General features: G+C 43.9%; 5 protein-coding genes across 15 annotated transcripts in view; all 5 read right to left on the reverse strand.

The window, feature by feature from the left end:
* Positions 1-9,809, reverse strand: part of LOC106606194 (monocarboxylate transporter 7) — a 10,794-nt gene extending 985 nt beyond the window's left edge. Inside the window, exons 1-6 of one of the 2 annotated variants that reach the window (XM_045719589.1) lie at positions 9,389-9,807; positions 6,823-7,085; positions 4,900-5,043; positions 3,810-3,938; positions 2,488-3,417; positions 1-1,920 (exon numbers count right to left, since the gene is read on the reverse strand). The exon at positions 1-1,920 is cut by the window's left edge and continues 985 nt beyond it. In XM_045719589.1, the coding sequence (XP_045575545.1) occupies positions 1,622-1,920; positions 2,488-3,417; positions 3,810-3,938; positions 4,900-5,043; positions 6,823-7,069 (1,749 nt within the window). In that variant the 5' untranslated portion in view covers positions 7,070-7,085; positions 9,389-9,807 and the 3' untranslated portion in view covers positions 1-1,621. Of the gene's footprint in view, positions 1,921-2,487; positions 3,418-3,809; positions 3,939-4,899; positions 5,044-6,822; positions 7,086-9,388 lie in introns of both variants that reach the window. The other variant, XM_045719590.1, reaches the window with a different exon arrangement.
* Positions 9,810-25,522: 15,713 nt separating this feature from the next.
* LOC123743369 (uncharacterized PE-PGRS family protein PE_PGRS10-like) lies at positions 25,523-29,437 on the reverse strand. The gene is made up of 8 exons (XM_045719592.1): positions 29,185-29,437; positions 28,989-29,149; positions 28,870-28,953; positions 28,709-28,799; positions 28,478-28,638; positions 28,359-28,407; positions 28,205-28,323; positions 25,523-28,134 (listed from the first exon to the last, which is right to left on the reverse strand). Exons 1-8 carry the CDS (start codon positions 29,435-29,437, stop codon positions 28,072-28,074), a joined length of 981 nt encoding a protein of 326 aa, XP_045575548.1. The 3' UTR covers positions 25,523-28,071.
* On the reverse strand, positions 25,523-33,865 carry LOC123743370 (uncharacterized PE-PGRS family protein PE_PGRS24-like). Of its 10 annotated transcripts, none has more exons than XR_006770100.1 (10): positions 30,753-33,865; positions 30,620-30,710; positions 30,424-30,542; positions 30,221-30,346; positions 30,060-30,185; positions 29,941-30,024; positions 29,815-29,905; positions 29,689-29,779; positions 29,549-29,611; positions 25,523-29,513 (listed from the first exon to the last, which is right to left on the reverse strand). XR_006770100.1 is itself a non-coding variant. In XM_045719598.1 (10 exons), the coding sequence occupies exons 1-9, from the start codon at positions 30,948-30,950 to the stop codon at positions 29,647-29,649; spliced, it is 933 nt and encodes a 310-aa protein (XP_045575554.1). In that variant the 5' UTR covers positions 30,951-33,865; the 3' UTR covers positions 25,523-29,429; positions 29,626-29,646. The 10 variants fall into 10 exon arrangements, 6 of the variants coding, with proteins under 6 accessions (XP_045575554.1, XP_045575552.1, XP_045575551.1 ...); XR_006770099.1 differs by having other exon boundaries at positions 29,549-29,702; positions 29,738-29,744; positions 29,780-29,905; XM_045719598.1 differs by lacking the exon at positions 29,549-29,611 and having other exon boundaries at positions 25,523-29,429; positions 29,626-29,702; positions 29,738-29,744; positions 29,780-29,905.
* On the reverse strand, positions 25,523-82,160 carry LOC106606228 (WD repeat domain phosphoinositide-interacting protein 1). Its single transcript, XM_045719591.1, has 14 exons — positions 81,739-82,160; positions 76,608-76,690; positions 69,604-69,770; positions 57,181-57,277; positions 56,961-57,058; positions 56,056-56,148; positions 53,262-53,332; positions 40,190-40,297; positions 37,107-37,185; positions 36,830-36,915; positions 36,259-36,366; positions 34,105-34,244; positions 33,872-33,972; positions 25,523-27,307 (listed from the first exon to the last, which is right to left on the reverse strand). The coding sequence occupies exons 1-14, from the start codon at positions 81,846-81,848 to the stop codon at positions 27,257-27,259; spliced, it is 1,392 nt and encodes a 463-aa protein (XP_045575547.1). The 5' UTR covers positions 81,849-82,160; the 3' UTR covers positions 25,523-27,256.
* A 6,894-nt stretch (positions 82,161-89,054) lies between these two features.
* On the reverse strand, positions 89,055-101,626 carry LOC106606227 (actin-related protein 2/3 complex subunit 1A-A). Its single transcript, XM_045719599.1, has 10 exons — positions 101,406-101,626; positions 100,409-100,552; positions 98,174-98,278; positions 97,117-97,339; positions 96,544-96,651; positions 94,937-95,143; positions 93,151-93,226; positions 92,592-92,782; positions 92,358-92,448; positions 89,055-89,540 (listed from the first exon to the last, which is right to left on the reverse strand). The coding sequence occupies exons 2-10, from the start codon at positions 100,470-100,472 to the stop codon at positions 89,535-89,537; spliced, it is 1,071 nt and encodes a 356-aa protein (XP_045575555.1). The 5' UTR covers positions 100,473-100,552; positions 101,406-101,626; the 3' UTR covers positions 89,055-89,534.
* Positions 101,627-116,336: the final 14,710 nt, after the last annotated feature.

Raw genomic sequence — 116,336 nt, forward strand, 5'->3', positions numbered from 1 at the left:
ATAACTATGAACAGAGAGGTCATGTCATGGTTATAGCTATGAACCGAGAGGTCATATCATGGTTATAACTATGAACAGTGAGGTCATATCATGGTTATAACTATGAACAGAGAGGTCATATCATGGTTATAGCGATGAACCGAGAGGTCATATCATGGTTATAACTATGAACAGAGAGGTCATATCATGGTTATAACTATGAACAGTGAGGTCATATCATGGTTATAACTATGAACAGAGAGGTCATATCATGGTTATAACTATGAACCGAGAGGTCATATCATGGTTATAGCTATGAACCGAGAGGTCATATCATGGTTATAGCTATGAACCGAGAGGTCATATCATGGTTATAACTATGAACAGAGAGGTCATATCATGGTTATAACTATGAACAGAGAGGTCATATCATGGTTATAACTATGAACCGAGAGGTCATATCATGGTTATAGCTATGAACCGAGAGGTCACATAATGGTTTATAACTATGAACAGAGAGGTCATATCATGGTTATAACTATGAACCGAGAGGTCATATCATGGTTATAACTATGAACAGAAAGGTCATATCATGGTTATGTTAACTACTGACAGAGCAGTAATCATGTTAAAAGCCTGCGTCTCAGCCATGCATGGAGTTTGGTTGACTCTGAGGAGAGAGACTTGGTCAATAGGAATGCCCCTTAGACAGTTGTTCGCTGCAATGCAAGTGTGTGAATGACATCTGAGAGGGTAAACAGGTCAAAGCTGTGTGTGTGTGTGTGTGTATACATTCTGCACCACAGAGGTGTTTGTCCAGCACTCAGTCTCTCAGTAGCATGTTGACAGTGTGTGTTCTCTTATTTGCTAGATGGTTGGGTGTTTCTTCTCCTTGGTCGGTCAGTTAGGCAGCGGTCGAGGTTCTCATTGGTCGGTCAGTTAGGCAGCGGTCGAGGTTCTCATTGGTCGGTCAGTTAGGCAGCGGTCGAGGTTCTCATTGGTCGGTCAGTTAGGCAGCGGTCGAGGTTCTCCATTGGTCGGTCAGTTAGGCAGCGGTCGAGGTTCTCCATTGGTCGGTCAGTTAGGCAGCGGTCGAGGTTCTCATTGGTCGATCAGATAGGCAGCGGTCGAGGTTCTCCTTGGTCGGTCAGTTAGGCAGCGGTCGAGGTTCTCATTGGTCGGTCAGTTAGGCAGCGGTCGAGGTTCTCATTGGTCGGTCAGTTAGGCAGCGGTCGAGGTTCTCATTGGTCGGTCAGTTAGGCAGCGGTCGAGGTTCTCCATTGGTCGGTCAGTTAGGCAGCGGTCGAGGTTCTCCATTGGTCGGTCAGATAGGCAGCGGTCGAGGTTCTCATTGGTCGGTCAGTTAGGCAGCGGTCGAGGTTCTCCTTGGTCGGTCAGTTAGGCAGCGGTCGAGGTTCTCCTTGGTCGGTCAGTTAGGCAGCGGTCGGCTAAACGCTATCATGTATTTTTTAATTGAACCTTTATTTAACCAGGTCGTCCCATTGAGTTCAGAAGACTTGTTTTTCCAAAGGAGACCTGGTTCTGTCTTAGTTATTCAACCACGTTCAGACCGCGTTCAGACCACGTTCAGACCACGTTCAGACCACGTTCAGACCGCGTTCAGACCGCGTTCAGACCGCGTTCAGACCACGTTGGTCTCCTGTTTTGGGGACCATTTAGCCGGACTGGTCTCCACAGTCAGATCAACATCTAGATAATCTGCTGATCCACTGTCCTGAGAAACCTTCTCCTCCTCCTCTCCTCCTCTCTCCTCCTCTCCTTCCTCCTCTCCTTCCTCCTCCTGTTTTCTCGTCTTCCCGCGGAGGCAGAGGCCGGACTTGGCAGGCCCCACCATGGCGAGGAAGATGGCGCCCAGGCCCATTCCCACAGCACAGGAGTAGAAGGCTGAGCCATAGTTCTGGGTCTTGTCCACCAACAGGCCTGGGGAGAAAACACAGGAGGCAACGTCAGAGACGCCTAATGATCTGCCAAGACCCTCCAAGATCATCAGGTTGGCGCAGCAGCAATCAAAACCTAGATGAGAGATGGAGAGAGGGTTACAGACAGACAATAAAAGGATTAACAGATACTCCGAGAGGGAGAGATGGAGAGAGGGAGAGACAAAGAGAGGAAGAGATATAGAGAGGGAGAGACGGAGAGAGGGAGAGATGGAGAGAGGAAGAGATGGAGAGAGGAAGAGATATAGAGAGGGAGAGACGGAGAGAGGGAGAGATGGAGAGAGGAAGAGATATAGAGAGGAAGAGATATAGAGAGGGAGAGACGGAGAGAGGGAGAGATATAGAGAGGGAGAGATATAGAGAGGGAGAGAGGGAGAGATATAGAGAGGGAGAGACGGAGAGAGGAAGAGATATAGAGAGGAAGAGATATAGAGAGGGAGAGACGGAGAGAGGGAGAGATATAGAGAGGGAGAGATATAGAGAGGGAGAGAGGGAGAGATGGAGAGAAGACTATGATCCAGACAGAGTCAACCATCTAGGATTCTCTTACCCCCCAGCGGTGGTCCGGCCAGCCCAGCAAAGCTCTGGATACAGACATAGACCCCCACGGACGAGGGCATCCTCTCTATGCCCACCACGTCGTCCTCTGCCAGCATGGGGATGTGTGTAGAACCCACGGTGCCCATCAGGAAGCCATAGAGACAGCAGCAGGCTGCCAGGCCCCAGAACTCAGTCACCAGGGTGAAGGCAAGCAGCACCAGACACAGCAGAACTACACATCCCAGAAGCACCTGGGTCTTACGCATCCGCACCTTGTTTAAAATGACCCCGATGGACAGGCGCCCGCAGACCTCGGACACCGCCATTACAGAGAGCATGTAGGCCGACTTTTCTGGGTGGACGCCGCGGCTCTTACTGAGTTCTATGATGTAAAGTGACGGGGCGAAGAACCCCAGCGTGGCGAAGAGGCCAAACAGAGAGTAGCAGATGAACGCTCCATCTTTTAACACCGCAAAGTCTAGGAGTTTAGGTCTGGAGGGTTGGACAAGGGGACCCGCCTCACCCTGCTCTTTCTCCCCAGCCTCCAGCTGATTCTGTGGGGTTCCAAGGGTTGCCTGTCCCCCCTGGTTCTTCTCCCCCTGGTCCTCCATGAGGGCCCGGGTCTCAGAGGGGTCCTGCGTGGCTGTGGTGGCCCGGAGGTCAGCACTGGAGGCAGACAGAGAGGTGACCCCGGAATCCCCTGACTCCTCAGACTCCCCGGAGCTAACGTTGGTCTGAGTGTCCTCATTCTCCAGCTCATAGACCGTCTGCAGCTTAACGGACAGCTTCTCCTTATTGGACACCTCCCCTGACACTTCCTGGTCAGGCCTGATGATGATTGGTCGAAGCAGAGCGCCGCAGCCAATCACGGAGGCCTGCATGAGACCGATGACAATGAGGCAGTGACGCCAGCCGATGATCTCCTTCAAGGCCATGAAGGCTGCAGAGGAGAAGAGATGTGTGCTTTTAAATGACTGGTGGAAACATTCAAAAGTCCTGTTTTTTAACGCTCCTCCACAATGCTTCAGGTTTTATTTATAGAACAGTATCATTCACCAAAAAAAAGGTTTTTTAAATGAAAAATAAAACTATATCTGCCTTTGAGATTCATTAGTCTGTGTCTGAAATGGCACCCTATTCCCTATATAGCACCCTACACCCTATGGGCCCTGGTCAAAAGTAGTGCACTATATAGGGAATAGGGTGTCATTGGGCCCTGGTCAAAAGTAGTGCACTATATAGGGAATAGGGTGTCATTGGGCCCTGATCAAAAGTAGTGCACTATATAGGGAATAAGGTGCCATTTCGGACACACATGAAACCGCAACGTACCTGGTGCGAAGGCAAACATGGCAAAGGACTCCCCTGAGGAGGCCAAGGCGGTGACCAGGGACCTCCTTCTGTTGAAGTACTGAGACAGGATGGTGATGGTGGGCAGGAAGGTCAGGCAGTACCCCAGACCTGGACACATTAGAAAATGGCAACACATTATTGTTCACGCAATCTGGAAATCACATGATTAACATAAAACCAAACAACATGAAAACACGATTACAAGAGTACCTTGTCATCAAGATCATGTCAAATAACGTTTACAAAGTGAATACAGTCACTGTGCAAAATGCTGTTGACGGTTTCACGTTTCAGTCCATGTCTTAGATATATACACATCATTGGTCCAGCACAGGACACACAGAGGGGTGTGACAGCCACTGGCACTGCAGCAAGGTCAGGGGTCAGAGGTCAGAGGTCAGGGCTGACAGGTCACTCTGATGTCAGAGGTCAGGGTTGATAGGTCACTCAGGCTTGTTGTCGTGGTGACTGCTGAAAGAGGACGCAGTTAAAAACAAAGAGAAGAAGAGAGAAGACAGAGGTTGTTAAGTTAGCTGCTGTCTGTTTTAAAGGAAGGTGAAGAGTTATTTAGTGGGACAGCTAGCAGTGCTTCGTTCTGTAAAAGAAAAGTTATTTGGATCGGATCTGAAAGGAAATATTGGTTTATTTTGGACAATTTGGGGAATTGTGATTTTTCTGTTGTGCAAATCTGTCCTACAGACTCAAGATGGGGGAGTTTAGGCCACATTGATACCACACGTTTCATTCATATCTTTCCATCTGAATTGAATAAAGCTTTGACAGTGGGGTTGGGAGTTTTTACCCCACAAACACAGGCCAGGTCTGGAAGAGACAGACATCAATCAGCCTCATGCACTGCTAGGAGTCCCTTGTTTCATTCAGATCTTTTTCAGCTGGAATTCTAAGCATGAATGTAACAGCTAAACATAGATCATTATTCTCCTAACATGTTCAAGGTGTTTCTAATGAATTTCACATATGTATCACAAGATAGACCATTGCAGGAAGCATGAAGTACTGGTGTGTGTGTGAGTGAGTGTGTGTGTGTATAAAGTAGTTAGATCGTTACCTGAGACGATGCCGATGGTGACGTACATCTCGTTGATGGAGGAGACGAAAGCAGAGCTGATGGTACCCAGACTGATCAGAAAACCCCCCAACATCACTACGGGACGGTACCCAAACCGGTTACTGAGCACCGTGGACAGAGGGGCTGGAGGGAGAGAGGGGGGAGAGGAGAGAGGGGGAGAGAGGAGAGAGGGGGGAGAGAGGAGAGAGGAGAGAGGGGGGAAGAGGAGAGAGGGGGAGAGAGGAGAGAGAGGGAAGAAGGGAGAGAGGGGGAGAGAGGAGAGAGGGGGAAGGGGAGAAAGGGAGAGAGGGGGAAGAGGAGAGAGGGGGAGAGAGGAGAGAGAGGGAGAAAGGGAGAGAGGGGGAAGAGGAGAGAGGGGGAGAGAGGAGAGAGAGGGAGAAAGGGAGAGAGGGGGAAGAGGAGAGAGGGGGAGAGAGGAGAGAGAGGGAGAAAGGGAGAGAGGGGGAAGAGGAGAGAGGGGGAGAGAGGAGAGAGAGGGAAGAGGAGAGAGAGGGAGAAAGGGAGAGAGGGGGAAGAGGAGAGAGGGGGAGAGAGGAGAGAGAGGGAGAAAGGGAGAGAGGGGGAAGAGGAGAGAGGGGGGAGAGAGGAGAGAGAGGGAGAAAGGGAGAGAGGGGGAAGAGGAGAGAGGGGGAGAGAGGAGAGAGGGAGGCAGGGGAAGAGGACAGAGGGGGAGAAAGGGAGAGAGGGGGAAGAGGAGAGAGGGGGAGAGAGGAGAGAGGGAGGCAGGGGAAGAGGACAGAGGGGGAGAAAGGGAGAGAGGGGTTAGAGAGAACTGTTCGTTTTACTACAGACATGTTTTTCATTTACCTTATACACTATTTAATGAAGTAGTTGATTGACACAGTTCAGTGAGTAGGACAGATTCTGTGTCTAAATACTGTTCACACAACTTTACTGGCCCATATTCATAAAGCCTCTTATACGAGTGCTGATCTGGGATCAGGACCCCTGTCCATAAAAATCTGATCCATTATGATCTAAAAGACAAAACAATTCCCAGATTAGCACTGCTACTCTGATCCTAGACCTGTGAAGATGATGATTAAGAGGCCCTTTCTGAACCACCTGTGAAGGTGAGGATGAGGATAATTAAGAGGCTCTCTCTGAACCACCTGTGAAGATGAGGATGATTAAGAGGCTCTCTCTGAACCACCTGTGAAGGTGAGGATGATTAAGAGGCTCTCTCTGAACCACCTGTGAAGATGAGGATGATTAAGAGGCTCTCTCTGAACCACCTGTGAAGGTGAGGATGATTAAGAGGCTCTCTCTGAACCACCTGTGAAGATGAGGATGATTAAGAGGCTCTCTCTGAACCACCTGTGAAGGTGAGGATGATTAAGAGGCTCTCTCTGAACCACCTGTGAAGGTGAGGATGAGGATAATTAAGAGGCTCTCTCTGAACCACCTGTGAAGGTGAGGATGATTAAGAGACTCTCTCTGAACCACCTGTGAAGGTGAGGATGATTAAGAGGCTCTCTCTGAACCACCTGTGAAGGTGAGGATGATTAAGAGGCTCTCTCTGAACCACCTGTGAAGGTGAGGATAATTAAGAGGCTCTCTCTGAACCACCTGTGAAGGTGAGGATAATTAAGAGGCTCTCTGAACCACCTGTGAAGGTAATGATGAGGATAATTAAGAGGCTCTCTCTGAACCACCTGTGAAGGTGATGATGAGGATAATTAAGAGGCTCTCTCTGAACCACCTGTGAAGGTGATGATGAGGATAATTAAGAGGCTCTCTCTGAACCACCTGTGAAGGTGAGGATGATTAAGAGGCTCTCTCTGAACCACCTGTGAAGGTGAGGATGATTAAGAGGCTCTCTCTGAACCACCTGTGAAGGTGAGGATGATTAAGAGGCTCTCTGACCCACCTGTGAAGCTGAAGATGCTCTCTCTGACCCACCTGTGAATGTGAGGATGAAGACGCAGATTGCGATGACCCAGGATACTCTGCTGTTGCTCTCCCCAAACTCTGTCATGAGGTCCTCGAGGAACACCCCCAGAGACTTGATGGTCCCGTAAGTAAACACCTCAACGAAGAAGAAGGCCACGGCCACCGCCCAGCCCCAGCCTCCGTCTGGCACCGCCTCGTACACACATGGACCCCTGCACCCCCCGGACCCCTGCACCGCTGACTTTAACCCCCGCATGGCTGGGTCTGAGCACCTGGGAGAGAGGGACAGAGTGTCAATCAGGGAACTTTTAAAGTTTTTCAAGAACTTGGCTCTCATGAGGACCGCCACAGGAAAGGAAGACCCAGAGTTCCCTCTGCTGCAGAGGATCAGTTCATTACAGTTACCAGCCTCAGAAATCGCCAATTAACTTCACCTCAGAAAACAGACACATCTCAACATCAACTGTTCAGAGGAGATTGTGTGAATCAGGCCTTCATGGTCGAATTGCTGCAAAGAAACCACTATTAAAGGACACCAATAAGAAGAAGAGACTTTCTTGGGCCAATAAACACAAGCAATGGACATTAGATCGGTGGAAATCTGTCCTTTGGTCTGATGAGTCCAAATTTTTTATTTTTGGTTCCAACCGCCTCGTCTTTGTGAGACGCAGAGCAAGTGAACGGATGATCTCCGCATGTGTGGTTCCCACCGTGAAGCATGGAGGAGGAGGTGTGATGGTGTGAGGGTGCTGGTGACACGGTCTGTGATTTAATTAGAATTCAAGGCACACTTAACCAGCATGGCTACCACAGCATTCTGCAGCAATATGCCATCCCATCTGGTTTGCACTTAGTGAGAATATCATTTGTTTTTCAACAGGAAAATGACCCAACACACCTCCAGGCTGTGTAAGGGCTATTTGACCAAAAAGGAGAGTGATGAAGTTGCTCATCAGATGACCTGGCCTCCACAATCACCCAACCTCAACCCAATTGAGATGGTTTGGGATGAGTTAGACCGCAGAGTGAAGGAAAAGCTGCCAACAAGTGCTCAGCATATGTGGGAACTCCTTCAAGACTGTTGGAAAAGCCTTCAAGGTAACTACTTCATGAAGCTGGTTAAGAGAATGCAAAGTGTGCAACGCTGTCATCAAGGCAAAGGGTGGCTACTTTGAAGAATCTAAAATCTATGATGATTTAACACTTTTTTGGTTACTACATGATTCCATATGTTATTTCATAGATTTTATGTCTTCACTATTATTCTACAATGTAGAAAATAGTGTGTGTGTGTATATTGAGTGTAAAAAACATTAAGAACACCTGCTCTTTCCATGACATAGACTGACCAGGTGAATCCAGGTGAAAGCTATGATCCCTCATTGATGTCACTTGTTAAATCCACTTCAATCAGTGTAGATGAAGGGGAGGAGACAGGTTAAACTCAATATTAGGAAGGTGTTCTTAATGTTTTGTAGACTCAGCGTATGTATGTATGTATGTATGTATGTATGTATGTATGTATGTATGTATGTATGTATGTATGTATGTATGTATGTATGTATGTATGCACTTAGAGGGAAAGGGAGAGAGGGGTAGAGAGAGAGAGAGAGACACTGGCATGCAGGCAAATACAGGTGTACACACACACACACACACACACACACACACACAATAACCCTAGCCTCCAGACCTGGCACGTATAAAGGAACACAGCCAGAGGAAAGACACACACGAGCATATAGTGGGCTGCTGAGACTTAGGGCGTTCTCATACATCTTTTGTTTGTTTAAGTTTGAATCAGAGTTCTCACTATAGATTTCTATCTCTCTCTGTTCTTCTCATATATATATATATATATATTATTTTTTTAATCCCGCAAATTACCATTTGGATGGCCCACCTAAGACTTTTCTATACAGAAAAAACCCTGTAATTAGCTCCAATTCGTGTAATTTCCTCCATATTAAAGGGATAGTTCGAGATTTTGACAATGAAGCCCTTTAACTACCTCCCCAGAGTCAGATGAACAGTAACAGCTAGCACTCTAAATGTTCCTGTAGTCTTCCAGGATTGTGCTAATGCTAGTTAGCATTGGCTCAGTTAGCATTGGCTCATAAAACCACCTATAACTTCCTTCATACTGGACGCAAAGACATACAAATGGTATCCACTATGGTATTCTGTTGCAGCTAGCGATATTCATAAAGTCATTATTTTTCACACAAAAAATCCCCCAAAATATTTCTTTAAAAAACAACCGGAAGCCATGCAGTACCTCCGCAGACCGATAGGGGGTCACGGACCCCAGTTAGAAAACCCCTAGGCTACTACTGGTAAGTCATCACTAAGCAACGCCCTGGCCTTGGGGCTACACTAAGCAGTGAGCATCACAGCTTGCTTGGCAGCTGAGTGAGTTGTTCGCATAGGGTGAGTGAGTTGTTCACATAGGGTGAGTGAGTTGTTCACATAGGGTGAGTGAGTTGTTCACATAGGGTGAGTGAGTTGTTCACATAGGGTGAGTGAGTTGTTCACATAGGGTGAGTGAGTTCACGTTGAAATATAAAATACTTACCAACAGAGCGACGATCAGTCTAGTCGGGAAAATGATCGACACAGAATAGTCGACTGTCGTATATAATGAACAGGTTTTAATGGCAAAATGAGCAGCTAGTTTATCGGTATGTTATTTCTATGTTCTCCCTATAACGTTAGTCTACCAGATCTGTCTCTTCCGCTTCCGACCAGACGAATAGATGTTCAGGACTAAAGCAACATCTTTTTAAGCCTGATGTAAAAATGTCCTCTTGTCCGATCCACAAGGAGAATCATAGATGATTATGTTTCCCTGGTTACTGTATCTGTCCTCTCTTTCTTGAAGGCCTAAAACACATCTGTATCTTCTGTTAAGTAAATCAACCGTTTCCTTATTTCCTTACCGTTTTGTCAGCTCTTTATAGCCTACCGGCTCGAGCCGGTCTTCAAGCGGGGGCGCGCAAATACTGCTGTAGCCTTTTTCTCAAGAGCGCGCAGCCCTGCGTTATGCTTCCATGACACTGAGCGTTATCACACTTCAATACCATTAGATCTGTGAAGTAGTCTGTAGGCCTACGCCTACGTGGACAAAAGTAGTCTACTGGATGTATATTATAATACTATTATCTATTTCACTTGCTTTGGCAATGTCAACATATGTTTCCAATGTCAATAAAGCCCCTTAAATTGAAATTGAAGACAGATAAATTATATCCTTATCTCTCTTATTATTGTATGAATAAAAAAACAGAGTAACACGCATACATTCCCTTTACATTTTAGGCAAATGAATGAATAGCGGTTCTATGTATTTTTACTGGTAGTCTATGCCTGTTTTGGTAGCGCCTTCACTCCAGTGACGTAGCCTACTCTGGGGTTTTTGTCGAGAGCGCGCTCTTCGGAGAGCAGACTGATGAAATAGCCTTTCCAGGAGCGCACATGTAGCCAGAGACCCCCTGTCTGGGTGGAACAGGTTTATTCCAGTTCTGAGCCAACAACACTCACTTATACAACATTTAATATCGCAATAACAACCTTATCTAACCGGTGTTTTGCTAACAGACATCGATATGAAATAGCTAGGGATGAGGGTAATTCTCCAACAAGACACGTGTATAGATGTTCCGTCCTGTGTGAGTGTAGGTAGTGAGTTACCACAGCCATTTTTGGTCTTAATTTAAGATTAGGTTAGGCATAACGTTAGCTGTGTGGTTAATGTTTGGGTTAAGATTAGGGTTAGGTTTTTAAGAAGATACATTTTAGAAATAGGCGGGGTTTATGACTGTGTGGTTGTGGTAACTAGTGACGACCTTTGTCTTGTCCTCAGATGACGTTGCAGTGAGCCACAACCAGGATAGATTATAGACTATCGCTAAAAGTCCACTGTGTACCCTATAGCCTAGTTCTCTAGGCTAGGTTCATTCCAAACATACTGTATTTAATGTGGGAATCCTCAAATTCCGATGTACTGTAAAATAGACTATTGATTGTGTGATTTGAGTCAGTATTAGCAATGGCATCATATACCAGGGAGGACATAGACATTCTGTGTCTATGTCCTCTTTTGTTGACCCAGTCTTATTAAATGTTTATAGAATGTATACGTTTTAAAATACATCCTCAGGAAAAATGTGACAGTGATCAATGCACTTGTCTCCGCTGACCTAACCATTACCTGCCTCGCCCTACAAGTAGTCAGGGGAAAAGACGTTGCACCAGCAACACCGCTGATATTGCGATGAACAACATGCAAGACTTCACAATCACACCGTTACACACAGCATCTGCACGGGTTGGCTTCATCCCCCATAGCGTGGTAGCTATGCGACCAAAACAGCGGAGAAGTTAACCCTTGCGCTTCAACGCTCTTAGTTGTTGCGGAAATTCAACCACTATGCTTTCACTTTGTACATCTACAATAGAAATACTCTAAACACAATGATTGGGTAATGAAACCATGAAAAATAGTGCATCTAACCTAAGGTCTGGTACCCGATCTACAAAGAATCTCAACGTCCTAGGAATCTCGTTAAACCTGTTTTACGACAACAACAAACTCCCAGCTCATAGTAGGTTTAAGGATGACGTTAAGACACTGCCTAGACGAACTCTGAGACAAAATCAATTTATAAAAGTTGATCTCCGCTGGTAATCACGACAGTTTGAGGTACCGCAAAGGAAAGATAGTGAAGACGCTCATTGACATTGTTGCAAATGATGGGGAATAACCAATTGTAATGAGGCATCTCCAGCTGTTAACTCTACAGCACGCTTCAGACAAGGACAGTGAATGTACATCAAATGTTGTAATGGTAAAACTTTGATATAATTTTCGCCTGACAAGATCGCTTTGCCTACTCTTATTTATTGCCTAATATGTTGGGATGCATAACTTTTTTGTTTTTTTAAACAATTCTGATTGTTTTTTGATTATACCGTTATGTCAACACAGTCGTCTCTCACCGGTTTAACAACTCTAAATCGCTTTTGATACAGTAGGCATCAATTAAGTCACTTGCCGATAATGTTGCATACAACGTTTGAAAGGCCTATAATTTTAATCGAACACAATCAAATGTTACATAAGATGTCTTCAATTTAGACATCTTTTTTTTAACAAGGTGATGTTGCGCTCCAAAGGGATACATTGAAATAACATGATGTAGGCCATTAAATAAACGAAAGAAAAACGTGTTTCTTTATTAGCCTCGTAGTTGTAAGTATATATTTAGGCATGTGAAATAGGCCTCATGTGAAATAATTGTCAAAAGCGCAAAAGATAAAGACTATTGTAGCATGTAGGTCTTGATGATTTATGGATTGATCATATTTATCACGACTCCTCTCCTTGTTCGGGCGGCGGTCGACGTCCCCGGCTAGAAGCCATCGCCGCTCCATTACTCAATTCTCCATTGGTTTTGTCTTGTTCCATTCACACCTGGTTTGCATTCCCCAATCACACTAATTGTATTTATTCCTCTGTTCCCCCTTATGTCTTTGTGTGAAATTATTTGTGTTTTACGTGTTGTACGCACTAGGCTAAGCGTTTGTTATTTTCCGTGTGTTTTCACTAAGCTTATGCTGTATTGCTATACATTTATGTTGTGTGACATTTGTGCGCGCTATACAGTTTGCCTTGTTGGCTGGAGGAGGTTTTTGACGCAGCTGCGTCCTTCTGTATATCTCTCCTGCCGTAATAAAGTGTGCGCCTGTTCACAATTCTCTGCTCTCCTGCACCTGACTTCACCACCAGTACGCACACGCCTGACAATATTACAACAGAAATATCAAACGTGTTTTTAACCACTCCAAAGCAATTGCAATGGGGCGCAGGAACCACTGACTCGCTGCATTGTTTTCTATTATCAAGACTCCTGCTGGTACCTCTTAACTGGTTAGGACAGCTCATGAGGCTATTATCCAGATACCTGCTGGTACCTCTTAACTGGTTAGGACAGCTCATGAGGTTATTATCCAGATACCTGCTGGTACCTCTTAACTGGTTAGGACAGCTCATGAGGTTATTATCCAGATACCTGCTGGTACCTCTTAACTGGTTAGGACAGCTCATGAGGCTATTATCCAGATACCTGCTGGTACCTCTTAACTGGTTAGGACAGCTCATGAGGTTATTATCCAGATACCTGCTGGTACCTCTTAACTGGTTAGGACAGCTCATGAGGTTATTATCCAGATACCTGCTGGTACCTCTTAACTGGTTAGGACAGCTCATGAGGTTATTATCCAGATACCTGCTGGTACCTCTTAACTGGTTAGGACAGCTCATGAGGTTATTATCCAGATACCTGCTGGTACCTCTTAACTGGTTAGGACAGCTCATGAGGCTATTATCCAGATACCTGCTGGTACCTCTTAACTGGTTAGGACAGCTCATGAGGTTATTATCCAGATACCTGCTGGTACCTCTTAACTGGTTAGGACAGCTCATGAGGTTATTATCCAGATACCTGCTGGTACCTCTTAACTGGTTAGGACAGCTCATGAGGTGTCCTAAATATCTGCTGACTATAGTGGAGTCATGACTAAAGAGGCTTCATGCATAGCTTTTATTTTTAACCATAAGAGTAAAATGTCTCTATTCTCAGCATTTACGACCATTTGTTTTACTCTGTGACGCTTTGTGCATACGGGCCCTGTTGTTTGGAGGGTGTTTGAATGTGGCTCAGTTGGTAGAGCATGGTCTTTGCAACGCCAGGGTTGTGGGTTCGATTCCCACGGGGGACCAGTACGGAGAATTTTTTTTATGAAATGTATGCATTCACTACTGTAAGTCGCTCTGGATAAGAGCGTCTGCTAAATGACTAAAATTTAAATGTAAATGTAAACCCAATGTAAGTGTGCCAGGCTACCCGTCATCATACGGACCTGTTACGCGCAGCTGCGCTCATTGGACTCACCTGGACTCCCTCACTTTGTTGATTGCCCCTGCATATATGTCTGCTCCTCTGTGTTGATCCCTGTAGTAGCATTGTTTGACGTGTCGCGGTTATGTCTAGACACTGGGCCTGTTCCGTTGCATGTCCGTCTGTATTAAATGGTTCACTCCCTGTACCTGCTTCTCATCTCCAGCGTTGGGCCTTACACTATTTAGAAGTAGGGTTTTAAACTCCTTGCACTTCCTATCTTGCCATGTGGTTCTGTTTTTAGAGGATTGGGGGTAATTCAAAATGTTTAGACTTTGATTGCATGTTTGAATAAAAAAAAATATATGAGTATGAAGCAGCTTGTATCATGAGGTGTTACTGATCATGAGGAAGGGACATCACAACCTTCAGGCAGAATGACGTTTGATGATGAGATCACCCGTTTCCACATGTCCAACTGTTAATGGGACATGTAAATACACTATCCTGCGATGCTGTGAAACCTCCAGTTACTGTTGGTGGATTGAGCACTGTCCTCAACAATACCTGTCAAAAGGGATTTCAACTGGCAAATAATCAGATACACTAATCCACTAAAATACCCCAGAAGAAGGTATCTAACACTAGACAGGAAACACCATGAAAGTGTTTAGACGCTTTTTTAGAGAGCTAGCGACTGGAACGAGCTGCAAAAACCTCTCAAACATCTTCATTTAAAGACTCAGTCATGGACACTTACTGACAGTTGTAGCTGCTTTGTGTGATGTATTGTTGTCTCTCCCTTCTTGCCCTTTGTGCTGTTGTCTGTGCCCAATGTTTGTATCGTGTTTTGTGCTGCCACCATGTTGTGTTGTGATGTTGCCATGTTGTGTTGCTACCATGTTGTTGTCATGTTGTGTTGCTACCATGCTGTGTTTTCGGGGATCTAATTCTGCACTAAACAGATCTTGAAACACCATAATAGTGTTTTCAACCTTTTCCAGTAGTCCTCCCTGTCAGTGGGAAGGTGTTACGCAACACTTGATGTTGGTGTTACAACACTGTGTCATGTTTCAGAACATCTCAGTATGATGTGTTTCAATACTCCAGCAAAGTTAAGGTTTGGTCTTCTTCAAGTTGGTGTTTTGGTGTTACAAAACACGTCCTTTTAACAGTGTACGTCATATTGCTGGCTCTACCTTTAACCTAGCCACTGTCCCAGGCCTTCCCCCCACCTTCGGTAGAAAAAGCCTGGGTGCCCAAGGCTACTTTTAACCCTGTACCTGGGCATCCAATAGCTTTTTTCTTCCATAGCAGCATTAGAGTCACTCCAGTGATTATGTTAGCTCTAGTGTTCTTTTTTTGAGCAGTGTGTTTCTATTACCGAGGTTGACACTAAGGATGTGGAGCGAGCAGGAAGGAATAAACTAGCGAAGTCCCGTTATCCCCCCACCCCCACCCGTTGGCCCCAGGTCAAAGCAGGTCCACAGAGGCCATGGCCCAGTGAGTCTGTGAAGCCAGGCCGTGGAGGTGAAAACACAAAAGTCTGAGGCTTCTAAGTCAAGCACCAGGGTAAATCCCCAGTGGAAATGTGAGAGTATCCCTAACCCTGCAATTCTAAGTCTATACCTTTACCTGTCCATCCATGATAACTGCCTTGATGATGACATGGCAGCAGTCCAGAGAGACATCTTGTGGGATGGTCAGGCCTGGCTGGCAAATCATTTGCATATCGGATAAGTCTTTACTTATTAAGGACAAGAATTTAAGGCCAAGGTTTTGTCCCAAATCGCACCCTATTGCCTATGTAGTGCACTACTTTTGACCAGGGTCCATATGGCAAAAGTAGTGTACTGTAGGGAATAGGGTGCCATTTGGGATAATCTAGGGTCAAGTCTCTGTGGTACACTTTAGCCCCGTTTATACCTGGTGGTAACATGACAATCCAGGGCCAAATCTCTGTGGTACATACACCTGCTATTTTAGGAAAAAATAAATGTGAAACTTACTCCTGACCTTTAACCACACACACACACACACACACACACACACACACACACACACACACACACACACACACACACACACACACACACACACACACACACACACACACACACACACACACACGTATGTAACATGGTACATGTCCTGTGTTTAGAAGTGGTTATTTTGTTGACATGGTCTGAGCCTGACCCCAGCCTGTAAAGCAAACAGAGTGGATGTTTGTCTGGATCATTATGCCACATCATGTTCTTTACCCCATGTTTAAGCAGTTTTATACTGTTTCCTCTTCCGGTATTACAGGACGTTATGTGGTAGCAACTTACTTCAAAGAATGACTTCAAGACATGAATCCCAAAGACACTAACCAGCCACACTGCACTGCACTGTATCAAATCATCCCTAGTGATGCTTGTTTTAATGAATCCCAAAGAAACTAACACACGATTCATAGGTTATTACTGTGTAACTAATTACCATTTTACTACGTCATTTATTACTGAATATCTGGGCCGTATGTATCAGGCATCTCAGAGTAGGAGTGTTGATCTAAGATCAGTTTTGAGATCATAATGCATGAGATTACATTGACAGGGGGACCTGATCCTAGACCAGCACTATGACTGAATACTGGTCCTTTTAGATTACATTGACAGGGGGACCTGATCCTAGACCAGCTCTATGACTGAATACTGGTCCTTTTAGATTACACGGACAGGAGGACCTGATCCTAGACCAGCTCTATGACTGAATACTGGTCCTTTTACATTACATGGACAGGAGGACCTGATCCTAGACCAGCTCTATGACTGAATACTGGTCCTTTTACATTACATGGACAGGGGGGACCTGATCCTAGACCAGCTCTACGACTCCTACGCTTGATACAGACGTTGATTTCTGTGTTGGTTTTGCCATGGTTGAGTCTGTGTTTACTCTGAGAGGGGACGGTAGAGATGGTGGTAGAATGAGCAGAACAGCAACCTTCAGAGATATCATCTGGTAATGGACTGTGTTCTCTTGGCAATCATCTATCAGCCAGAGATAATCAATGGGGAGCGGCCATTGTGATACAGATGTAGCTCAAGCTCTTCTCCTGGAGCCCTATCTCTCATACAGCCAAGTGATCATCTCATTCAAGTTGATGAAATTTCAGATCGTTGCAATATTTAAACAATTCCGCTATTTTTTAGATTTTTTTTATTGATCATGACCCAGTAACTTTTGTTCTATAAATCTGTGTTCAAATTGAAAGCCCTAGCTCTGGTCCATGGAGCTACGTGTGTTCATATCGAAAGCTCTAGCTCTGGTCCATGGAGCTACGCGTGTTCATATTGAAAGCCCTAGCTCTGGTCCAGGGAGTTACGTGTGTTAATATTGAAAGCTCTAGCTCTGGTCCATGGAGTTACGTGTGTTCATGTTGAAAGCCCTAGCTCTGGTCCAGGGAGTTACGTGTGTTCATATTGAAAGCCCTAGCTCTGGTCCATGGAGTTACGTGTGTTCATATTGAAAGCTCTAGCTCTGGTCCATGGAGCTACGTGTGTTCATATTGAAAGCTCTGGTCCAGGGAGTTACGTGTGTTCATATTAAAAGCCCTAGCTCTGGTCCAGGGAGTTACGTGTGTGGCTTGCTGTATGTAACGCCTTGGACCAGAGCTATGAAACCCACAACATGTCTGTTATTTTGTTCGTCAGTTCTCTTTGACCCACTGTCTGGACCAGGACAGGCATGTGCATTGTATTATTGTTGAGACACAATCTTCAGGTCTGACTGATAAGATTATGTATGCAGGTCTGACAGAGAAGGTCCTATTTGCACAAGCGTTATTACTTGGAGTGATCTCTCTCTCTCTCTCTCTCTCTCTCTCTCTCTCTCTCTCTCTCTCTCTCTCTCTCTCTCTCTCTCTCTCTCTCTCTCTCTCTCTCTCTCTCTCTCTCTCTCTCTCTCTCTCTCTCTCTCTCTCTCTCTCTCTCTCTCTCTCTCTCTCTCTCTCTCTCTCTCTCTCTCTCTCTCTCTCTCTCTCTCTCTCTCTCTCTCTCTCAAGGGGCTTTATTAGTTAAATAGATAATAAATAGATAATAAACAAAAGTGAAATAACAAGAAAAAGAAAGGAATAGAGATATTTAAAATGTCATATTATGTCAAAATACAGTGTTGTAAACATAAATATGGGTTATTGTTGCTGTGATGGCACACTGTGGTATTTCACCCAATAGATATGGGAGTTTATCAAAATTTGATTTGTTTTCAAATTCTTTGTTGGTCTGTGTAATCTGAGGGAAATATGTGTCTCTAATATGGTCATACATGTGGCAAGAGGTTAGGAAGTGCAGCTCAGTTTCCACCTCATTTTGAGGGCAGTGTGCACATACCCTGTCTTCTCTTGAGAGCCAAGTCTGCCTACGGCGGCTTCTCTCAATAGCAAGGCTACGCTCACTGAGTCAGTACATAGTCAAAGCTTTCCTTAAGTTTGGGTCAGTCACAGTGGTCAGGTATTCTGCCACTGTTTACATGCCGTTTAGGGCCAAACAGCATTCTAGTGTTCTCTGTTAATTTGTTAATTCTTTCCAATGTGTCAAGTAATTATCTTTTAGTTCTCTCATTATTTGGTTGGGAATAATTGTGTTGCTGTCCTGTGGGGTCTGTTTGTGTTTGTGAACTGAGCCCCAGGACCAGCTTGCTTAGAGGACTCTTCTCCAGGTTCATCTCTCTGTAGGTGATGGATTTGTTATGGAAGGTTTGGGAATCACTTCCTTTTAGGTGGTTATAGAATTTAACTTCTCTTTTCTGGATTTTGATAATTAGCGGGTACCGGCCTAATTCTGCTCTGCATTATTTGGTGTTTTACGTTGTACACTGAGATATTTTAGCAGAATTCTGCATGCAGAGTCTCAATTTGGTGTTTGTCCCATTTTGTGAATTCTTGGTTGGTGAGCGGACCCCAGACCTCACAACCACAAAGGGCAATGGGTTCTATAATTGATTGGTATGTCGGGTACTTCAGTAAATAGTACCCGCAAAACACCAGTCTCAACGTCAACAGTGAACTCCGGGATGCTGGCCTTCTAGGCAGAGTTCCTCTGTCCAGTGTCTGTGTTCTTTTGCCCATCTTAATCTTTTCGCTTTATTGGCCAGTCTGAGATATGGCTTTTTCTTTGCAACTCTGCGTATAAGGCCAGCATCCCGGAGTCACCGCTTCACTGTTGACTTTGAGACATGTGTTTTGCGGGTACTATTTACAGAAGCTGCCAGTTGAGGACTTGTGAGGCGTCTGTTTCTCAAACTAGACACTAATGTACTTGTCCTCTTGCTCAGTTGTGCACCGGGGCCTTTTACAAGGCCGGGTGCAGCATAGGAACACCTATGTGAGAAAGCTATTCATTGACTACAGCTCAGCGTTCAACACCATAGTGCCCTCAAAGCTCATCACTAAGCTAAGGACCCTGGAACTAAACACCTCCCTCTGGAACTGGATCCTGGACTTCCTGACAGGCCGCCCCCAGGTGGGGAGGAGGTCAGAGACCTGACCGTGTGGTGCCAGGACAACAACCTCTCCCTCAACGTGATCAAGACAAAGGAGATGATTGTGGACAACAGGAAAAGGAAGTCCGAGCACGCCCCCATTCTCATCGACCGGGCTGTAGTGGAGCAGGTTGAGAGCTTCAAGTTCCTTGGTGTCCACATCACCAACAAACTAACATGGTCCAAGCACACCACGACAGTCGTGAAGAGAGCACGACAAAACCTATTCCCCTCAGGAGACTGAAATGATTTGGCATGGGTCCTTAGATCCTCAAAAGGTTTTACAGCTGCACCATCGAGAGCATCCTGACGGTTTGCATCACTGCCTGGTATGGCAACTGCTCAGCCTCCAACCGCAAGTACTGCAGAGGTTAGTGCGTACAGCCCAGTACATCACCGGGGCCAAGCTTCCTGCCATCCAGGACCTCTATACCAGGCGGTGTCAGAGGAAGGCCCCAAAAATTGTCAAAGACTCCAGCAACCTTAGTCATAGACTGTTCTCTCTGCTACCGCACGGCAAGCGCTATCGGAGCGCCAAGTCTAGGTCCAAGAGACTTCTTAACAGCTTCTACTCCAAAGCCATAAGACTCCTGAACGTCTAATCAAATGGCTACTCAGACTATTTGCATTGCCCCCCCTTCTACGCTGCTGCTACTCTCTGTTATTATCTATGTATAGTCACTTTAATAACTCTACCTACATGTACATATTACATTTACATTTACATTTAAGTCATTTAGCAGACGCTCTTATCCAGAGCGACTTACAAATTGGTGCATTCATCTTATGATATCCAGTAGAACAACCACTTTACAATAGTGCATCTAAATCTTTTAAGGGGGGGGGGTTAGAAGGATTACTTTATCCTATCCTAGGTATTCCTTAAAGAGGTGGGGTTTCAGGTGTCTCCGGAAGGTGGTGATTGACTCCGCTGTCCTGGCGTCGTGAGGGAGCTTGTTCCACCATTGGGGTGCCAGAGCAGCGAACAGTTTTGACTGGGCTGAGCAGGAACTGTGCTTCCTCAGAGGTAGGGAGGCGAGCAGGCCAGAGGTGGATGAACGCAGTGCCCTTGTTTGGGTGTAGGGCCTGATCAGAGCCTGAAGGTACGGCGGTGCCGTTCCCCTCACAGCTCCGTAGGCAAGCACCATGGTCTTGTAGCGGATGCGAGCTTCAACTGGAAGCCAGTGGAGAGAGCGGAGGAGCGGGGTGACGTGAGAGAACTTGGGAAGGTTGAACACCAGATGGGCTGCGGCGTTCTGGATGAGTTGTAGGGGTTTAATGGCACAGGCAGGGAGCCCAGCCAACAGCGAGTTGCAGTAATCCAGACGGGAGATGACAAGTGCCTGGATTAGGACCTGCGCCGCTTCCTGTGTGAGGCAGGGTCGTACTCTGCGAATGTTGTAGAGCATGAACCTACAGGATCGGGTCACCGCCTTGATGTTAGTGGAGAATGACAGGGTGTTGTCCAGGGTCACGCCAAGGTTCTTAGCACTCTGGGAGGAGGACACAAGGGAGTTGTCAACCGTGATGGCGAGATCATGGAACGGGCAGTCCTTCCCCGGGAGGAAGAGCAGCTCCGTCTTGCCGAGGTTCAGCTTGAGGTGGTGATCCGTCATCCACACTGATATGTCTGCCAGACATGCAGAGATGCGATTCGCCACCTGGTTATCAGAAGGGGGAAAGGAGAAGATGAATTGTGTGTCGTCTGCATAGCAATGATAGGAGAGACCATGTGAGGATATGACAGAGCCAAGTGACTTGGTGTATAGCGAGAATAGGAGAGGGCCTAGAACAGAGCTCTGGGGGACACCAGTGGTGAGAGCACGTGGTGCGGAGACAGATTCTCGCCACGCCACCTGGTAGGAGCGACCTGTCAGGTAGGACGCAATCCAAGCGTGGGCCGCGCCGGAGATGCCCTACTCGGATGCCCAACACCAGTGCCCCCACACATTAACTCTGTACCGGTACCCCCTGTATATAGCCTCGCTATTGTTATTTTACTGCTGCTCTTTAATTATTTGTTATTTTTATCTCTTACATTTTTAGGTATTTTCATAAAACTGCATTGTTGGTTAAGGGCTTGTAAGTAAGCATTTCACTGTAAGGTCTGCACCTGTTGTATTCGGCGCATGTGACAAATAACATTTGATTTAATTAGCAGACTGTTCTAGTGTCCTCGCCAATTCATTGATACATATGTTCAAGAGGGTGGGGCTCAAGTTGCATCCCTGTCTCAACCCCCAGCACTGTGGAAAGAAATGTGTGTGTTTTTTCCACATTTTTACCGCACACTTGTTGTTTGTGTACATGGATTTTACTTTGTCGTATATTTTTTCCCCAACACCACTTTCCATCAATTTGTATAGCAGACCCTCGTGCCAAATTGGGTCAAAAGCTTTTTTAAATCAACAAAGCATGAGAAGACTTTGCCTTTGTTTTGGTTTCTTGTTAACACACTATAGTTTTGGCAAGTCGGTTAGGACATCTACTTTGTGCATGACACAAGTAATTTTTCCAACAATTGTTTACAGACAGATTATTTCACTTATAATTCACTGTATCACAATTTCAGTGGGTCAGAAGTTTACATACACTAAGTTGACTGTGCCTTTAAACAGCTTGGAAAATTACAGAAAATGATGTCATGGCTTTAGAAGCTTCTGGTAGGCTAAATGACATCATTTGAGTCAATTGGAGGTGTAACTGTGGATGTATTTCAAGGCCTACCTTCAAACTCAGTGCCTCTTTGCTTGACATCATGGGAAACTCAAAAGAAATCAGACAAGACCTCAGAAAAAAATTGTAGACCTCCACAAGTCTGGTTCATCCTTGGGAGCAATTTCCAAACGCCTGAAGGTACCATGTTCATCTGCACAAACAATAGTACGCAAGTATAAACACCATGGGACCACGCAGCCGTCATACCACTCAGGAAGGAGACGCGTTCTGTGTCCTAGAGATGAACGTACTTTGGTGTGAAAAGTGCAAATCAATCCCAGAACAACAGCAAAGGACCTTGTGAAGATGCTGGAGGAAACAGGTACAAAAGTATCTATATCCACAGTAAAACGAGTCCTATATCGACATAACCTGAAAGACTGCTCAGCAAGGAAGAAGCCACTGCTCCAAAACCGGCATTAAAAAGCAAGACTACGGTTTGCAACTGCACATGGGGACAAAGATCGTACTTTTTGGAGAAAAGTCCTCTGGTCTGATGAAACAAAAATAGAACTGTTTGGCCATAATGACCATCGTTATGTTTGGAGGAAAAAGGGGGAGGCTTGCAAGCCGAAGAACACTATCCCAACCGGGAAGCATGGGGGTTGCAGCATCATGTTGTGGGGATGCTTTGCTGCAGGAGGGACTGGTGCACTTCACAAAATAGATGGCAACATGAGGCAGGACAATTATGTGGATATATTGAAGCAAAATCTCAAAACATTAGTCAGGAAGTTAAAGCTTGGTTGCAAATGGGTCTTCCAAATGGACAATGACCCCAAGCATACTTCCAAAGTTGTAGCAAAATAGCTTAAGGACAACAAAGTCAAGGTATTGGAGAGGCCATCACAAAGCCCTGACCTCAATCCCATAGAAAATTTGTGGGCAGAACTGAAAAAGCGTGTGCGAGCAGAGACGCCTACAAACCTGACTCAGTTAGACCAGCTCTGTCAAGAGGAATAGGCCAAAATTCACCCAACTTATTGTGGGAAGCTTGTGGAAGGCTACCCGAAACGTTTGACCCAAGTTAAACAATTTAAAGGCAACGCTACCAAATACTAATTGAGTGTATGTAAACTTCTGACCCATTGGGAATGTGATGAAAGAAATTAAAGCTGAAATAAATAATTCTCTCTACTATTATTCTGACATTTCACATTCTTAAAATAAAGTGGTGATCCTAACTGACCTAAGACAGGGAATTCTTTATAGAATTAAATGTCAGGAATTGTGAAAAACTGAGTTTAAATGTATTTGGCTAAGGTGTATGTAAACTTCCAACTTCAACTGTATATGTTTTTGCTGTTTGTTCTTTGTTATAGAGCCAAAAAGATTGGAGAAGTGGTTTATACATCTCCATTTTGGATAGATAACTCTTCGTGTTGTTGTTTGTTTAGTGTTTTCTAAGTTTCCCAGAAGTGGTTAGATTCTACGGATTCTTCATTTACATTGATTTCTGATGTGCTGTTCCTTCTTTTTCCGAGGGTATTTCTGTATTGTTTTAGTGATTCACCATAGTGAAGGAGTAGACTCAGGTTTTCTGGGTCTCTATGTTTTTGGTTAGATAGGTTTCTCAATTTCTTTCTTAGGTTTTTGCATTCTTCGTCAAACCATTTGTCATTGTTGTTAATTTTCTTAGGTTTTCTACTGCCAAGTTTACACCTTCGCTATTACAGTGGAACGTTTTGTCCAGGAAGTTGTCTAAAAGGGATTGAATTTGTCGTTGCCTAATTGTTGTTTGGTAGGTTTCTACACTACTTTCCTTCCATCTATAGCATTTCTTAATGTTACTCAGTTCCTTTGGCTTTGATGCCTCATGATTGAGTATTGCTCTGTTCAAGTAGACTGTGATTTTGCTGTGGTCTGATAGGGGTGTCAGTGGACTGACTGTGAACGCTCTGAGAGACTCTGTGTTGAGGTCAGTGATAAAGTAGTCTACAGTCTCTCTCTCTCTCTCTCTCTCTGGACTATTTAGGAGGAAGAGGTAGTGGCTCGTGTGAGGCACGTATAACACTAATGAGTCAACAGTCTCTCTCTCTATTCCTCTCGCTCTTTCACTCTTTCCCTCTCTCTCACTCTCTGACTCTCTCTTTCTCTCTCTCAACAGACTCAGTGGCATGTGCAGTGCAACACTGATGAGTCAACAGTCAGGTCATTATTAACCTAAGGCCTAGCCATATCGGGTTGCAAAATTCCAGTAATTTGACCCAAATTCACATGGTTTTCTAGAAATCCTGGTTGGAGGATTCCAGGATTTTGTCCATAGTCCCTCATAATATTTGTGTGTGTGTTTTTTTACACATATTTAACCCCTTATTTTTGTTGGCACCAAACTTCCTCCTTTCTTCTATGTGTTTACCTTCAGACAAGTCCTGTGACACTTGTGGGGGTCGTAGAGTCAAACGGAGAACACCATCATGTTTGGGAGAGTCTCCCCTTTCCATAGTGGGGTCGTATTAGTTTGGAAGCTACAGATGTTTTTGTGAGATGACCGATTTTGGGGATGTCTCATGGTCTTACCGACACCGTTGTAGCTCAGCCACCTTCCACTGCAGATGCGGAAGGTCGTCATAGGCTGATGTGATGGATTGAGACGCAGGCCCTGCAAAAAACAACAACTGATATCTGAAGTTTAAACTGACGGATTGTGATGGGTATTTTTTTATTATGTTACTTAGATAGATGCATCAACTGACTCTTAAGGATTTGAAATCACTACAAGGCTGCCGACTAGAGCAGTATGGATGCTGTCTTAATTGGCCTGTCACCTCACCACCATCAACCACACACTGCTACTCCCGAGTGGCGCAGCGGTCTAAGGCACTGCATCTCAGTGCTAGAGGCGTCACTACAGATCCTGGTTCGATTCCAGGCTGTATCACAACTGGCCGTGATTGGGAGTTACAGAAAGACTAAATATGAAGGCCTTTTCTACATAGCTCAATTCTGATATTTTTCTGTCACTAATTGGTCTTTTGACCAATCAGATAAGCTCTGAAAATATATCTGTTCTGAAAAGATCTGATGTGATTGATCAAAATACCAATTAGTTTAAAAAAAAATCTGAATTTGGCTGCCTGTGTAAACACAGCCTTAGATGACCATAGATGCTGATTAAAGGTCATGTTTGTCCCTCTAATGGTTAAGGTTTGGGTAAGCTGATCTTAGTTCTGTGGCAAATTCTATACAAGGATAGATTGGCTACTACATCCAAGGCTGTGTGTGGACTCAGTGGCCTAATAATATAACATCTGTCTAAAACATTCCTTCCTTCCTTCCTCCCCTCCCTCCCTCCCTCTCTCCCCTCCCTCTCCTCCCTCTCCCCTCCCCCCTCTCTCCCTCCCTCCCCTCCCTTTCCTCTCCCTCCCCTCCCTCCCTCCCTCCCTCCACTCCCTCTCCCCTCCCCCCTCTCTCTCTCTCTCCCCTCCCTTTCCTCTCCCTCCCTTTCCTCTCCCTCCCTCCCCTCCCTTTCCTCTCCCTCCTCTCCCTTTCCTCTCCCTCCTCTCCCTCCCTCCCTCCCTCCCTCCCTCCCTTATTAAAGATAAATAACCACTCAACAAGTCAGGTGATTTGCATAATTCCATTCCTACTTCAGTCTACTTCTTTATTTGTTTGTTTCTGTGTAGTTTCTTTTTTGGTCTTGTGCAATCCGCAAAACTTCGCACTTTTACAAATGATATCATCGGGACGTACATACAAAACGACCTGCTGGATCGTGTCCAATACGGGTACATGTAAACATTTAATAAGTATCAATACATCCAAATACACAGAATTAAAGCAAAATAAACATCATAATAAAAACTGTTAATCTCCTTTACGATTAAATACCAGAATGTTAATAATAATAAAAATAATAACAAACATAATACAAAGTTATGATGATGGTATAATTAAACAATTGAATTATTCTATTATAAAATATTTTTTGTAGCTCTAAAAACCGTGGTTATATTTGCGACATGTCAGGCATGCACCTGGTACAGTAGAGTCTTAACACCCCAGAGACAGATCACACACATGGTCTCTGGTACAGTAGAGTCTTAACACCCCAGAGACAGATCACATGGTCTCTGGTACAGTAGAGTCTTAACACCCCAGAGACAGATCACATGGTCTCTGGTACAGTAGAGTCTTAACACCCCAGAGACAGATCACATGGTCTCTGGTACAGTAGAGTCTTAACACCCCAGAGACAGATCACATGGTCTCTGGTACAGTAGAGTCTTAACACCCCAGAGACAGATCACATGGTCTCTGGTACAGTAGAGTCTTAACACCCCAGAGACAGATCACATGGTCTCTGGTACAGTAGAGTCTTAACACCCCAGAGACAGATCACATGGTCTCTGGTACAGTAGAGTCTTAACACCCCAGAGACAGATCACATGGTCTCTGGTACAGTAGAGTCTTAACACCCCAGAGACAGATCACATGGTCTCTGGTACAGTAGAGTCTTAACACCCCAGAGACAGATCACATGGTCTCTGGTACATCCACTGCTCTTCCAAGGTGCCATCTGGGACGGAGCCTTTGTGACCTTGATTTAGTTTGGAGTTTGTCCTCTTGGGAATACTCAAATCGGTTTCATTGGTTCCATTATACAGGAAACACTAAACCAGTGGTTCCCAACCTTTTTTCTTTGTTTTCCGGTTAGTGTACCACCAACTAAATTTGGCTCTGCCCAGAGTACCCCTGAAGTACCCCCTCATGTGCATTTTGACCGGTAGGCCTATGGTCTCATGAGTCTTCTCTAGTACCCCCTCTAGTACCCCCTCCTAGTACCCATGGGTTGGGAACCACTGAACTAAACTAAGCACAGCCCTGGACTTTGTACCAAATTGCACTATATTGCCTATATAGTGCATTACATTTGATCAGAGCCCTATGGTCCCGGTCAAAAGTAGTGCACTAAATAGGGAATAGGGTGCCTTTTATGACATAGTGGTATTTGAAAGCATTTGACATTATATATTTGACCCAGGACTGTAACACACCCCAACACACCGGGTCACAAACACCCAGTCCTGGCCCCCCCCTCCCAATTAGAAATCATAATTATTATAATATATTTTTTTAAATCACTTAATTCAAAAAAATAACTTAGCACCCTAAAATGAGAGTCTTTTTTCCCTCTCGTTTATTTTGTCCTGGGTCATGTAACGGCTCTCCTGGAAGTCCTGTGGTTCCAGACCAGGTGTTAGTGTGTTCTAACGTGTACAACAGACACCTGTCTGTCTGTCTGTCTGTCCGCCCGCCCGCCTGTCTGTCCTCCTGTCCTTCCTTCCTTCGTTCTACCCTCACAGACGACGCCCCTGGCCACCTCGAGTTCCGTCGCGGCACCAATTTATCTACCAAAACACCAAAACAGACCGGGGTCAGGGGTCAGGTTGAATGGTTTTGGTCATAGTCTTGTTATAATAGAGACAACAGGGTTAAGGTTCCTTCCATGTCATTTCAGGCTACGTCCCAAATGGTATCCTATTCCCTGTAGTGCACTACTTTTAAACCAGAGCCCTATTTCCGATATGGTGAACTACCAGGGTCAAAAGTAGTGCACTATATAGGGAATATGGTGACATTTGGGACGCGAACCTCAGTCAATTCAATGTAATTCCTGAACTGACTGAATTGAAATGGAATTGACCCCGACCCTGAGAGACAGACTAAAGATAACACGTCCACCTTTACCAATATCAACATCAAGGGGAACAAATGTTTTAGAAAACACTCCACTAACTAAGATACATCCTGTGATTAATGCTCTTAGATAACGTTTTTCTAGGACCAGACACATGGGACAGACTAGACAGCGGTGTACAAATAGACTTCGTTATTCGTTCTAAAACACACAGTCATGCCAAGAAGTTTAAAAACAACATCATTATTGTAGTATGGTCACGTGGATATGTATCACGGCTTCCCTTCTCAGAGAATGTGACAGAACTACAGGTTGACCTTCATTTCAATAGGACATGTAAACTAGTAGGGCATTACATAGGCAGCTTTTTCCCAACCCCTCCTCGGCAACCTGTCCATGTACTATTACAACCTCTCCTCGGCAACCTGTCCATGTACTATTACAACCTCTCCTCGGCAACCTGTCCATGTACTATTACAACCTCTCCTCGGCAACCTGTCCATGTACTATTACAACCTCTCCTCGGCAACCCCCAGCCTGTCCATGTACTATTACAACCTCTCCTCGGCAACCTGTCCATGTACTATTACAACCTCTCCTCGGCAACCTGTCCATGTACTATTACAACCTCTCCTCGGCAACCCCCAGCCTGTCCATGTACTATTACAACCTCTCCTCGGCAACCCCCAGCCTGTCCATGTACTATTACAACCTCTCCTCGGCAACCTGTCCATGTACTATTACAACCTCTCCTCGGCAACCCCCAGCCTGTCCATGTACTATTACAACCTCTCCTCGGCAACCCCCAGCCTGTCCATGTATTATTACAACCTCTCCTCGGCAACCTGTCCATGTACTATTACAACCTCTCCTCGGCAACCTGTCCATGTACTATTACAACCTCTCCTCGGCAACCCCCAGCCTGTCCATGTACTATTACAACCTCTCCTCGGCAACCCCCAGCCTGTCCATGTACTATTACAACCTCTCCTCGGCAACCCCCAGCCTGTCCATGTACTATTACAACCTCTCCTCGGCAACCTGTCCATGTACTATTACAACCTCTCCTCGGCAACCTGTCCATGTACTATTACAACCTCTCCTCGGCAACCCCCAGCCTGTCCATGTACTATTACAACCTCTCCTCGGCAACCCCCAGCCTGTCCATGTACTATTACAACCTCTCCTCGGCAACCCCCAGCCTGTCCATGTACTATTACAACCTCTCCTCGGCAACCTGTCCATGTACTATTACAACCTCTCCTCGGCAACCTGTCCATGTACTATTACAACCTCTCCTCGGCAACCCCCAGCCTGTCCATGTACTATTACAACCTCTCCTCGGCAACCCCCAGCCTGTCCATGTATTATTACAACCTCTCCTCGGCAACCTGTCCATGTACTATTACAACCTCTCCTCGGCAACCCCCAGCCTGTCCATGTACTATTACAACCTCTCCTCGGCAACCCCCAGCCTGTCCATGTACTATTACAACCTCTCCTCGGCAACCCCCAGCCTGTCCATGTACTATTACAACCTCTCCTCGGCAACCTGTCCATGTACTATTACAACCTCTCCTCGGCAACCCCCAGCCTGTCCATGTATTATTACAACCTCTCCTTGGCAACCCCCAGCCTGTCCATGTACTATTACAACCTCTCCTCGGCAACCCCCAGCCTGTCCATGTATTATTACAACCTCTCCTTGGCAACCCCCAGCCTGTCCATGTACTATTACAACCTCTCCTCGGCAACCTGTCCATGTACTATTACAACCTCTCCTCGGCAACCCCCAGCCTGTCCATGTACTATTACAACCTCTCCTCGGCAACCTGTCCATGTACTATTACAACCTCTCCTCGGCAACCCCCAGCCTGTCCATGTACTATTACAACCTCTCCTCGGCAACCCCCAGCCTGTCCATGTACTATTACAACCTCTCCTCGGCAACCTGTCCATGTACTATTACAACCTCTCCTCGGCAACCCCCAGCCTGTCCATGTACTATTACAACCTCTCCTCGGCAACCCCCAGCCTGTCCATGTACTATTACAACCTCTCCTCGGCAACCTGTCCATGTACTATTACAACCTCTCCTCGGCAACCTGTCCATGTACTATTACAACCTCTCCTCGGCAACCCCCAGCCTGTCCATGTACTATTACAACCTCTCCTCGGCAACCTGTCCATGTACTATTACAACCTCTCCTCGGCAACCCCCAGCCTGTCCATGTACTATTACAACCTCTCCTCGGCAACCCCCAGCCTGTCCATGTACTATTACAACCTCTCCTCGGCAACCCCCAGCCTGTCCATGTACTATTACAACCTCTCCTCGGCAACCTGTCCATGTACTATTACAACCTCTCCTCGGCAACCCCCAGCCTGTCCATGTACTATTACAACCTCTCCTCGGCAACCCCCAGCCTGTCCATGTATTATTACAACCTCTCCTCGGCAACCTGTCCATGTACTATTACAACCTCTCCTCGGCAACCCCCAGCCTGTCCATGTACTATTACAACCTCTCCTCGGCAACCCCCAGCCTGTCCATGTACTATTACAAACTCTCCTCGGCAACCCCCAGCCTGTCCATGTACTATTACAACCTCTCCTCGGCAACCTGTCCATGTACTATTACAACCTCTCCTCGGCAACCCCCAGCCTGTCCATGTATTATTACAACCTCTCCTTGGCAACCCCCAGCCTGTCCATGTACTATTACAACCTCTCCTCGGCAACCCCCAGCCTGTCCATGTATTATTACAACCTCTCCTTGGCAACCCCCAGCCTGTCCATGTACTATTACAACCTCTCCTCGGCAACCTGTCCATGTACTATTACAACCTCTCCTCGGCAACCCCCAGCCTGTCCATGTACTATTACAACCTCTCCTCGGCAACCCCCAGCCTGTCCATGTACTATTACAACCTCTCCTCGGCAACCTGTCCATGTACTATTACAACCTCTCCTCGGCAACCCCCAGCCTGTCCATGTACTATTACAACCTCTCCTCGGCAACCCCCAGCCTGTCCATGTACTATTACAACCTCTCCTCGGCAACCCCCAGCCTGTCCATGTACTATTACAACCTCTCCTCGGCAACCCCCAGCCTGTCCATGTATTATTACAACCTCTCCTTGGCAACCCCCAGCCTGTCCATGTATTTGAACTGTTCCAGAACTAGCACACCTGACGCTACAACCGGTCAACGAGCACTTGACTACTATAATCAGGCGCCAGTTCAGGGCTACAACAACATTGTGAAACGTCCCCGAGGAGAGATTTGAAAAAGGCTGACATAGAGAATCATGGGCTCTCTCTATACCCAATAGTGGCCAATAAAGCAACATAGAATCTTCTTCTTATGCACTGATCTAGGACCAGTATTGCGCTTAACCTTCATATAGTAAGGTCCTAAGTATGCTGATCCTAGATCAGTGCTTAGGAGCGACTTCTACTTGCTTACAGGTTGCACTGAGCAATGGGAACTCACACGGGGACAACAGCACCCCCTTGTGGATTAATATAACAATTACACCAACAGACCTGGCCACATGCAACTAGGATTCAATCTGATCGCGGGTTATCGGCATTGCGACTTTTAAAGGCAATATCCGATTGAGTCGACATATGCAGCGTTTACCGTAAATGGAATCTCCGCGAACGCGGGAACATTTCCTGCCTATCACCCAGGATCTAATTTAATCCCGGCCTATACATCTGAACGGTTCTTTCAAACCCCCATTTGATTCATTATACACGTCATATTAAGAAGGTAACACTTATAAAATCACATATAAGCCAAAATAGCTATTCCAGAGAAATGATGTATTAAAGTAATACCGGTGTTCACAGAGTGAAAGCCATTGCAACCCTCAGCATTAAAACAAACCTACTGTATATATACTGACTGCACAAAACATTAACAACACCTGCTCTTTCCATGACATAGACTGACCAGGTGAATCCAGGTGAAAGCTGTGATCCCTTATTGATGTCACTTGTTAAATCCACTTCAATCAGTGTAGATGAAGGGGAGGAGACAGGTTAAACTCAATATTAGGAAGATGTTCCTAATGTTTTGTTCACTCAGTGTATACTGTAGGATTTAAACCCAATATTTTGTAGGAGTTAGTGTGGAGGCCTTGCTAACTGGGCCAATGTTATAAGGGGTAGGGAAGGGAACTAGTTTGTAGGAGGGTAGGGGTAGGGAAGGGGACTAGTTTGTAGGAGGGGAAGGGGACTAGTTTGTGGGAGGGTAGGGGTTAAGGAAGGGGACTAGTTTGTGAGAGGGTAGGGGATAAGGACTGGGACTAGTTTGTAGGAGGGTAGGGGATAAGGAAGGGGACTAGTTTGTAGGAGGGTAGGGGATAAGGAAGGGGACTAGTTTGTAGGAGGGTAGGGGTAGGGAAGGGGGCTAGTTTGTAGGAGGGTAGGGGTAGGGAAGGGGACTAGTTTGTAGGAGGGTAGGGGTTAAGGAAGGGGACTAGTTTGTGGGAGGGTAGGGGTTAAGGAAGGGGACTAGTTTGTAGGAGGGTAGGGGTTAAGGAAGGGGACTAGTTTGTAGGAGGGTAGGGGTTAAGGAAGGGGACTAGTTTGTAGGAGGGTAGGGGTTAAGGAAGGGGACTAGTTTGTAGGAGGGTAGGGGTTAAGGAAGGGGACTAGTTTGTGGAAGGGTAGGGGGTTAAGGAAGGGGACTAGTTTGTAGGAGGGTAGGGGTTAAGGAAGGGGACTAGTTTGTAGGAGGGTAGGGGTTAAGGAAGGGGACTAGTTTGTAGGAGGGTAGGGGTTAAGGAAGGGGACTAGTTTGTAGGAGGGTAGGGGATAAGGAAGGGGACTAGTTTGTAGGAGGGTAGGGGTTAAGGAAGGGGACTAGTTTGTAGGAGGGTAGGGGTTAAGGAAGGGGACTAGTTTGTAGGAGGGTAGGGGTAGGGAAGGGGACTAGTTTGTAGGAGGGGAAGGGGGCTAGTTTGTAGGAGGGTAGGGGTTAAGGAAGGGGACTAGTTTGTAGGAGGGTAGGGGTTAAGGAAGGGGACTAGTTTGTAGGAGGGTAGGGGATAAGGAAGGGGACTAGTTTGTAGGAGGGGAAGGGGACTAGTTTGTAGGAGGGTAGGGGTTAAGGAAGGGGACTAGTTTGTAGGAGGGTAGGGGTTGAGGAAGGGGACTAGTTTGTAGGAGGGTAGGGGTTAAGGAAGGGGACTAGTTTGTAGGAGGGTAGAGGATAAGGAAGGGGACTAGTTTGTAGGAGGGTAGGGGTTAAGGAAGGGGACTAGTTTGTAGGAGGGTAGGGGTTAAGGAAGGGGACTAGTTTGTAGAAGGGTAGGGGTTAAGGAAGGGGACTAGTTTGTAGGAGGGTAGGGGATAAGGAAGGGGACTAGTTTGTGAGAGGGTAGGGGATAAGGAAGGGGACTAGTTTGTAGGAGGGTAGGGGATAAGGAAGGGGACTAGTTTGTGAGAGGGTAGGGGATAAGGAAGGGGACTAGTTTGTAGGAGGGTAGGGGATAAGGAAGGGGACTAGTTTGTAGGAGGGTAGGGGTTAAGGAAGGGGACTAGGCTAGTACTATAGTTCCTATGTTTCTAAATGGAACCCGGTTAGCTCCTGAGTGGAATATAAAGACAGTAGGGTCAACTCTTTACATGTGCTCCTCTGATCCTACTTATGTCCTTCCAGACTCAGTATCCCAGAAGCACTACTGCTGCTCACCACAAATGAGGAGCTGTCCTTTAGTTTCTGAAGGCAGTAGGGTAGAGTTGCACCCTTTCCTTTTGTCTAATGTCATTCCAGGTTGAAATATCTCGCTTTGGCCAAACTCTGCTTCTCTCAGTCTCTGGCTAGCTAGCCAGGCTACTGTTTCTGTATAGGACCAGGCTATTAGAGTTAGCATAACTACTGTTTCTGTATAGGACCAGGCTAGGAGAGTTAGCATGACTACTGTTTCTGTATAGGACCAGGCTAGGAGAGTTAGCATGACTACTGTTTCTGTATAGGACCAGGCTAGGAGAGTTAGCATGACTACTGTTTCTGTATAGGACCAGGCTAGGAGAGTTAGCATGACTACTGTTTCTGTATAGGACCAGGCTAGGAGAGTTAGCATAACTACTGTTTCTGTATAGGACCAGGCTAGGAGAGTTAGCATGACTACTGTTTCTGTATAGGACCAGGCTAGGAGAGTTAGCATAACTACTGTTTCTGTATAGGACCAGGCTAGGAGAGTTAGCATGACTACTGTTTCTGTATAGGACCAGGCTAGGAGAGTTGCTGATTGCTCACTGGAGGAAACTCGTTCTCATCATCCAGACAGACGGGACCAGCGGCAAACTCATGTTCTGGGATCACCTCGCCCTTCTTAGCCCCACCATCCTCAGAGTAACCTGGGGTGGAGAGGAGAGGAGAGAGGTTACAGGTAAAGTTATACACACACACCCTTTCAGATACAACACAAATCTCTCTCTCTCTCTCACACACACACAATATTTCTCTCTTTCTCTCTCACTCACACACACCTGTAAGCGTGGTAGTGACTGGACCAGTGGTTGGTATGGCAACAGTGGCGGCGTATGATGGACATGCCTGGACAGGCACCGTGACCTCTGACCCTTCTGACTCCACCCCCTCCTCCTTGTCCTCATCCTCACCAAACAATCTGGGGGGGGATAAAATCAGCAAGAGAGAGCAGCAAGATGTGTGACCTGTTGCCACAAGAAAAGGGCAACCAGTGAAGAACAAACACCATTGTAAATACAACCCATATTTATGTTTATTTATTTTCCCTTGTGTACTTTAACTATTTGAACATCATTACAACACTGTATGTAGACATAATATGACATTTGAAATGTATTTATTCCTTTGAAACTTGTGAGTGTAATGTTTACTGTTCATTTTTTATTGTTTATTTCATTTTTGTTTATTATCTATTTCACTTGCTTTGGCAATGTAAACATATGTTTCCCATGACAATAAAGCATAAATACTAGGTCTGGTATTGAATAAGTTGCAGATGACAACATAAATACTAGGTCTGGTATTGAATAGGTTGCAGATGACAACAGAAATACTAGGTCTGGTATTGAATAGGTTGCAGATGACAACAGAAATACTAGGTCTGGTATTGAATAGGTTGCAGATGACAACAGAAATACTAGGTCTGGTATTGAATAGGTTGCAGATGACAACATAAATACTAGGTCTGGTATTGAATAGGTTGCAGATGACAACAGAAATACTAGGTCTGGTATTGAATAGGTTGCAGATGACAACAGAAATACTAGGTCTGGTATTGAATAGGTTGCAGATGACAACATAAATACTAGGTCTGGTATTGAATAGGTTGCAGATGACAACAGAAATACTAGGTCTGGTATTGAATAGGTTGCAGATGACAACAGAAATACTAGGTCTGGTATTGAATAAGTTGCAGATGACAACAGAAATACTAGGTCTGGTATTGAATAAGTTGCAGATGACAACATAAATACTAGGTCTGGTATTGAATAAGTTGCAGATGACAACAGAAATACTAGGTCTGGTATTGAATAGGTTGCAGATGACAACAGAAATACTAGGTCTGGTATTGAATAGGTTGCAGATGACAACAGAAATACTAGGTCTGGTATTGAATAGGTTGCAGATGACAACAGAAATACTAGGTCTGGTATTGAATAGGTTGCAGATGACAACAGAAATACTAGGTCTGGTATTGAATAGGTTGCAGATGACAACAGAAATACTAGGTCTGGTATTGAATAGGTTGCAGATGACAACAGAAATACTAGGTCTGGTATTGAATAAGTTGCAGATGACAACAGAAATACTAGGTCTGGTATTGAATAGGTTGCAGATGACAACAGAAATACTAGGTCTGGTACTGAATAGGTTGCAGATGACAACAGAAATACTAGGTCTGGTATTGAATAGGTTGCAGATGACAACAGAAATACTAGGTCTGGTATTGAATAAGTTGCAGATGACAACAGAAATACTAGGTCTGGTATTGAATAAGTTGCAGATGACAACAGAAATACTAGGTCTGGTATTGAATAAGTTGTAGATGACAACAGAAATACTAGGTCTGGTATTGAATAAGTTGCAGATGACAACAGAAATACTAGGTCTGGTATTGAATAAGTTGCAGATGACAACAGAAATACTAGGTCTGGTATTGAATAGGTTGCAGATGACAACAGAAATACTAGGTCTGGTATTGAATAGGTTGCAGATGACAACAGAAATACTAGGTCTGGTATTGAATAGGTTGCAGATGACAACAGAAATACTAGGTCTGGTATTGAATAGGTTGCAGATGACAACAGAAATACTAGGTCTGGTATTGAATAGGTTGCAGATGACAACAGAAATACTAGGTCTGGTATTGAATAGGTTGCAGATGACAACATAAATACTAGGTCTGGTATTGAATAGGTTGCAGATGACAACAGAAATACTAGGTCTGGTATTGAATAGGTTGCAGATGACAACAGAAATACTAGGTCTGGTATTGAATAGGTTGCAGATGACAACAGAAATACTAGGTCTGGTATTGAATAGGTTGCAGATGATGGTTTTCCAGAAGTCACTTTCAGCAGTTTGTTTGATTAGCAAAGCAGCTGTAAGGGCTTCTGACCTCGATTGACCTCTGACCTGAGATGACCTCTCACCTGTGTTTCTGAGCCAGGACACACTCTCCTCCATCCTGAGGGTCGACGTTATAGATGAACAGCTGTCCGTCGGAGGAGGCCACCAGCAGACGAGGAAGCTTCTGGATCCTGACAGACAGACACAGGGACACAGCCAGCCATGACACCCTCACACCCAGTGGAATAGGACATACAACACTATAATTTATGGCCATTACTCTAGGATCAGGTCAGGATGATCTACGATATAGTATTTTAAACTGTGTAATTCAGTCGACTACTGTCTACTACTGTGTATTACTGTCTACTACTGTCTACTACTGTCTACTACTGTGTACTACTGTGTACTACTGTGTACTACTGTGTATAACAAATAGAAGACCAAAACCTAATGAGATAAAAAACCCACACCAACTCCCTATACAGTACACACACACACACACACACACACACACACACACACACACACACACACACACACACACACACACACACACACACACACCCGTAATCCCTAAACACAAAAACACACACACACACACCATACACACGTAATCCCTAAACACAAAAACACACACACAGGGAGACTCACGTGGCGAGGGTACAGACGTTCCTCTGCCCGGCCACTAGGAGGCGTACAGTGGCAAAGGCTCTTTCCTGACTCATCACTCCAGACACCTCAAATGCAATCAAAGTGTATTGTCATATGATAGGATACAGCCTAGTGTATACAGTACAATGTCATGCTACTTACAAGATCTCCTCTCAGTACAGCAAGTAAACAAATATTTGAAATAGTATTGAATAAGAAGAAGCATAATATATAAACATGCAGGGAACAAGAAAGAAAAGGCCAATAAGACAGACACCTGGGCTGGGAGGTAGCTGCTGGCTGCAGAGAACATCTTCCCTACGTAGGATCCCCAGGTAGGACACTCGTCCTCTCCACTACACAGAGAGAGACAGGGAGATGCACAGAGAGAGACAGGGAGATACAGGGTTAGAGAGACAGGGAGATACACAGATAGAGACAGGGTTAGAGAGACAGGGAGATACAGGGTTAGAGAGACAGGGAGATACACAGAGAGAGACAGGGTTAGAGAGACAGGGAGATACAGGGTTAGAGAGACAGGGAGGTACAGGGTTAGAGAGACAGGGAGATACAGGGTTAGAGAGACAGGGAGATACAGGGTTAGAGAGACAGGGAGATACACAGAGAGAGACAGGGAGATACAGGGTTAGAGAGACAGGGAGATACAGGGTTAGAGAGACAGGGAGATACAGGGTTAGAGAGACAGGGAGATACAGGGTTAGAGAGACAGGGAGATACAGGGTTAGAGAGAGACAGGGAGATACAGGGTTAGAGAGAGTCAGGGAGATACAGGGTTAGAGAGACAGGGAGATACAGGGTTAGAGAGACAGGGAGATACAGGGTTAGAGAGACAGGGAGATACAGGGTTAGAGAGACAGGGAGATACACAGAGAGAGACAGGGAGATACACAGAGAGAGACAGGGAGATACAGGGTTAGAGAGACAGGGAGATACAGGGTTAGAGAGACAGGGAGTTACAGGGTTAGAGAGACAGGGAGATACAGGGTTAGAGAGAGACAGGGAGATACAGGGTTAGAGAGACAGGGAGATACAGGGTTAGAGAGAGACAGGGAGATACAGGGTTAGAGAGAGACAGGGAGATACAGGGTTAGAGAGAGACAGGGAGATACAGGGTTAGAGAGACAGGGAGATACAGGGTTAGAGAGACAGGGAGATACAGGGTTAGAGAGACAGGGAGATACAGGGTTAGAGAGACAGGGAGTTACAGGGTTAGAGAGACAGGGAGATACAGGGTTAGAGAGACAGGGAGATACAGGGTTAGAGAGACAGGGAGATACAGGGTTAGAGAGACAGGGAGATACAGGGTTAGCGAGACAGGGAGATACAGGGTTAGAGAGACAGGGAGATACACAGAGAGAGACAGGGAGATACAGGGTTAGAGAGACAGGGAGATACAGGGTTAGAGAGAGACAGGGAGATACAGGGTTAGAGAGACAGGGAGATACACAGAGAGAGACAGGGAGATACAGGGTTAGAGAGACAGGGAGATACAGGGTTAGAGAGAGACAGGGAGATACAGGGTTAGAGAGACAGGGAGATACAGGGTTAGAGAGAGACAGGGAGATACAGGGTTAGAGAGACAGGGAGATACAGGGTTAGAGAGACAGGGAGATACAGGGTTAGAGAGACAGGGAGATACAGGGTTAGAGAGACAGGGAGATACAGGGTTAGAGAGACAGGGAGATACACAGAGAGAGACAGGGAGATACAGGGTTAGAGAGACAGGGAGATACAGGGTTAGAGAGACAGGTAGATACAGGGTTAGAGAGACAGGGAGATACACAGAGAGAGACAGGGAGATACAGGGTTAGAGAGACAGGGAGATACAGGGTTAGAGAGAGACAGGGAGATACAGGGTTAGAGAGACAGGGAGATACAGGGTTAGAGAGAGACAGGGAGATACAGGGTTAGAGAGACAGGGAGATACAGGGTTAGAGAGACAGGGAGATACAGGGTTAGAGAGACAGGGAGATACAGGGTTAGAGAGACAGGGAGATACACAGAGAGAGACAGGGAGATACACAGAGAGAGACAGGGAGATACAGGGTTAGAGAGACAGGGAGATACAGGGTTAGAGAGACAGGGAGTTACAGGGTTAGAGAGACAGGGAGATACAGGGTTAGAGAGACAGGGAGATACAGGGTTAGAGAGACAGGGAGATACAGGGTTAGAGAGACAGGGAGATACAGGGTTAGAGAGAGACAGGGAGATACAGGGTTAGAGAGACAGGGAGATACAGGGTTAGAGAGACAGGGAGATACAGGGTTAGAGAGACAGGGAGATACAGGGTTAGAGAGACAGGGAGATACAGGGTTAGAGAGACAGGGAGATACACAGAGAGAGACAGGGAGATACACAGAGAGAGACAGGGAGATACACAGAGAGAGACAGGGAGATACACAGAGAGAGACAGGGTTAGAGAGACAGGGAGATACAGGGTTAGAGAGACAGGGAGATACACAGAGAGAGACAGGGAGATACAGGGTTAGAGAGACAGGGAGATACAGGGTTAGAGAGACAGGGAGAGAGAAAGAGTGTGTGAGAGAGGGGGATAGAGAGAGAGGGGGGGATGGGGGATAGAGAGAGAGGGGGTAGAGAGAGGGGGGGATAGAGAGAGAGAGGGGGATGGGGGATAGAGAGAGGAGAGAGAAGGGGGATAGAGAGATGGGGGATAGAGAGAGATGGGGATAGAGAGAGGGGGTAGAGAGAGAGGGGGGGTAGAGAGAGAGGGGGGATAGAGAGAGAGGGGGGATAGAGAGAGAGAGATAGGGGGAATAGAGAGAGAGAGATAGGGGGATAGAGAGAGAGGTGGGGTAGAGAGAGAGAGATGGGGGGATAGAGAGAGAGAGAGATAGGCGGATAGAGAGAGAGGTGGGGTAGAGAGAGAGAGATAGGGGGGATAGAGAGAGATAGAGGGGTAGAGAGAGAGAGAGGGGGATGGGGGATAGAGAGAGAGGGGGGGTAGAGAGAGAGATAGGGGATAGAGAGAGAGATAGGGGGGATAGAGAGAGATAGGGGGGATAGAGAGAGATAGGGGGGATAGAGAGAGATAGGGGGATAGAGAGAGATAGGGGGGATAGAGAGAGAGATGGGGGATAGAGAGAGAGATAGAGGGGATAGAGAGAGAGGTGGGGTAGAGAGAGAGAGATAGAGGGGATAGAGAGAGATAGAGGGGTAGATAGAGAGATGGGGGGATAGAGAGATGGGGGGATAGAGAGAGATAGAGGGATAGAGAGAGATAGATAGGGGGATAGAGAGAGATGAGGGGTAGAGAGAGAGATGTATGATGGCTTGCCAGGTTGGGGGTGACTCCTATGTGTGTGTGGTGTGTGTGTGTACCTGGGTCCGTGCTGTTCCAGTTTGAAGATGTGTACGGTCTCAGTGTTGCTGGAGGCACAGAGGAACTGGGCGTCAGGACTGAAGGACAGGGAACTGATATTGACGTACCTGCAGACAGACACACACACACACACACACACACACACACACACACACACACACACACACACACACACAAGTTATTATAAGTCTCTTCTACACTCATACTGTTAGTAAGAACTTAATTACACAAATGACGTTATCTAGCTATGAAAGAAGCGTTTGAAACATTTCAGCGGGCCATTCCTTTCCTTTGCTTTGTTCTATCACACATTGTCATAATGAGAGATGTGTCATTATAAACCTGTCTTCAGTCTGTTCTAATGTTGTCATAATGAGAGATGTGTCATTATAAACCTGTCTTCAGTCTGTTCTAATGTCATAATGAGAGATGTGTCATTATAAACCTGTCTTCAGTCTGTTCTAATGTCATAATGAGAGATGTGTCATTATAAACCTGTCTTCAGTCTGTTCTAATGTCATAATGAGAGATGTGTCATTATAAACCTGTCTTCAGTCTGTTCTAATGTCATAATGAGAGATGTGTCATTATAAACCTGTCTTCAGTCTGTTCTAATGTTGTCATAATGAGAGATGTGTCATTATAAACCTGTCTTCAGTCTGTTCTAATGTTGTCATAATGAGAGATGTGTCATTATAAACCTGTCTTCAGTCTGTTCTAATGTTGTCATAATGAGAGATGTGTCATTATAAACCTGTCTTCAGTCTGTTCTAATGTTGTCATAATGAGAGATGTGTCATTATAAACCTGTCTTCAGTCTGTTCTAATGTTGTCATAATGAGAGATGTGTCATTATAAACCTGTCTTCAGTCTGTTCTAATGTTGTCATAATGAGAGATGTGTCATTATAAACCTGTCTTCAGTCTGTTCTAATGTTGTCATAATGAGAGATGTGTCATTATAAACCCGTCTTCAGTCTGTTCTAATGTCATAATGAGAGATGTGTCATTATAAACCTGTCTTCAGTCTGTTCTAATGTCATAATGAGAGATGTGTCATTATAAACCTGTCTTCAGTCTGTTCTAATGTTGTCATAATGAGAGATGTGTCATTATAAACCCGTCTTCAGTCTGTTCTAATGTCATAATGAGAGATGTGTCATTATAAACCTGTCTTCAGTCTGTTCTCATGTTGTCATAATGAGAGATGTGTCATTATAAACCTGTCTTCAGTCTGTTCTCATGTTGTCATAATGAGAGATGTGTCATTATAAACCTGTCTTCAGTCTGTTCTCATGTTGTCATAATGAGAGATGTGTCATTATAAACCTGTCTTCAGTCTGTTCTAATGTTGTCATAATGAGAGATGTGTCATTATAAACCTGTCTTCAGTCTGTTCTAATGTTGTCATAATGAGAGATGTGTCATTATAAACCTGTCTTCAGTCTGTTCTAATGTTGTCATAATGAGAGATGTGTCATTATAAACCTGTCTTCAGTCTGTTCTAATGTTGTCATAATGAGAGATGTGTCATTATAAACCTGTCTTCAGTCTGTTCTAATGTTGTCATAATGAGAGATGTGTCATTATAAACCTGTCTTCAGTCTGTTCTAATGTTGTCATAATGAGAGATGTGTCATTATAAACCTGTCTTCAGTCTGTTCTAATGTTGTCATAATGAGAGATGTGTCATTATAAACCTGTCTTCAGTCTGTTCTAATGTTGTCATAATGAGAGATGTGTCATTATAAACCTGTCTTCAGTCTGTTCTAATGTTGTCATAATGAGAGATGTGTCATTATAAACCTGTCTTCAGTCTGTTCTAATGTTGTCATAATGAGAGATGTGTCATTATAAACCTGTCTTCAGTCTGTTCTAATGTTGTCATAATGAGAGATGTGTCATTATAAACCTGTCTTCAGTCTGTTCTAATGTTGTCATAATGAGAGATGTGTCATTATAAACCTGTCTTCAGTCTGTTCTAATGTTGTCATAATGAGAGATGTGTCATTATAAACCTGTCTTCAGTCTGTTCTAATGTTGTCATAATGAGAGATGTGTCATTATAAACCTGTCTTCAGTCTGTTCTAATGTTGTCATAATGAGAGATGTGTCATTATAAACCTGTCTTCAGTCTGTTCTAATGTTGTCATAATGAGAGATGTGTCATTATAAACCTGTCTTCAGTCTGTTCTAATGTTGTCATAATGAGAGATGTGTCATTATAAACCTGTCTTCAGTCTGTTCTAATGTTGTCATAATGAGAGATGTGTCATTATAAACCTGTCTTCAGTCTGTTCTAATGTTGTCATAATGAGAGATGTGTCATTATAAACCTGTCTTCAGTCTGTTCTAATGTTGTCATAATGAGAGATGTGTCATTATAAACCTGTCTTCAGTCTGTTCTAATGTTGTCATAATGAGAGATGTGTCATTATAAACCTGTCTTCAGTCTGTTCTAATGTTGTCATAATGAGAGATGTGTCATTATAAACCTGTCTTCAGTCTGTTCTAATGTCATAATGAGAGATGTGTCATTATAAACCTGTCTTCAGTCTGTTCTAATGTTGTCATAATGAGAGATGTGTCATTATAAACCTGTCTTCAGTCTGTTCTAATGTTGTCATAATGAGAGATGTGTCATTATAAACCTGTCTTCAGTCTGTTCTAATGTGCATAATGAGAGATGTGTCATTATAAACCTGTCTTCAGTCTGTTCTAATGTGTCATAATGAGAGATGTGTCATTATAAACCTGTCTTCAGTCTGTTCTAATGTTGTCATAATGAGAGATGTGTCATTATAAACCTGTCTTCAGTCTGTTCTAATGTGTCATAATGAGAGATGTGTCATTATAAACCTGTCTTCAGTCTGTTCTAATGTCATAATGAGAGATGTGTCATTATAAACCTGTCTTCAGTCTGTTCTAATGTGCATAATGAGAGATGTGTCATTATAAACCTGTCTTCAGTCTGTTCTAATGTGTCATAATGAGAGATGTGTCATTATAAACCTGTCTTCAGTCTGTTCTAATGTTGTCATAATGAGAGATGTGTCATTATAAACCTGTCTTCAGTCTGTTCTAATGTGTCATAATGAGAGATGTGTCATTATAAACCTGTCTTCAGTCTGTTCTAATGTTGTCATAATGAGAGATGTGTCATTATAAACCTGTCTTCAGTCTGTTCTAATGTTGTCATAATGAGAGATGTGTCATTATAAACCTGTCTTCAGTCTGTTCTAATGTTTCATAATGAGAGATGTGTCATTATAAACCTGTCTTCAGTCTGTTCTAATGTTGTCATAATGAGAGATGTGTCATTATAAACCTGTCTTCAGTCTGTTCTAATGTGTCATAATGAGAGATGTGTCATTATAAACCTGTCTTCAGTCTGTTCTAATGTTGTCATAATGAGAGATGTGTCATTATAAACCTGTCTTCAGTCTGTTCTAATGTTCATAATGAGAGATGTGTCATTATAAACCTGTCTTCAGTCTGTTCTAATGTGCATAATGAGAGATGTGTCATTATAAACCTGTCTTCAGTCTGTTCTAATGTCATAATGAGAGATGTGTCATTATAAACCTGTCTTCAGTCTGTTCTAATGTGTCATAATGAGAGATGTGTCATTATAAACCTGTCTTCAGTCTGTTCTAATGTTTCATAATGAGAGATGTGTCATTATAAACCTGTCTTCAGTCTGTTCTAATGTTGTCATAATGAGAGATGTGTCATTATAAACCTGTCTTCAGTCTGTTCTAATGTTGCATAATGAGAGATGTGTCATTATAAACCTGTCTTCAGTCTGTTCTAATGTTGTCATAATGAGAGATGTGTCATTATAAACCTGTCTTCAGTCTGTTCTAATGTTTCATAATGAGAGATGTGTCATTATAAACCTGTCTTCAGTCTGTTCTAATGTTGCATAATGAGAGATGTGTCATTATAAACCTGTCTTCAGTCTGTTCTAATGTTGTCATAATGAGAGATGTGTCATTATAAACCTGTCTTCAGTCTGTTCTAATGTTGTCATAATGAGAGATGTGTCATTATAAACCTGTCTTCAGTCTGTTCTAATGTTTCATAATGAGAGATGTGTCATTATAAACCTGTCTTCAGTCTGTTCTAATGTTGTCATAATGAGAGATGTGTCATTATAAACCTGTCTTCAGTCTGTTCTAATGTGCATAATGAGAGATGTGTCATTATAAACCTGTCTTCAGTCTGTTCTAATGTGTCATAATGAGAGATGTGTCATTATAAACCTGTCTTCAGTCTGTTCTAATGTTGTCATAATGAGAGATGTGTCATTATAAACCTGTCTTCAGTCTGTTCTAATGTTGTCATAATGAGAGATGTGTCATTATAAACCTGTCTTCAGTCTGTTCTAATGTTGTCATAATGAGAGATGTGTCATTATAAACCTGTCTTCAGTCTGTTCTAATGTTGTCATAATGAGAGATGTGTCATTATAAACCTGTCTTCAGTCTGTTCTAATGTTGTCATAATGAGAGATGTGTCATTATAAACCTGTCTTCAGTCTGTTCTAATGTGTCATAATGAGAGATGTGTCATTATAAACCTGTCTTCAGTCTGTTCTAATGTTGTCATAATGAGAGATGTGTCATTATAAACCTGTCTTCAGTCTGTTCTAATGTTTCATAATGAGAGATGTGTCATTATAAACCTGTCTTCAGTCTGTTCTAATGTTGTCATAATGAGAGATGTGTCATTATAAACCTGTCTTCAGTCTGTTCTAATGTTGTCATAATGAGAGATGTGTCATTATAAACCTGTCTTCAGTCTGTTCTAATGTTGTCATAATGAGAGATGTGTCATTATAAACCTGTCTTCAGTCTGTTCTAATGTTGTCATAATGAGAGATGTGTCATTATAAACCTGTCTTCAGTCTGTTCTAATGTTGTCATAATGAGAGATGTGTCATTATAAACCTGTCTTCAGTCTGTTCTAATGTTGTCATAATGAGAGATGTGTCATTATAAACCTGTCTTCAGTCTGTTCTAATGTTGTCATAATGAGAGATGTGTCATTATAAACCTGTCTTCAGTCTGTTCTAATGTTGTCATAATGAGAGATGTGTCATTATAAACCTGTCTTCAGTCTGTTCTAATGTTGTCATAATGAGAGATGTGTCATTATAAACCTGTCTTCAGTCTGTTCTAATGTTGTCATAATGAGAGATGTGTCATTATAAACCTGTCTTCAGTCTGTTCTAATGTTGTCATAATGAGAGATGTGTCATTATAAACCTGTCTTCAGTCTGTTCTAATGTTGTCATAATGAGAGATGTGTCATTATAAACCTGTCTTCAGTCTGTTCTAATGTTGTCATAATGAGAGATGTGTCATTATAAACCTGTCTTCAGTCTGTTCTAATGTTGTCATAATGAGAGATGTGTCATTATAAACCTGTCTTCAGTCTGTTCTAATGTTGTCATAATGAGAGATGTGTCATTATAAACCTGTCTTCAGTCTGTTCTAATGTTGTCATAATGAGAGATGTGTCATTATAAACCTGTCTTCAGTCTGTTCTAATGTTGTCATAATGAGAGATGTGTCATTATAAACCTGTCTTCAGTCTGTTCTAATGTTTCATAATGAGAGATGTGTCATTATAAACCTGTCTTCAGTCTGTTCTAATGTGTCATAATGAGAGATGTGTCATTATAAACCTGTCTTCAGTCTGTTCTAATGTGTCATAATGAGAGATGTGTCATTATAAACCTGTCTTCAGTCTGTTCTAATGTGTCATAATGAGAGATGTGTCATTATAAACCTGTCTTCAGTCTGTTCTAATGTTGTCATAATGAGAGATGTGTCATTATAAACCTGTCTTCAGTCTGTTCTAATGTTGTCATAATGAGAGATGTGTCATTATAAACCTGTCTTCAGTCTGTTCTAATGTGCATAATGAGAGATGTGTCATTATAAACCTGTCTTCAGTCTGTTCTAATGTTTCATAATGAGAGATGTGTCATTATAAACCTGTCTTCAGTCTGTTCTAATGTGTCATAATGAGAGATGTGTCATTATAAACCTGTCTTCAGTCTGTTCTAATGTTGTCATAATGAGAGATGTGTCATTATAAACCTGTCTTCAGTCTGTTCTAATGTGTCATAATGAGAGATGTGTCATTATAAACCTGTCTTCAGTCTGTTCTAATGTTGTCATAATGAGAGATGTGTCATTATAAACCTGTCTTCAGTCTGTTCTAATGTTTCATAATGAGAGATGTGTCATTATAAACCTGTCTTCAGTCTGTTCTAATGTTGTCATAATGAGAGATGTGTCATTATAAACCTGTCTTCAGTCTGTTCTAATGTTGCATAATGAGAGATGTGTCATTATAAACCTGTCTTCAGTCTGTTCTAATGTTGTCATAATGAGAGATGTGTCATTATAAACCTGTCTTCAGTCTGTTCTAATGTGTCATAATGAGAGATGTGTCATTATAAACCTGTCTTCAGTCTGTTCTAATGTTGTCATAATGAGAGATGTGTCATTATAAACCTGTCTTCAGTCTGTTCTAATGTTGTCATAATGAGAGATGTGTCATTATAAACCTGTCTTCAGTCTGTTCTAATGTTGTCATAATGAGAGATGTGTCATTATAAACCTGTCTTCAGTCTGTTCTAATGTTGTCATAATGAGAGATGTGTCATTATAAACCTGTCTTCAGTCTGTTCTAATGTTCATAATGAGAGATGTGTCATTATAAACCTGTCTTCAGTCTGTTCTAATGTTGTCATAATGAGAGATGTGTCATTATAAACCTGTCTTCAGTCTGTTCTAATGTTGTCATAATGAGAGATGTGTCATTATAAACCTGTCTTCAGTCTGTTCTAATGTGTCATAATGAGAGATGTGTCATTATAAACCTGTCTTCAGTCTGTTCTAATGTTTCATAATGAGAGATGTGTCATTATAAACCTGTCTTCAGTCTGTTCTAATGTTGTCATAATGAGAGATGTGTCATTATAAACCTGTCTTCAGTCTGTTCTAATGTTGTCATAATGAGAGATGTGTCATTATAAACCTGTCTTCAGTCTGTTCTAATGTTTCATAATGAGAGATGTGTCATTATAAACCTGTCTTCAGTCTGTTCTAATGTTGTCATAATGAGAGATGTGTCATTATAAACCTGTCTTCAGTCTGTTCTAATGTTTCATAATGAGAGATGTGTCATTATAAACCTGTCTTCAGTCTGTTCTAATGTTGTCATAATGAGAGATGTGTCATTATAAACCTGTCTTCAGTCTGTTCTAATGTGTCATAATGAGAGATGTGTCATTATAAACCTGTCTTCAGTCTGTTCTAATGTTGTCATAATGAGAGATGTGTCATTATAAACCTGTCTTCAGTCTGTTCTAATGTGTCATAATGAGAGATGTGTCATTATAAACCTGTCTTCAGTCTGTTCTAATGTTGTCATAATGAGAGATGTGTCATTATAAACCTGTCTTCAGTCTGTTCTAATGTTGTCATAATGAGAGATGTGTCATTATAAACCCGTCTTCAGTCTGTTCTAATGTTGTCATAATGAGAGATGTGTCATTATAAACCCGTCTTCAGTCTGTTCTAATGTTGTCATAATGAGAGATGTGTCATTATAAACCTGTCTTCAGTCTGTTCTAATGTGTCATAATGAGAGATGTGTCATTATAAACCTGTCTTCAGTCTGTTCTAATGTTCATAATGAGAGATGTGTCATTATAAACCTGTCTTCAGTCTGTTCTAATGTTGTCATAATGAGAGATGTGTCATTATAAACCTGTCTTCAGTCTGTTCTAATGTTGTCATAATGAGAGATGTGTCATTATAAACCTGTCTTCAGTCTGTTCTAATGTTGTCATAATGAGAGATGTGTCATTATAAACCTGTCTTCAGTCTGTTCTAATGTCATAATGAGAGATGTGTCATTATAAACCTGTCTTCAGTCTGTTCTAATGTTGTCATAATGAGAGATGTGTCATTATAAACCTGTCTTCAGTCTGTTCTAATGTTGTCATAATGAGAGATGTGTCATTATAAACCTGTCTTCAGTCTGTTCTAATGTCATAATGAGAGATGTGTCATTATAAACCTGTCTTCAGTCTGTTCTAATGTCATAATGAGAGATGTGTCATTATAAACCTGTCTTCAGTCTGTTCTAATGTTGTCATAATGAGAGATGTGTCATTATAAACCTGTCTTCAGTCTGTTCTAATGTTGTCATAATGAGAGATGTGTCATTATAAACCTGTCTTCAGTCTGTTCTAATGTTGTCATAATGAGAGATGTGTCATTATAAACCTGTCTTCAGTCTGTTCTAATGTTCATAATGAGAGATGTGTCATTATAAACCTGTCTTCAGTCTGTTCTAATGTTGTCATAATGAGAGATGTGTCATTATAAACCTGTCTTCAGTCTGTTCTAATGTTGTCATAATGAGAGATGTGTCATTATAAACCTGTCTTCAGTCTGTTCTAATGTTGTCATAATGAGAGATGTGTCATTATAAACCTGTCTTCAGTCTGTTCTAATGTTGTCATAATGAGAGATGTGTCATTATAAACCTGTCTTCAGTCTGTTCTAATGTTGTCATAATGAGAGATGTGTCATTATAAACCTGTCTTCAGTCTGTTCTAATGTTGTCATAATGAGAGATGTGTCATTATAAACCTGTCTTCAGTCTGTTCTAATGTTGTCATAATGAGAGATGTGTCATTATAAACCTGTCTTCAGTCTGTTCTAATGTTGTCATAATGAGAGATGTGTCATTATAAACCTGTCTTCAGTCTGTTCTAATGTCATAATGAGAGATGTGTCATTATAAACCTGTCTTCAGTCTGTTCTAATGTTGTCATAATGAGAGATGTGTCATTATAAACCTGTCTTCAGTCTGTTCTAATGTCATAATGAGAGATGTGTCATTATAAACCTGTCTTCAGTCTGTTCTAATGTCATAATGAGAGATGTGTCATTATAAACCTGTCTTCAGTCTGTTCTAATGTTGTCATAATGAGAGATGTGTCATTATAAACCTGTCTTCAGTCTGTTCTAATGTTGTCATAATGAGAGATGTGTCATTATAAACCTGTCTTCAGTCTGTTCTAATGTTGTCATAATGAGAGATGTGTCATTATAAACCTGTCTTCAGTCTGTTCTAATGTCATAATGAGAGATGTGTCATTATAAACCTGTCTTCAGTCTGTTCTAATGTTGTCATAATGAGAGATGTGTCATTATAAACCTGTCTTCAGTCTGTTCTAATGTTGTCATAATGAGAGATGTGTCATTATAAACCTGTCTTCAGTCTGTTCTAATGTTGTCATAATGAGAGATGTGTCATTATAAACCTGTCTTCAGTCTGTTCTAATGTCATAATGAGAGATGTGTCATTATAAACCTGTCTTCAGTCTGTTCTAATGTCATAATGAGAGATGTGTCATTATAAACCTGTCTTCAGTCTGTTCTAATGTCATAATGAGAGATGTGTCATTATAAACCTGTCTTCAGTCTGTTCTAATGTTCATAATGAGAGATGTGTCATTATAAACCTGTCTTCAGTCTGTTCTAATGTTGTCATAATGTGAGTCTACTACTCTACATTCCAGATATATGCACACCCATATGCTTGTCTCCCCAATCTGGACATGACATCTATGGGCACAGTGTTGCCAGTGTTAATTATAGTGCTGTTTGAGGTCAACATCTTTCAAGATATTTTCACCCTCAGGTTGGTGTTATCATCGGTGTAAATGAAACCTGCTTTTACAGCTGATCAAGAGTAGATTTAACTATTTGACAATCAATCCGTATAACTGAAGAAAGTATGTCCTTGTTTACCACAGCAAAATCTACTGTGGCAATTTACCCTACATATTTTATAAATGGAAAACTCATGTTGATGTAGCTTGCTCTAACACAGTTTTCATTTCCAATTTATGTAAAACATTAATTACAACTTGTCTTAAAAAGTATGGTCATTTCTTATCAAGATTGGGGTTGAAATATCCCTATCCTGACCATATTTGGGGGTGAAATATCCCTGCCCTGTCCATATTTGGGGGTGAAATATCCCTGCCCTGTCCATATTTGGGGGTGAAATATCCCTATCCTGACCATATTTGGGGGTGAAATATCCCTGCCCTGTCCATATTTGGGGGTGAAATATCCCTATCCTGACCATATTTGGGGGTGAAATATCCCTATCCTGACCATATTTGGGGGTGAAATATCCCTGCCCTGTCCATATTTGGGGGTGAAATATCCCTGCCCTGTCCATATTTGGGGGTGAAATATCCCTATCCTGACCATATTTGGGGGTGAAATATCCCTGCCCTGTCCATATTTGGGGGTGAAATATCCCTATCCTGACCATATTTGGGGGTGAAATATCCCTGCCCTGTCCATATTTGGGGGTGAAATATCCCTATCCTGACCATATTTGGGGGTGAAATATCCCTATCCTGACCATATTTGGGGGTGAAATATCCCTATCCTGACCATATTTGGGGGTGAAATATTCCTGCCCTGTCCATATTTGGGGGTGAAATATCCCTGCCCTGACCATATTTGGGGGTGAAATATCCCTATCCTGACCATATTTGGGGGTGAAATATCCCTGCCCTGTCCATATTTGGGGGTGAAATATCCCTATCCTGACCATATTTGGGGGTGAAATATCCCTATCCTGACCATATTTGGGGGTGAAATATCCCTATCCTGACCATATTTGGGGGTGAAATATCCCTATCCTGACCATATTTGGGGGTGAAATATCCCTGCCCTGTCCATATTTGGGGGTGAAATATCCCTGCCCTGACCATATTTGGGGGTGAAATATCCCTATCCTGACCATATTTGGGGGTGAAATATCCCTGCCCTGTCCATATTTGGGGGTGAAATATCCCTATCCTGACCATATTTGGGGGTGAAATATCCCTGCCCTGTCCATATTTGGGGGTGAAATATCCCTATCCTGACCATATTTGGGGGTGAAATATCCCTGCCCTGTCCATATTTGGGGGTGAAATATCCCTATCCTGACCATATTTGGGGGTGAAATATCCCTGCCCTGACCATATTTGGGGGTGAAATATTCCTGCCCTGACCATATTTGGAATGTGTAACTAAACCAAGCCAATCGTGATTAGATTAAATAATCTCACATTTTAATGATATGAAAAGGTAATCTAATAAAGCTTTTTCAAATGGGACATTATTTAAAGTTCGAATGCCTACTACCACTGTATTGTTATACTGTATACACAGACTCCTTCTACTAGTATTTTACATTCATCAGCCTTATGGTTTCCCACAAAACATTTTCATTTTTTAAATGTTTAACCTTTATTCTTGTTTACAGTAACGGCCTACCCGGACGACTCTGGGCCAATTGTGCATCGCCCTATGGGACTCCCAATCACGGCCGGATGTGACCCTGGATTCGAACCAGGTTATTTCATTGGGGGCGGGAACAGAGAACCTTGACGAGGAAATGTGCAGCCGTCTGGTACCAGCATGAGATCAGCTAAATCACTGGATTATTCTAGTGGGTTTTACGTTGCTTGTTCATCAGGTGTGTTTTATGTGTTCTGTTAGTCCTGTTCATTAGGTGTGTGTTCTGTTAGTCCTGTTCATTAGGTGTGTGTTCTGTTAGTCCTGTTCATTAGGTGTGTGTTCTGTTAGTCCTGTTCATTAGGTGTGTTTTATGTGTTCTGTTAGTCCTGTTCATTAGGTGTGTTTTATGTGTTCTGTTAGTTCTGTTCATAAGGTGTGTTTTATGTGTTCTGTTAGTCCTGTTCATGAAGTGTGTTTTATGTGTTCTGTTAGTCCTGTTCATTAGGTGTGTTTTATGTGTTCTGTTAGTCCTGTTCATTAGGTGTGTTTTATGTGTTCTGTTAGTTCTGTTCATAAGGTGTGTTTTATGTGTTCTGTTAGTCCTGTTCATGAAGTGTGTTTTATGTGTTCTGTTAGTCCTGTTCATGAAGTGTGTTTTATGTGTTCTGTTAGTCCTGTTCATTAGGTGTGTTTTATGTGTTCTGTTAGTTCTGTTCATAAGGTGTGTTTTATGTGTTCTGTTAGTCCTGTTCATGAAGTGTGTTTTATGTGTTCTGTTAGTCCTGTTCATTAGGTGTGTTTTATGTGTTCTGTTAGTCCTGTTCATTAGGTGTGTTTTATGTGTTCTGTTAGTTCTGTTCATAAGGTGTGTTTTATGTGTTCTGTTAGTCCTGTTCATGAAGTGTGTTTTATGTGTTCTGTTAGTCCTGTTCATTAGGTGTGTTTTATGTGTTCTGTTAGTTCTGTTCATAAGGTGTGTTTTATGTGTTCTGTTAGTCCTGTTCATGAAGTGTGTTTTATGTGTTCTGTTAGTTCTGTTCATGAAGTGTGTTTTATGTGTTCTGTTAGTTCTGTTCATTAGGTGTGTTTTATGTGTTCTGTTAGTCCTGTTCATCAGGTGTGTTTTATGTGTTCTGTTAGTCCTGTTCATTAGGTGTGTTTTATGTGTTCTGTTAGTCCTGTTCATTAGGTGTGTTTTATGTGTTCTGTTAGTCCTGTTCATGAAGTGTGTTTTATGTGTTCTGTTAGTCCTGTTCATTAGGTGTGTTTTATGTGTTCTGTTAGTCCTGTTCATGAAGTGTGTTTTATGTGTTCTGTTAGTCCTGTTCATTAGGTGTGTTTTATGTGTTCTGTTAGTCCTGTTCATTAGGTGTGTTTTATGTGTTCTGTTAGTCCTGTTCATTAGGTGTGTTTTATGTGTTCTGTTAGTCCTGTTCATGAAGTGTGTTTTATGTGTTCTGTTAGTCCTGTTCATTAGGTGTGTTTTATGTGTTCTGTTAGTCCTGTTCATGAAGTGTGTTTTATGTGTTCTGTTAGTCCTGTTCATCAGGTGTGTTTTATGTGTTCTGTTAGTCCTGTTCATTAGGTGTGTTTTATGTGTTCTGTTAGTCCTGTTCATTAGGTGTGTTTTATGTGTTCTGTTAGTCCTGTTCATTACAGTAGATGTAGACTATGTTGTGTAGTAAAGTGTGTTTATACAGTTTATGTTGTATTGTGTGAACTCTGACCTCTTCATCCCTCTGCGGAACTCAAACAGACGCTGTCCCTCTGGGATGGAGAACACACGGATTACAGTACCCTGGAGAGAGAGCGGGAGGGAGGGAGGGAGGGAGGGAGGGAGGGAGGGAGGGAGGAAGAAAGAAAGAAAGAGAGTCAGTCCCTCACAGTCAGGACTGTCTAAATAGAGGGAGAAAGAGAGTCAGTCCCTCACAGTCAGGACTGTCTAAATAGAGGGAGACAGAGAGTCAGTCCCTCACAGTCAGGACTGTCTAAATAGAGGGAGACAGAGAGTCAGTCCCTCACAGTCAGGACTGTCTAAATAGAGGGAGAAAGAGAGTCAGTCCCTCACAGTCAGGACTGTCTAAATAGAGGGAGACAGAGAGTCAGTCCCTCACAGTCAGGACTGTCTAAATAGAGGGAGACAGAGAGTCAGTCCCTCACAGTCAGGACTGTCTAAATAGAGGGAGACAGAGAGTCAGTCCCTCACAGTCAGGACTGTCTAAATAGAGGAAGGGAGAAAGAGAGTCAGTCCCTCACAGTCAGGACTGTCTAAATAGAGGGAGACAGAGAGTCAGTCCCTCACAGTCAGGGCTGTCTAAATAGAGGGAGACAGAGAGTCAGTCCCTCACAGTCAGGACTGTCTAAATAGAGGGAGGGAGAAAGAGAGTCAGTCCCTCACAGTCAGGGCTGTCTAAATAGAGGGAGACAGAGAGTCAGTCCCTCACAGTCAGGGCTGTCTAAATAGAGGGAGGGAGACAGAGAGTCAGTCCCTCACAGTCAGGACTGTCTAAATAGAGGGAGACAGAGAGTCAGTCCCTCACAGTCAGGACTGTCTAAATAGAGGGAGACAGAGAGTCAGTCCCTCACAGTCAGGGCTGTCTAAATAGAGGGAGGGAGAAAGAGAGTCAGTCCCTCACAGTCAGGACTGTCTAAATAGAGGGAGGGAGAAAGAGAGTCAGTCCCTCACAGTCAGGACTGTCTAAATAGAGGGAGACAGAGAGTCAGTCCCTCACAGTCAGGGCTGTCTAAATAGAGGGAGACAGAGAGTCAGTCCCTCACAGTCAGGGCTGTCTAAATAGAGGGAGACAGAGAGTCAGTCCCTCACAGTCAGGACTGTCTAAATAGAGGGAGGGAGACAGAGAGTCAGTCCCTCACAGTCAGGACTGTCTAAATAGAGGAGGGAGAGAGAGAGTCAGTCCCTCACAGTCAGGGCTGTCTAAATAGAGGGAGACAGAGAGTCAGTCCCTCACAGTCAGGGCTGTCTAAATAGAGGGAGGGAACAGAGAGTCAGTCCCTCACAGTCAGGACTGTCTAAATAGAGGGAGGGAGACAGAGAGTCAGTCCCTCACAGTCAGGACTGTCTAAATAGAGGGAGACAGAGAGTCAGTCCCTCACAGTCAGGACTGTCTAAATAGAGGGAGACAGAGAGTCAGTCCCTCACAGTCAGGACTGTCTAGCTAAATCAAGTTATCTTCAGGATGCCCCGCCCACATGGGCTTATAATACACTATGTGCTATAGCAGAATACATCTATTACTAGTCAAGTACTGAATGTTGTGGACATAGCCAGGGCCTAACTGCAATAGTACTGAATGTTGTGGACATAGCCAGGGCCTAACTGCAATAGTACTGAATGATGTGGACATAGCCAGGGCCTAACTGCAATAGTACTGAATGATGTGGACATAGCCAGGGCCTAACTGCAATAGTACTGAATGTTGTGGACACAGCCAGGGCCTAACTGCAATAGTACTGAATGTTGTGGACACAGCCAGGACCTAACTGCAATAGTACTGAATGATGTGGACATAGCCAGGGCCTAACTGCAATAGTACTGAATGTTGTGGACATAGCCAGGGCCTAACTGCAATAGTACTGAATGATGTGGACACAGCCAGGGCCTAACTGCAATAGTACTGAATGTTGTGGACACAGCCAGGACCTAACTGCAATAGTACTGAATGATGTGGACATAGCCAGGACCTAACTGCAATAGTACTGAATGATGTGGACATAGCCAGGGCCTAACTGCAATAGTACTGAATGTTGTGGACACAGCCAGGGCCTAACTGCAATAGTACTGAATGTTGTGGACACAGCCAGGGCCTAACTGCAATAGTACTGAATGATGTGGACATAGCCAGGGCCTAACTGCAATAGTACTGAATGTTGTGGACACAGCCAGGGCCTAACTGCAATAGTACTGAATGTTGTGGACATAGCCAGGGCCTAACTGCAATAGTACTGAATGATGTGGACATAGCCAGGGCCTAACTGCAATAATACTGAATGTTTTGGACATAGCCAGGGCCTAACTGCAATAGTACTGAATGTTGTGGACATAGCCAGGGCCTAACTGCAATAGTACTGAATGATGTGGACATAGCCAGGGCCTAACTGCAATAGTACTGAATGTTGTGGACATAGCCAGGGCCTAACTGCAATAGTACTGAATGTTGTGGACATAGCCAGGACCTAACTGCAATAGTACTGAATGATGTGGACATAGCCAGGGCCTAACTGCAATAGTACTGAATGTTTTGGACATAGCCAGGGCCTAACTGCAATAGTACTGAATGTTGTGGACATAGCCAGGGCCTAACTGCAATAGTACTGAATGATGTGGACATAGCCAGGGCCTAACTGCAATAGTACTGAATGATGTGGACATAGCCAGGGCCTAAATGCAATAGTACTGAATGATGTGGACATAGCCAGGGCCTAACTGCAATATCCAGGTAAGTTGTCAAAAAGCAGCGCTGGCCTCCCGTCACTAGGGGCAGCTGTCCTGGTAGTGCTTACCCTCTCCGAGGCGCTGGCCAGCTTGGTGCCTGACGAGTTGAAGGTGAGAGCAGCCAGGGGACTGTCATGGGCCGGGATCATTGTCACAGTGCTCTGAGAGAGAGAGAGAGAGAGAGAGAGAGAGAGAGAGAGAGAGAGAGAGAGAGAGAGAGAGAGAGAGAGAGAGAGAGAGAGAGAGAGAGAGAGAGAGAGAGAGAGAGAGAGAGAGAGAGAGAGAGAGAGAGAGAGAGAGAGAGAGAGGATGATTGACTGCTTTACATGGGACTGCAACACAATTATACCACTGAGTCATAAAACAGAAACATGGTACTACTGCCATATATAACGACTTGACTGCAATGTCTGAACATCCCTTCAATGTAGCAGCTACAGTAGTACTGACAACCAAGCTATAGAGCACAGTACAGTAGCAGTACAGCAGTAGTACAGTAGTAGTAAAGTAGTATAGTAGTACAGTAGTAGTATAGTAGTAGCACAGTAGTAGTATAGTAGTACAGTAATACAGTAGTAGTATAGCAGCAGTGCAGTATTATAGTAGTAGTACAGTAGCAGTACAATAGTGTAGTAGTTTTGTAGCAGTGCAGTGGTACAGTAGCAGTACAGTAGTATAGTAGTAGTACAGTAGCAGTACAGTAGTACAGTAGTAGTACAGTAGCAGTACAATAGTGTAGTAGTTTTGTAGCAGTGTAGTGGTATAGAAGCAGTACAGTAGTATAGTAGTAGTACAGTAGCAGTACAGTAGTATAGTAGTAGTACAGTAGCAGTACAGTAGTATAGTAGTAGTACAGTAGCAGTACAGTAGTATAGTAGTATAGTAGCAGTACAGTAGTAGTACAGTAGTACAGTAGTAGTACAGTAGTAGTATAGTAGCAGTACAGTAGTATAGTAGCAGTAGTAGGCCTTACCAGGTTGTTGGCATCATAAACTATGATCTCTCCGATGGTGGAGCTGCCTGGGTAGGCCAGGTACGAGTTGGAATGGTTGATGGACAGAGCACACAGACCTGAACAGAACAACCATGTTCCTTTCAGTCCACAGAAAGACAGCTGCTGCTTTTCCCATCAGAAACCCATAGAGCAGCAGACCCACTGGTTTGGGAAACACTGTTCTGTACACTGTGTTTACCTGAGGGGTTGGAGGGCGTGTTGAGAAGGGTCTTCAGCAGCTTCATGTCTTTGATGTTGTGGATGTACACTGACTCCTCCAAACACACCACCAGCCTCTACAGGGGGAGGGAGAGAGGGAGAGAGAGGGAGAGAGAGGGAGAGAGGGAGAGAGAGAGAGAGAGAGAGAGAGAGAGAGAGAGAGAGAGAGAGAGAGGTGACTGTTAGTATGTGAATTGCGCTGATCATTTCCTGGCAGGTTATCCTGTCAACATGTCCTAATAAAGTGTTCAAAATCAATAGCTGCTGACAACAACATCTCTATATGTATGTCTCTTACTGAACAACAACATCTCTACATGGTCTCTATATGTATGTCTCTAACTGAACAACAACATCTCTATATGTATGTCTCTTACTGAACAACAACATCTCTACATGGTCTCTATATGTATGTCTCTAACTGAACAACAACATCTCTACATGGTCTCTATATGTATGTCTCTTACTGAACAACAACATCTCTACATGGTCTCTATATGTATGTCTCTTACTGAACAACAACATCTCTACATGGTCTCTATATGTATGTCTCTTACTGAACAACAACATCTCTACATGGTCTCTATATGTATGTCTCTTACTGAACAACAAAATCTCTACATGGTCTCTATATGTATGTCTCTAACTGAACAACAACATCTCTATATGTATGTCTCTAACTGAACAACAACATCTCTACATGGTCTCTATATGTATGTCTCTTACTGAACAACAACATCTCTACATGGTCTCTATATGTATGTCTCTTACTGAACAACAACATCTCTACATGGTCTCTATATGTATGTCTCTTACTGAACAACAACATCTCTACATGGTCTCTATATGTATGTCTCTTACTGAACAACAACATCTCTACATGGTCTCTATATGTATGTCTCTTACTGAACAACAACATCTCTACATGGTCTCTATATGTATGTCTCTTACTGAACAACAACATCTCTACATGGTCTCTATATGTATGTCTCTAACTGAACAACAACATCTCTATATGTATGTCTCTAACTGAACAACAACATCTCTACATGGTCTCTATATGTATGTCTCTTACTGAACAACAACATCTCTACATGGTCTCTATATGTATGTCTCTTACTGAACAACAACATCTCTACATGGTCTCTATATGTATGTCTCTAACTGAACAACAACATCTCTACATGGTCTCTATATGTATGTCTCTTACTGAACAACAACATCTCTACATGGTCTCTATATGTATGTCTCTTACTGAACAACAACATCTCTACATGGTCTCTATATGTATGTCTCTAACTGAACAACAACATCTCTACATGGTCTCTATATGTATGTCTCTTACTGAACAACAACATCTCTACATGGTCTCTATATGTATGTCTCTAACTGAACAACAACATCTCTACATGGTCTCTATATGTATGTCTCTTACTGAACAACATCTCTACATGGTCTCTATATGTATGTCTCTAACTGAACAACATCTCTACATGGTCTCTATATGTATGTCTCTTACTGAACAACAACATCTCTACATGGTCTCTATATGTATGTCTCTTACTGAACAACAACATCTCTACATGGTCTCTATATGTATGTCTCTAACTGAACAACAACATCTCTACATGGTCTCTATATGTATGTCTCTTACTGAACAACAACATCTCTACATGGTCTCTATATGTATGTCTCTAACTGAACAACAACATCTCTACATGGTCTCTATATGTATGTCTCTTACTGAACAACATCTCTACATGGTCTCTATATGTATGTCTCTTACTGAACAACAACATCTCTACATGGTCTCTATATGTATGTCTCTTACTGAACAACAACATCTCTACATGGTCTCTATATGTATGTCTCTTACTGAACAACAACATCTCTACATGGTCTCTATATGTATGTCTCTAACTGAACAACAACATCTCTACATGGTCTCTATATGTATGTCTCTAACTGAACAACAACATCTCTACATGGTCTCTATATGTATGTCTCTAACTGAACAACAACATCTCTACATGGTCTCTATATGTATGTCTCTAACTGAACAACAACATCTCTACATGGTCTCTATATGTATGTCTCTTACTGAACAACAACATCTCTACATGGTCTCTATATGTATGTCTCTTACTGAACAACAACATCTCTACATGGTCTCTATATGTATGTCTCTAACTGAACAACAACATCTCTACATGGTCTCTATATGTATGTCTCTTACTGAACAACAACATCTCTACATGGTCTCTATATGTATGTCTCTTACTGAACAACAACATCTCTACATGGTCTCTATATGTATGTCTCTAACTGAACAACAACATCTCTATATGTATGTCTCTATATGTATGTCTCTTACTGAACAACAACATCTCTACATGGTCTCTATATGTATGTCTCTTACTGAACAACAACATCTCTACATGGTCTCTATATGTATGTCTCTTACTGAACAACAACATCTCTACATGGTCTCTATATGTATGTCTCTAACTGAACAACAACATCTCTACATGGTCTCTATATGTATGTCTCTTACTGAACAACAACATCTCTACATGGTCTCTATATGTATGTCTCTAACTGAACAACAACATCTCTACATGGTCTCTATATGTATGTCTCTAACTGAACAACATCATCTCTACATGGTCTCTATATGTATGTCTCTTACTGAACAACAACATCTCTACATGATCTCTATATGTATGTCTCTTACTGAACAACATCTCTACATGGTCTCTATATGTATGTCTCTTACTGAACAACATCTCTACATGGTCTCTATATGTATGTCTCTAACTGAACAACATCTCTACATGGTCTCTATATGTATGTCTCTTACTGAACAACAACATCTCTACATGGTCTCTATATGTATGTCTCTTACTGAACAACAACATCTCTACATGGTCTCTATATGTATGTCTCTTACTGAACAACAACATCTCTACATGGTCTCTATATGTATGTCTCTAACTGAACAACAACATCTCTATATGTATGTCTCTATATGTATGTCTCTTACTGAACAACAACATCTCTACATGGTCTCTATATGTATGTCTCTTACTGAACAACATCATCTCTATATGTATGTCTCTATATGTATGTCTCTTACTGAACAACATCTCTACATGGTCTCTATATGTATGTCTCTAACTGAACAACATCTCTATATGTATGTCTCTTACTGAACAACAACATCTCTATATGGTCTCTATATGTATGTCTCTTACTGAACAACAACATCTCTACATGGTCTCTATATGTATGTCTCTTACTGAACAACAACATCTCTACATGGTCTCTATATGTATGTCTCTAACTGAACAACAACATCTCTACATGGTCTCTATATGTATGTCTCTAACTGAACAACAACATCTCTACATGGTCTCTATATGTATGTCTCTTACTGAACAACAACATCTCTACATGGTCTCTATATGTATGTCTCTTACTGAACAACAACATCTCTACATGGTCTCTATATGTATGTCTCTAACTGAACAACATCATCTCTACATGGTCTCTATATGTATGTCTCTTACTGAACAACATCTCTACATGGTCTCTATATGTATGTCTCTAACTGAACAACATCTCTACATGGTCTCTATATGTATGTCTCTTACTGAACAACAACATCTCTACATGGTCTCTATATGTATGTCTCTTACTGAACAACAACATCTCTACATGGTCTCTATATGTATGTCTCTTACTGAACAACATCTCTACATGGTCTCTATATGTATGTCTCTTACTGAACAACATCTCTACATGGTCTCTATATGTATGTCTCTAACTGAACAACATCTCTACATGGTCTCTATATGTATGTCTCTTACTGAACAACAACATCTCTACATGGTCTCTATATGTATGTCTCTTACTGAACAACAACATCTCTACATGGTCTCTATATGTATGTCTCTTACTGAACAACAACATCTCTACATGGTCTCTATATGTATGTCTCTTACTGAACAACATCATCTCTATATGTATGTCTCTATATGTATGTCTCTTACTGAACAACATCTCTACATGGTCTCTATATGTATGTCTCTAACTGAACAACATCTCTATATGTATGTCTCTTACTGAACAACAACATCTCTATATGGTCTCTATATGTATGTCTCTTACTGAACAACAACATCTCTACATGGTCTCTATATGTATGTCTCTAACTGAACAACAACATCTCTACATGGTCTCTATATGTATGTCTCTAACTGAACAACAACATCTCTACATGGTCTCTATATGTATGTCTCTTACTGAACAACAACATCTCTACATGGTCTCTATATGTATGTCTCTAACTGAACAACATCTCTACATGGTCTCTATATGTATGTCTCTTACTGAACAACAACATCTCTATATGTATGTCTCTATATGTATGTCTCTTACTGAACAACAACATCTCTACATGGTCTCTATATGTATGTCTCTAACTGAACAACAACATCTCTATATGTATGTCTCTATATGTATGTCTCTTACTGAACAACAACATCTCTACATGGTCTCTATATGTATGTCTCTTACTGAACAACAACATCTCTACATGGTCTCTATATGTATGTCTCTTACTGAACAACAACATCTCTACATGGTCTCTATATGTATGTCTCTCACTGAACAACAACATCTCTACATGGTCTCTATATGTATGTCTCTTACTGAACAACAACATCTCTACATGGTCTCTATATGTATGTCTCTTACTGAACAACAACATCTCTACATGGTCTCTATATGTATGTCTCTAACTGAACAACAACATCTCTATATGTATGTCTCTATATGTATGTCTCTTACTGAACAACAACATCTCTACATGGTCTCTATATGTATGTCTCTTACTGAACAACATCTCTACATGGTCTCTATATGTATGTCTCTTACTGAACAACAACATCTCTACATGGTCTCTATATGTATGTCTCTTACTGAACAACAACATCTCTACTATATGTATGTCTCTTACTGAACAACAACATCTCTATATGTATGTCTCTATATGTATGTCTCTTACTGAACAACAACATCTCTATGTGTATGTCTCTAACTGAACAACAACATCTCTATGTGTATGTCTCTTACTGAACAACAACATCTCTATGTGTATGTCTCTTACTGAACAACAACATCTCTATATGTATGTCTCTTACTGAACAACAACATCTCTACATGGTCTCTATATGTATGTCTCTTACTGAACAACAACATCTCTACATGGTCTCTATATGTATGTCTCTTACTGAACAACAACATCTCTATATGTATGTCTCTTACTGAACAACAACATCTCTACATGGTCTCTATATGTATGTCTCTAACTGAACAACAACATCTCTACATGGTCTCTATATGTATGTCTCTTACTGAACAACAACATCTCTACATGGTCTCTATATGTATGTCTCTTACTGAACAACAACATCTCTACATGGTCTCTATATGCATGTCTCTTACTGAACAACAACATCTCTACATGGTCTCTATATGTATGTCTCTTACTGAACAACAACATCTCTACATGGTCTCTATATGTATGTCTCTAACTGAACAACATCTCTACATGCGCCTCTCTATATGTATGTCTCTTACTGAACAACAACATCTCTACATGGTCTCTATATGTATGTCTCTTACTGAACAACAACATCTCTACATGGTCTCTATATGTATGTCTCTTACTGAACAACAACATCTCTACATGGTCTCTATATGTATGTCTCTTACTGAACAACAACATCTCTACTATGTATGTCTCTTACTGAACAACAACATCTCTACATGGTCTCTATATGTATGTCTCTAACTGAACAACAACATCTCTACATGGTCTCTATATGTATGTCTCTTACTGAACAACAACATCTCTACATGGTCTCTATATGTATGTCTCTTACTGAACAACAACATCTCTACATGGTCTCTATATGCATGTCTCTTACTGAACAACAACATCTCTACATGGTCTCTATATGTATGTCTCTTACTGAACAACAACATCTCTACATGGTCTCTATATGTATGTCTCTAACTGAACAACAATCTCTACATGGTCTCTATATGTATGTCTCTAACTGAACAACATCTCTACATGGTCTCTATATGTATGTCTCTAACTGAACAACAACATCTCTACATGGTCTCTATATGTATGTCTCTTACTGAACAACAACATCTCTACATGGTCTCTATATGTATGTCTCTTACTGAACAACAACATCTCTACATGGTCTCTATATGTATGTCTCTTACTGAACAACAACATCTCTACATGGTCTCTATATGTATGTCTCTTACTGAACAACAACATCTCTACATGGTCTCTATATGTATGTCTCTTACTGAACAACAACATCTCTACATGGTCTCTATATGTATGTCTCTTACTGAACAACAACATCTCTACATGGTCTCTATATGTATGTCTCTTACTGAACAACAACATCTCTACATGGTCTCTATATGTATGTCTCTTACTGAACAACAACATCTCTACATGGTCTCTATATGTATGTCTCTAACTGAACAACAACATCTCTACATGGTCTCTATATGCATGTCTCTTACTGAACAACAACATCTCTACATGGTCTCTATATGTATGTCTCTAACTGAACAACATCTCTACATGGTCTCTATATGTATGTCTCTAACTGAACAACAACATCTCTACATGGTCTCTATATGTATGTCTCTTACTGAACAACAACATCTCTACATGGTCTCTATATGTATGTCTCTTACTGAACAACAACATCTCTACATGGTCTCTATATGTATGTCTCTAACTGAACAACAACATCTCTACATGGTCTCTATATGTATGTCTCTAACTGAACAACAACATCTCTACATGGTCTCTATATGTATGTCTCTTACTGAACAACATCTCTACATGGTCTCTATATGTATGTCTCTTACTGAACAACAACATCTCTACATGGTCTCTATATGTATGTCTCTTACTGAACAACAACATCTCTACATGGTCTCTATATGTATGTCTCTTACTGAACAACAACATCTCTACATGGTCTCTATATGTATGTCTCTTACTGAACAACAACATCTCTACATGGTCTCTATATGTATGTCTCTAACTGAACAACAACATCTCTACATGGTCTCTATATGTATGTCTCTTACTGAACAACAACATCTCTACATGGTCTCTATATGTATGTCTCTAACTGAACAACAACATCTCTACATGGTCTCTATATGTATGTCTCTAACTGAACAACAACATCTCTACATGGTCTCTATATGTATGTCTCTAACTGAACAACAACATCTCTACATGGTCTCTATATGTATGTCTCTTACTGAACAACAACATCTCTATATGTATGTCTCTATATGTATGTCTCTTACTGAACAACAACATCTCTACATGGTCTCTATATGTATGTCTCTTACTGAACAACAACATCTCTATATGTATGTCTCTATATGTATGTCTCTTACTGAACAACAACATCTCTACATGGTCTCTATATGTATGTCTCTTACTGAACAACAACATCTCTACATGGTCTCTATATGTATGTCTCTTACTGAACAACAACATCTCTACATGGTCTCTATATGTATGTCTCTAACTGAACAACAACATCTCTACATGGTCTCTATATGTATGTCTCTTACTGAACAACAACATCTCTACATGGTCTCTATATGTATGTCTCTTACTGAACAACAACATCTCTACATGGTCTCTATATGTATGTCTCTTACTGAACAACAACATCTCTACATGGTCTCTATATGTATGTCTCTAACTGAACAACAACATCTCTACATGGTCTCTATATGTATGTCTCTTACTGAACAACAACATCTCTACATGGTCTCTATATGTATGTCTCTAACTGAACAACAACATCTCTACATGGTCTCTATATGTATGTCTCTAACTGAACAACATCATCTCTACATGGTCTCTATATGTATGTCTCTTACTGAACAACAACATCTCTACATGGTCTCTATATGTATGTCTCTTACTGAACAACATCTCTACATGGTCTCTATATGTATGTCTCTTACTGAACAACATCTCTACATGGTCTCTATATGTATGTCTCTAACTGAACAACATCTCTACATGGTCTCTATATGTATGTCTCTTACTGAACAACAACATCTCTACATGGTCTCTATATGTATGTCTCTTACTGAACAACAACATCTCTACATGGTCTCTATATGTATGTCTCTTACTGAACAACAACATCTCTACATGGTCTCTATATGTATGTCTCTAACTGAACAACAACATCTCTATATGTATGTCTCTATATGTATGTCTCTTACTGAACAACAACATCTCTACATGGTCTCTATATGTATGTCTCTTACTGAACAACATCATCTCTATATGTATGTCTCTATATGTATGTCTCTTACTGAACAACACTCTCTACATGGTCTCTATATGTATGTCTCTAACTGAACAACATCTCTATATGTATGTCTCTTACTGAACAACAACATCTCTATATGGTCTCTATATGTATGTCTCTTACTGAACAACAACATCTCTACATGGTCTCTATATGTATGTCTCTAACTGAACAACAACATCTCTACATGGTCTCTATATGTATGTCTCTAACTGAACAACAACATCTCTACATGGTCTCTATATGTATGTCTCTTACTGAACAACAACATCTCTACATGGTCTCTATATGTATGTCTCTAACTGAACAACATCTCTACATGGTCTCTATATGTATGTCTCTTACTGAACAACAACATCTCTACATGGTCTCTATATGTATGTCTCTAACTGAACAACAACATCTCTACATGGTCTCTATATGTATGTCTCTAACTGAACAACAACATCTCTATATGTATGTCTCTATATGTATGTCTCTAACTGAACAACAACATCTCTACATGGTCTCTATATGTATGTCTCTTACTGAACAACAACATCTCTACATGGTCTCTATATGTATGTCTCTTACTGAACAACAACATCTCTACATGGTCTCTATATGTATGTCTCTTACTGAACAACAACATCTCTACATGGTCTCTATATGTATGTCTCTTACTGAACAACAACATCTCTACATGGTCTCTATATGTATGTCTCTTACTGAACAACAACATCTCTACATGGTCTCTATATGTATGTCTCTAACTGAACAACAACATCTCTATATGTATGTCTCTATATGTATGTCTCTTACTGAACAACAACATCTCTACATGGTCTCTATATGTATGTCTCTTACTGAACAACATCTCTACATGGTCTCTATATGTATGTCTCTTACTGAACAACAACATCTCTACATGGTCTCTATATGTATGTCTCTTACTGAACAACAACATCTCTATATGTATGTCTCTTACTGAACAACAACATCTCTATATGTATGTCTCTATATGTATGTCTCTTACTGAACAACAACATCTCTATGTGTATGTCTCTTACTGAACAACAACATCTCTATGTGTATGTCTCTAACTGAACAACAACATCTCTATGTGTATGTCTCTTACTGAACAACAACATCTCTATGTGTATGTCTCTTACTGAACAACAACATCTCTATATGTATGTCTCTTACTGAACAACAACATCTCTACATGGTCTCTATATGTATGTCTCTTACTGAACAACAACATCTCTACATGGTCTCTATATGTATGTCTCTTACTGAACAACAACATCTCTACATGGTCTCTATATGTATGTCTCTTACTGAACAACAACATCTCTATATGTATGTCTCTTACTGAACAACAACATCTCTACATGGTCTCTATATGTATGTCTCTAACTGAACAACAACATCTCTACATGGTCTCTATATGTATGTCTCTTACTGAACAACAACATCTCTACATGGTCTCTATATGTATGTCTCTTACTGAACAACAACATCTCTACATGGTCTCTATATGCATGTCTCTTACTGAACAACAACATCTCTACATGGTCTCTATATGTATGTCTCTTACTGAACAACAACATCTCTACATGGTCTCTATATGTATGTCTCTAACTGAACAACATCTCTACATGGTCTCTATATGTATGTCTCTAACTGAACAACATCTCTACATGGTCTCTATATGTATGTCTCTTACTGAACAACAACATCTCTACATGGTCTCTATATGTATGTCTCTTACTGAACAACAACATCTCTATATGTATGTCTCTTACTGAACAACAACATCTCTACATGGTCTCTATATGTATGTCTCTAACTGAACAACAACATCTCTACATGGTCTCTATATGTATGTCTCTTACTGAACAACAACATCTCTACATGGTCTCTATATGTATGTCTCTTACTGAACAACAACATCTCTACATGGTCTCTATATGCATGTCTCTTACTGAACAACAACATCTCTACATGGTCTCTATATGTATGTCTCTTACTGAACAACAACATCTCTACATGGTCTCTATATGTATGTCTCTAACTGAACAACATCTCTACATGGTCTCTATATGTATGTCTCTAACTGAACAACACTCTCTACATGGTCTCTATATGTATGTCTCTTACTGAACAACAACATCTCTACATGGTCTCTATATGTATGTCTCTTACTGAACAACAACATCTCTACATGGTCTCTATATGTATGTCTCTAACTGAACAACATCTCTACATGGTCTCTATATGTATGTCTCTAACTGAACAACATCTCTACATGGTCTCTATATGTATGTCTCTTACTGAACAACAACATCTCTACATGGTCTCTATATGTATGTCTCTTACTGAACAACAACATCTCTACATGGTCTCTATATGTATGTCTCTAACTGAACAACATCTCTACATGGTCTCTATATGTATGTCTCTTACTGAACAACAACATCTCTACATGGTCTCTATATGTATGTCTCTAACTGAACAACATCTCTACATGGTCTCTATATGTATGTCTCTAACTGAACAACAACATCTCTACATGGTCTCTATATGTATGTCTCTTACTGAACAACAACATCTCTACATGGTCTCTATATGTATGTCTCTAACTGAACAACAACATCTCTACATGGTCTCTATATGTATGTCTCTAACTGAACAACAACATCTCTACATGGTCTCTATATGTATGTCTCTTACTGAACAACAACATCTCTACATGGTCTCTATATGTATGTCTCTTACTGAACAACAACATCTCTACATGGTCTCTATATGTATGTCTCTAACTGAACAACAACATCTCTACATGGTCTCTATATGTATGTCTCTTACTGAACAACAACATCTCTACATGGTCTCTATATGTATGTCTCTTACTGAACAACAACATCTCTACATGGTCTCTATATGTATGTCTCTTACTGAACAACAACATCTCTACATGGTCTCTATATGTATGTCTCTTACTGAACAACAACATCTCTACATGGTCTCTATATGTATGTCTCTTACTGAACAACAACATCTCTACATGGTCTCTATATGTATGTCTCTTACTGAACAACAACATCTCTACATGGTCTCTATATGTATGTCTCTTACTGAACAACAACATCTCTACATGGTCTCTATATGTATGTCTCTTACTGAACAACAACATCTCTACATGGTCTCTATATGTATGTCTCTTACTGAACAACAACATCTCTACATGGTCTCTATATGCATGTCTCTTACTGAACAACAACATCTCTACATGGTCTCTATATGTATGTCTCTAACTGAACAACATCTCTACATGGTCTCTATATGTATGTCTCTAACTGAACAACAACATCTCTACATGGTCTTTATATGTATGTCTCTTACTGAACAACAACATCTCTACATGGTCTCTATATGTATGTCTCTTACTGAACAACAACATCTCTACATGGTCTCTATATGTATGTCTCTAACTGAACAACAACATCTCTACATGGTCTCTATATGTATGTCTCTAACTGAACAACAACATCTCTACATGGTCTCTATATGTATGTCTCTTACTGAACAACAACATCTCTATATGTATGTCTCTAACTGAACAACAACGTTTCAACAGGAACTTGAGTTGACAGTTGGATCAATGGATATTATATTACATCTCTGGGAAGTGTAAGACACCTTCACTGTTCCAAATACATCTGTCTGTCTGTCTGTCTGTCTGTCTGTCTGTCTGTCTGTCTGTCTGTCTGTCTGTCTGTCTGCCTGCCTGTCTGCCTGTCTGCCTGCCTGTGGCTGAGAGTGTGTGTTCAACTGTCCATGTGTATGTCCATGTGTCCATGTATCCATGTATCCATGTATGTGTCCAATCTATATCCATCCCCTGTGTGTACTGTACCTGTCTGTTGAGTCTGACAGAGAGGATGTTACTGTAGTTCTGTTACCTGTCTGTTGAGCCTGACAGAGAGGATGTTGTTACTGTAGCTGTAATTGCAGATCTCCGTTCCCTTCTTGAAGTGGTAGACGTTCATCCGTCTGGGTATGGAGAGACTGACCACCACCACCAGACTGCTGGAGAACAACCGCTCAACGATGTACACATCTGGGGTCTCTGATGGGGGAGAGCAGGGGAACACAGGGGTAAGCATGGTATGGGCATGAGTGTCCTGGTGGGGGCTGAGGTAGCCTGGTATTAGTGTCCTGGGGGGCTGAGGTAGCCTGGTATTAGTGTCCTGGGGGGGCTGAGGTAGCCTGGTATTAGTGTCCTGGGGGGGCTGAGGTAGCCTGGTATTAGTGTCCTGGGGGGCTAGCCTGGTATTAGTGTCCTGGTGGGGGCTGAGGTAGCCTGGTATTAGTGTCCTGGGGGGCTGAGGTAGCCTGGTATTAGTGTCCTGGGGGGGCTGAGGTAGCCTGGTATTAGTGTCCTGGGGGGGGCTGAGGTAGCCTGGTATTAGTGTCCTGGGGGGCTAGCCTGGTATTAGTGTCCTGGTGGGGGCTGAGGTAGCCTGGTATTAGTGTCCTGGGGGGGCTGAGGTAGCCTGGTATTAGTGTCTTGGGGGGCTGAGGTAGCCTGGTATTAGTGTCTTGGTGGGGGCTGAGGTAGCCTGGTATTAGTGTCTTGGGGGGCTGAGGTAGCCTGGTATTAGTGTCTTGGTGGGGGCTGAGGTAGCCTGGTATTAGTGTCCTGGGGGGGCTAGCCTGGTATTAGTGTCCTGGTGGGGGCTGAGGTAGCCTGGTATTAGTGTCCTGGGGGGGCTGAGGTAGCCTGGTATTAGTGTCTTGGGGGGCTGAGGTAGCCTGGTATTAGTGTCTTGGTGGGGGCTGAGGTAGCCTGGTATTAGTGTCTTGGGGGGCTGAGGTAGCCTGGTATTAGTGTCTTGGTGGGGGCTGAGGTAGCCTGGTATTAGTGTCCTGGGGGGCTAGCCTGGTATTAGTGTCCTGGTGGGGGCTGAGGTAGCCTGGTATTAGTGTCCTGGGGGGGCTGAGGTAGCCTGGTATTAGTGTCTTGGGGGGCTGAGGTAGCCTGGTATTAGTGTCTTGGTGGGGGCTGAGGTAGCCTGGTATTAGTGTCTTGGGGGGCTGAGGTAGCCTGGTATTAGTGTCTTGGTGGGGGCTGAGGTAGCCTGGTATTAGTGTCCTGGGGGGGCTGAGGTAGCCTGGTATTAGTGTCCTGGGGGGCTAGCCTGGTATTAGTGTCCTGGTGGGGGCTGAGGTAGCCTGGTATTAGTGTCCTGGGGGGGCTGAGATAGCCTGGTATTAGTGTCCTGGGGGGCTGAGGTAGCCTGGTATTAGTGTCCTGGTGGGGGCTGAGGTAGCCTGGTATTAGTGTCCTGGGGGGCTGAGGTAGCCTGGTATTAGTGTCCTGGGGGCTGAGGTAGCCTGGTATTAGTGTCCTGGTGGGGGCTGAGGTAGCCTGGTATTAGTGTCCTGGGGGGCTGAGGTAGCCTGGTATTAGTGTCCTGGTGGGGGCTGAGGTAGCCTGGTATTAGTGTCCTGGTGGGGGCTGAGGTAGCCTGGTATTAGTGTCCTGGTAGGGGCTGAGGTAGCCTGGTATTAGTGTCCTGGTAGGGGCTGAGGTAGCCTGGTATTAGTGTCTTGGGGGGCTGAGGTAGCCTGGTATTAGTGTCTTGGGGGGCTGAGGTAGCCTGGTATTAGTGTCTTGGTGGGGGCTGAGGTAGCCTGGTATTAGTGTCCTGGGGGGCTAGCCTGGTATTAGTGTCCTGGTGGGGGCTGAGGTAGCCTGGTATTAGTGTCTTGGGGGGCTGAGGTAGCCTGGTATTAGTGTCTTGGTGGGGGCTGAGGTAGCCTGGTATTAGTGTCCTGGGGGGGCTGAGGTAGCCTGGTATTAGTGTCCTGGGGGGCTAGCCTGGTATTAGTGTCCTGGTGGGGGCTGAGGTAGCCTGGTATTAGTGTCCTGGGGGGGGCAGAGATAGCCTGGTATTAGTGTCCTGGGGGCTGAGGTAGCCTGGTATTAGTGTCCTGGTGGGGGCTGAGGTAGCCTGGTATTAGTGTCCTGGGGGGCTGAGGTAGCCTGGTATTAGTGTCCTGGGGGGCTGAGTTAGCCTGGTATTAGTGTCCTGGTGGGGGCTGAGGTAGCCTGGTATTAGTGTCCTGGTGGGGGCTGAGGTAGCCTGGTATTAGTGTCCTGGTGGGGGCTGAGGTAGCCTGGTATTAGTGTCCTGGGGGGGCTGAGGTAGCCTGGTATTAGTGTCCTGGTAGGGGCTGAGGTAGCCTGGTATTAGTGTCTTGGGGGGCTGAGGTAGCCTGGTATTAGTGTCCTGGGGGGTTGAGGTAGCCTGGTATTAGTGTCCTGGGGGGCTGAGGTAGCCTGGTATTAGTGTCCTGGGGGGCTGAGGTAGCCTGGTATTAGTGTCCTGGGGGGGCTGAGGTAGCCTGGTATTAGTGTCCTGGGGGGCTGAGGTAGCCTGGTATTAGTGTCCTGGGGGTCTGAGGTAGCCTGGTATTAGGGTCCTGGGGGTCTGAGGTAGCCTGGTATTAGTGTCCTGGGGGGCTGAGGTAGCCTGGTATTAGTGTCCTGGTGGGGGCTGAGGTAGCCTGGTATTAGTGTCCTGGGGGGCTGAGGTAGCCTGGTATTAGTGTCCTGGTGGGGGCTGAGGTAGCCTGGTATTAGTGTCCTGGGGGGGCTGAGGTAGCCTGGTATTAGTGTCCTGGTTGGGGCTGAGGTAGCCTGGTATTAGTGTCTTGGTGGGGGCTGAGGTAGCCTGGTATTAGTGTCTTGGTGGGGGCTGAGGTAGCCTGGTATTAGTGTCTTGGTGGGGGCTGAGGTAGCCTGGTATTAGTGTCTTGGGGGGCTGAGGTAGCCTGGTATTAGTGTCTTGGTGGGGGCTGAGGTAGCCTGGTATTTGTGTCCTGGGGGGCTGAGGTAGCCTGGTATTAGTATCCTGGGGGGCTAGCCTGGTATTAGTGTCCTGGGGGCTGAGGTAGCCTGGTATTAGTGTCTTGGTGGGGGCTGAGGTAGCCTGGTATTAGTGTCCAAGGGGGGCTGAGGTAGCCTGGTATTAGTGTCCTGGTGGGGGCTGAGGTAGCCTGGTATTAGTGTCCTGGTGGGGGCTGAGGTAGCCTGGTATTAGTGTCCTGGGGGGCTGAGGTAGCCTGGTATTAGTGTCCTGGTAGGGGCTGAGGTAGCCTGGTATTAGTGTCTTGGGGGGCTGAGGTAGCCTGGTATTAGTGTCCTGGGGGGGCTGAGGTAGCCTGGTATTAGTGTCCTGGGGGGGCTAGCCTGGTATTAGTGTCCTGGTGGGGGCTGAGGTAGCCTGGTATTAGTGTCTTGGGGGGCTGAGGTAGCCTGGTATTAGTGTCTTGGTGGGGGCTGAGGTAGCCTGGTATTAGTGTCCTGGGGGGCTGAGGTAGCCTGGTATTAGTGTCCTGGGGGGCTAGCCTGGTATTAGTGTCCTGGTGGGGGCTGAGGTAGCCTGGTATTAGTGTCCTGGGGGGGCAGAGATAGCCTGGTATTAGTGTCCTGGGGGGCTGAGGTAGCCTGGTATTAGTGTCCTGGTGGGGGCTGAGGTAGCCTGGTATTAGTGTCCTGGGGGGCTGAGGTAGCCTGGTATTAGTGTCCTGGGGGGCTGAGTTAGCCTGGTATTAGTGTCCTGGTGGGGGCTGAGGTAGCCTGGTATTAGTGTCCTGGTGGGGGCTGAGGTAGCCTGGTATTAGTGTCCTGGTGGGGGCTGAGGTAGCCTGGTATTAGTGTCCTGGGGGGCTGAGGTAGCCTGGTATTAGTGTCCTGGTAGGGGCTGAGGTAGCCTGGTATTAGTGTCTTGGGGGGCTGAGGTAGCCTGGTATTAGTGTCCTGGGGGGGTTGAGGTAGCCTGGTATTAGTGTCCTGGGGGGCTGAGGTAGCCTGGTATTAGTGTCCTGGGGGGCTGAGGTAGCCTGGTATTAGTGTCCTGGGGGGCTGAGGTAGCCTGGTATTAGTGTCCTGGGGGGCTGAGGTAGCCTGGTATTAGTGTCCTGGGGGTCTGAGGTAGCCTGGTATTAGGGTCCTGGGGGTCTGAGGTAGCCTGGTATTAGTGTCCTGGGGGGCTGAGGTAGCCTGGTATTAGTGTCCTGGTGGGGGCTGAGGTAGCCTGGTATTAGTGTCCTGGGGGGCTGAGGTAGCCTGGTATTAGTGTCCTGGTGGGGGCTGAGGTAGCCTGGTATTAGTGTCCTGGGGGGCTGAGGTAGCCTGGTATTAGTGTCCTGGTTGGGGCTGAGGTAGCCTGGTATTAGTGTCCTGGGGGGCTGAGGTAGCCTGGTATTAGTGTCTTGGTGGGGGCTGAGGTAGCCTGGTATTAGTGTCTTGGTGGGGGCTGAGGTAGCCTGGTATTAGTGTCTTGGTGGGGGCTGAGGTAGCCTGGTATTAGTGTCTTGGGGGGCTGAGGTAGCCTGGTATTAGTGTCTTGGTGGGGGCTGAGGTAGCCTGGTATTAGTGTCCTGGGGGGGGCTGAGGTAGCCTGGTATTAGTATCCTGGGGGGCTAGCCTGGTATTAGTGTCCTGGGGGGCTGAGGTAGCCTGGTATTAGTGTCTTGGTGGGGGCTGAGGTAGCCTGGTATTAGTGTCCAAGGGGGGCTGAGGTAGCCTGGTATTAGTGTCCTGGTGGGGGCTGAGGTAGCCTGGTATTAGTGTCCTGGTGGGGGCTGAGGTAGCCTGGTATTAGTGTCCTGGGGGGCTGAGGTAGCCTGGTATTAGTGTCCTGGTAGGGGCTGAGGTAGCCTGGTATTAGTGTCTTGGGGGGCTGAGGTAGCCTGGTATTAGTGTCCTGGGGGGCTGAGGTAGCCTGGTATTAGTGTCCTGGGGGGCTGAGGTAGCCTGGTATTAGTGTCCTGGGGGGCTGAGGTAGCCTGGTATTAGTGTCCTGGGGGGCTGAGGTAGCCTGGTATTAGTGTCCTGGGGGGCTGAGGTAGCCTGGTATTAGTGTCCTGGGGGTCTGAGGTAGCCTGGTATTAGGGTCCTGGGGGTCTGAGGTAGCCTGGTATTAGTGTCCTGGGGGCTGAGGTAGCCTGGTATTAGTGTCCTGGTGGGGGCTGAGGTAGCCTGGTATTAGTGTCCTGGGGGGCTGAGGTAGCCTGGTATTAGTGTCCTGGGGGCTGAGGTAGCCTGGTATTAGTGTCCTGGTGGGGGGCTGAGGTAGCCTGGTATTAGTGTCCTGGGGGGGCTGAGGTAGCCTGGTATTAGTGTCCTGGTTGGGGCTGAGGTAGCCTGGTATTAGTGTCCTGGGGTGGCTGAGGTAGCCTGGTATTAGTGTCCTGGGGGTCTGAGGTAGCCTGGTATTAGTGTCCTGGGGGGCTGAGGTAGCCTGGTATTAGTGTCCTGGGGGGCTGAGGTAGCCTGGTATTAGTGTCCTGGTGGGGGCTGAGGTAGCCTGGTATTAGTGTCCTGGGGGGGCTGAGGTAGCCTGGTATTAGTGTCCTGGTTGGGGCTGAGGTAGCCTGGTATTAGTGTCCTGGGGTGGCTGAGGTAGCCTGGTATTAGTGTCCTGGGGGTCTGAGGTAGCCTGGTATTAGTGTCCTGGGGGGCTGAGGTAGCCTGGTATTAGTGTCCTGGGGGGCTGAGGTAGCCTGGTATTAGTGTCCTGGGGGTCTGAGGTAGCCTGGTATTAGGGTCCTGGGGGTCTGAGGTAGCCTGGTATTAGTGTCCTGGGGGTCTGAGGTAGCCTGGTATTAGTGTCCTGGGGGTCTGAGGTAGCCTGGTATTAGTGTCCTGGGGGTCTGAGGTAGCCTGGTATTAGTGTCCTGGGGGTCTGAGGTAGCCTGGTATTAGTGTCCTGGGGGTCTGAGGTAGCCTGGTATTAGTGTCCTGGTGGGGGCTGAGGTAGCCTGGTATTAGTGTCCTGGGGGGCTGAGGTAGCCTGGTATTAGTGTCCTGGTGGGGGCTGAGGTAGCCTGGTATTAGTGTCCTGGTGGGGGCTGAGGTAGCCTGGTATTAGTGTCCTGGGGGGGCTGAGGTAGCCTGGTATTAGTGTCCTGGTGGGGGCTGAGGTAGCCTGGTATTAGTGTCCTGGGGGGGCTGAGGTAGCCTGGTATTAGTGTCCTGGTGGGGGCTGAGGTAGCCTGGTATTAGTGTCCTGCCATGGTTGGTTTCTATCTCCACACCACTGTGTCTGTCTGCCAGTAATAATAAACTGAGCAGTAAATTACCAGAGACTGGTGGCTAGTGAAGTTATCCATCTACTATTGTCTGTCAACCATTTATCAGTCTACACACAGTTTCTGCAACCCAAATTACACCCTATTGCCTATTTACTTTTGACTAGTAGCCATAGGGCTCTATGTATTTGGAACACAGCCAGTGATTCACAACAAGGAAGTAGACTAACAGAGAATTACCCATCACAGGAAGAGGACTGCCAAGTGATTTCCCTGTAACTGACACTAATGCCCAGAGAGAGGCTAGACAACACAACTAGAATGAGATCCTCTGTATGGGCTGAACAATGCTACAGCTTGGCAGAGCAGAGTCATGTATGAGTCAGAGTCTTGAAGGGAGATAATATCACATCCCATTATAAAGCTCTGGTATTGGAGTCATAGAGTACAGGCAGCCTATCAGAGAGAGGCAGAGGAGTACAGGCAGCCTATCAGAGACGCAGAGGTGTTGGAACTAAGTCTATTCTAGGGGAAGGGTCTAAGGGTGTGTTTGGGACGGGGTCTAAGGTAAGGGGTGTGTTTGGGACGGGGTCTAGGGGAAGGGTTTAGGGGTTTGTTTTGGATGGGGTCTAGGGGAAGAGGTTTGTTTGGGACGGGGTCTAGGGGAAGGGTCTAGGGGGTTGTTTGGGACGGGGTCTAGGGGGTTGTTTGTGACGGCTTCTAGGGGAAGGGTCTAAGGGGTTGTTTGGGACGGGGTCTAAGGGAAGGGTCTAGGGGTGTGTTTGGGACAGGCTAGGGGTGTGTTTGGGACGGGGTCTAAGGGAATGGGCTTGGGGTGTGTTTGGGACAGGGCTATACTAACCGCTCTCGTAGATGCAGTCCAGTTTGTCCACTGAGGTCACAGAGAACAGCTTATAGCCCGTCTTGGTTCCCACTGACAATGACCTGGGAACACACACACACAAAACACACACAAAACACACACACACACACACACACACACACACACACACACACACACACACACACACACACACACACACACACACACACACACACACACACACACACACACACACACACAGGTTGAGAAGAGGTTGATAAACACATATAGAATATTACAAGTCAAAGTGACTTATGTGTGACTAGTTTCTTCATGCACACCAGAATATTTAAGAATACAGAGTGTACACACACACACACACACACACACACACACACACACACACACACACACACACACACACACACAACGACACCTACAGAAGTAGATAATTAAAAAAACACATTGAATTTGTTACAGTAAAAACATGTCAATGAAGTGTGACTCATCTCATGCACACCAGACTGCTCTCAATGCTTTTATAGGCTGTTTATCTTGGGGATTCACTGTTTATCTTGGGGATTCACTGTTTATCTTGGGGATTCACTGTTTATCTTGGGGATTCACTGTTTATCTTGGGGATTCACTGTTTATCTTGGGGATTCACTGTTTATCTTGGGGATTCACTGTTTATCTTGGGGATTCACTGTTTATCTTGGGGATTCACTGTTTATCTTGGGGATTCACTGTTTATCTTGGGGATTCACTGTTTATCATGGGGATTCACTGTTTATCTTGGGGATTCACTGTTTATCATGGGGATTCACTGTTTATCTTGGGGATTCACTGTTTATCTTGGGGATTCACTGTTTATCTTGGGGATTCACTGTTTATCATGGGGATTCACTGTTTATCTTGGGGATTCACTGTTTATCATGGGGATTCACTGTTTATCTTGGGGATTCACTGTTTATCTTGGGGATTCACTGTTTATCTTGGGGATTCACTGTTTATCTTGGGGATTCACTGTTTATCATGGGGATTCACTGTTTATCTTGGGGATTCACTGTTTATCTTGGGGATTCACTGTTTATCTTGGGGATTCACTGTTTATCTTGGGGATTCACTGTTTATCTTGGGGATTCACTGTTTATCTTGGGGATTCACTGTTTATCTTGGGGATTCACTGTTTATCTTGGGGATTCACTGTTTATCTTGGGGATTCACTGTTTATCATGGGGATTCCAGAACAAGAAACAGTTACTTTGTTTTCAAGTTTGCTGCAAGGACTTTTGATAAAAGGGACAAAAACAGAGAATTTGAAAGTTGCAAGTGTGACTCTTTCCTCATGTGCTGTGTTCTCCGTCCATTCTGGACAGGAGGGAACTTCCCCAAACTACATGAGTGAAATATCATTTCCAGTTAAACATGATATTGCCTATGGAGTACTGATGTAATTGAACTTGTCAGTAATCATTTTGCATAGCCAGTCCAAATACAAAGTAAGTAAGTCTCTCTCTCTCTCTCTCTCCAAACTGATGCAACCTTTCTGAGAGAACTGATATAACTGCCCACACAAACACAGGAAACTGAGTAACACAGGTCTAACACACACATCCTATCTGATAGAAACACAGGTCTAACACACACACATCCTATCTGATAGAAACACAGGTCTAACACACACATCCTATCTGATAGAAACACAGGTCTAACACACACATCCTATCTGATAGAAACACAGGTCTAACACACATCTATCTGTACCTTGGTTAAGTGTTCCTATGGTTACAGACACCACACAAACAGCACACGTACAGTCCTGAGATCAGTGAATGCTGTTGCACCACTGAGAATGTCTGTTCTGAGAGAATGTTCACGGTTCTATCCAAGGAATGACATTATATGATGTCTATGGTTCTGACCCAGGGATTCTGTGACGTGAAACACTTTTGTTTGTTCATTGAGTAAACCATTGAGTAAACCATTGAGTATTGAGTAAACCATTGAGTATTGAGTAAACCATTGAGTATTGAGTACTGAGTAAACCATTGAGTATTGAGTAAACCATTGAGTATTGAGTAAACCATTGAGTATTGAGTATTGAGTAAACCATTGAGTATTGAGTAAACCATTGAGTTGAGTGAACTCAGTGAACTGGTAAAAATAAAAGGAGGCTAGTATGTAAATCTTGACTGAGATGCACTACTACTTGTACTGCTGTCCAATAGAAGAAGAATGGACTCATTTTGGTTAGGTCCTCCTTCAGCACAGTTACATCATTAAGATGACTGAGCAGGGAGGACAGTCATCTAGCAGGGAGGACAGTCATCTGGCAGGGAGGACAGTCATCTGGCAGGGAGGACAGTCATCTGGCAGGGAGGACAGTCATCTAGCAGGGAGGACAGTCATCTAGCAGGGAGGACAGTCATCGAGCAGGGAGGACAGTCATCTGGCAGGGAGGACAGTCATCTAGCAGGGAGGACAGTCATCGAGCAGGGAGGACAGTCATCTAGCAGGGAGGACAGTCATCTAGCAGGGAGGACAGTCATCTAGCAGGGAGGACAGTCATCTAGCAGGGAGGACAGTCATCGAGCAGGGAGGACAGTCATCGAGCAGGGAGGACAGTCATCTAGCAGGGAGGACAGTCATCTAGCAGGGAGGACAGTCATCTAGCAGGGAGGACAGTCATCTAGCAGGGAGGACAGTCATCTGGCAGGGAGGACAGTCATCTGGCAGGGAGGACAGTCATCTAGCAGGGAGGACAGTCATCTGGCAGGGAGGACAGTCATCTGGCAGGGAGGACAGTCATCGAGCAGGGAGGACAGTCATCGAGCAGGGAGGACAGTCATCTGGCAGGGAGGACAGTCATCGTGCAGGGAGGACAGTCATCTGGCAGGGAGGACAGTCATCTGGCAGGGAGGACAGTCATCTAGCAGGGAGGACAGTCATCTAGCAGGGAGGACAGTCATCTAGCAGGGAGGACAGTCATCTAGCAGGGAGGACAGTCATCTAGCAGGGAGGACAGTCATCTAGCAGGGAGGACAGTCATCTAGCAGGGAGGACAGTCATCTAGCAGGGAGGACAGTCATCTGGCAGGGAGGACAGTCATCTAGCAGGGAGGACAGTCATCTAGCAGGGAGGACAGTCATCTAGCAGGGAGGACAGTCATCTAGCAGGGAGGACAGTCATCTAGCTAGGGTGTGTTTAGGGGCACGTCCCAATTGGCACCCTAAATAGTGCACTACTTTTGACCAGGGCCCATAGGTTAGTGCACTATATAGGGAATAGGGTGCCATTGAAGTGTTTATAAAGGAGTGTTTATAATGTTCACTGAGTTCTTCCATTGGACATGTTCTGAAAGTCACTACTCTGTTCCCCTGGATGGGGCTGTCTGCTGTACATGTCTGGTCATGCTCTGAAACAGGAACAAACCTGCAATCATCATCGCTGAAAGAAAGACAAAGTGTTTGCCATTTTTCTTTTGACCACAAACAAACAGATTCCACAGTAAGCTCTCAGTCTTCACGGCACGCTGACTTCCTGACTATTTGTTCATCTTTATCCTGAACTTTCTTTGTTTTTGTTTTGAATGCTGTTTTTATTGTGAGATCTCTGGTGAATAAGATCCCCAATGTGGGCTATGTATTACATAGGCCTCTGGCAAAAACACACAGCTTTGGCCGACGTATCAAAATGCATTGGGAATATGTCGTTTGGAGAGCGTTTGAACATTGGAAAGACATCGCAGAGACATCAAACTTTACATTTTTATTTTCTCACAATCAACACCATAATATATTACCCATCGCATCTTGAAAGAAAACGTAGCCTAAAGTTTCACCGGAAAAATGAAGTGAACTGTGTGTTGTTGAAGTAATTGTATGTTCAGATCCAAACCCAACAACACAGGACAGCAGGTCTACTCTGTTATATGTTCAGATCCAAACCCAACAACACAGGACAACAGGTCTACTCTGTTATATGTTCAGATCCAAACCCAACAACACAGGACAACAGGTCTACTCTGTTATATGTTCAGATCCAAACCCAACAACACAGGACAACAGGTCTACTCTGTTATATGTTCAGATCCAAACCCAACAACACAGGACAGCAGGTCTACTCTGTTATATGTTCAAATCCAAACCCAACAACACAGGACAGCAGGTCTACTCTGTTCTGCATTCCTTTATCAAGTAAACACTGTCCTGCTCAAGGTGTTTAACCAGGTACCTAACTAAGACAGAATCTATGGACGTGTGTGCGTGTGTGTGTGTGTGTTACCTAGTACCTAGTCTATGACAGAAGCTATGGACAGGTGAAAATTTGCCAGTCAGCCTCATATCAGGTGAGCAGGCGATCTGAAAGTTATTCACTGTCCCAAATAGCACCCTATTCCCTACATACAGTAGTGCTCTATAGGCCCTGGTCAAAACTAGTGCAGAGAACAGGATGCCATTTGGGATACATATCTGTTCATGAAAAGTCGTTGAGTTTGGCGATTCAAGCATTCTCAGTTAGTGCTAACATTAGTCAAAGGAACTCTCTCTATTCAATAGTCTCTCTCTCTCTCTCTCTCTCTCTCTCTCTCTCTCTCTCTCTCTCTCTCTCTCTCTCTCTCTCTCTCTCTCTCTCTCTCTCTCTCTCTCTCTCTCTCTCTCTCTCTCTCTCTCTCTCTCTCTCTCTCTCTCTGTGTTGTTTCCGTCCTATACCCCACTTTAAAATGAAGTCATTAAGAAAGGGATCAATAGATTTCTATAGGCATTAGTGTGTATAACAGGAGTGCTTTTGAAGTCCTGTTGTTCTGCCGCCAGAACGGTTCCGTCCACTGTTGCCAACCGTCCCTTTTTACAACAAATCCGGTGGTTTCGGGTTTAAGCATAATTAGTGTGTTTTGTTCAGAGAACTGTGAACTGCCCTCTCTGATCGTCACATGCGAATTCTGTAGCCGCTATGTAGAATTCTATAACATCTATGGGCTGTTGAACTAGGATTTTAGGACCTCACAATGAAAGGGAAATATGTTTTCGATTGCATCACCATGATATCATACTGAAAGGTGTATTTATCTATAGCTTATTTTACAGGAAATGACAAGGACATTTGCTGAGAGAGCATTCTGTTGTAGGCAACCAACCCAACAGGCAGCGGGTTCGGAGGCGCTTACGTGGAGTCTTGGTTGAAAGAGGCGCAGCCAAGCCCCGTCAGCTCTGTCCCCGGCCCGGCTCCTGGTTCACCCGGTCCGCCAGGACCGTCTGCTCCCTCTCCCGTCTCCATCCCGATTCCCAGCGACCTCTTTCCCTCCCTCCGCCCTGGATCGGAGGCCTGGGATCGGCTTTGCCTCTTGGCACGATAGCGTCGGATTGAGGATCCAGCTGAGAAGAAATCTCGATCGCCTTTTTAACAATAAACCGATCTAATCATAGGCCTGAGTGTTTTGAACTCCTTATTTCCGGTGTTTTTAGAATCCAAATCTGAGTTCCATAAATGTTCTTATTTATTACAGAAGAGATCAGACACTCTGGAGAAAGAAGGGAAAAAAACGAAGCAAAACAAGAACAGCTGACAGCTTGTTGCGTCACTCGGATTTCCCGTCCCAGTTGGCTAAAAGCGAAATTCAATGTTGTCGTCGGCTCGATTCTGATTGGTCAGGTGCATAGAGAATGATAGAGGCCTGTAGTGGCCAAAAATCTATTTTAGCATGGGCAGTGGCAGAGGGGAAGATGCGAAGCAAGAGGTTTTACTCCGCCCAAAATCTGTCCACGAAAATAAGCCTAACTTTGAAAAAAATACTTTATATCGGAGTTGTGCCTGTTTTCCAGAGATAGATAGAGGACTCAGATAGAGGACTCATCATGGATATAACCCGTTTTAGCATGGACATTGCCATTGAGGGCTTCCACCACTTAAAGTAGTCAACTGGGTGGGGGTTCCTATGAGTTGGGAGCAATCAGCCAATGAAGAAAAATTTAATTGACTACTTTAAAATGGAGATAGCCTCATGGTGCTGCCCAAGCTGTCATAGATTCTATAATCAAATTAAATTTGATTTGTCACATATTTCGTAAACAACAGGTGTAGACTAACAATGAAATGCTTCCTTATAGGCCCTTCCAAACAATGCAGAGAGAAAAATAATAGAAAAATAATAACATGAGGAATAAATATACAATGAGTAACGATAACTTGGCTATATACACGGGTTACCAGTACCCAGTCAATGATAACTTGGCTATATACACGGGTTACCAGTACCCAGTCTATGATAACTTGGTTATATACACGGGTTACCAGTACCCAGTCAATGATAACTTGGCTATATACACGGGTTACCAGTACCCAGTCAATGATAACTTGGTTATATACTGGGAGAACCAGTACCCAGTCAATGATAACTTGGCTATATACACGGGTTACCAGTACCCAGTCAATGATAACTTGGCTATATACACGGGTTACCAGTACCCAGTCAATGATAACTTGGCTATATACACGGGTTACCAGTACCCAGTCAATGATAACTTGGCTATATACACGGGTTACCAGTACCCAGTCAATGATAACTTGGCTATATACACGGGTTACCAGTACCCAGTCAATGATAACTTGGCTATATACACGGGTTACCAGTACCCAGTCAATGATAACTTGGCTATATACACGGGTTACCAGTACCCAGTCAATGATAACTTGGCTATATACACGGGTTACCAGTACCCAGTCAATGATAACTTGGCTATATACACGGGTTACCAGTACCCAGTCAATGATAACTTGGCTATATACACGGGTTACCAGTACCCAGTCAATGATAACTTGGCTATATACACGGGTTACCAGTACCCAGTCAATGATAACTTGGCTATATACACGGGTTACCAGTACCCAGTCAATGATAACTTGGCTATATACACGGGTTACCAGTACCCAGTCAATGATAACTTGGCAATATACAGGGGTTACCAGTACCCAGTCAATGATAACTTGGTTATATACTGGGGGAACCAGTACCCAGTCAATGATAACTTGGCTATATACAGGGGTTACCAGTACCCAGTCAATGATAACTTGGCTATATACACGGGTTACCAGTACCCAGTCAATGATAACTTGGCTATATACAGGGGTTACCAGTACCCAGTCAATGATAACTTGGCTATATACACGGGTTACCAGTACCCAGTCAATGATAACTTGGCTATATACACGGGTTACCAGTACCCAGTCAATGATAACTTGGCAATATACACGGGTTACCAGTACCCAGTCAATGATAACTTGGCTATATACACGGGTTACCAGTACCCAGTCAATGATAACTTGGCTATATACACGGGTTACCAGTACCCAGTCAATGATAACTTGGCTATATACACGGGTTACCAGTACCCAGTCAATGATAACTTGGTTATATACACGGGTTACCAGTACCCAGTCAATGATAACTTGGTTATATACACGGGGAACCAGTACAGAGTCAATGATAACTTGGCTATATACACGGGTTACCAGTACCCAGTCAATGATAACTTGGTTATATACACGGGTTACCAGTACCAAGTCGATGTGCAGGGGTACGAGGTAATTGAGCAAGATATGTATACGTAGGTAGGGGTAAATTGACTTGGCAACAGGATAGATAATAAACAATAGCAGCAGCGTATGTGATGAGTCAAAAGAGTTGCAAAAAGGTTAAATGCGGATAGTCCAGGTAGCTATAGGTTAACTATTTATCAGTCTTATGGCTTGGGGGGTAGAAGCTGTTCAGGGTCCTGTTGGTTCCAGACTTGGTGCATCGGTACCGCTTGCCATGAGGTATTAGAGAAAACAGTCTATGACTTGGGTGGCTGGAGTCTTTGACAATTTTTAGGGCCTTCCTCTGACACCGCCTGGTATAGAGGTCCTGGATGGCAGGGAGCTCTGCCCCAGTGATCTACTGGGCCGTTCTCACTACCCTCTGGTGCGACTTGAGGCCGGATGCCAAGCAGTTGTCATATCAAGCGGTGATGCATGCAGCCAGTCAAGATGCTCTCAATGGTGCCGCTGTAGAGCTTTTTGAAGATCTAAGGGCCGATGCTAGATCTTTTCAGCCTCCTGAGGGGAAGAGGCGTTGTCGTGACCTCTTCACGACTGTCTTGGTGTGTGTGTGGACCAGATTAATTCCTTAGTGACATGGACACAGAGGAACTTGAAGCTCTCGACCCACTCCACTACAGCTCCGTCGATGTGAATAGAGGCATGCTCAGCCATCTGTTTTCTGCAGTCTACAATCAGCTCCTTTGTCTTGCTGATGTTGAGGGAGAGGTTGTTGTCCTGGCACAACACTGCCAGGTCACTTTCCTCCTCCCTATAGGCTGTCTCATCGTTGTCGTTGATCACAACACTGTTGTGTTGTCAGCAAACTTAATGATGGTGTTGGAGTCGTACGTGGCCATGGGTGAACAGGGAATACAGGAGGGGACTAAGCACGCACCCCTGAGGGGCCTCATGTTGAGGCTCAGCGTGGCGGATGTGTTGTTGCCTACCATCACCACCTGCGGGCGGCCCATCAGGAAGTCCTGTATCCAGTTGCAGAAGGAGGTGTTCAGTCCCAGGTCCTGAGCTTAGTGATGAGCTTGGAGGGCACTATGGTGTTGAACGCTGAGCTGTTGTCAATGAACATCATTCTCACATAGGTGTTCCTCTTGTCCAGGTGGGAGAGTGCAGTGTGGAGTGTGATAGAGATTGTGTCATCTATGGATCTGTTGGGGCGGTATGCGAATTGGATTGGGTCCAGGGTGTCTGGGATGATGGTGTTGATGTGAGCCATGACCAGCCTTTGAAGGCATTTCATGGCTACAGATGTAAGTGCTACAGGGAGATAGTCATTTAGACAGGTTACCTTGACGTTCTTGGGCACAGGGACTATGGTGGTGTGTTGGAAACATGTAGATATTACAGACTGGGTCAGGGAGAGGTTGAAAATGTCAGTGAAGTCACTTGCCAGCTGGTCAGCACATGCTCTGAATATGCATCCTGGTAATCTGTCTGGCCTCACGGCCTTGAAGGTCTTACTCACATCGGTTACAGAGAGCGAGATCACACAGTCGTCCGGAACAGGTGGTGCTCTTATGCATGGTTCAGTGTTGCTTGCCTAAAAGCGAGCATAGAAGGCATTTAGCTTGTCTGGTAGGCTTGCATAACTGGGCAGCTCGCGGCTGGGTTTCCCTTTGTAATCCGTGATAGTTTGCAAGCCCTCCCAAATCAGACGAGCATAATAGCCGACATAGCGTGATCCGATTTTAGTCCTATATTGAGACTTTGCCTGTTTGATGACTCATCGGAGGTCGTAGCAGGATTTCCGTTCCTTGAAAGCGGCAGCTCTAGCCTTTGGCTCAGTGTGGATGTTGCCTGTAATCCATGGCTTCTGGTTGGGATATGTTCGTACGGTACACTGTGGGGATGACGTCATCAATGCACTTATTAATGAAGCCTGTGACTGATGTGGTAAACTCCTCAATGTTATCAGATGAATCCCAGAACATATTCCAGTCTGTGCTAGCGAAACTGTCCTGTAGCTTAGCATCCACTTTATTCCACCACTTCAGTATTGAACGCATCGCTGGTACTTCCTGTTTTAGTTTTTGCTTGGAAACAGGAATCAGGAGGAATCAGGCGTTATGATCAGATTTGCCAAAGGGAGGGCAGGGGAGAGCCTTGTATGCATTTCTGTGTGTGGAGTAAAGGTTATCTAGAGTTAGTTGCACAAGTGAAATGCTGGTAGAAATGAGGTAAAACATATTTCAGTTTCCCTGCATTAAAATCACGATGAACGAGAAGTGCCGCCTCTGGATGTGCATTTTGTTGTTTGCTTTTGGTCCTATACAGCTCATTGAATACAATCTTAGTGCCAGCATCGGTTTGTGGTGGTAAATAGATATCTACGAAAAAATATAGAAGCAAACTTTCTTGGTAAATAGTATGGTCTGCAGCTTATCATGAGGTATTCTAACTCACACAAGCAAAACAACTCAAGACTTCCTTAACATTAGAGTTCACGCACCAGCTAATAAAGAGACTCCCCCCCCTCATCTTTACCCGAGGCTGCCATCCGGTCTTGACGATGTATGGAAAAACCAGCTAGATGTATATTATCCATGTCCTTGTTCAGCCACGACTCAGAAAATCACACAATATTACAGCTGTTCAGGTCACGTTGATAGGATAGTCTCTAACGGAACTCGTCCAGCTTGTTCTTCAGTGACTGTACGTTCGCCAATAGAATGGAGTGTATAGGCGGTTTATTTTCACGCCAACGTAGTCTCGTCAGGATGCCGACTCTTCTGCCTCTTCTTGCGCCGTCACTTCCTTTTCCGAGTTCCTGGGGGAATTAGGGCCTGGTCCGGAGGAAGCAGAACGTCCAGAGCTGCCAACTCGTTGAAGTAGAAAACTGTCATCCACATTGTAGGTTAGTGATCACTGTTCAGATGTCCAGAAGCTGTTTTCGGTCATAGGAAATGAAGGCGGAGACATTATGTAAAATAAAAAGTTAAGATCAGCGGGGGAAGAAAAAAAACAGACTAAATATCCGAATTGGTCTGGAGCCCATGAAAAGGCTTTACTGCAGCGTCGTCTTTACATCTTAATGGCACAGGTACAAAGACGAGTCCTCTGTCGATCTCTATGGCCTGTTCACATGTGTATCTGCCCTCTCATTGGCTAGAATGGTCCCACCTGATCTCGCCTCCTCCCGCCTGCCTTCCATCTTTGAAGACATGTATTTCCATTGTTAGAGCGGTCACTTGACTAAATAATAGACATTCTTGGCTTCCACCATATTAATGTAGTCAACTGGGTGGGACTTCCAAATTCATTGGCTGATCCCTCCCTCAATGTACTACTTCAAAATGGAGATTGCCTCAATGGCGCTGCCCCAAACACACAGATGCTATAATGGGAATTATAAACTAGGTGGTTTGAACCCTTAATGCTGATTGGCTGAAAGATGTGGTAAATCAGACCGGGTATGACAAAACATGTATTTTTACTGCTGTAATTACGTTGGTAACCAGTTTATAATAGCAATAAGGCACCTCGGGGGTTTGTGGTATATGGCAAATATACCACAGCTAATGGCTGTATCCAGCCACTCTGCATTGCATCATGATAAGAACAGCCCTTAGCCGTGGTATATTGGTCATATACCACACCCCCTCGGGCCTTATTGCTTAATAACTACTGCATACACTGAGTATACCAAACATTAGGAACACCTTCGTCATGTTGAGTTGGCCCTCAGAACAGCCTCAATTCGTCGGGGCATGGACTCTACAAGGTGTTGAAAGGGTTCCACAGGGATGCTGGCCCATGTGGACTAAAATGCTTCCCACAGTTGTGTCCAGTTGGCTGGATGTCCTTTGGGTGGTGGACCATTCTTGATACACACGGGAAACTGTTGAGCGTGAAAAACCCAGCAGCGTTGCAGTTCTTGACACAAACCGGTGCGCCTGGCACCTAATACCCTACCCCATTCAAAGGCACTTAAATATGTTGTCTTTCCCATTCACCCTCTGAATGGAACACATACACAATCCATGTCTCAATTGTCTCAAGGCTTAAAAATCCTTCTTTAACCTGTCTCCTCCCCTTCATCTACACTGATTGAAGTGGATTTAACAAGTGACATCAATAAGGGATCATATCTTTCACCTGGATTCACCTGGTCAGTCTATGTCATGGACAGAGCAGGTGTTCTTAAATGATTTGCATACTCAGTGCTTTATCTATCATTATCTATGGTCAGGTGGAAAAAAAGGTTTGTCTTGATTGGCTCCTCTTGGGGAAAGGGAGGTCGGGTAACGCCCCTAGTTTAAATCTATGCAGTAGTAGGAGAGATACTGTATATAATGAGTTGTTGTCCCAAATGCGGGAAGTCAGGTGACAAGCTATCTATCGATGTGCTTGTTAAACCTATAGAAACACAGTGAATAACGCCGTATTCCCCGTGGACAGACTTTGACGTGAGTAAACCCTCTGGCTCCGCCTCTTCCTCTCTAGTAGCTAGTAGCTCTGCATGTTGTTATTCATGGAGAACTCAAACCAGTGGGCGGTGGTCACAGAGGGCGGAGGTCACAGTGGGCGGAGATAGACAAGAAAAGCTATTAATTCACAGTAGTAACAGCTGGCAAAACATTGACCTTCCTTGACTTCTCCTTGAGCGACCCTCAAGCACCTGCAGCAGCCTTTTGCTTACACATGCTACTTTGTATTTTGTATATTTATATTGTACTTTGTACCATTTATAACAGTTCCGGAGTGTAGATTCACTGTAGCCATACTGCCATAGACACAATACCTTGTTGAAGTGTAGCACTCAGCCAGGGATGGACATTATGATTTATATTATAATATGTCTTATTACAGTATTAGAAATATGCACCAAACGTTCCACTTGGATGTGAGTTCCTTTATCACAGTACAATATGAAAACTCAGTCCACCAGAATCTGTAGAAAGCATTTTAATTTACTCAAAAATATTGATTAATTGATTGAAACCCAGCACAAAGCAACATGATTTATTGCAAAACATCTTGAAGCTGCAGAAGCGTCTTCTGTTCCAGTTGATAATGAATACACATGACAACACATCTATCTGTGTAAAATAATAGGTCACCTGACAGTGGTGTGACTCTGTGTTGGGGTCAATTCCATTTCAATTCCAGTCAATTCAGAAAGTACACTGAAATTCCAATTCTCTTCAATGCTTTTCAATGAGGAACATTTTTTTTTAATCGGAATTGGAATTTGGTTTACTTTCCGAATTGACTGGAATTGAAATGGAATTGACCCCAACCCTGGTGAGACTAACTGCTTAATGTAGATGTTAATAACAACTGGTAGTGGTGAGTCCCATGGTCAGCTGGAGTGATGCTGACCGCACAGATGGCAAGACACAGCATATGGCTCTAGCAACCTCCATGAACTCAGTGCTGCAGGGAAAACAGAGAGAAGAAGAAAAACAGGTTAATACATGTCATATAAACAGAGTAGAACAGCCTGAGTTTTACCCATAAGGCTCTGGTCAACAGTAGTGCACTATGCTGTGTAATGGTATGGGGGAAAGGTTAGTGTTGGAACATAGGCAAACACACTATCCAGGATACACTTCCACACTCCTTCCCCCAGGGGGCAGCAGCCGGGTCTAGTTGCTGAGCTAAGCCTTGATAAGCACATCAGGTGCAGCCAATGAAGGTGATTGGCAGTCCGGGAGAGAGAGGAGGACAGAAGCCTCTCAGCCGGATTGGATTTGTTTTTGTTGTGTTAGAAAACCTCTTTAGTTGGGCATATATTTTTGTAGTGTGGTTTCTGTACATATTTACTTTGTCACCATGTACATGTGAATAATCTGCTTAGACTGGCAGACCAAGAGGTCCAGATAGAGCTAGCCCTGATCTCGGTAAGTTGCTGTATCCTGGGTACCTTCAACATCTGGCTGAATACGCTGACTTCTCACATCTATACCCACATCAGCTCAGGCTACAGACCACGTAGCTAGGACCCCTAGACTTAATGAGTCAGGTTACAGACCATGTAGCTAGGACCCCTAGACATAATGAGTCAGGTTACATGTAGCTAGTACCCCTAGACATAATGAGTCAGGTTACAGACCATGTAGCTAGGACTAGGACTCCTAGACATAATGAGTCATGTTACAGACCATGTAGCTAGGACCCCTAGACATAATGAGTCAGGTTACATGTAGCTAGTACCCCTAGACATAATGAGTCAGGTTACATGTAGCTAGTACCCCTAGACATAATGAGTCAGGTTACATGTAGCTAGTACCCCTAGACATAATGAGTCAGGTTACAGACCATGTAGCTAGGACTCCTAGACATAATGAGTCAGGTTACAGACCATGTAGCTAGGACTAGGACTCCTAGACATAATGAGTCAGGTTACAGACCATGTAGCTAGGACCCCTAGACATAATGAGTCAGGTTACAGACCATGTAGCTGGGACCCCTAGACATAATGAGTCAGGTTACAGACCATGTAGCTGGGACCCCTAGACATAATGAGCCAGGTTACAGACCATGTAGCTAGGACTAGGACCCCTAGACATAATGAGTCAGGTTACAGACCATGTAGCTAGGACTCCTAGACATAATGAGTCAGGTTACAGACCATGTAGCTAGGACTAGGACTCCTAGACATAATGAGTCAGGTTACAGACCATGTAGCTAGGACCCCTAGACTTAATGAGTCAGGTTACAGACCATGTAGCTAGGACTCCTAGACATAATGAGTCAGGTTATAGACCATGTAGCTAGGACCCCTAGACATAATGAGTCAGGTTACAGACCATGTAACTAGGACCCCTAGACATAATGAGTCAGGTTACAGACCATGTAACTAGGACTCCTAGACATAATGAGTCAGGTTACAGACCAGGTAGCTAGGACTAGGACTCCTAGACATAATGAGTCAGGTTACAGACCATGTAGCTAGGACTAGGACTCCTAGACATAATTTCATAACAATATGGATGAGGGTGCCATTTCAGACGCACCCTGTGCCTTTGAATTGATCTCTGAGTAGAGTACTGAATCTCCATTGGTTCCTGAGTCTCTGAATGTCATGTCATGTGCCAAAAGTATATGGACACCTGCTCGTCAAACATCTCATTCCAAAATCATGGGCATTAATATGGAGTTGGTCCCCCTTTTGCTGCTACAACAGCCTCCACTCTTCTGGGAAGGCTGGAACATTGCTGCGGGGACTTGCTTACATTCAGCCACAAGAGCATTAGTGAGGTCGGGCTCTGATGTTGGGCGATTAGGCCTGGCTTGATGGTATGAGGTCAGGGCTCTTTGCAAGCCAGTCAAGTTCTTCCACATCGATCTCAACAAACCATTGCTGTATGGACCTCGCTTTGCACGAGGGCATTTTCATGCTGAATCAGGAAGGGCCTTCCCCAAACTGTTGCCACAAAGTTGGAAGCACAGAATCCTCTAGAATGTCATTGTATGCTGTAGCGTTAAGATTTCCCTTCACTGGAACTAAGGGGCCTAGCCCGAATCCATTATTCCTCCTCCACTAAACTTTACAGTTGGCACTATGTATTGGGGCAGGTAGCGTTCTCCTGGCATCCGCCAAACCCAGATTCATCCGTCGAACTGCCAAATGGTGAAGCGTGATTCATCACTCCAGAGAACGTGTTTCCACTGCTCCAGAGTCCAATGGCTGCAAACCTTACACCACTCCAGCTGACACTTGGTACTGTGCACAGTGATCTTAGGTTTGTGTGCAGCTGCTCGGCCATGGAAACCCATTTCACGAAGCTCCCAACGAACAGTTATTGTGCTGACGTTGCTTCCAGAGGTAGTTTGGAACTCGGTAGTGAGTGTTGCAACTGAGGACAAACGATTTTTACATGCTTCAGCACTCGGCGGTCCCGTTCTGTGAGCTTGTGTGGCCTACCACTTCACAGCTGAGCCGTTGTTGCTCCTAGACGTTTCCACTTCACAATAACAACACTTACAGTTGACCAGGGCAGCTCTAGCAGGTCAGAAATTTGACAAACTGACTTGTTGGAAAGGTGGCATCCTATGATGGTGCCATGTTGAAAGTCACTGAGCTCTTCAGTAAGGCCATTCTACTGACAATGTTTGTCTATGGAGATTGCATGGCTGTCTGCTCGATTTTATACACCTGTCAGCAACGGGTGTGGCTGAAATAGCCAAATCTACTCATTTGACAGGGTGTCCACATACTGCTGTATATGTGGTGTATGTAGGCAGTACCTTGAAGTCCCAGAGGACCATAGCTCCGTCCAGACCCACACTGCTGTACTTGTCCACGTGGGCCTTAGTTCCTGACACGATACACAGCTGACTGGATGGAGACACAGGAGCAGAGAGATTCAGTATACTTACAAGCATTTCGCTACACCCGCAATAACATCTGCTAAACACGTGTATGTGGCACACACAACACACAACACACATACAACACACACACACTCCCTCTCTCCTCACGTGATGCTGTTCTGGTGCAGGCAGCCCAGCTCGTTGCTCTCATCATCAGTAGCTTTCTTATCCAGATTGCGGAAGTGTTGCATGGCGGACATGCTGCCCCTAGAGGTCTGCTTGGGGATGTCCAGCTTCTTAACAAACTTCAGACTGCCTGGGCCCTTATAGGAGAACTGAAACGGACAGCAGTCATGGCCCTGAAACAGAGGGTTTAGACATTAGATATGCAGGGTATGTATGATAGGAACATAGAGGGTTTAGACATTAGGTATGCAGGGTATGTATGATATTGCCTTATGGCTGAGTCCCAAATGGAACCCTATTGCCTTTATATAATGCACTGCTTTTGACCAGGACCGATAGGAGCAAACTGTAGGATACCATGCCACAAGGGATCCTGTAAAGCCTATATATAGGGGACAGTGTTCCATCTGGGACAGTGTATTTCTTCAATGAACTCCCACAGGTGGAAGTGGTTCAGTGAACTAGGCTCACATGTTGAGTAACCTTGCTATGGTTCTGGTCGGTCACAAATGAAGAGAGTGAGAGAGGTGTGTTTTCTTACCGCGGCAACCATCTCTGTGGGGCTGACATAGAGCACGCTCACTAGAGGTAGGCGGTCCGTTGTCAGCTGAGTCACCCTGTCAATCGACACAAGGTCAGAGATCAAGAGTCAGGGGTCAATGACATGTTCCTCTCTTTGTGTGAATTTCTAAATGAAAGATTCCTCACATCCCTTCTCCTAGCCTCTTCCTCAGAACATCAGAAGGACCCAAGGTTCCTTTTCAAGGATCTCCTCCAAGGCTCTAATGGCTTCCCTTTTCCATTTTCAGGAGGTGAGGCGAGAGGACACCAGTAGTGGAGGAAAAGACTGAGAAGGACCCTTTCTGTCAGTGATAGCTACTCACTCTTTCCCCTGGGTAGCGTCTGCCTTATAATTTGTCCCTTTCACATTCACTCTTTCACCCCTTCTCTCTTTAACTCTTTCATCCCTTCACTCTTTCACCCTTTCACACTTTCACTCTTTCACCCCTTCACTCTTTCACTCTTTCATCCCTTCACTCTTTCACACTTTCACTCTTTCACCTCTTCACTCTTTTACGCTTTCACCCCTTAACTCTTTCAGTCTTTCATCCCTTCTCTCTTTCACTCCTTCACTCTTTCACCCCTTCACTCTTTCACTCTTTCACCCCTTCATCCCTTCACTCTTTCACCCCTTCACTCTTTCACCCCTTCACTCTTTCACTCTTTCACTCTTTCACTCTTTCATCCCTTCACTCTTTCACTCCTTCACTCTTTCACCGCTTCACTCTTTCACCCGTTCACTCTTTCACTTCTTCACTCCTTCACTCTTTCACTCCTTCACTCTTTCACCGCTTCACTCTTTCACCCGTTCACTCTTTCACTTCTTCACTCCTTCACTCTTTCACACTTCACTCTTTCACCCTTTCACTCTTTCACGCTTTCATCCCTTCACTCTTTCACTCCTTCACTCTTTCACTCCTTCACTCTTTCATCCCTTCACTCTTTCACCCCTTCACTCTTTCACTCTTTCATCCCTTCACTCTTTCACTCCTTCACTCTTTCACCCCTTCACTCTTTCATCCCTTCACTCTTTCACCCCTTCACTCTTCCACTCTTTCATCCCTTCACTCTTTCACCCCTTCACTCTTTCACCCCTTCACTCTTTCACCCCTTCACTCTTTCACCCCTTCACTCTTTCACTCTTTCATCCCTTCTCTCTTTCACTCCTTCACTCTTTCACCCCTTCACTCTTTCACCCCTTCACTCTTTCACTCTTTCACCCCTTCACTCTTTCACCCCTTCACTCTTTCATCCCTTCACTCTTTCATCGCTTCACTCTTTCACTCTTTCATCCCTTCACTCTTTCACTCCTTCACTCTTTCACCGCTTCACTCTTTCACCTGTTCACTCTTTCACTTCTTCACTCCTTCACTCTTTCATTCCTTCACTCTTTCACCCCTTCACTCTTTCATCCTTTCACTCTTTCACCCCTTCACTCTTTCACCCCTTCACCCCTTCACTCTTTCACCCCTTCACTCTTTCACTCTTTCACCCCTTCACTCTTTCACCCCTTCACTCTTTCACGCTTTCATCCCTTCACTCTTTCACTCCTTCACTCTTTCACTCCTTCACTCTTTCACTCCTTCACTCTTTCATCCCTTCACTCTTTCACCCCTTCACTCTTTCACCCCTTCACTCTTTCACCCCTTCACTCTTACCCCTTCACTCTTTCACCCCTTCACTCTTTCACGCCTTCACTCTTTCACTCTTTCATCCCTTCACTCTTTCACCCCTTCACTCTTTTATCCCTTCACTCTTTCACTCACTCTTTCCCCTGGGTGGCGTCAGCCACACTGATGCTGCTGTTGTGAGCGACCCAGGCCAGGTGGTCTCCGCTGGGGGAGAAGGAGACACTGTGTACCCAACCTCCACAGTCCTTGGTCTCCAGCAGCATCTCCCCAAATGGCATCTTAGCCCCCCACGCTGTCGGGCCTGGCTTGTCCTCGATTTCCTTGATGTAGGCAGAGAAGATCCTGCATGAAGAGAATTTGGGAATTGTCATGTTTGTATCACTATAGGCCGACCCGGCTCGCACAACATTACCTGCTTATTTTTATCACAAAGAGAGAGATAGAACGTGTGAGAGAGTATTTTTAAATACTGTTATAGTAATAACAGACGGCATATACATCGGTATAAAAAATTCAACCACGATATTATGACTCACACCTAGAAAAAAGGGGTTCTTCAGCTGTCCCCATAGAAGAACCATTTTTGGTTCCACTTGACAGCCGAATCACCCTTTTAGAGTCTAGATAGCACCTCTTTTCTAAGATTGCTTGGTAAAGAAACCTGTTGTGGGAAAACACTAAACTATGGCAGAATTGTTTGCGAAATGACATCAGATTCAATTCCAAGGTGGTGCAGGGTTTATCAAGCAGAAGTGCTGTGCAGATGTAATTATATTGTCATATTTTTGTAACAGCTCCTTGACCAAGCATTAGAAAATAAATAATCTGACCCGATAATTACCTAGCTAAAGGTTGAATAAATAAGAATCAGCCAAACAATAGCATCAACAGCCTTAGAGACAGTTACTATCTGTTGGTTCTGACCTGCAGTGGAAGCCTTAGAGACAGTTACTATCTGTTGGTTCTGACCTGCAGTGGAAGCCTTAGAGACAGTTACTATCTGTTGGTTCTGACCTGCAGTGGAAGCCTTAGAGACAGTTACTATCTGTTGGTTCTGACCTGCAGTGGAAGCCTTAGAGACAGTTACTATCTGTTGGTTCTGACCTGCAGTGGAAGCCTTAGAGACAGTTACTATCTGTTGGTTCTGACCTGCAGTGGAAGCCTTAAAGACAGTTACTATCTGTTGGTTCTGACCTGCAGTGGAAGCCTTAGAGACAGTTACTATCTGTTGGTTCTGACCTGCAGTGGAAGCCTTAGAGACAGTTACTATCTGTTGGTTCTGACCTGCAGTGGAAGCCTTAGAGACAGTTACTATCTGTTGGTTCTGACCTGCAGTGGATGCCTTAGAGACAGTTACTATCTGTTGGTTCTGACCTGCAGTGGAAGCCTTAGAGACAGTTACTATCTGTTGGTTCTGACCTGCAGTGGAAGCCTTAGAGACAGTTACTATCTGTTGGTTCTGACCTGCAGTGGAAGCCTTAGAGACAGTTACTATCTGTTGGTTCTGACCTGCAGTGGAAGCCTTAGAGACAGTTACTATCTGTTGGTTCTGACCTGCAGTGGAAGCCTTAGAGACAGTTACTATCTGTTGGTTCTGACCTGCAGTGGAAGCCTTAGAGACAGTTACTATCTGTTGGTTCTGACCTGCAGTGGAAGCCTTAGAGACAGTTACTATCTGTTGGTTCTGACCTGTGGTCACTCAGTGGAAGCCTTAGAGACAGTTACTATCTGTTGGTTCTGACCTGCAGTGGAAGTCAGAGGACCCAGCAGCCAGCAGGATGTTGTTGGGGTGCCAGTCCAGACACATCACTGTGGACCGGATGCTCTTCTTTATGTGCTTACTGAGCCACCTGCAGGGGCCAGAGGTCACAGAGGTCTCAAAGGTCAAAGGTTGCAATAGATTCATACTGGACAAATCTCAAGACGCTACTGAGCCATAACAGGTCAGAGGGGAAAGGTCACAGTAGATTATTTCTGGGAACATCTCAAATGGTGCCTCACTTCCAGCCTATAGTGTACTACTGTAGTAACAGTATTAGTAAGAGGGTACAGTGAGAGTGAAAGTGAGTGAGTGAGTGAGTGAGTGAGTGAGTGAGTGAGTGAGTGAGTGAGTGAGTGAGTGAGTGAGTGAGTGAGTGAGTGAGTGAGTGAGCGAGCGGCTGGCTGACTGACTGACCGTCCGTCCGTCCGTCTGTCTGTCTGTCTGTCTGTCTGTCTGTCTGTCTGTCTGTCTGTCTGTCTGTCTGTCTGTCTGTCTGTCTGTCTGTCTGTCTGTCTGTCTGTCTGTCTGTCTGAATGTGTTCCGTGTCTCTCACCAGTCGTTCTCCTTCTCGAAGTAGCAGACAGAGATGAGGCGAGCTCCGCTGCCCAGGGCAAACTTATTCTCCAGAGGGGACCACTTGACAAAGGTAGCAGCCCGGTTGATCCTCACCAACACCAGAGTGGGCTTCCACACCTTGTCCTTCAGGGTCCACACGTACGCATTACGGTCCGATGCACACGTCACGATGCGGTTCGAATCCGGAGCCCAGTCGATGCCTGGAAGGTTTTTAGGAGAAGGAGACAATGAAGAGAATGATGCAGTTGGAATCCCATGATGCAACATGTTCAGGCTAGCATCCTGTGTGTGTGTGTGTGTGTGTGTGTGTGTGTGTGTGTGTGTGTGTGTGTGTGTGTGTGTGTGTGTGTGTGTGTGTGTGTGTGTGTGTGTGTGTGTGTGTGTGTGTGTGTGTGTGTGTGTGTTCAGTGGAGTTACTGACTAACCAATGATGTTTCACTTCCTTGCTGTCTATGGCTGAGTCCCAAACGGCCTATGGGCCCTGGTCTACACTAGTACACTATAGGGAATAGGGCCCTGGTCTACACTAGTACACTATAGGGAATAGGGCCCCGGTCTACACTAGTACACTATAGGGAATAGGGCCCCGGTCTACACTAGTACACTATAGGGAATAGGGCCCCGGTCTACACTAGTACACTATAGGGAATAGGGCCCCGGTCTACACTAGTACACTATAGGGAATAGGGCCCTGGTCTACACTAGTACACTATAGGGAATAGGGCCCCGGTCTACACTAGTACACTATAGGGAATAGGGCCCCGGTCTACACTAGTACACTATAGGGAATAGGGCCCCGGTCTACACTAGTACACTATAGGGAATAGGGCCCCGGTCTACACTAGTACACTATAGGGAATAGGGCCCCGGTCTACACTAGTACACTATAGGGAATAGGGCGCTGGTCTACACTAGTACACTATAGGGAATAGGGCCCTGGTCTACACTAGTACACTATAGGGAATAGGGCCCTGGTCTGCACTAGTACACTGTAGGGAATAGGGAGCCATTTGGGTCTCATTGTATGTGGGTACCTGTGATTCGTCCACTGTGCTCAGTCAGCTCGTGGATCTTGGCCCACTCGTTCCCCTTCTTCTCATAGATGATCACCACACTGCTGTTGGGGCTGACAGCAATCTCTGGAGATAGACACCATTAAGTTACTACAATATCTTGATTAACAACAACTAATACACAGCAATATCTGCTGAGGGGAGAGACATCTCTACATCTCTACATCATCTTGATTAACATGTAACTAATGTGTAATGGATAGAAACATGCTGATTGACAGTGGCACACACACACACGCAAGCGCACACAGACACACACAACATTGCATATTATGTGGATGAGAGATGTCTATAATGCATTGATGTATCAAATACAACACGTACAGAAACATACAGTACATTGTATATGTATACACAGAAAATTCAGTTCAACACTGGACCAGTGTGTATAAGTGTCCACACTTTTCAGTGTTAAATCACTGTTAAAGGAAATTAGCACTTTTAGTGTTATGCAAGAACACCTCATATTTAACACCAGGAAGTGTATATAGTTTTCACCAATGGTGTTTGCAATGACACCTCAAAGTATTTTTTAACAATTACACCAATTAGGCTTAGTTTCACCATAATAAAAAGGCCTGAAACTCATGGTTTACAGGCCAAAATTCCCAGATATCCTGGTTGAAGGATTCCAGATTTTCTCCTCCCATTTCCAGGAATCTTCCAACCACGATTTCTGACAATTCTGGAAATGATGCCAACTCTACCTGCAAGTCACACTATGCTGGTTTGCAAAGTGATGTGTAATTCCTATTGGAACCCAGACATAATGACTGCCAGGGTGAGCAACATTGTGAGGAGAGTACGTAAGTCATTTAAAAAGGGAACAATCATTTCAGTAACGGGTGCAAAAAATCAAATTAAGTGATTCGATTCATTTGAAAAAGGTATGGTATTTGTCTTTGAGTAGCATAATATGAATCAATCAATCAGTGTACAAGCAAAAACAAAGGTATCAAAAAACAATCCTAAAAAAAAAAATCAACCTGCAGTAGAGCATGCTGGGAAATATGATAATGATGGCCATGGTTTTGATGGGAACATTATACTCTCCACAGAGTAAAACCAGAGAGGAAGAGGCAAAGCGAGAGATTTCACTCTCATCAAAATCTGTCCACGCAGGAATACAGCGTAATTCAATGTGTTTCTGTGGGCTTAATGAGCAGACTGATAAACAGACTTCCTGCCTTCCCGCCTTTGGGACAATGGCTCCCATTGTTAGCCTCTAGTCATTATATAATGATCTCTGGTAAAACTGGCACAATCACACTCTCACAATCAACACTGGGATTGTCTACACTAATAGAGTTAATTTAACACCTGAAACAACACTAGAAATGTTACACTGAAAAAAATCAACATTAGGTAACATTGGCCAATTTGCTGTGTAGCAATAGCATTTTGCTAACCTTGTCCCCAGGCTCAATTGCTACTGCATATAGACGTTGGATAGAGGGAGATCCGGCTTCAGACGAGATTAGCATGTTTACCTACAATTTCTCTCTACATCAAAGATAAGTTGTTTAATGTAGGATACTGTAGATAAATCACAATGTTCATGTTACATCTTTGTACTTTAAGAGAATACTAAAGGGTTGAGTTAGACTAGTAAAGGAGACAAAGAAGAAGAAGAAGAAGAGTGAAGTCCAATGTCTCCCAAATGGCACCCTATTCCCTACATAATGCTCTTTGGGTCCTGATCAAAAGTAGTGCACTATATAGGGAATAGGGTACCATTTGGGCCCACACTACAGTACGGAGCTCCTTATATCTCTGCTACATTTCCTCTGTTGATAATCACATTCCCCAGATCTTCAGACAATTTTAATGGACAGCAATTAGAGGAGGAAGAGGAAGTGCATCTGCAGACAGCAAGCAACACGAGGGGTTTGCGTCTCAATGGGCACCCTATTCGCTACATAGTGCACTACGTATGACTAGAACCCTATGGGCCCTGGTCAAAAGGTAGTGCACTGTATAGGGAATTTGGGACTCATCCGAGGAGTCAGCAGGCCAGCTAATGGAGGTATAGACTGGGAGAAAGAGAGGTGTGTGTGTGTGTGTGTGTGTGTGTGTGTGTGTGTGTGTGTGCGTGTGCGTGTGCGTGTGCGTGTGCGTGTGCGTGTGCGTGTGTGTGTGTGTGTGCGTGTTGAAATGCGGGCAGACTGGTTTAAGTATTACTGCAGGACTACTTACGTGTCCTGTCCTTATTCCAGGCATGGCAGGAGAGAGGCTCCAGCCCAAAGCTGTACAGGGACATGCTTCAACAAGGGTTCCACAGGGTTCTGGAATGTGGCTGGGATCGGAATGTCTTCTTCTTGTCAGGGATTGGTTGGAACTCTATTGTAGTAAAACCAGGAAGGGAGGGTTAAAAGTGAGAAAGATTGGGTTAGATAAAGTTAGATTGTAGGCCTAGGCTATACTCTAGGAGGCAAATTTGCCCCGAAGCAACTCAACCCCCAGTGTATTTCAGAAACTGGATGAATGTCTGAATTGTTTTTAGTTGTATCTTACTATAATCGTGCCCGTTTAGGTCAATATTAAGTTGAGCATCGACTTTTGTTGAGTTGAGCAATGAGTTGAGCAAGGAAACTAACTGCTGATGTTGGTCGTCAGTGTTGGCACATACTTTGTAAACACATAATGGCTACCTTTCATCTTTACATGGTTGTTCTGGCCCGCTAGCTGTGTTGACATAGTGGGAAAAACCATTGGATTCAGATACAATCAACCCTACAGTATATATTTTTGTATAGGTAGAGATTTGTATCTTCCTTCCACTTGGTGGGAGACACTCAGAGGACCAGAAGGACTTTCTGATTGATCCTATGCACAACAACATTAGACTGGTTCCATTGCATACCCTTCATTTCCTGCTCTATTGGCCTCCATTGCTCTATGCCTCTCATACTGTCACTCCTACATTCTTGATGCCCTTGATACGTGGCATTATAAGACCTTTCTGCAATGCCTCCCAGTCCCAGTATCTGACAAGGAACTGAACTGAGAGTGCTTTCTTATCACACTTAATTAGCATAGAGATCAAACACAAACACACACACACAGCCACAGACACAGACACAGACACAGACACACAGTCAAACAGGAAAGACCACGCCATAGAAAACCATAAGAAACCCAATGCAACTAAGAAACAAGGAAATGTCAACCAAAACCAGTCTCTCCCTCCTACCTCTCCTTCCTCCAGTGGACAGGAACGATAAGATGATGTCAAACAACGTCTCTGTGTGTGTGGTTGTAGCAGGGTTGTATTCGCGGACTCTGGGCAGTCGACACGAATGAAGCAGTGCAGGGCAGGACTGGAGAGGACACAAGAAGAGGAAGTAGAGCGAGATTGAGAGACACACAGAGAGAGAAGGAGGAGAGAGAGAGGGTGTGTCTGCGTATTCAGCTATTGCGCAAGCACCTGGGACAAAGGTTGGTGGAGGATGAAGATAACACGCATACTGTCAGATAACTTTCCCTCAACAGTACACCTGTAGTAGTTTAACTGAGACTTTCCCTCAACACTACACCTGTAGTAGTTTAACTGAGACTTTCCCTCAACAGTACACCTGTAGTAGTTTAACTGAGACTTTCCCTCAACAGTACACCTGTAGTAGTTTAACTGAGACTTTCCCTCAACAGTACACCTGTAGTAGTTTAACTGAGACTTTCCCTCAACAGTACACCTGTAGTAGTTTAACTGAGACTTTCCCTCAACAGTACACCTGTAGTAGTTTAACTGAGACTTTCCCTCAACAGTACACCTGTAGTAGTTTAACTGAGACTTTCCCTCAACAGTACACCTGTAGTAGTTTAACTGAGACTTTCCCTCAACACTACACCTGTAGTAGTTTAACTGTGACTTTCCCTCAACAGTACACCTGTAGTAGTTTAACTGTGACTTTCCCTCAACAGTACACCTGTAGTAGTTTAACTGAGACTTTCCCTCAACAGTACACCTGTAGTAGTTTAACTGAGACTTTCCCTCAACACTACACCTGTAGTAGTTTAACTGAGACTTTCCCTCAACACTACACCTGTAGTAGTTTAACTGAGACTTTCCCTCAACAGTACACCTGTAGTAGTTTAACTGAGACTTTCCCTCAACACTACACCTGTAGTAGTTTAACTGAGACTTTCCCTCAACAGTACACCTGTAGTAGTTTAACTGAGACTTTCCCTCAACAGTACACCTGTAGTAGTTTAACTGAGACTTTCCCTCAACAGTACACCTGTAGTAGTTTAACTGAGACTTTCCCTCAACAGTACACCTGTAGTAGTTTAACTGAGACTTTCCCTCAACACTACACCTGTAGTAGTTTAACTGTGACTTTCCCTCAACAGTACACCTGTAGTAGTTTAACTGTGACTTTCCCTCAACAGTACACCTGTAGTAGTTTAACTGAGACTTTCCCTCAACAGTACACCTGTAGTAGTTTAACTGAGACTTTCCCTCAACACTACACCTGTAGTAGTTTAACTGAGACTTTCCCTCAACACTACACCTGTAGTAGTTTAACTGAGACTTTCCCTCAACAGTACACCTGTAGTAGTTTAACTGAGACTTTCTCTCAACAGTACACCTGTAGTAGTTTGACTGAATAAGACTTTGATTCAATTCAATTCAAGGGTCTTTATTGTCACGGGAAACATGTGTTAACGTTGCCAAAGCAAGTGAAGCAGAAAATATACAAAAGTGAGATAAACAATTAAAAGGAACAGTAAACATTACTCACAGAAGTTCCAAAAGAATAAAGACATTACAAATGTCAAATTATGTATATATACAGTTGTCGTGTCTTTGGCTATGCCGGATTAAGTGATATGACATGCTAACCTATAAAATCCTTTCTCTGTAATTAATATTACCTGATTAAGCTAATCATGTAAATGTAATTAACTAGAAAGTTGGGGCACCACGGAAGAACGTTTATAGAGCCGTTATCTTCCGAATAAACTCTTAAAATACTTAGTAATCTTTTACATCGATAGCAGTCAATATTAACCCTTATCTTATTTTCAGTCTCATAATGAAAGTTGTAAATTCTTGGTTATCTTCACGAACACTGGCTAACAAGTTGAATCAGCAATACAAAATTGGGTTTAATTATTTATTTACTAAATACCTAAACTAATCACACAGAATTACAAATACACAGAATACAATGATGTCATACAGAAAACGTCCTGGTGGACGGAACCTGTATGAAAGCTGGTTACACAAAGGAAAGGGGGTTGGGCTTGAATGAAAGAGCGGGAAGACTTAGGAACAAAGAAACAGCAGCTGTGCTATCGTAAATACATTATCTTATGCATTCTAAATTACCGCCCATTTGGAAAAGGAAAATGCAATAAATATTTACTCTGAGCTGCGCTTCGGTAGATTGGTCGTAGATGTTGGCCGGGTTGGCCAACAGATCTTCCTGTCCTCGGAAGAATGTCTCTGGTGGTAAATTGGAAACGTGGTGGTATCTTCGTATGTTTGTTAGACTGGATCCGTCGTCCGTCCTTTCCTAGCCCCCGTCTACAGCGGCCGCTGCTAACTCAACGGCTAGGAAGTATGACTTCTGTAGTGAATAAGCTCAAAGTTCATACCATTCGCCACCAAAGCTCACGCCGAGGTTGGCTTAGTTCTGTACTTGACGTGTGTCCTTCTAACGTAGTAGAGGCTGCAGACCTCACGTATTGGAACATGTGGTTATCTTTTCGTCAAAGGTTTATATAGTGGTGAGGGGGAAGGATGTGTTTCATCGTTTATAACCCCTGTCTCTTCACAGGGGCGGGCCACTGATCAAGCAGGGCACTTTCCTTATGAAAACCCAATTCTCTCATTTGGAAGCTAAAATTACATTTAATCTCCTAACAAACAATTTCAATATCAAACATTTCAATTGCATAACAAGTCCATGTGACTCTGATAACTAGAGGGTGTATACTTTCCCAGGTACAGTTTATGTCGTCCTGTCATCAGTCATAATGTCTCAGATGACAACCGAACTGACATCCATACTCATTACGTTCCAAAGCATATTTCCAACTGGTTTTATTACCAAAATATGGTTCCTTTCCCCATTTGTTTGATGTTCCCAGACTCTCTATATTTAACAGGACAGCAGTCCTTCAGGACAGCAGTCCTTCAGTAGGGTCAGAAAGAGAGGGGAAGGGAGAAAGGTATTTATGGGGGGGTCATAAACCTTACCCACAGGCCAACGTCATGACAGTCCCCCCATGTTGGGTTCAATCTTGCGATTAACCTGCATGTTGTAAACCAACATAAAAATGAACGTGGGTTGTCCTGGTTGTGGATCATCGTTGTGGTCCCCATCTGGCGGTCGACCCGGGTAGGGTGTCTGCAAATGAAGAAATCCGCTCCAAGGCTGGGCAGTAGATGTCCAGTTGGTGGTTGCTATTGCAGTCCCCCCTCTGGTGGTCGACCCGGGTAGGGTCTCTGCAAATGAAGATGTCCGTTCCATGGCTCGGCAGCGGATGTCCGGATTGGTCGTCCAGACTGGAATATCTGGGCAGTAACTTAGGCAGATGTTAACAACGCACACACACTCATGAAATATATCATTACATTTCCTCCCAAATGAGCGGCGTTGTGGCACTAACTGATGGTTGTATGGGGGAGTTGTTTATGGCTCTATCACTTTCTATGTGCCGAAGAAAATGAAACAAAATGAATGAAAGCATAAACAAAACAAAATAGTTATGCCACCTTAATCATCTAATTGGACTGTATTCTATCTACGTCCATGGTCTTGGCAAAATGACCCTATCATGGCATTGTCTAATGTCATATCTAGGGCTTTCCTAATTTGCGGGGTGGCGCTTAGGGTACTATCCTAAGTTGACAACTATATGATAAGTCTACAGCTGTAAGGCACTAGTTTTGGGCAGTCTACAGAGATGACCTATGGACTTCTGGTTAGAAAACTGGTGAGTACTGTAGAGTCAAAGGCCTAGAAGTAAATGTTCAACTTTACTAAGGCTGGTATTTTGCTTGGACCCTTAAGTGATCCTAGCATAAATCCTAATTGGATGTTCCGTTGTGCATGTGCGTTTATGCTTACACAATCGCGCATGTCAAGGGAAGAAAACCAAGTATCCTGGCAGATTACAACTTGTTCAGAATGAGTCTGACGTAGTCAGGTAATTTTCAGGTCAATGCCTGGAGGTCAGTCAGAATTGGTGTCAAGGGAGTCTGTAGTAGTTTTCTACAAGTCACTGTGTCTTCCACTATTGTAGTGGCGGTAGGTATGAAGTCTATTTCATAGCTATGTTATCCACGGAGGAGCTAACCTCACGACGGAAGTACTCTAAGTATTAGACCAGTCGTACGTGGTGTGATCATGGTTCATGACTTCTAATAACTTTTCTCCTGAATGGAGGGTCCTATTTATTAGTGACATGTGTTAACCATTGGAAGAGTGCAATGGAGATTCCCCTCCACGCGTTGCACTCTGAGTGACTCCTATGTCGCTATTATTGCGCTTGGTGACCTTAGCAATTGTGATCAATAGCAATTTAACTTGTGAGGTTACTAATCCTCTTACTGAGTGTTGCTGGACTGACTGTGGTATTGGTACTGGTATTCAAGGGGTCCAGTTGTCCTACCGATTTATTCTGAAATATTATCTACCGGAACACATGATTGGAGCATATTACTAGTTGTATTGTAGTTGAACCTACACATGGCAAGGAATGATTATTGTTGCCATTTGATTTGGAGGTGGACAAGTCCACTGGACTTCCTTTACGACCAGCGTGGTACACCTCAGAACTATCTTAGATGTGTTCTAAGATAATCCCCGTCTAGGGGCCTGTCTGCTCCTCACTGTTCTCATAGGGGAGTTTACAACTAGATTTGATTTATGCTCTGGCGGCCTCGTACGGTGTTGTCCGTAGTCTCGACCCCCCCACCGGCCTCGATGAGGCTCATCATGGGTCTGGGCTACTATTCCCCCCCTTTGTGTCTCGGGACCCCCCCACCAGCGGGTGGTGTTGGTGTCCAAGGCGCAAACAAAAAGGTCGGACCCCTTTGTACGAGTTGTCCGTGGCCGCGTTATTATGAGAATGGCTGTAACCTTTCAACCAAATCTCCTGGTGTTTGTGCTTCAACCCCCTCAGTGGCTGTCGAGGTCTGTCAGTCACCACCGCGTCCGCGTGTGGCAACCTCTTCAGTACCTGCAAACTGAGACGAGGATATCGGTCTGTGATATCGCAAAGTGTTTCACCAGTGGGAGTCATCGGGTCAGTTGCTGGACTGACGCCATTAGTGTCATTGTAAGGGGTGAAGCAGAGTGTACTCTGCGCATCAATGTTTTTCTTGCTGAGATGGCCGCAGTGCTTGCGGAAGTGTCCGAAGGGCAAGAGAAGTTCATCTGTTTTCCAGGGGGCAGGGCTACCGACGTTAAGGCTAATCTAAAGACGGTGCTGGCTAAGGCTAAAACTGGCGAGTGTAGAGAGTATAGAGATATTGTTATCCACGTCGGCACCAACGATGTTAGGATGAAACAGTCAGAGGTCACCAAGCGCAACATAGCTTCAGCGTGTAAATCAGCTAGAAAGATGTGTCGGCATCGATTAATTGTCTCTGGCCCCCTCCCAGTTAGGGGGAGTGATGAGCTCTACAGCAGAGTCTCACAACTCAATCGCTGGTTGAAAACTGTTTTCTGCCCCTCCCAAAAGATAGAATTTGTAGATAATTGGCCCTCTTTCTGGGACTCACCCACAAACAGGACCAAGCCTGGCCTGTTGAGGAGTGACGGACTCCATCCTAGCTGGAGGGGTGCTCTCATCTTATCTACGAACATAGACAGGGCTCTAACTCCTCTAGCTCCACAATGAAATAGGGTGCAGGCCAGGCAGCAAGCTGTTAGCCAGCCTGCCAGCTTAGTGGAGTCTGCCACTAGCACAGTCAGCGTAGTCAGCTCAGCTTTCCCCATTGAGACCGTGTCTGTGCCTCGATCTAGGTTGGGCAAAATTAAAAATGGCGGTGTTCGCTTTAGCAATCTCACTAGTATAAAGACCTCCTCCATTCCTGCCATTATTGAAAGAGATTGTGATACCTCACATCTAAAAATTGGGTTACTTAATGTTAGATCCCTCACTTCCAAGGCAGTTATAGTCAATGAACTAATCACTGATCATAATCTTGATGTGATTGGCCTGACTGAAACATGGCTTAAGCCTGATGAATTTACTGTGTTAAATGAGGCCTCACCCCCTGGTTACACTAGTGACCATACCCCCGTGCATCCGGCAAAGGCGGAGGTGTTGCTAACATTTACGATAGCAAATTTCAATTTACAAAAAAAAAACAATGACGTTTTTGTCTTTTGAGCTTCTAGTCATGAAATCTATGCAGCCTACTCACTCACTTTTTATAGCTACTGTTTACAGGCCTCCTGGGCCATATGCAGTGTTCCTCACTGAGTTCCCTGAATTCCTATCGGATCTTGTAGTCATAGCAGATAATATTCTAATTTTTGGTGACTTTAACATTCATATGGAAAAGTCCACAGACCCACTCCAAAAGGCTTTCGGAGCCATCATCGACTCAGTGGGTTTTGTCCAACATGTCTCTGGACCTACTCACTGCCACAGTCATACTCTGGACCTAGTTTTGTCCCATGGAATAAATGTTGTGGATCTTAATGTTTTTCCTCATAATCCTGGACTATCGGACCACCATTTTATTACGTTTGCAATCGCAACAAATAATCTGCTCAGACCCCAACCAAGGAGCATTAAAAGTCGTGCTATAAATTCTCAGACAACCCAAAGATTCCTTGACGCCCTTCCAGACTCCCTCTGCCTACCCAAGGACGTCAGAGGACAAAAATCAGTTAACCACCTAACCGAGGAACTCAATTTAACCTTGCGCAATACCCTAGATGCAGTTGCACCCCTAAAAACTAAAAACATCTGTCATAAGAAACTAGCTCCCTGGTATACAGAAAATACACGAGCTCTGAAGCAAGCTTCCAGAAAATTGGAACGGAAATGGCGCCACCCCAAACTGGAAGTCTTCCGACTAGCTTGGAAAGACAGTACCGTGCAGTATCGAAGAGCCCTCACTGCTGCTTGATCATCCTATTTTTCCAACTTAATTGAGGAAAATAAGAACAATGCGAAATTTCTTTTTGATACTGTCACAAAGCTAACTAAAAAGCAGCCTTCGCAAATGGAGGATGGCTTTCACTTCAGCAGTAATAAATTTATGAACTTCTTTGAGGAAAAGATCATGATCATTAGAAAGCAAATTACAGACTCCTCTTTAAATCTGGGTATTCATCCAAAGCTCCATTGTCCTGAGTCTACACAACTCTGCCAGGACCTAGGATCAAGGGAGATACTAAAGTGTTTTAGTACTATATCTCTTGACACAATGATGAAAATAATCATGGCCTCCAAACCCTCAAGCTGCATACTGGACCCTATTCCAACTAAACTACTGAAAGAGCTGCTTCCTGTGCTTGGCCCTCCTATGTTGAACATAATAAACGGCTTTCTATCCACCGGATGTGTACCAAGCTCACTAAAAGTGGCAGTAATAAAGCCTCTCTTGAAAAAGCCGAATCTTGATCCAGAAATTATAAAAAACTATCGGCCTATATCGAATCTTCCATTCCTCTCAAAAATTTTAGAAAAAGCTGTTGCACAGCAACTCACTGCCTTCCTGAAGACAAACAATGTATACGAAACGCTTCAGTCTGGTTTTAGACCCCATCATAGCACTGAGACTGCACTTGTGAAGGTGGTAAATGACCTTTTAATGACGTCAGACCGAGGCTCTGCATCTGTCCTCGTGCTCCTAGATCTTAGTGCCGCTTTTGATACCATCGATCACCACATTCTTTTGGAGAGATTGGAAACCCAAATTGGTCTACATGGACAAGTTCTGGCCTGGTTTAGATCTTATCTGTCGGAAAGATATCAGTTTGTCTCTGTGAATGGTTTGTCCTCTGACAAATCAATTGTACATTTCGGTGTTCCTCAAGGTTCCGTTTTAGGACCACTATTGTTTTCACTATATATTTTACCTCTTGGGGATGTCATTCGAAAACATAATGTTAAATTTCACTGCTATGCGGACGACACACAGCTGTACATTTCAATGAAACATGGTGAAGCCCCAAAATTGCCCTCGCTAGAAGCCTGTGTTTCAGACATAAAGAAGTGGATGGCTGCAAACTTTCTACTTTTAAACTCGGACAAAACAGAGATGCTTGTTCTAGGTCCCAAGAAACAAAGAGATCTTCTGTTGAATCTGACAATTAATCTGGATGGTTGTACAGTCGTCTCAAATAAAACTGTGAAGGACCTCGGCGTTACTCTGGACCCTGATCTCTCTTTTGAAGAACATATCAAGACTGTTTCAAGGACAGCTTTTTTCCATCTATGTAACATTGCAAAAATCAGAAACTTTCTGTCCAAAAATGACGCAGAAAAATTAATCCATGCTTTTGTTACTTCTAGGCTGGACTACTGCAATGCTCTACTTTCCGGCTACCCGGATAAAGCACTAAACAAACTTCAGTTAGTGCTAAATACGGCTGCTAGAATCCTGACTAGAACCAAAAAATTTGATCATATTACTCCAGTGCTAGCCTCCCTACACTGGCTTCCTGTTAAGGCAAGGGCTGATTTCAAGGTTTTACTGCTAACCTACAAAGCATTACATGGGCTTGCTCCTACCTATCTTTCCGATTTGGTCCTGCCGTACATACCTACACGTACGCTACGGTCACAAGACGCAGGCCTCCTAATTGTCCCTAGAATTTCTAAGCAAACGGCTGGATGTAGGGCTTTCTCCTATAGAGCTCCATTTTTATGGAATGGTCTGCCTACCAATGTGAGAGACGCAGACTCAGTCTCAACCTCTAAGTCTTTACTGAAGACTTATCTCTTCAGTAGGTCCTATGATTAAGTATAGTCTGGCCCAGGAGTGTGAAGGTGAACGGAAAGGCTGGAGCAACGAACCGCCCTTGCTGTCTCTGCCTTGCCGGTTCCCCTCTTTCCACTGGGATTCTCTGCCTCTAACCCTTTTACAGGGGCTGAGTCACTGGCTTACTGGTGTTCTTCCATGCCGTCCATGGGAGGGGTGCGTCACTTGAGTGGGTTGAGTCACTGACGTGGTCTTCCTGTCTGGGTTGGCGCCCCCCCTTGGGTTGTGCCATGGCGGAGATCGTTGTGGGCTATACTTGTCTTAGGACGGTAAGTTGGTGGTTGGAGACATCCCTCTAGTGGTGTGGGGGCTGTGCTTTGGCAAAGTGGGTGGGGTTATATCCTTCCTGTTTGGCCCTGTCCGGGGGTATCATCGGATGGGGCCACAGTGTCTTCTGATCCCTCCTGTCTCAGCGTCCAGTATTTATGCTGCAGTAGTTTATGTGTCGGGGGGCTAGGGTCAGTCTGTTACATCTGGAGTATTTCTCTTGTCTTATCCGGTGTCCTGTGTGAATTTAAATATGCTCTCTCTAATTCTCTCTTTCTCTCTTTCTGTCTTTCTCTCGGAGGACCTGAGCCCTAGGACCATGCCTCAGGACTACCTGGTATGATGACTCCTTGCTGTCCCCAGTCCACCTGGCCGTGCTGCTGCTCCAGTTTCAACTGTTCTGCCTGCGGCTATGGAACCCTGACCTGTTCACCGGACGTGCTTGTTGCACCCTCGACAACTACTATGATTATTATTAGTTGACCATGCTGGTCATTTATGAACATTTTAACATCTTGACCATGTTCTGTTATAATATCCACCCTGCACAGCCAGAAGAGGACTGGCCACCCCTCATAGCCTGGTTCCTCTCTAGGTTTCTTCCTAGGTTTTTGGCCTTTCTAGGGAGTTTTTCCTAGGGAGTTTTTCCTAGTCACCGTGCTTCTTTCACATGCATTGCTTGCTGTTTGGGGTTTTAGGCTGGGTTTCTGTACAGCACTTTGAGATATCAGCTGATGTACGAAGGGCTATATAAATACATTTGATTTGATTTGATCTCAACTACCGTATTGCACGACTGCAAGGAGGAGGGAAGTTGCTCATTCACAGAGACAGCTGGCTCGAAATCATGAAAAGAATGGTCAATCAGATTGGCTGATGGAATGTGTCGAGATATCGTAATATCTCCTTGGATCGGATTCTGCACAAAGAGGTTTCTAAATGTCTTTTTCCCAAGGGGTGCTTTCGACAGATACCCCTCGTGAATGACTGCGTTGCAGCTAGCGTTAGGGGAAGACAGTGTGGTCAGTGGAGAAGGCACTGAGGCCTGTGACCATACCTGGTTGGTTTTCCAATCCATCAATGGGAGTAACCGATCCATCAAGTCTGCTCCAAGTAGCAGGGGTACAGTTTCGAGGCTGGTAACATACACAGGGTGAACGAGCGATACGTCCTTGAAGTGTAGTTTCAGCATGACTCTCAACGTGAGAGGCGAGGTAGTCTGAGTGACCCCTCGAAGTGTAGTTTCGCATCGCTCCACTTTTAACCAACGTTTAGTTGGCTTCAAAGCCCTTTTGAGATCATCAAACAATGTTTGAGAGATGAGTGATATTGTCGCACCCGAATCAATTAGCGCATGATAAGTTAAGCAGCACTCCAGGACTGTTTCCAGGTATGGCCGTTTAGATTCGTGGTTAGTGGACATATTCCCCACAAAGTGGAGTGGTCATTCGCAACGACGTGATGTGCCCTTTCTGTTCAAGGTGGAAGCAGATTGACTTTTCCGATTTTGAGTGGGCTTGGCTTTAACGAAGCGTTTGACCTTTTTCTTCGCAACTTTTGTATCAGAGTCTACAGACAAAGCCCGGGGCTTGTTTCTTGATCAAGCGGGCCCTGGATAGGGTCTTGAATGAGAGCGGGAGAAATTTGAACTTTAACGTCCTTGCTATGGGTGTTAATTTCTGCGGACCTGGTGTCCGGTAATTCCCCGTCTAGTCCTTGTGACTTATCTTTTACCCTTTTCTCAAATTGTTCTCGCTTTAGTTCTTCACGTAGTGGAACTTCTGGAGAACATTGGTCTACGTTTTGATCGTCCTTCAACCCTTTGTTACCCTTGTGCTCTGACACTTTGTGTGGGTTAGGTGCAGGAACGTAGCGAACAGGTCGATTGTAGCGGTAGTCGTTTTGAAGGCGACGTACTTTACAGTTATTTCGACCGCGGCGGTTATTGGAATCATGGTTTCGTGGTAGAAACTGTTGTTGTGCGTCATCTCTCGACGCTCCAATACCTGATAATGCACCCTCTAACTGGAGTGAGTGCTCCTGGTCAAACTTCAAAACCGAGTGGTCAGGGCTCTTAGTGTTGCGAGCTTTTGATGCCTCAAAAGCTGTGCTTGCAAGCTCTCTGAGTTGTAAGATAGGCAAGCCAACGTGGGCTGCAGGGCCCAAGTAGGTAATGAAGGTGGGATACATGTTCGACAGAAACATTTGTTTGAATGGTAACAGCTCTTCCATTCCTGTTTCCGTGAGTAGGCCAAAGTAAGCTGAACGAAGCCTGTGGTAGAAAGCTTGTGGGTGTTCGTTCCGAGCTTGTTTGACAGTGTTAGCCAGTGAGCTATCGTGTTTGCGAGTCGCAGAACCACTGAATTCTAATTTCAAAGCTGTGGCAAGTTTAGCCTAGTCATTTAGCACGTGTTGCTGTTGTAGACAAATGAACCAAATGAACCTTGAATATTCGACGTTCGCTTCAACAGGTAAACCCTGTCAGAACCCGTAGCGTTCGGGTAGCCACCCAACGCGTCCTCTATGTCAGCTAGGAACGTCTCAGTATCGTTTGGCTGACCTGGAACGGGGTCAAAGGTGGGGAAATTCTTGACGAGTTTGTCAAGGTATTCCGCGCCAAGCGGGCGGAGAGGGTTGGCTTCATCCTGTGGAGAAATTGGGGCCAACAGGCCAAGAGGAGAAGCCAAGCTTTGGCTTTGTTGGCCAAGAGGCTCCATATTACTCAGTGCCGAATGGCCAAGAGGAGAAGACTGAGGGACACATGATGGAGGCAATGTCTGAAACCTATCGTCTTCACTCCTTTGAGTACAGGACTCCGGTTGCTTGGATGGGTAGTCATGCTGTAGAGCGTGACCATTCTGGACTTCCTCTAGATGGTACCTAAGGGTGGTCTTCTGCTGCATTGCAGAGTCCACTTGAGCGCTTAGAGTACCAATTTTGGACACGTGAGTGTCACACCTGCTCCTTTCGGTCTCAAACTTATCTGTCATGGTTTGCAGATAGAGGTCTCGAGTACGGAGCGAGAGATTCAGTGATGAGATTTCCTCTGCTTGCTTAGAAATCAATATTTCCATCCTCATCACCTGAGTTCTCTCATCATTCATTTGGTCAGCGACTTCAATAAGTTCTGCTGATTTGTCATCCAACTTTGTCATTGTGTTCATTAACTGATCGTCTTTGGTCTGCAGAATTTGGAGTAGAACATTGTTACCTTGAGTAACGTTCAACAAAACTGCCTGCATGTTATCAAATTGTGCGCTCCTGTTTATAGATAACTCGACAGATTTATCTAGTTTGGAGTGGACTACATCGTATTTACTTTTGGCTAAATCGAGTTGTTCCTGCAGATGACGATTTTGTTGGAGAGTTTGTGCTCGTTCATCGTCATAAGTATTTGCAATAATTTTAATTCTTCCGATTTCAAACGCAGTTCCTCGGCTAGTAGAATGTTTTCATTTCCTGCTTTTGTCAATAGTTGCTCAGTTCTCTCCACCTTTGCCCTCATGTTAGCCATGTCTTGCACGTGCTTCAGCTGTGCACTGTGGTATTGGATTGATGCCAACCTTTGATGGCGATACATAAGTGCTAAAGTGGAGAGAACCGTCACAAAGCCTGTGCCTGATGGTTGATTTTGGAGAGCGTTCGCAATTTCGGCTGTTTTTTCACTAATGGCATAATTAGGGTTGGTATCGCTGCTGAGGTCAGAGATCAATCCTTTTATGGGTGGAGGTTCACTAATTAGCGGAGGAGTGGTGACCACCTCCTTTGATAGCTTGCACATTATTTAGCTTACACTATTTTTTTCAATGTTTGGGTTTGGAATTCATTGGAAGCTGCAAAGACAAGTTTACTCCATTTATAGATGTTGACAAACCATCAGTACTGTACCAGTAATGTGGAAGTTGGACGTGAATGAATTTGCAAAAGCAAATTGAATTAATTAATCAATGCCAATGATTAATTCTACCTGGGTAGGCTATCTGGGTATTAAACTTGAATTAACCTGAGAGGTTGCTTCATCCAGGTCAATATGCAAAGTTTAAGAAGTGTCTCATTTGATTGGAAGAACATTAAGGTATGTTCAACAATTTAACTTATTAAATTGAATGAGACGATAATCCATACAATCTCCATTGATTGGATTTCATAAGTGTAAACAGTCGATCAAATGTTGGGAACACTCCCCACTATGGTACACTTCTTCCTTGGGCCGAAGCCACATGGGATTCCCGCGAGGGCGGGACTTCTGTCAGTACTGGATTACTGAATGGGTTTTGCAAAAACCAAATTTGACTGATTGATCAATTTCAATGATAAATCAAACCTGTATAGGCTATTTGGGATTTAAACTTTAATTAACCTGAGAGGTTTATTCATCTAGGTTAATGTGGGAAAAAGATTACAATGTCTCATTTAGAAAACTCATCAATTTGGATATTATTTAAAAGATCCACTTGAGAATGTAAATCTGGCAATTTCACTTATTAGTTCAATTGAATAAGACATCGATATCCGTCTGGATATCACGAGTAACGACTTGAGTGTCACCTGACTAATTATTCTTGAAGGAAAGTACTGGTGACTCTTCAGAGGTCCCTGCTGGCACACGCTGAAATCAAGCGGAAGTACCCAGGGCGGGACTTCCATTCAGCAAGGCAGAGGATTTACAATGTGGCACAAAACAAAATGGCTGTTTTCCCTTTTGTTAGCTTAGCATCTTGAGCAAGCTAATGCTACTTTATGCCTGAAAAATGCACAACATAGCATTCCCTTGGCAAGGGAAAGGTTTTACTTATAACGTATTATGTTCAAACCCTTTTCGGCGATATTTGACGATGTTTTAACCGGAACTCGTGGCAAACAACGAAATGCACCGTGGTCTACTCGCATCGAAACGCGAGAGAGACAGAGAGATACTTATCGCTGGTCAAGCTAATCTCTCCTAAATTTCAATCGGCTGGCGCTTTGTCCTCGCTCGAGAAATTAATAATGACCTAGCCAACACGCGTCTGAAACGCGCGAGGCAGAAATAGCCCAGCGTTTGGCCAAATGCGCTATTTCTCAGATAGCTTTATCTGCCCTCATACAGAACTGTATAGCTTATGCTGTATAGCACTGCCTACGTCAGAGCACAACACGGAGGCGATTCTCCAGAGCACACACGCACCAATAATTCCGGTCTACAATTCCCATAATATATATAATAAACTTGGTATATTATGTAATCTGCTTTTCAATTTTAAATAGGCTGAATCAAAATGAAAGCGTCATCCTATTTTAGATTCCTCACAGGGGGCACCAAATGCCATGTCTTTGGCTATGCCGGATTAAGTGATATGACATGCTAACCTATAAAATCCTTTCTCTGTAATTAATATTACCTGATTAAGCTAATCATGTAAATGTAATTAACTAGAAAGTCGGGGCACCACGGAAGAACGTTTATAGAGCCGTTATCTTCCGAATAAACTCTTAAAATACTTAGTAATCTTTTACATCGATAGCAGTCAATATTAACCCTTATCTTATTTTCAGTCTCATAATGAAAGTTGTAAATTCTTGGTTATCTTCACGAACCCTGGCTAACAAGTTGAATCAGCAATACAAAATTGGGTTTAATTATTTATTTACTAAATACCTAAACTAATCACACAGAATTACAAATACACAGAATACAAATGATGTCATACAGAAAACGTCCTGGTGGACGGAACCTGTATGAAAGCTGGTTACACAAAAGAAAGGGGGTTGGGCTTGAATGAAAGAGCGGGAAGACTTAGGAACAAAGAAACAGCAGCTATGCTATCGTAAATACATTATCTTATGCATTACTAAATTACCGCCCATTTGGAAAAGGAAAATGCAATAAATATTTACTCTGAGCTGCGCTTCGGTAGA

The sequence above is a fragment of the Salmo salar genome, chromosome ssa06 (genome assembly GCF_905237065.1).
Source record: "Salmo salar chromosome ssa06, Ssal_v3.1, whole genome shotgun sequence".
Classification (NCBI taxonomy): domain Eukaryota; kingdom Metazoa; phylum Chordata; class Actinopteri; order Salmoniformes; family Salmonidae; genus Salmo; species Salmo salar.

Excerpts from the sequence above, each read along its gene's own strand:
- LOC123743369 (XM_045719592.1), bottom strand. The coding sequence starts at position 29,437 with ATGGACAGGTTGCCGAGGAGAGGTTGTAATAGTACATGGACAGGCTGG. Across the intron at positions 29,150-29,184 it reads AATACATGGACAGGCTGGGG|GTTGCCGAGGAGAGGTTGTA; the intron begins GTTGCCGAGGAG and ends GTACATGGACAG. Across the intron at positions 28,408-28,477 it reads TTGTAATAGTACATGGACAG|GCTGGGGGTTGCCGAGGAGA; the intron begins GTTGCCGAGGAG and ends ATACATGGACAG.
- LOC123743370 (XM_045719596.1), bottom strand. The coding sequence starts at position 30,950 with ATGTTGCTTTATTGGCCACTATTGGGTATAGAGAGAGCCCATGATTCT. Across the intron at positions 30,711-30,752 it reads CAGTTCAAATACATGGACAG|GCTGGGGGTTGCCGAGGAGA; the intron begins GCTGGGGGTTGC and ends ATACATGGACAG. Across the intron at positions 29,906-29,940 it reads TTGTAATAGTACATGGACAG|GCTGGGGGTTGCCGAGGAGA; the intron begins GTTGCCGAGGAG and ends GTACATGGACAG.
- LOC106606228 (XM_045719591.1), bottom strand. The coding sequence starts at position 81,848 with ATGGAGACGGGAGAGGGAGCAGACGGTCCTGGCGGACCGGGTGAACCA. Across the intron at positions 56,149-56,960 it reads TTTATGATGCCAACAACCTG|AGCACTGTGACAATGATCCC; the intron begins GTAAGGCCTACT and ends TCTCTCTCTCAG. Across the intron at positions 36,916-37,106 it reads GCAGCTACCTCCCAGCCCAG|GTGTCTGGAGTGATGAGTCA; the intron begins GTGTCTGTCTTA and ends ATTGCATTTGAG.
- LOC106606227 (XM_045719599.1), bottom strand. The coding sequence starts at position 100,472 with ATGTCCCTGTACAGCTTTGGGCTGGAGCCTCTCTCCTGCCATGCCTGG. Across the intron at positions 98,279-100,408 it reads CTGGAATAAGGACAGGACAC|AGATTGCTGTCAGCCCCAAC; the intron begins GTAAGTAGTCCT and ends GTCTATCTCCAG. Across the intron at positions 95,144-96,543 it reads TCCTCTGACTTCCACTGCAG|GATCTTCTCTGCCTACATCA; the intron begins GTCAGAACCAAC and ends CTCTTCATGCAG.